This window comes from Mesoplodon densirostris, chromosome 10, assembly GCF_025265405.1.
Source record: "Mesoplodon densirostris isolate mMesDen1 chromosome 10, mMesDen1 primary haplotype, whole genome shotgun sequence".
Lineage (NCBI taxonomy): Eukaryota > Metazoa > Chordata > Mammalia > Artiodactyla > Ziphiidae > Mesoplodon > Mesoplodon densirostris.
In genome coordinates, this window is record NC_082670.1 from 41146705 (window position 1) to 41269347 (window position 122643).

A 122643-nucleotide genomic window follows, 5' to 3' on the forward strand; every position below is an offset into this window, starting at 1 on the left:
TGTGCATTGAGATTATTGCCCAATTTTCTTTTGGGTCATATTTGCCACCTGGTTAATCTTTTTCCTCCTTTTAATTTCAACCTTTATGTGTCTTCTTGCTTTAGGAGTATTTGTTGTGAATAACACATGGTTTGGTCTTTTTATTTCCTCCATTATGAGAGCCTCTGTCTTTTTGACTGGTGACTGTTGACATAGACTTATTTTGCAACTCATTTCACATTTTGTATTTTTGTACATTGTTTCTTCCCTTTTTCTGCCTTCCATTTGATAAACTGATTTTGTTTTCTGCTGGACTGAAAAATATACATACTGATTCTGTTCTTTGGTGGTTGCCTTTAATTTAAGACCTACACTTACATTTATCTATCTTTATTATTTTCTTTTTTTAATTCTTAAAATATTTATTACTATATTGGACATACTTCCTCAAATTTTTTTTTTTCTTTTTTTTCGGTAGGCGGGCCTCTCACTATTGTGGCCTCTCCTGTTGTGGAGCACAGGGTCCAGACACGCAGGCTCAGCAGCCATGGCTCACGGGCCCAGCCGCTCCGCGGCATGTGGGATCTTCCCGGACTGGGGCACGAACCTGTGTCCCCTGCATCGGCAGGCGGACTCTCAACCACTGCGCCACCAGGGAAGCCCCTCAAAATTATTTTTGATCTTGAAAAATTTATCAAATGGAACATATATGCAAACAAATGTACACATATTTCTTGTTCCTTAACTTAAATGTATCCAGTGCTTTATTTCCTTTGGTTATCGTTTTAGCAAAATGCATTCCAGGTCTGTTTGTAAGGTTTTCTTTTTCTTGTTATTTTCTTTTTTAACAATTTGAATTATATTTAGTCATTATGAAAATTAACTTCTTAATGCAAAGGTAAATACTTTTAGCATATTGGAATTCTATTTATTTATTTTTATTTTTACCATCTTAACCTTTTTTTTTTTTTTTTTGCGGTATGTTGGCCTCTCACTGTTGTGGTCTCTCGCATTGTGGAGCACAGGCTCTGGACGTGCAGGCTCAGCAGCCATGGCTAACGGGCGCAGCCGCTCTGCGGCATGTGGGATCTTCCTGGACCGGGGCACGAACCCGTGTCCCCTGCATCAGCAGGCGGACTCTCAACCACTGCACCAGGGAGGCCCAACCATTTTCAAGTGTATAGTTCAGTAGTGTTAAGCTTCTTCACATTGTGGTGCAACCATAGTTTTTCTTAAATGGAACTTAATTTATTGATGAATGTAGTGTTGCTGAAGCAATGTCTTCATGTTTTTTCTACTTTATTGTTCTTCCTCCAGAATATGTATCAATTTGAAGGCACTGGGTTTTCAAATATCCCTCAACTTATGGACCATCACTATACAACAAAACAGGTCATCACTAAGAAATCAGGTGTAGTTCTGCTGAATCCTATTCCCAAGGTAGGTGCATATATACACTTAAAAATTTTTTTTAAGTTAAAACAATTTTTTTTTATTGAAGTATAGTTGATTTACAATATTGTGTTAGTTTCAGGTATACAGCATAGCAATTCAGTTTCATATATATATATAATCTATCTATCTAGCTAGCTATATTCTTCTTCAGATTCCCTTCCCTTATAGGTTATTACAAAATATTGAGTATAGTTCCCTGTGCTATACAGTAGGTCTTTGCTGGTTATCTATTTTATATATAGTAGTGTGTATATGTTAATCCCAACCTCCTAATTAATCCCTCCTCCCACACCCCTTTCCCCTTTGGTAACCATAAATTTCCTTTCTATGTCTGTGAGTTTCTTTCTGCTTTGGAAATAAGTTCATTTGTATCTTTTTTTTTTTTAAGATTCCACATATAAGCAATATCATGATATTTATCTTTATCGGCTTACTTTACTTAGTATGATAGTCTCTAAGTCATGCATGTTGCTGCAAATGTCATTATTTCATTCTTTTTTATGGCTGAGTAATATTCCATTGTGTTTGTGTGTGTGTATAAAATATTCCATTGTGTGTGTATATAGATATATATAGATATGTATACATATCTCTATCTATCTATCTATATCACATCTTCTTTATCCATTCATCTGTTGATGGACATTTAGGTTGCTTCCATGTCTTGGCTATTGTAAACAGTGCTGCAGTGAACATTGGGGTGCATGTATGATATTTTTTCGAATTAGAGTTTTCTCTGGATATATGCCCAGGAGTGGATTGCAGGATCATATGGTAACTGTATTTTTAGTTTTTTAAGGAACCTCCATACTGTTCTCTATAAAGGTTGTACCAAATTATGTTTCCACCAACAGTGTAGTAGGGTTTCCTTTTCTTCACACCCTCTTCAGCATTTATTATTTGTAGACTTTTTGTTGATGGCCATTCTGACCAGTGTGAGGTGATACCTCATTGTAGGTTTTTTTTTTTTTTGGCAGCTCAACACGGCGTGTGGGATCTTATTCCCCTGACCAGGGATCGAACCCGCACCCCCTGCAGTGGAAGCGTGGAGTCTTAACCACTGGACTGCAAGGGAAGTCCCACCTCGTTGTAGTTTTGATTTGCATTTCTCTAATAATTAGCAATGTTGAGCATTTTTTCATGTGCCTGTTGGCCATCTGTATGTCTTCTTTGGAGAAATGTCTATTTAGATCTTCTGCCCTTTTTTTTTTTTTTTTGCGGTACGCGGGCCTCTCACTGTTGTGGCCTCTCCCGTTGCAGAGCACAGGCTCCGGACGCGCAGGCTCAGCGGCCATGGCTCATAGGCCCAGCCGCTCTGCGGCATGTGGGATCTTCCCGGACCGGGGCACGAACCCGTGTCCCCTGCATCGGCAGGCGGACTCTCAACCACTGCGCCACCAGGGAAGCCCCTGTCCATTTTTTGATTGGGTTGTTTGTTTTTTTGATATTGAGCTGTATGAGCTATTTGTATATTTTGGAAATTAATCCCTTGTTGGTTGCATCATTTACAAATGGGAGAAAATATCTGCAAATGATGCAACCGACAAGGGATTAGTTTCCAAAATATATAAACAGTCATTGATTTCTTAAAAAAGATTTGAAACAGGGCTTCCCTGGTGGCGCAGTGGTTGAGAGTCCGCCTGCCGATGCAGGGGACACGGGTTCATGCCCTGGTCCGGGAAGATCCCACATGCCGCGGAGCGGCTGGGCCCGTTGAGCTATGGCCGCTGAGCCTGCGCATCCGGAGCCTGTGCTCCACAACGGGAGAGGCCACAACAATGAGAGGCCCGCGTACCGCAAAAAAAAAAAAAGATTTGAAACAAGTAAGGCAAAATATTAAGATTTAATAAAGCTGGTGTTTGGGCAATGAATGTTCTTTAGTGTTTAAATATTTAACAATTAAAATAAAATAAAAGATCATAAAAAGATTGGCAAACTAATTGATTTTAAGAAATGCTAATCATAGGAACTAAATCAGTTGTTACTTGCTCAAAGAACCAGACATAATTAATAACACCTGATTCTGTTAGAACTAGACAGAATTAATTAAAACTTATTCTATTATCTGTATATAGATTATGAGAATAAGAAGTTTGATCAGAAGAGCAGTATTCTATAATTGGCAGCATGAGGGACCTGAGTACATTTTACATTGTTACAATTAATATTAAACATTTCTAACACACAGAAAACACAAAGAATCATACTTACACACCTGACTTCAGTTCCATCTTTCTTTTCCCTCCTCAGATGTAATTATTAAAGTTAGTGCATATTATTCTTCATTATGTTTTGAGAATTGTCCTTGTGAGATATTGCAAAATATTTAAATCTGGTTAATAACACAACTGATGTTCTTCTGTGGGAATTCAAAGATACACTAATAATATTCATTGGACTGTCATAACTATTCACAAAACACCTTAAGTTTCTAAAGGCTGAGGATGCTTTCACATTCCACTTGGTAACAAGGGAGGAATCACTATCTACAGCAGCATGAATGGACCTCAAGATGATCATACTAAGTGAAGTAAGTCTGACAGAGAAAGACATCACTTATATGTGGAATCTAAAAAAAAATGATACAGGGACTTCCCTCGTGGTGCAGTGGGTAAGACTCTGAGCTCCCAGTGCTGGGGGACATGGGTTCAATCTCTGGTCGGGGAACTAAGATCCCGCATGCCACACAATGCAGCCAAAATATAAATAAAATATAAATAAAAAAAATGATACAAATGAACTTATTTGCAAAACAGAACTAGACTCGCAGATGTAGAAAACAAACTTATGGTTACCAAAGGGGAAAGTGGGGGGAGGGATAAACTGGGAATTTGGGATTAATGGATACATACTACACATACTACTATATATAAAATAGATAAACAATAAAAACCTACTGTATAAAACAGGGAACTATATTCAATATCTCATAATAACCTATAATGGAAAAGAATATGAACAAAAATATATGTGTGTATGCGTGTGCGTGTGTGTAACTGAATCCCTTTGCTCTACACCTGAAACCTTGTAAATCAACAATATTTAATGAAAAAAAATAATGCTTCAGGTTGAGTAACCTTGTGTTAAGGGTGACATGTGGCCTAAGAAACGAGGGAGTTTTGGTCTATGTTACAATATTCCAGATTCAGACAGTCCCTCAGTGGAGAAGCTGGGACGCTGAAAAATTTCCATCTGATGACTTTGATGCTTCCTTTTTGATCATTATAAAGAATGAATAGCTCCTTAGCACTGGCAAGAAATACTGATGGTGGTGGTGATTTCATTCAACTGACAAACTCATGCCAAGTTTCCAATCCTTATCTGTTTTAGGATTAGAATATGTAATTTGTAAAAATCATGGAAAGAAATACTAACTTGCTACAAAGCACTCTAAGTACTAACAAAGACCCCCTCATGTCTCATCTGTACTTCACTTGCTTATTTTGCATGATTTCAAGGCAGTGAAGGCAAAAGTCTCAACATTTATTTCTGACAGATCAACATCACATTTTGGAGCGAAAGAAACACAAGGGGCTTCCCTGGTGTGGTGGCACAGTGGTTGAGAGTCCGCCTGCCGATGCAGGGGACACTGGTTTGTGCCCCGGTCCGGGAGGATCCCACATGCCGCGGAGCGGCTGGGCCCGTGAGCCATGGCCGCTGGGCCTGCGCGTCCGGAGCCTGTGCTCCGCAACGGGAGAGGCCACAACACTGAGAGGCCCGCGTACCGCAAAAACAAAAACAAAAACAAAACCCCACACATATGAGGGGTACTTTAATATATGTTTTCTTGAACTTATTCAGACTCATAGGAGAAATGTTTTCATTAACTTTTACCAAATATTACTGGATTGTATAAATACATTTTCTACTTGGGTTCTGGTCTATGATATACTGTTATTTCTCTACTCATTTATTTTTTTTATCATATACTGACTAGATTCAGATTAATCTGATAAAAAGATCTTGTGGATTCTGCTGTACATAATGCACATAGCAATCAGCAATAGAATTTCTGTAAATTTACACTTATTGATGATCTAATACCTTCTCTTCATTTAGCTGTTGATTTTCACTAAGTAGATTAAATGGTGTTCTTAAAAGCAGAAAGCCACTTATGAATAAATACAAAACAAAATATTCCCAAATGCAATCTTGGATGTAATGTCTTAAACTTAAAAAATTCAGGTTCATTTACTTTGGATTAATTTCTCCCTGTTGGATGTTGACACATTGTTTTTCATCTGTCAAATGTATAATTATAAAACTAATCATTTTTGACAATGAAGTGAAATGATATACACACATTAAAGTGTCCATCTCTTTGCCATACTTCTATTTTTTTTTAAATTTATTTATTTTTTATTTTTGGCTGCATTGTGTCTTCGTTGCTGTGTGCGGGCTTTTCTTTAGTTGAGGTGAGCGGGGACTACTCTTCATTGCGGTGCACGGGCTTCTCATTGCGGTGGCTTCTCTTTGTTGAGGAGCACAGGCTCTAGGCACATGGGCTCTAGGTGCACGGGCTTCAGTAGTTGTGGCATGCAGGCTTTAGAGCACAGGCTCAGTAGCTCTGAGGCATGTGGGATCTTCCCGGACCAGGGATCGAACCCGTGTCCCCTGCATTGGCAGGCGGATTCTTAACCACTGCGCCACCAGGGAAGTCCCTCTTTGCCATACTTCTTAAACGCACTTCCAGATGACATTAAAAAAATGGGAAAAGGTCTTTATTCAGAACCTACTGAATTTTCATTTTCAATTTTGTGGGTCTGTCTGTTTCTTTCTATCCTCAATTTCATCTAATTTGAGTTTCACAAACAAGATGCCTCTAAGTGAATGGTTAACATGTAAAATTATTAGTTATTTCATAAGAATTTGTACAGCCTTTTTGGTATTGAGAAAGTGATAGAACCTAATGTATGTGTAAAAACAGTTTTGCAAATCAAGTAGTTTCTAATTCTTTGCTTCAATAAAACTGAAGAAAAACTCTACATTTGAGACTTCCCTGGTGGCGAGGGGTTAAGAATCCGCCTGCCAATGCAGGGGACACGGGTTGGGACACGGGTTCGAACCCAGTTTCGGGAAGATCCCACATGCCACAGAGCCACTAAGGCCATGTGCCACAACTACTGAGCCTGAGCTCTAGAGCCTGCAAGCCACAACTACTGAGCCTGCATGCCACAATTACTGAAACCCATGCCCCAGAGCCTGTGCTACACAACAAGAGAAGCCACCACGATGAGAAGCCTGCGCACCGCAACGAAGAGTAGTCCCTGCTCACCGCAACTAGAGAAAGCCTGCGCGCAGCAAGGAAGGAAGACTCAACGCAGCCAAAAATGAATATATAAAATAAATTAAAAAAGAAAACCCAAAACCCTCTACATTTGAGATGTGAGACTATTAAAAATAGTATTTAATAAGAGCTTACTATGTGAGTTTTTGGCATATAATTAAGAGGAAATTTGTAAATTTGGGTGAAGTTGCTACAAGAAAATTCTTTCCACTTCCATACTTTTTCTGTTCCCACACTTACACATGTGAACAAAATTCTTTATTTTACATTAAACTTTTTCTCTTTTAAGGAATAGAAATCATATAGAACCTGGCCTCACAATAAGTAATTTTCCTCAACATGAAATTGGGAAACTAAAGCTCCTATCCATCTCAGTAAGAGATGCATTTCAGTTAAATTTTACTTTAAAAAAATTTATAATTTCATATTTTATTTACCATAATCTGTATTATTTATATTGTTTTGATCATCTGTGTATCTTTAATAATTGTAATTATTTTAATCCACATGACTTTTTAAGCACTTAGGAGAGAAAATTAAAAATTCATTTTTAGAACGTACTTTGCTGCAAAGAAACATAATAGCTGGATCAAGAAAAGATTTCCAAGAACAAAAATATATTACATTAAGATGCAGCCAGGGCGGAGAATTCAAAAACAATTCCATAGGGGGCAGTAAAATGAAAGTAAGAATTCAAAGGAAAAAGGAGCAAAGTAAAAATTCCAACTGTTAAGGAAGGAGTTGCTTGTGCCTTTTAAAAATTAATGATGGGTGTCAAACAATATGGTACTTGGATTCCACTGGACATGTGATAGAGTGATTAGTAGTTTCATGTAAATGTGTTGATATATATATATATATATAAATATATATATATATATATATATATATATATATATATATATATATAAATTTCTATTCTTTGTAACTATTTGAATCCATGCTGAGAATTCCAGGTCAACTTCAGCCTGTGGGAAGAGGCATATGATGTTTCACAATTCTTTTAGGAGAGATTTGAAGGGAAGAGCACTAATTCTTCCCCCTTCTTTTGTTACCCTGATAGGAACACAGACATATTACTGGGGAAGAGACCCTAGGTGTCAGCAGACACAGGAAGGAGTAGACATTTTTTCAGTTCTATGCCAGGAAGTCCACTCAAACTGAGGCTGGAAACAATAAGACACACTAGTCTTGAAGCCCCTGGTATTCTGGAATCCCTTCCCACACCCCAAATGACCCACCCCCCAAACTTCCTTCCGCTGAGTAGACTATTCTGAAACTCTCAGTAACTCTTCCCCACAGCAAAGAACTAGTTTTTCCTTTCCCTTGTGATTTGAATCCCTCCCCCTTATTTACTAGATGATGAGGATACCGCCCTTTTTCATTCCCCATGAAGAGAAAATGACCGTGTGGGGTCAGGGTGAAAGTGGAGGTTGTGAAGTCCTAGAGCAGACCCATTAGTCTTATATTTGAAGCAGTATAAAAATGTAGATGCCAGATGCAAGGTAGCATCTGGAAACAACGGAGGGGAAGACACATATGTGCCAGGCATAGGACAATGGCTCTCCTAGAAGTCTGTCCTGAAGTAGTGGCTTTCCTCCAGTGAACCCTAGATCTGGGGACCACACTGAGGTGCTTTGATTCCAAATTTTCGCCTCATCTATGCTTGGGGTAGATGTCCCCTTTGACTATTCAACACACCATTTGTAACACTATTTACATACCCATACATGCCACCTAGAGGTTTTTGGGTTCATTTTTTGTTTTTAATCAAGGCTGGGACCTAGTTTCCTCCCATGGAATCAGTATTTTTTTTTTTTTTGAATCACTATTGACAAGCTTGAGAAGAGAATTCTTGGAGTGGATATCTCGAAGATAAAAGAACCATTGCTCAGGTGCCTGATACCCTTCGGTCACTCTCCAGGCTCCTGGCTTGGCTTCCCCAGCCTTTCTGAATAAGCAGGGGAGCTCTAAATGCAGACCAGCCAAGTGGAGCTCAGCCCGCAGAGACTGGCCATCCCTGGTGGAAGGCTGCCATTGGGCACTGGGACTCCTGGAAAACCTGTACTGCTGAGTTTGCAGTTCTCCATCTTGGCTGCTTCTCGGACTGACCACGAGGCTGAGTTTTCACCAGCCTCTTGCTTCCCCTCATTTCCCACAAGCAGACATGGGAACTCACTTGCACGTGCTGACTCCCTCTGCAGTGGCTACATGGCCACACCCTTCTACCAGGCTGAGACTCGCTTGCCTAAGGTCTGACTCCCTTCTATCCTCTACAGAACACCTGTGAGTCAAGACCTCTGGCCCTAGCATAAGAGTGGTCGGATATTGTGTAACTCAGCTACTTAAGAGTGGAAAACCAAAGTCAAGGTGAAGAGACCTGGTATCCTCACTCAAGTTTTTCATCTATATTATCCAACCTCCACTCTGATAACCAGAGCACCAAGGAAGAGTAGGTCAGCAATTATGTCCATGATGATTATTTTTTAGAGTTACAGAAAAATGGAAGTTTATTCAACTTTTTCTTATTGGTAAATTTTTACTTCTTTAGTCCTTTTCTATTTCCATTGAAAGACCTATAAAAGGGAGAGCTCAGTAGTTCAGATTGAATATAGAATACATAAGGTATCTTACTTTTATAAGAAGGCTATCTATTTCTGGGATTCAACAAACTCTTGGCTTTTAGTTTACTTAAATTATGAAACCAAATTAAAACTGCTTTTTAGATATTGAAGAGTCCAGAAAACTCGTTTGCTTTCTACAACTAAAACTTTTGATTTTATATTTTATTTTTAATTTTATTTTTGTTTTAGACTTCCATGATTATACCATTCCAAATTGGAAAAAATAAATACTTGTCAGTTAATATATTTACTTCTAGGACTCTGTATAGAATAAATATCTACTATACTATTTCTCTCATAGAGAAATAGAGAGATATTTCTGATCACTGATCATGGGTATTTCAGTTAGAAATATGATATTCAGAAGAAGTTCAACTTAGGATTTTTTTTCTTAATTTCTTTATTATTTTGAATTATGGAGCAACTGTGTCCATGATTATAAGGAGGTAGGGCGATGGCTTTTGAAAAGGGGAAAGGAGATGGCTTATGATTCTCTCTTGGCTGGAACCCTGGTCCTGCCTGCACCTTGGATGGCTCCTGATTGCCCTGGTCTGAGAAGAGATTCCCTTCCCCACACAACCCTCCGTACCCCACCTCAGGCTGAGGGGTGCAGATGTGAGGCCCAGAGGTTGGTGTCTAAGAGAGAAGACGGCTGTTGCACAAACTAAGGCCACCTCAGGTTAAACGGAACGAGTTACACATCCAAACAAACGCGGTGAGAACCGAAGGGATAAACGTACTACCCGAAGTATTCTCCTGGGACCCTCCCCAAGGACCTGGATTGCTTTAATGATCCCGCCAGGACAGGAGGACTCAGCGTACAACTCCCATAACTAAAGGGTCTAAAGGTCTGGGCAGACCCCGTCTCTCCCTCGTCAGGGACGAGACCTATTCTCATTGCTCTCCCTCACCTCACTCCAGGGCTCCGTGAAGAGAATGAGAGAGGAATCTAGGGGTCCGGATCCCTTCCTCACTACCCCAGCTGGGTGGTACCTGGGGGACACAATCACGGTTCCAAATCTCACCCCACAACAGCGTCTCCTGAGAGTTCTTCAGGTATTTGCAAGCCACCAGATGCATGCCCTCTTCGTCCAGGCAGGTGCTGCGGGACTTTGCAAAATAGGCATCTGTTTTGAGGGTTTTGAGCAGCAGCATCCGCTTCTGTCGAGTCTCCAGGCCCGGGTGCAGCCTTTTTTTTTTTTTTTTTTTTTGAACATCTTTATCGGAGTATAATTCCTTTACAATGGTGTGTTAGTTTCTGCTGTATAAGAAACAGAATCAGCTGTACGTATACATATATCCCCATATCCCCTCCCTCTTGCGTCTCCCTCCCACCCTATCCCACCCATCCAGGTGGTCACAAAGCACTGATCTCCCTGTGCTTTGCGGCTGCTTCCCACTAGCTATCTATTTTACATTTGGTAGTGTATATATGTCAGTGCTCTCTCTCACTTCGTCCCAGCTTACCCTTCCCCCTTCCCAGGTCCTCAAGTCCATTCTCTACGTCTGCGTCTTTATTCCTTTCCTGCCCCTAGGTTCATTAGAACCATTTTTTTTTTTTTAAGATTCCATATATATGTGTTAGCATACGGTATTTGTTTTTCTCTGTCTGACTTACTTCACCCTGTATGACAGACTCTAGGTTCATCCACCTCACTACAAATAACTCAATTTCCTTTCTTTCTATGGCTGAGTAATATTCCATTGTATATATGTGCCACATCTTCTTGCAGGCTTTTAACGAGGGCTGCCAGAGGCGCGGAAAAGCGGGACTCTTCCGGTGCCCCCTTGCACCAGAAATGCTGTGTCCCGGTATCCGCCTCTGCAAGAGCGCTAGGAGCGCTCAGACCCCACCCACCTGTGGGCCGGAAGCTATGATTGGCTCTCTGGAACGCCAATCAGAGCTCGGCGCTCTGAGTGGGGCGGGGGGAACGCAGCCCCGCCCTCCTGCTTGAACGGGGCCTGTGGGGGCTCTCCGTGCTCTCCCGGAGGAGCCGTTTCCCTGGAGTCCCTTAGTGCTGTCCCGTGTTGACCTGAGATGTCCGGGCACACCTCAGTTCCCCACGCACCTGCTCACCGCTGCGGCAGGGCCCGTGAAAGGAGCAGGAGGGGGATTTCTAGTAGCGTTAGCGTGTTCCAGATGCCACTGCATGAAACGGCAACCTAGATCCTAAGTCCACTCCAGCTGACTTGATAGATGTGAACCTTGACTAACCCTGGAGTCTTCCCCATAGGCAGGTGGAAAAGAGGGACGTCAGCTGCCCCTGTACAGGAAGATTGAAATCGCAGGTACCATGGATGTGGAAATGTGGGGTCCTGGGAATCCTCAGCACTGATCACGCTCCTAAGTCCACTCCCAAGCCACATCCACGACCCTGAAAGCCTGTATGTATCTCTGTGTGTGTGTGTGTGTGTGTGTGTGTGTGTGTGTATATATATATAATATAAACGTATATAATATTTATATAAAATACATTTATATATAATATATAGTAATATATAAAATATATAGTAATATATGTAGTAAAATGTAAAACATGTAGTAATGTATAGTAATTATAAAAATGTATATGAAAAAATATGTTTACATATGTGTATATAAATATAGTGGAATGGAATAGAATAGAATAGAAAATACCAGTCTGCTCCACAGATAGTGTAACTATAGTTTCATGAAATGTTTCAGTTAAATATATTTGTGTGTGTGTATTAGCAGATATATATATATATATATATATATATATATATATATATATATATATATATATATAAACATTAAAAAAAAAAGTTTGAAAAGCACGGAGCCCTCTCCCTGAATTGAACTCCTGGTGCCCTTGCTCCCAAAGTAACCAAGAGGCCCTCTCCCTCTGAGCCCTACCCCCACCACCCTTAGACTCATCCTTAAGGAAAGGAGCCCTCAGCCAGAGTGACCTTCCTTCAGGACATAGCAGGTAATGGAAAGGGGCTGTGCTCTTTCTTTCTGAAAATAGCTGCTGTCTGGGGTTCCACATGATGATCAGCTCATCATTTTTCAGTTACACTGAATCCTTCATTTTAATAATCATCTGCAGAAAAAAATTGAATTGATCATTGAATATCTTCACACAAAAGAAACTCAAACCCTAATTGCTACATCAGTAAGTTGTACCAAACACTTAAAGAAACAACAATTCTAATCCTACAGAAGTTCTTACAGAATATAAAAAGAGGATATATCCCCTACTTATTTTAGGAGGCTTATAATAACCTTTATACTAAAAATTTGACAAAGACAGTACAAAAAAAGGAAAATTATAAGTCAATCTCACTCATGAATATAGATACAAAAACCCTAAACACACAGTTCACATGGGCTTTCACACAGGTAGAATAAATCTCACACTCAAATAAAAGGAGAAATCATTAACTTCTTGGGAAAACTAGAGATTGTTCTACTGTACTTTCCTTCCAAGGAAAAGAAAAAAAATACATCCATCTAGAAGAGAAAAAAAATCACACAACTTTCCTATGTTTCCTTTAAAGAAATATTTTGGGGTGGTGGGTTGTGGATCTCTTACTGAGGAAAAGCAACCTATTGGAACCTCTGTGTTCTGCATTGTGTATTTAAACCCAGGCTGGGTTATTCTCAACTCTCTCTGTGGAGACACTCTCCATCTCAGCCTCATTTCTCACAAAGAATCACTCACTTAGAATCAGATGAATTTTTAACACAACCAACTTAGAAAAATGAATGATAGAACATGTGCTGGAATTACAGTGGTTCTTCTACTGCAGTGGCTCTCAAAATGTGGTCTTTGGATCAGCAGCTTTTGAAACGTTATTTAAAAGGCAAATTCTTAGGTCTGAACCCAAAACTTCTGAATCTGACGCTCTGGATGCGGGACCCAGAAATCTGCATTTTTAACACGGCTTCCAGGGGATTCCGATGCATTCAAGTTTGGGAATGCCTGCTTGGATTCAACTGCTAGTACTCTCACAGATAAGAGTGAACCTGGACCCATACCAGTGACATCTGGCAAAAACCTTTAGACAAAAACCAACAACAAAAGAAAATCCCATTATTTTCTTACTTTCTAATAGCTCTGGATTTTCAGTACAAATAATTCTTTAACAACAGAGTTTTGAGCTAGCTAGGGAAAGATCACAGAGGCAGACAGGCTCCTATTGAGGCCAAAATAGAGATTTGTCTTACTTGATATTTTTAGAACTAAAAACATTTTTTAAAAAATTGTGGGCTTATTTTTAGGCTCAGCATGGAATCACCCTCCTTATGGTTCTACTCTCTGCTTGGTTCACTCATTGAACAGACTTTCACTCTTTGTTTAATAAAAAGTCCAGTAGAGTTATTTATTCTTTGTGTGTGAGAAGAGGGAAATGCCAATGATCCTTTTTCTCATTTGACAGAAGAAATTCACAAGTAATTTTAGCTTCCTGCAGATGGAGATGTTAACAATATTATCACTAGAGCTTACATTATCAAGAAAGATGAGTGGTCAGGATTACAGATGTTTTATAGGTTAAGGGGTATTTTATCCAGTCTTGTCCAAAGTCTTTGATGTCTAGGGGTTTGACAGATTGTCTTTGTTAGATGTATCATTTACGAAGACAGATTTATGTTAAAAAATGCATTCATCATTCTCCCCAGCTTTGCGAGCAGAAAATAACATCTTTTCCTTATTACCTTACAGAGAATTTTGTCACCTGCGTCTTAAGGCTAAGAACTGAAATTCCATCTTTGGCATTGAGTTAAAAAGAGGTAGACCCTTCTAGAGAGTCAAATATTATACTGTGAAATGGAAAATGGCTTAGTGGGGTTACTTAGGCAGAGAATTTGGGACTTTTTAACAACAGCCAAAAGGAAAGAAAGAAAAAGAAAGGAAGGAAGGAGGGAAAAAAGAAAGAAAGAAAGAGAGAGAGAAAGAACGAAAGAAAGGAAGAACATAGAAGCATAGGAAAGGAAAAAAACAAGCTTTCATTATGTATAGGTGATATGATTGTCTACAGAAAAAATACCCAAAAAATCTGAGATATAAGAATTAATAATATTTTAGCAAGGTGGTTGGATAAATACACAAAAAAATCAATTGCACTTTTCTATCAAAACAAAAAAAAAGTGGGATATGTGATAAAATGGTCTCTTTTAATAGCAAACTTACAGTAATCAGAAATAAATTCTCAGAAAGAAAAGACAAGCAAATTGTCTAATTTCAAAACACAAGAACATAAGGTTTCTAATGTTATTGTTAAATTATTATCTTTAAGATGATTTACTACACAATTCATTGTTAATTTCCTTTTCACTGCCCAACATCTGTTAATTTCCTTTTTGTGCATTCATGTTTTGGTTGTTCATTTGCTAAGCAGGACTTAGAAGAAGGAAAGTGGCCAGATTCTCTGCCTCTTCTGAATGAGATTTTCACAGTGTTTTAAGTGAACAAATACTTATTGCATGCACATTTAAAATATAAATGATCATGATTAGGAATGATATTTGATGACCTTTGTTCCCGTACAATCATGAACGCGTGTATGCGCTTTTCTTTTCCTTAAGTGAAATCATTTCATAAGACTTTGAAAGTGAACAAATCTGATTTAAGTAGCTCTGAATTTGAATGTGCTCTCAAATATTTACTAAACCGTCATTATTAAGCATATACTTTGTGTGCAGTGTAATAAGTCTCTTGGAATGTAAATGTGAATAATATGTAATCCCTGCTCTTAAGGAAATGAAAGTCTAATAGAGGAGGCAAATATATTGATAAGTGATTATAATAGACTCTAATGCTATACTGTTATACTGTAGTTATGTTATAATGACCCTGGGAGCTTCTTACAAGATTGACTGTAGCTTGGACAATCCTTCACCAAGAAAAAAAAAGAAAAGAAAAGACATGCAAGGGCCTCCCTGGTGGCGCAAGTGGTTGAGAGTCCGCCTGCCGATGCGGGGGATGCGGGTTCGTGCCCCGGTCTGGGAGGATCCCATGTGCCGCGGGGCGGCTGGGCCCGTGGGCCGTGGCCGCTGAGCCTGCGCGTCCGGAGCCTGTGCTCCGCAACGGGGGAGGCCACGGCAGTGAGAGGCCCGCATACCGCAAAAAAAAAAAAAAAAAAAAAAAGACATGCAAGATTTAAGTGGGGAAAACTAAAAACATTGAAAGAGACTTCTTCGGTGGCCCAGTGCTTAAGAACCTGCCTGCCAACATGTATACAATGGAATATTACTCAGCCATAAAAAGAAACGAAATTGAGTTATTTGTAGTGAGGTGGATGGACCTACAGTCTGTCATACAGAGTGAAATAAGTCAGAAAGAGAAAAACAAATACCGTATGCTAACACATATATGTGGAATCTAAAAAAAAAATGTCTGAGGAGATATATCCAAAATATATAAAGAACTGTTTGTCGATTTTGTTTATCTTTTCAAAGAACCAGTTCTTAGTCTCATTAATCTTCTCTTTTTTAAAAGTCTCTATTTCATTTATTTCTGCTCTAATCTTTATCTCCTCTCCTCTACTAACTTTGAGTTTTATTTGTCCTTCTTTTTCTAATTCCTTTAGGTGTAAGAGTAGGTTGTTTATTTGAGATTTTTCTTGTTTCTTGGGATTAGGCCTATATCGCTATGAACTTCCCCCTTAGGACTGCTTTTCTGTGTCCCATAGATTTTGGACAGTTGTGTTTCTATTTCCACTTGTCTCAAGGTATTTTTTGACTTCTTTCTTGATTTGTTCATTGACCCATTTGTTGTTTAGTAGCATGTAGTTTAGTCTCCATGTGTTTGTGTTTCTTGCAGTTTTTTCCACAGTATTTTAAAATATTTATTTATTTGTTTATTATGGCTGTGACAGGTCTTAATTGCGGCATGCAGGATCTTTGCTGCGGTGTGAGGTATCTTTAGTTGCGGCATGCATGTGGGATCTAGTTCCCTGACCAGGGATCAAACCTGGGCGCACTGCATTGGGAGCGCAGAGTTTTAGCCATGTACCACCAGGGAAGTTCCTGTAGTTGATTTCTAGTTTTATACTGTTGTCCCAAAAGATGCTTGATATGATTTCAACCATCTTAAATCTATTGAGACTTGTTTTGTGGCCTAATATGCCAGTCTGGAGAATTTTCCACGTGCAATTGAAAAGAATATGTGTCCTACTGATTTTGGATGGAATGGGCAAAGCAACTAGGCAGAGACATAAGGGTCAGTGATGCGATGAGTCAAGCATGTTGGAGATTAGGTAAGGATGCATCCACAGCCCACTTGTGGATGTTCATCCTTCAGATACATATCCTCCTTTTTTTTTTTTTTTTTGTGGTATGCGGGCCTCTCACTGTTGTGGCCTCTCCCGCTGCGGAGAACAGGCTCCGGACGCGCAGGCTCAGCGGCCATGGCTCACGGGCCCAGCTGCTCCGCGGCATGTGGGATCTTCCCGGACTGGGACACGAACCCGTGTAACCTGCATCGGCAGGCGGACTCTCAACCACTGCGCCACCAGGAAAGCCCACGTATCCTCCTTTTATCCAGGGAGACTTAAGGAGAGGAATGTGTACAGATCCAGTGTATATTTCTGCAATTTCACTTCAACTAAGGAAAAAGAGTGTATATCTTTATTATCAGTGTGTGTATCTCTTCTCAAGTTTCCATCATTCCTACCATAATGCACTGCAATTGTTCACTTTAAGTAGGAATACATCTCAGGCCCATTTTCAGAAAATCAGATTACAGGAGAACATAACCAGGAAAGCATTTCTCAAAAGAGCAGATACCTATCATCTGGTTCATGGAGGAATTAAACCTCAGACTGATCTACTTAATAAATATTGTAGCTGCAAATAGGCTACAGCCTTTGATTTTCGGCTTAATAAGTATTTCTTTTTGCCCTTCAGGTTCAGACTAATATTGATTGTAATTCTCTACTACCACCTAGTGGAAAATCCACCAATTAAAAAAAAAAAAAGAAAAAAAGGTCCCATTTTTTATTTCTTAAAATCCCACAGTAAATACCTGATCTTGTTATAAAATATCTTGTTATAAAAAGTTCAAATCAGGGCTTCCCTGGTGGCGCAGTGGTTGAGAGTCCGCCTGCCGATGCAGGGGACGCGGGTTCGTGCCCCGGTCTGGGAAGATCCCACATGCCGCGGAACGGCTGGGCCCGTGAGCCATGGCCGCTGAGCCTGCGCGTCCGGAGCCTGTGCTCCGCAACGGGAGAGGCCGCAAAGGTGAGAGGCCCGCGTACCGCAAAGAAAAAAAAAAAGTTCAAATCATATAGAAGAGTGTAAAAAGGGTAAAAGGTCTCCTTTTATCACTCCCCTCTCTCCATTTCACTCTGCTTCCCAAAGGTAACTGTGCATTGTGGCCTGTATCCTGCTGGGACATTCCCTGTGCTTTTACATATTCAGGTATACAGCAGGAAAAATTCTAAGACATCAACTAAGGATTGTTTTGTCTTTCTACTATAGAGACAGATAAGGCATTTTACCCTTCACGCCTTGGGTGGCCACAGCAAAACAATGATGATCAAAAGGTTAAGCTGTTGAGCTTCAAATTTACCTTTGAAAACTATGGTAGAAGCAAGATGAATGAAAGGCCTAGATTAGTAAATATCTGGTCAATGCTTATGCCATAAGTGGTAGATTTGGGAAGGACTCCTGATGAAGTTAGGGCCAGTTTTCTTGCCTGGAGTTGATACAGAATCCAGGCTTTGCACCCTGTAATCCTTCTAAACTGTGTCACAGATGTTTTTGTTTTACTTTAGTTTACATAATTTAAATTAAAAAAACCGGATCTACTAAATTAGGAGGCAAAAAAGGAAACAGGATATTTGATTGTGCTATGCTTGACCTATGACCTATTTGGTTTTCTATTGCCAAAGCCCACAAACTCCACAACTGAAATTTCTGATCTTATTTTGTGGTTTTTTTTTTTTTTTTTTTTTTTTTTTTTTGTGGTACGTGGGCCTCTCACTGTTGTGGCCTCTCCCGTTGCGGAGCACAGGCTCCAGACACGCAGGCTCAGCGGCCATGGCCCACGGGCCCAGCTGCTCCGCGGCATGTGGGATCCTCCCGGACCGGGGCATGAACCCGTGTCCCCTGCATCGGCAGGCGGACTCTCAACCACTGCGCCACCAGGGAAGCCCTATTTTGTGGTTTTTAATAAGCGTTTTGGAGGTGTAATTTACATAAAACCAATGGAAACATTTAAAGCAGGGTTCCCCAACCTCTGGGCCACGGACCTGTAGCAGTCCGTGGCCTGTCAGGAACCGGGCCACACAGCAGGAGGTGAGTGGCAGGCAAGCGAGCGAAGCTTCATCTGTATTTACAGCTGCTCCCTATCACTCGAATTACCACCTGAGCTCCGCCTCCTGTCAGATCAGCGGCAGCATTAGATTCTCATAGGAGCGTGAAACCTACTGTGAACTGCACATGCAAGGGATCTAGGTTGCGCGCTCCTTATGAGAATCTAATGCCTGATGATTTGAGGTGGAGCTGAGGCGGTGATGCTAGCGCTGGGGAGCGGCTGCAAATACAGACTATCATTAGCAGAGAGGTTTGACTACACAGAGACCATAATAAATCAATTGCTTTCAGACTCATATCAAAACCCTACCAGTGAGTGCCAAGTGAAAAGAAGCTCAGGGCTCCCATTGATTCTGCATTACGGTGAGTTGTATAAATATTTCATTATACATAATAATAATAGAAATAAACTGTGCAATAAATGTAAGGCACTTGAATCATCCCAAAACCATCCCCCCCACTCCCGTCTGTGGAAAAATTGTCTTCCATGAATCTGGTACCTAGTGCCAAAAAGGTTGGGGACCGCTGATTTAAAGTATTCAGTTTGATGAGTTTTGACAAATGTATACACTGTGTAACCACCACCCCAATTGATACATAGAACATTTTTCTTGTCTCAGAAAGTTCCTTCTTGCCCTTTTGCAGTAACTCCCCACTCTAGACACCTACTAATTTGATTTCTATCACTTTAAATTGATTTTGGGGAAAAAAAAGAAAAGGATTTGTTCCCCGTCCTCAGATTTTTTTTTTTTTTTTTTGTCACTGCCATGTGGCATGCAGGATCTTAGTTCCCTGATGGGATCAAACCCGTACCCCCTGCAGTGGAAGCACAGTGTCTTAACCACTGGACCATCAGGGAAGCCCCTCATTTTGCTGTCTTAATTTCTGGGAAGAAAACCTAAATGTAAACATATGTATTTAATCTAATTAACACAGGACATGCTTTTATTTTGCAAACTATTAGCTCTTGTGATCTTTAGACAGTGCTGCAAATCATTGACTTAGTTACTCCACTTACTTTCTCAGTAAAAATTAAAAATTTCACCTCTGAAAAACTTCTAAGGTCAATAGTGGTTATTATGTTCAACTTCGTAGTCTCACCTAAATGATTTTATAAGCTTGGACTAATTTAAATTGAGTTAAGTAAGAAATTACTTTTGATTACCTGCAACATTCTTTAAAAAAATTTTTTTTTGTTTTAATTAATTTATTTATTTTTGGCTGCGTACGTTGGGTCTTTGTTGCTGCACGCAGGCTTTCTCTAGTTGCAGTGAGCTTGGGCTCTAGAGCGCAGGCTCAGTAGTTGTGGAGCACAGGCTTAGTTGCTCTGCGGAATGTGGGATCTTCCCGGACCAGGGTTCAAACCCGTGTCTCCTGCATTGGCAGGCGGATTCTTAACCACTGAGCCACCAGGGAAGCCCCACCTACAACATTCTTAAAAGAAATAATAATTCATAGAGACAAAGAAAAAAATACTGAATCACCAAAAAAATACTGTATCAGCTTTTATGTATATACTCTTGTCCATATTTACTTTTTGCAAAACTGAAATTAAGATGGTAAACTCAAGTCCATTGACAGATGAATGGATAAAGAAGATGTGGTGTATATATATATATATATATATATATATATATATATATATATTTCTTTTTTACACAATGGAATATTACTTAGCCATAAAAAAGAATGAAATAATGCCATTTGCAGCAATATGGATGAACCTAGAGATTATCATACTAAGTGAAGTAAGTCAGACAGAGAAGGACAAATATCATATGATATCACTTATATGTGGAATCTAAAAAAAATGATACAAATGAACTTATTTACAAAACAGACTCACAGATATAGAAAACAAGCTTCTATGGTTACCAAAGGGGAAAGGTTGGGGGGAAGGATAAATTAGGAATTTGGGTGTAACTTATACATACAGTACTATATTTAAAATAGATAACCAACAAGGACCTACTGTGTAGCACAAGGAACTATACTCAATATTTTGTAATAACCTATATGGGAAAAGAAGCTGAAAAGGAATATATATATTTACATATATATGTAAAACTGAATCACTTTGCTGTATACCTGAAACTAACACAACATTGTAAATCAACTATACTTCAATAAGAAAAGATGGTAAACTCAGTGTGGTATACACATTAGTGTATTGTATTAATAAGATTAATTATATTTTAAAGCTGAAGTTGAAAGCTTTAAATAATATTGTCATCTAACTATACACATATTTGAAACACACACATAATGATGAATTAAAATTAATAAGCAAAAAAAGAGAGGACTTGTTCAAATTTGGTCTTGGAATATTCATTGTACTCTTAAAAAAAATAGAAAAAGTTTTTATTTCCTTGAGTGTAATCAGCTCAGCAAGCAGCTATTTTCTCTCAGAATACTCTCACTCAGTATCCTGATAAATTTGAGTGCTTTTGCTGATATTTTCATGGCCTTAAATATTTTGAAAACAAATAACAAAAACCCTTTGAATTGTGAGAGACATACAGCTTCTATAATTATTATGTTACCTTCTTTATTTATTTTAAAATGTTTTATTATCACTCTGGTTATTGGGATAGCAAAAACTTTAACAATTGACCACTCTTAGGTACCTGTCCACTTATATTAATTAAGTGACCAGTTTCCTCTGACAATTCTTTTTTGTTGTTGTTGCCTTCCTGAAGCCTAAACTCTTAATTGAAAATATTAAAACTGTCAAGCTATCTTTTACTGTACTCTAAAAAAACCCTTTTTCCCACTAGGTAGCCACTACACATTTGACCACTAGGCGGCCCCAAAGCCTTAATCTGTCACTATGAAATGCAGGAGGCCAGAAGTTAATTAGGTGCATTTTGCATGCTTTATATACTTTAAATTAATTCTATACTCTCAAAAGAGCTACCCTGTGTATCAACCCCACAATGCTGAAAAAGCTGACAAAACACAGGAGCTCAACCTTTCCTTTATTAATCTTGTCCAGGTAAAAGTATTGCGAATGTGTGTCATAATGACTGTAGATGTTTCAGTAAGGGTAAAAGCATACTCTTGTTCGTATTCCAAGTCTGGATGGGTGATTTTAATACATTTATTTTAAAGAAGGTTTTGTTTCTGGATTTAAAATACCCTTGTCAATCAGTAGGATTCCTAGTCCGCACTTTACAGGCTGAATTAGAAGAACATGGAAAGTTGCCACAGCCCCTCACTGTCTAGAATGTGTACTTACCTTCAGAGTAATGACTCATAAGTCTTTGTGAAATTGTGAGATTTCTAGATTCTACTCCTCTATTCTGATATTGTTGGCTACTGTGATAAATTAAACTGCACCATCTGGCCAAACAGATGTTTTCTGTTTTTCTCTCATACTTGAAGAAACCCTCTGCTAGAAGCTATCACCAAAAATTGGGTCTTCTGAGAGAAACAGCAGAAAAGGACAATCTCAGGGGCTCAGTGGAAATGATGACCAGGATTTCTTGATTCTTTCTATTGCAGAGAATAGAATTATGAGAACAAATTTACCATTTTAAACTGATATGGTCACCTATTGACACCTGTCAAACTGTATCAGGGAACTTAAAAATTGGAACTTATAAGACTATTTTAGTACCGAAGCAGAGAAGTCATTACTATAGTCTGCTAGCCCTAGATCAGTGGGACGGAAATAAGACTGAATGAAACTGTTAACCAATATTTAATTATGGTGATTTATTTCAGAACATTGTTTTAAATGTTCTATTTTCTGATGAGCATGTAAGCAGACCATTTTATTTTCTTCTTATCTATCTGTAATCCTCAGGTTTAACCTATGCTTATGGAAAATAAAACCCAGTGTTCTTTGAATGATGTCTTGTTCCATTGGAACCACAGAATTCAGGAAAAAATATCCTATAGTAAATCTTAATATAGACTGCAAAGTATAACTACTCAGGAAAAATGAAAGATAACAATGACCCTATTCCTAATTGGAATTCTGACAAATGCTTTTACAATTTTTAAGCTTAGAAAAATCTCAGCTATCCTTTGTTAAAGGACAGTGAGTCAAATTTTGCTTTTTATAGCTACCATAGCTCTATAGACAATCAAATATTTTTGTAGACAGCATCACTGGTGGAATATATGATAATTCTTTAGGAAATTTGGTATACAGTTCTTCTCTGCAAATAGTGTTCAAAGTGCTTTTGTGGGTTGCTTTATGTTTTTATGGCAATGTAGTGATATGCAGTGGTTCACATCTCCAAATTTGGAACCCTGAGCATGCCAAAAATGTCACATAAAAAGGAAAATCTCATTTCATTAATCTCATTAATTTCTCTAATAAGAGAAAGGACTGCAGTTTGTTTGTGGAAACAAGGCCTACAAAATCCTCTGAGCAGACTGGTTCCTAGTTTATTGTCCCCACCCGACAGGTGGAAAAGGATGTTAATTTCTGATGAGCCAGAATCACTGATGAACTTTGAGCATCTCAGAGAAAATGGGATTTCATCCCCAGTGAAAGGCCCTACAAATGAAGCTCTGAGACGGTGAGTCGGGGAGGGTTCTTGGGATAAGTAAGCTCTTGCATGGCAATAAAATTATTCCTGGTTATCATAGGAGTAATTAAAACTATGACCTTATGGGCTAAAGCCTTCCAGATAGATGTGAACTGTTAATATCACTAAGACCTTTGTTTTGTTAACTACATGACAAGGAAGTCTTCACATCTTAATCCTAAAACAGGCCAAATAAAAGAGCCTGTCAAATTAAGGATATTGAATTAGAATATTTCTGGAAAATCTTATTTGGTCAATTCATTACTTTAGGGGTAGGAATCGTGTAGGGAAAGTGTTCCAAAATTTGGAAATAAGGCAAAAATCTGCTTTTTTTTTTTTTTTTTTGCGGTACACGGGCCTCTCACTGTTGTGGCCTCTCCCGTTGTGGAGCACAGGCTCTGGATGCGCAAGCTCAGCAGCCATGGCTCACGGGCCCAGCCGCTCGTGGCATGTGGGATCTTCCCGGACCGGGACACGAACCTGTGTCCCCTGCATCGGCAGGCGGACTCTCAACCACTGCACCATCAGGGAAGCCCAAAATTCTGCTTTCTTGATTAATATATGTGAACATTTTCTTATAATCCTGCCTGATTATAATCCTGTTTCAGGGATTGTAACTTGACTAAAAAGAACCCGGCTGGCCCTGTACTATGAGACGTTAATCTGTAGAAAGCTGATAAGGTATGATGCCTTTGCTTTTTCTCTGGTAAAGGAGATAATGCCAAGGTTATGATTTTATTGCTTTGTAGTACATTAACCATTTTGAATCTCTAACACAGTGATTTCCCCTATGTGCAACTTTGTTTTGCAAATACTCTTTGAATCTAGTCTCTTGTATTCTTCCTGGTTCCCTCGTTAATGTTTGGGAACACTTTAAAAAATCTAACAAATACATTTCTCCAACATATGGTAGGCTCATCATAAACAGATAACCGTCCCCCCCAACCAAGCCAGAACAGGTCTCATAAACCACTTTACTGCTGCTTCCAGGTGCTGCTGCTTCCAGGTGTCGCTCTTTGCTCTGTCATTAGGAATTAGACTTTACTGCAACCATCACAGAAGACAATTAGAAGCCGCTTTGGTGGCAGGAACTTAGTCTTTTTTACCACTGCTTCCCCCAAAGCCAGTTGCTTTTCCTGTCACCTTTGCCGCGAACTGAATGCAGGGCAGATGCCCATTTCCTCCTGTTGCTCAGTTGTGAATTGAAGTCTCAGGTGCATGAATTTGATTTTTTTAAAGGTGGGACTTAGGTCCTATATTGGTGCCCTGGCTTCCAAGAGGACTGGGAGAAGTGGGTTTTCTGAATTGTACTATGAGGAGGCAGGACCCATAAAGTCGGGGAAATTTTTACGGTATTCTAAAGGTGTTCAAATCTGATGGGACAGGTAACCAATGTCCTTACCTGAAATGTCAGGGGTTGTATGGATTGGCTGCCGTGATAAGTGCTTTGGTTTACGGGCTACATCAGTGGTTCTTCAAGTTCAGTTAACCCCCAGAATAACAAGAAACCATAAAATGATTGTTTTTGTTTTAAGCCACAAAGTTTAGGGGCAGTTTGCTCCACAGCAATAGATAACTGAAATCTATATTATTTTTTTTCTTTCTCTAATTTTATTGAAGTATAGCTGATTTGCAATGTTGTGTTAATTTCTGCTGTACAGCAAAGTGACTCAGTTATACACATTTTTTTTCATATTCTTTTCCATTATGGTTTATCTCAGGATATTGAATATAGTTCCCTGTGCTATACAGTAGGACCTGGTTGTTTCAAAACATATATTGTGTAGTTTTGTGTGCATCTGGCTTCTTTATTCAATATTATTTCTATAAGATTTATCCATCTTGTTGCATTATCAGTAGTTCATTAATATGCATTGCTTATGCAGTATTCTATTGTATTAATAAGCTACATTTTATTTATCCATTTACTATTGAGGATCTATGTCGTTAAGCCATTTGAGAAAATTTGTGGACATATGACATTTTACCCTAAAATAGTTTGGAATGTGTATTTTAAGAATACGGATGTTTCTCCTACAAAACCAGAATAACATCATCACCTCTAAGATACTTACCATGATATAATATTATCAAATACACAGTCCGTATTTAAACTTCCCCTGTTGTCCCAACAATGCCTAATTGTAAATGGTTGTTATTTTAAGCCGCTAAATTTTGGTGTCATTTGTTACACAGCAATAGGTAGCTAATGCAGTATGAGACAACAATAGAAATTAATTTCCTTCCTTCTTATTTCTTTAGGTTTGCTCAATTGTTCTTTTTCCAACATTTTAGGAGAATTTTTAAGTCAGTTATTTTGAACTTTTTTTGTTCTAAGAAATGTATTTGAAGCTATAAAATTCTAAGTATTCCTTTGTGTCCCACAGAATCTGATAGGTAACATTTTTACCACCTGGTTCTAAATGAGTACATTTCTTTTATGAGTACCTATTAAATCTGTTATTTATCAATATTTTTTTAGTTTGCAAACCATCAGAATTTTAGGTATCCTTTTGTTATCAAGTTCTAATTTAATACAATATGGATGCTGAATGTAGTTTCAAAGATACTGATACTTTGGAATTCATTGGCATTTTCTTTATGGCATGATGCATATTCTATTGCAGTTAATGTTCTATGTGATTTGAAAAACTATATATATATATATTATATATATTTTGTTGTTTTTTGATGATTTGCTTTTTAAATGAATCTTTCAAATCTTGTACCTGATTTCATTTCCTTTTTTGCTTTCACTACCCTGTAGCTCAGAGCCAGTTGTTTTTCACCCATGGATAGCTGGCTGATCAACATGTGGCCTGTTAAACTGGCTTTCTGGGGAAAAAACCAAAAAAGTCCTGATGCGTAGCATTGCTGGTTTCTGTAGTATAAATGCTTCCACCACGGTAAATGTCAAACTACCAATAGTTAACAGTTGCCTCTCAAAATTCCTGAATGTTTTACAATGCAACACATCACTTTTCTTTTTTTTTTTTTTTGCGGTACACAGGCCTCTCACTGTTGTGGCGTCTCCTGTTGCGGAGTACAGGCTCCGGACGCATAGGCTCAGCGGCCATGGCTCACGAACCTAGCCGCTCCACTGCATGTGGGATCCCCCCGGACCGGGGCACGAACCCGTGTTCCCTGCATCGGCAGGCGGACTCTCAACCACTGCGCCACCGGGGAAGCCCTCACTTTTCTTTTTTAAAAAGAGATGTTCATGTTGTATATTGTTTTTACCTCTTGGCTTCATTTATTTCTTAACTTTACTTGTCTTTGCTTTAATTATTTTCTTCCTCTACTCCCCCTTCTCCCCCTCCCCCTCCTCTTCCCTTGCCCCTCCCCTTCTCCCCCTCCTTCTCTTCCTCCTTCTTTTTAAATTGTAAGCTGCTACAAGCCATTTTTTGGAATGAGGTGCATAAGGATGCAGTTTTTTGGCCAATAAAGAACAAGACGGCCATCTAATTTTAAAAGGTTTACATCTTAATTCAGTCCTTGAAGTCTTTGCTGTTTTGTGCTGGTTGTGTCGTATGTGCAGCTCAGGAGTAACCCGGCTGTCATGAGGATTCATACCTAGAATTAGGGAGCCCCATCCCCAGCTCTCTCATCTGGGAGATTCCCCTACACTCTCCTGCCCACAGGGGCCCCTTTTCTCAGTTCCTCCAGCCAGAATGGCAGTGGAGATTCAGCTCAGAAGTGTAGCTCTGTAGCTGATGCCTGACTTCAGGGCAGAGCCATGAGAGGAAAGAGAAAAAACATTGAACCCTCCTTTTCCCCCCCGGAGCGTTGCCTCCCCAAGTTTTGACTCTCTCCACAATCCTCCTGCTTTTGTTTATTTTTCAGGGTGGTTTAGTACTTTAGTCTACTCTCCAGAGTTCGAGGTGGGGAGTTGTAATCAGCAGGAGAGATAGGCTCTTAAACTATTCTGTTAAATTTCAAAAAAAATTAAATCTCATGGCTAGAAAGAACTCAAGGCTCTAGTAATTTATTTTTATTTTTCAGTTTAAACGGTTGATCTAATTTTTATTTGCAATGTACAATTTATTTATTTAACATCTTTATTGGAGTATAATTGCTTTACAATGTTGTGTTAGTTTCTGCTGTATAAGAAAGTGAATCAGCTATATGCATAGATATATCCCTATATCCCCTCCCTCTTGAGTCTCCCTCCCACCCTCCCTATCTAGAGGGCTAGATGGTCACAAAGCACCGAGCTGAGGCTGCTTCCCACTAGCTATCTATTTTACATTTGGTAGTGTGTATATGTCAATGCTACTCTCTCTTTGTCCCAGCTTACCCTTCCCCCTCCCCTAGGCTCTAGTAATCTTAGATTATTTTTCTCCAAACCAAATACACACTACCAAGGACATAGGAACGTCTTAGGGTACTTTGAATTTGTATGTTGAGCCTGAGATCCAGAGAGAAAAGCAGACAGAAGCTTCCTGGGTAGCCTACTAGGATTTCTGTTAAATAGACCTCTTAACTGCTCACTTATGAGCAAAATGGCATTGAATGTCAAAACTATAAACCACCTTAGAAGTCACTCAACACCTTCATTTGATAGAAGAGAAAATGAGGGCTCAAAGAAGGGGAGTAATTTGTTCTCGCACTCAGAAAGTGCCTGGCAACGATAGGACCAGAACTCAGCCTGTTTCATACAGTTACTCAAACATCTAGTGATGACTTCGTAAGTGTCAAATCATGGGCTAGGCTAATTATTGCAGGTTTCAAGGAGGAGATGCTGTATGAAGCTTGCGGGAATAGAAGGTTTCATGTTGTGGTAGAGGAAAGGCATATGGTAAACTAAATCCCACATCTCAGCTTTTGAACTTGCCATGACTTACTCTTCCTAAATTCCCATCTATCCGTACACAGAAGTAGTTGTCCTACCTACATAAGATTTTTTTGTTTGGGTTCTAAGAAATGAAGTTTATAAGCATGTAGCTAATGCTTGGTTCAATAAATGTAGCTTTTTTGGTTCTTGTTATTATTCTTTGAAATTCACAAGTACCCCCCCACCAAATATTTAAGTACTTATCAGTTTTTGGTCTCTAATGTGAATGAATGCATTATGAAAGGAATTCTCTTCCATGTGAGTTTGCTGGTGCTCTTAGCTAATTCTCCTGTGTGTAGCTGTCTTAGCTACCTATGACCTGTCATGTGTAGAGCCCTTCCTGGTTCTAGTATATACCCCGCCTCCCCGCCCACCTCTCTCTCCTGTGGGAAAGATGTTTTAGACCTGGGGACAAAAGAATAAAAAAGATATGCTAACATCTGGGTGGGAAGAAGCCCCCTTCCCAAGCTTCATCTCTCTGAGTGACCATGACCATACCAGGTTCCGGTCCCAGAAACTTTATTATAAAATAAAGAAGGGAAGTCTGAGAAAGATTCACTCGTCATAGAATTTCGGCAGCTCATTGCCCAAGATGACTCGATGGTCCACACCAGTGGCTGTGATCGTGACCAGGTAGATGACGCCCCCACTGGAGCCATCCCGGTTCATGGCCAGAGCAATAGCTGCAGAGGGTTTCAGGTTGCAGACAGGAAGAGAGAATGGCTTAGCTTCAAATATTGTTTCCCTTCCCTCCTGTCCATATGCCTATGACCACTTTCAGACTTCAGAACCCATCTCCTAGAGATGCATATTTAGTGGTGGTCAACCAACTTAAAAAAACAAAAAGTCTTCACATGATGTCCATGCTCTCAATACTCCCATCATGACTGATTTCAAGTTATAAATAGATGAATAAGCAGCTCTCCAACCTTGAATATTTAACAATCAACTCTTATGAGCGGGCCCAAGCTAGCTCACCACTGGTTCTTGTGGTCACCCTAGATCTTAATTTGGTGTACTCATAACAATCCTGGTTTATGCCTTTTATCCTGAAAGCCCATCTAGTTTAGCCTTTGTCCTGCTATCTCTCACTCTCAAAAGTGTCCCAGTTTGGACGTTTTCTGTTTTTTTTTTTGGCTGTGCCGCATGGCTTGCGGGATCTTAGTTCCCCCACCAGGGATCCAACCCGGGCCCCGGGAAGTGAAAGCGAGGAGTTCCAACCACTGGACCGCCAGGGAATTCCCATTGGACATTTAATTAAATGGTCACCCATGTATTCTTATTCCTCATACTCTACCTCCTTCCCACATTTAACAACCCTTGCCCCAGGTACCCTTCTACTTGCTTAGTTACCATTCGTGGTGAAGCGCCTGCACTCCTCCGGGGACATGCCTGGTTTATATGCTGCGTCCACATAACCGTAGATATAGGTGCTGCCAGAGCCACCAATGGCAAAGGGCTGTCGAATCAGCATCCCTCCCATGGTCCCATATACCTGGGGGAGGCATCCTCAGGTCAGACTCTAGAAGCCTCCCTCCTCTGCTCACCACTGAGACAAGCAGGTGGTATCCACTCTGCAGTGAAGCCCCAGCATCTCATGCCCTTCTCCTTTGAGCCTATCCTACATTTTCGAGGCAGTGTCTTCGGAACTCTTAGCGAGAATGCCATATGACCTCCATCTCCCTCTCTGCGGGAGAGGGGAACCCCGAGGGAGGGAGGACATTGGGAGAAGACTCACCTGGCCCCCTTCGCGTCCGTCCCAGCCTGCAACCATGAGATGTGCAGACAGGTCCTCCCGATATTTATAGGTGATATTCCTCACCACGTTTGCAGCAGCCAGAACGAGTGGGAGTTCCTCCAGTTCCATTCTAAAGGAAGGGTTAGGAATAGGCAGTAATATGATTTTCCTGAAGTTCCACCCTCCTGGGCCATTACCATCATCGCTGCCGGGGGAACACCCGAAACCTATAGCAGCAAGGATTCAAACTCTAGCTCCCCTCCTACAAGTGCAGGGGAACAAGAGTCTCACATCACCCACTGGGAAGAAGTTTCAATTGCTAATTGTTCTCCCTCCTTTACTCTGTCCCACCCCCATTCCCCAATGACATAATTCTCCTGACTGCCAGAGCCCTGCCCATGACGGTAAAAGCAGGTAAACTTTACTTCTGCCCTAATGACCTTGGTTTCCCCTACGGTCACCACCTGATATTATGGTGGCCCACGTCCTAATCTTCTTCCCTACTATTTATATTAGGAGGGTGATTTGCAGTTTTTGAACTACTTTCACTCATATTTTTTGATTCTGGAAATAGCCACCTGGTGAGGTAGGGTAGGTACTATTAGTTATCTCTACTCTACAGGTGCAGAAACCAGCTTCGAGAGATTCAAGTGCCCGTTCAACACTAATGAAAACCAGAGGCAAAGCAAGAATTTTTCATTTTCCACAGCAGTGCTCCTGAAACAGGACTCTGTATAGGGGTTCACTGGTTGGGGGAACTCTAGGTGGTGTGGACTGGGGACTCCAAAACTTCATACCCATGGAGCTCCAGCTGGTAGGCAGCCATGTCCGCTATGGCCTGAGCATCAGCAGCTGAGCCAGAGAGAGCACAGTAGATGCGCTGGTGCAGGGGGGACAGCTTGTCAAACACTCGGTTCACCACAGCCTCTCTGTCAGGAAGTAGTCAAAAGTCATCAACGTTAGAGATGCCAAGTTTTAATGAAATTTTATTGAAGTATAGTTGATTTACAATGTCGTGTTAATTTCTGCTTACAGCAAAATGATTCAGTTATACATATACATATTCTTTTTCATTATGGTTTATCACAGGATACTGAATATAGTTCCCTGTGCTATACAGTAGCACCTTGTTGTTTATCCATCCTATATATACTAGTTTGCATCTGCTAACCCAAACTCTCAATCCAGCCCTTCCCCACCCCCCTCCCCCTTGGCAACCACAAGTCCGTTCTCTACGTCTGTGAGTCTGTTTCTGTTTGGTAGATATGTTCATTTGTGTCATACTTTAGATTCCACATATAAGTGGTATCTTTTGGTATTTGTCTTTCTCTTTCCGACTATGCTTAATATGATAATCTCTAGGTCCATCCACGTTGCTGCAAATGGCATTATTTCATTCTTTTTTAGGGCTGAGTAATAGTCTATTGTGTGTGTATATATATATATATATATATATATATATATACACACCACATTTTCTTTTTTTAAAAAATTTTTTATTGGTGTATAGTTGATTTACAATGTTGTGTTAGTTTCAGGTGTACAGCAAAATGAATCAGCTACATATATACATATATTCACTCTTTTTTTTTTAGTATAAAGACAACCCTCAGAATGGGAGAACATATTTGCAAATGAAGCAACTGACAAGAGATTAATCTCCAAAATATAATGGCTCATGCAGCTCAATATCAAAAAACCAAATAACCCAATCAAAAAATGGGCAGAAGATCTAAACAGACATTTCTCCAAATAAGACATACAGATGGCCAAAAAGCACATGAAAAGATGCTCAACATCACTAATTATTAGAGAAATGCAAATCAAAACTACAATGAGGTATCACCTCACACTGGTCAGAATGGCCATCAACAAAAAATCTACAAACAATAAATGCTGGAGAGGGTGTGGAGTAAAGGGAACCCTCCTACATTGTTGGTGGGAATGTAAATTGGTACAGCCACTATGGAGAACAGTATGTAGGTTCCTTAGAAAACTAAAGATAGAACTACCATATGACCCAGCAATCCCACTCCTGGGCATATACCTAGAGAAAAACATAATTCAAAAAGATAGATGCACCCCAATGTTCATGGTGTACCACGTCTTCCTTACCCATTCCTCTGTCGATGGACATTTAGGTTGCTTCCATGTCTTGGCTACTGTAAATAGTGCTGCTATGAACATAGGGGTGCATGTATCTTTTCGAATTATAGTTTTGTCTGGATATATGCCCAGGAGTGGGACTGCTGGATCATATAGAGAGTTGCCAAAATGTTTGATGTTCACCTTTCGGTGTTTCTCAAATTTATTTCACAAGAGAATGGCTTCAGAGTACATGAAATGTAATGCTTGGATTAAAGCAGGAAGCAAAGAATCGTCTCAAACAAACGAAACACTGCAAGTAATGATCAAAATTAGATTTATTTTCAGGCTTAGATTTTCATAATAAAACAAAAAATACTAAATTAAGCTAAGAATAATCTTTGCCTTATTAATTTTTCTTCGTTATTAACCATATTGAGGAAGTTATGTGTTCTATGGAACAGAAAGTAAGTAATGTTGATCTAATCCTGTATACTTATCTTGTATGTGAGGAAACTGGCCAGAAGGGAGAAAGATAAAACTTAGTTCAACATGTGATGGATCAGAAACCAGAATATCTGCTTGGCAGGACCATCTTTTCTATCTCTAAACATAGATGGAAGGTGGGCCCCTGAAATCTCTATCTCCTAAACCCTTTTCAGACCGATTCCGTGACTCCCTGGGATGGGCCACATTAGCATCCAGGCCCCAGATTCTTCTCCATGAATTCAGAGACCCAAATACCCACCCAATATCTTATCATAGTGGCCTTTCTGAAAGGTTCACTCAGTTTCTCCAATGCTTCAGTTTGCCAGTCTCTTTATGAATGGTTAAGAAAAATGTGCACTGGGGGACATTAGCTTCCTTCCAAAAGTACACACCGGCACTGCTACTCACCCTGCAGACACCCGGGAATCAGATCCCACCACGACGCCCCCATCAAACTCTACCGCCATGATGGTTGTCTGCAGAGACACAGAGGATGGAACGTCAGAGCAGCAAGAGCCTTGATCCCTTCATGTTACAGATGAGGAAACATTCTCAGAATGGGGAGGCGACTGGCTCTAGGTTATACAGTAATTTAGGCCAGAGCTGACTCCCAGAATGGGATTCTTTTCTTCATCTTTCCATTTTGTCTCTTGTCTCTCCCAGCAGCAAGGGAATGTCAGAGCCTGGCAGTGGTATCACACAGAGAGAATGGTATCCCTAGAATCCTTCCACTGTAAAGAGAGAGAGGTGGGTTGAGGCTCCTAGGGGCGTAAGTGCTCCCTTTGAGTGAAGGGCTCAGGGTGGGCACTTCCAAGTCCTGGTGATGCAGCTCCACAAATCAATTACCTCCGCATGCGCTTGTTGTGTGTACAGATGTGCTACAGACCTCTCCATGCAGCGAGTGACCGTGACCTTGGGAAACAAGCTCAAGCCCTTTTTTTGGGCCCACAATCATCCACCCCACCTCCCCTTAATGAGAAGTGAGCTCTTTCAGTTTACTGAACAACAGAAAACATCTCAGGGGTCAGTGGTTAGCATGGCCACGTGTCAAGGAAGGAGGAAAGCAGCAAGAAACACATGGAACAGTTTAAAGTAGAGGTCTCATTTAAGGATTTCTTATCAAGAGGTAAATAGCCAGGGGAAGAGATCTGTACCAAAAGAGGATTTGATTGGGGAGTTTGAGCTGACTTTTTCAGGTCAAGAAAAGAAATTAAACAAAAGAATTAAGGAAGAGTGAAGGAGGATAAAGCTACATTTTTTTACTCCTGTTGAACTGGAAAAAGCCTTAAAGATCCTACAAGTGAAGAAACTGAGTCATAGAGAATGCAAATGACTTGTCGAAGGTCCACAGGACTAAAATCCATGTCTAGCTCCCGTGCTTTGTTTTGATTTCTACTTCTTACTTTTCACTGCTCATCTGGCAGTGAGGAGAGATTTTCTAATTTATAAATGGTTTTACGGCTTCTCACCACTCCATAAATTACTCTGGCCTCCAGGGATGTTGGCTGAGTGTTCATTTTGACATACCGATTCATCATGAATAGCACAGCAGAGAACAGGGGCAACCCCATCCAAGAGGTTATTCCTATATAACAAAGCTGCCCCAAAGCTAAGCTTGGTGGCAGTTTGAAAGCAGAAGCCAGCCTGCCTTGGGCTGCCATCTGCCCCAGGGGTCCAGCCTGGGCAAAAGTCGTCCAGCAGGTTGTGGAGTTGGGTGGGGAAGACATGGGGAAGGGAGCACGATGACACCTGGGCCAAGTAGGAGCCTTCCTGGGCCAGGCTGGGGAAGGGCACCTCCAGCTCACATGGAACCCGCATTATCAGTGCTGGGGCTATGAGTTACCCACGGGCTAGTTTATCAAAAGTCTGTGTGATGCGTCCCTTCTCAATCAGTGCCCATACTCCCCTCTCTCAAGTGCTGTCCTACTTAACCCAGGGCACCGTTTCCTTTTCTCTGTGCACCTTCTCCAACCCCCTCCCTTGATTTAAACAGCGGCTCTCTCTAGCCCAGAGTGAAAGCGAAAGCGCTTTAGGGCAGCTTCTCCTTAACGCTTCCAGCTCAGAGCCAAAGGACACCTTCTCCGCCTGCCTCCCGTGCCCAGTTCCTTCGCGGACCCCTAGACGACCCCTTCAGAATACAGACGCCCGTGTTCATTTCGGGATGTGAGCACTGGCTGCTACAAGCTATCTCCCCACTCTTGTAACTCCAAATTCACTCTTTGGCGCTTCCAGCGTCCCCCTATCGCTCCACTTCCTCCACCCCTCCGCTAACCCTCAAGCCCAGACTCATTACCCCGGTGTGGACTTCTCTGGCCCGGAGTAAGTCTCCGGTGGGTGCTCCCGCTCGCAGCATCCGGGCGCCGTGCTCCCCGCCGCCTGGGGCACTGGTTTGCGACCTGGGACAGCGCGCCGCTCGCTGCGTACAGCTCCGCCCCTTCTCCACGCCCGCCAGAGGGCGCCCGGGTCTATGCCGTGAGGCTTCGCATCCGGGCGCTAACTTGCGCGGGGCAGAACTGCCCGGAGACAGATGACGTAGAACCACACGCAGAGGCTGGAGTGAGAAAGTCGCGGCAAGTGGGTCCTGCAAGTGGAGGCGAGGACAGGAGGGTCGGGTGTTGGGAATGGAGAAGGTGGAGCACCAGGGCTGCTCCCCTAAACCTAGGATCTGATGTCGACGCCCTCCCCCGACTTAGTCCGGGCAGGCCGCCTTCGGAGTGGGCGGGTTTGGGGAGCCGGAGACGCTTTCGTTTTCCCTTTAGCGTAAACTGCTCACTTCTGGTCAGCGCCGGCGGGCTCGGCGGGTTCCCGGGACTTTCCGAAGCCCCGCTCCGGCTCGCCCTGCTCCCTCCCCGCCTCGGTCCGGGCGCCCGCCCTGCTACGACTCCAACAGCGTCCGGAGACTCCGTCCCGGCGAGGACGGCGAGAGTCCCAGGACCCGAGCCAGCCTGGAACCGCGCGCGCCCATGGCTTGCTCGGAGTCCCCCGCTCCCTGCGGGTGTCTCCGCCTCTCCCGAGCCTCCCTCGCGTGCCTGGGGACAGCGCTGCTGCTCCTCGCCGACTGGATGTTGCTCCGGCTGGCGCTGCCCCGAATAGCCTCCCTGCTGGTACCCCCTGCGCTGCCGCTGCTCCGGGTCTGGGTGGCGGGCCTGAGCCGCTGGGCGGTGCTGTGGCTGGGAGCCCGAGGCGTCCTCTGGGCAGCGCTGGGCTTCCGGAGAGAAAGCGCAGGAGTCCGGGGATGGCTGGCTGCTTTGGAGCCGCTGGCGGCGGCGCTGGGCTTGGCCCTGCCGGGACTTGCCTCGTTCCGAGTGCTGGGCTCGTGGGGAGCCCCCGGGGACGCTCACAGCACCCGGCCAGTGCACTGGGGAAGTCGCCTGGACGCCTTTGCGCTCAGCTACACGGCGGCACTGCCCGCGGCCGCCCTGTGGCATAAGATCAGGAGCCTTTGGGTGCAAGGAGCTCACGGCGCTTCTGGAGTGGCGGTGAGCCGGCTTCTAGGCTTCCTGGGCCCAGAGATACAACGCCTCCCGCTCCTTCTGGCCCTGGTGGTACTCTCCTGTCTTGGTAAGGGGGATGCAGGGGGAGAGGGACGAGGCTAGAGGACTGGGAAGGAATCGAGAGTAATGGTCAGTGAGATAGATTGGTATGAGTTCTCGGAAATGTGGATGAGGGGAAGGGGACCCAGCTCAGGTCTTAAGAAGAGCCCCCACTCCCCACCCCAGTGGAGATGGAAGAGCCCTGTACTGGGTAGGAGTCAGGAGTCCTGGACTCCAGGGCTGCCCCAGACGTTGTTTCACTGGCCACCTTGGACAAGGCCTTTCCTCTGGGGCAGCCCATCCTATGATCCCTAGCCTTCCTCATTCAACCTCTAGAGGTCTGGTGGGGCCACGGGGTTTTGAGTTCCCAGGTGGCCCGTTTAGGTGTAGATTGTGTCTTTCTGCCACTGCCCTCCAGGATTATGGGCAAAGGTGAAAGGAGGGTGGGCCGGGGGCCGTCTGGTTAGAGCTGACCTGCTTAGACTTGATATTTCTCTCCCTCCCTAGGGGAGATGGCTGTTCCATTCTTCACGGGCCGTTTCACGGACTGGATTCTACAAGACAGGACAGGCGCTGCCTTCACTCGAAACATAACTCTCATGTCTGTCCTCACCATAGCCAGGTCTGGGGGCTGAAGTTGGAAGACTGGGGATGGGGGAACCCTGAAAAAGAGGGAGTTGAAAGTTGGGGCTACCGTCCAGAGTGCATTTCTCGGGGGCACCCTGACCGTGCCCGGCCCTCCGTCTCTGTCTCCTTCTAGTGCAGTGCTGGAATTCACGGCTGATGGAATCTACAACAGCACCATGGGCCGCGTGCACTGCCACCTGCAGGGAGAGGTGTTTCGGGCTGTCCTGCGCCAGGAAACAGAGTTTTTTCAAAAGAACCAAACAGGTTTCTCATGAAACTCTTTTCACTATCCATCCACTTACTGTTTATATCCCCATACATCTTTTTACTTATAACCTTGATCCTTCTCTCACAGGTAAACGTCATCATGTCTTATTCTTGACGTGCCTCAAGAGCAAAATACATATACTCCTTACCTGCAGAAAAACCTAGTGTTTCCATCCAAGATTTTCCCACAGATATATCTCTCTGTGTGTATTTAGATAGAAATGACAGGAATTTCAAACCTGGAAATTTTGAGATCACAGAGTCCAACCACCTCGTTTTACAGGGATGGGAACTGAGGCCCAGGCCCTAAATGCCAAAACTTGCATAGACACGTATGGATAGAGATGAACTTGGGAATAGAACCCATCTCTTGATTCCCAGTCCAGGACTTGCTACAGTTTTCGGGACTGCTTTCTAGCAGCACCTTCGTTTTTCTCCAGCTCTGTTATATGATCAGTTTAAATTTTTCCTGCCTATGTGCAGGGGATATACAAGTTCTTTAGAGAACAGAAATCTGTCAGAGAATTAGAAATTCACAAGGGCGTCAATTTCTTTAGAGTTAAAATGAAGGTCTGTGGCCAGGCTTTTCCTCTGGAACCCATTCTCCTTGAGTTGAGATTCCAAGCCTCCCTAAACCACTGACCTTGTTTTCCAGACCTTCTTAGAACCCCTCCCCCTGGCACCCTGGCTCATTGCCAGTCCCTCACATCACTTTGAGCTTCTCACTCACTCACTCTCTTCTCCTCAACCCTTGGCAGGTGCCATCACATCTCGGGTCACACAGGACACGTCCACCATGTGTGAGTCTCTGAGTTCGGAGCTGAGCCTCTTGCTGTGGTACCTCGTGCGTGGACTGTGTCTCTTGGGGCTCATGCTCTGGGGGTCCCCGTCCCTCACCATGGTCACCTTGCTTGCCCTGCCACTACTTTTCCTTCTGCCTAAGAAGCTGGGAAAATGGCACGAGGTATGTCCAGGGAGTTGCCTCAACCTATACTGACCCTCATCGCCCAGACTTGGTGGGCTCTCCTCACAGATTCCTTTCCTGGCACCTTCGCTGATTTTTCATCTTTTTGAAACTCCTTGTCCATGTTCCTGGATTGCTCAGTGTCGATCTTCACCTTCTCTGTGTCTTCTAATGTCTGCCTACAATCTGTCTTTAAGCATATGATCACCGAGGTTGGGGTTAACATATACATACTACTATATATAAGACAGATAAGTAACAAGGACCTACTGTATAGCACAAGGAACTCTATCTAATACTCTGTAATAGCATATATACGAAAGAACTCTGGGAGAGAATAGATATGTATGTATGTATAACTAAATCACTTCACGGTATACCTGAAACTAACATAATATTGTAAATCAACTATACTCCAATATAAAATGAAAACTAAAAAAAAGGAATATGATCACCAGTCTCCAGAATATGATCCTCTATGACCCTTCTGAGTCATTTTCCTCTTCTCTGTATCTCTTTAGTATCCGTGGGGGATATAGCTGTGTCCCTTTCTCTTCTGTCTCTCTGCCCTTTCTCACTTTAATCTACAATTCGATAACTCAGGTCGCGTCCCTTATGGTTTGCCAACCACGTGTGACATCTCTTGTCCATGTCTCCACAGGTGCTGGCAGCACAGGTGCAGGAATCTCTGGCAAAATCCAGCCAGGTGGCCATTGAAGTGCTGTCAGCTATGCCTACAGTCCGGAGCTTTGCCAACGAAGAGGGTGAGGCCCAGAAGTTCAGGCAAAAGCTGCATGAAATGAAGACACTCAACCAGAAGGAGGCCCTGGCCTATGCGGTCAACCTCTGGACCACCGGTGTGAGCACCTGGGGATGAATGCCTATTCCCTGGTCCCTGAGATGCTTCAATGCCATTCCCTGTCCCATGACCCTGCTCCACACTCTTCCTCCGCTGGGCAATGCTGGGTTCAGTGTCTGTATCTCAGCAACCAGAGGCTCCATGACCCCACTCAGTATTCCTAACCCCCTCCCTCTTTTTAGGCATGCTAGATGGCTTCCTTTCCCTAGGGTGCACAAAATCTCCCCGACCCCCTTTGTAGGAAAGTGCCAAGTCTTCTAGTCCCAGGGCCTTCCTTTGCCTCATAGGGGGTGCTCAGGAAGCTATACATTCCTGCACCTGGGCCTGCTTCATGCTGGAACTATGCGGATGTACTCCTGAGAGCCATGGGAATAGCGGAAGCCAAGGATGCGGGGCGTCTTGTGATGTAATTGACAGAACTAGATCAGCGATCGGAAGGTCCTGCCTTGATGCTGCCATTTACTAGCTCTGGGACCACGGGCTAGTAACTTACTTCCTCTGAGATTTTTTTCTCATTTTAAAAAATGGGAGTAATATAACCTAGTTTATAGGGCTCTTGATATGAATATTAGATGTCATTACATTCATAAAAGCCTTTTGTGAAGAGCAAGGTGCTCCCCAAACAAGGCGCTACTGGTGATGGCGATGGTAATAATTGACTTCTATCATGGGTAACCGAGTGAGACTCCATGGGATGCTATGGTTCATTCTTTAATACCTATTGAACCCCCTGAGTTACTTGGGGAAATGCGATGCTATCTCTCCTTAATGTTAATGATTCTGGTTCTTTGCACCAGAATTTTAGATTTTCCTCCCACAGTCCCTTTTCTCTGTGGCCTCCACAGATCTCAGGATTGCTGCTGAAGGTGGGAATCCTGTATTTCGGTGGGCAGCTGGTGACAAGTGGGTCTGTAAGCAGTGGGCACCTGGTCACCTTTGTTCTTTACCAGATCCAGTTCACCACAGCTGTTGAGGTGAGGTCCTTCTGTTCTCACTCCCCCGTGCTTTTCCTTCCCCTGTGCCATCACCATCTGAATCACTTTCCTTCCCTCCTTTGCCCTTCTCAAATCACATAACCCTGGTAACAGATTGGGTCCCTCCCATCCCCCGCGTCACTATTCATACCTCCCCTCCAGGTACTGCTGTCCACCTATCCCAGGGTACAGAAGGCTGTGGGCTCTTCAGAGAAAATATTTGAATACCTGGACCGGATCCCTTGCTGCCCAGCCAGTGGTGTGTTCACTTCCTTAAAGTTGCAGGGCCTCGTCCAGTTCCAGGGTGTCTCCTTCGCCTACCCAAACCGCCTAGATGTCCCAGTGCTGCAGGTACAACCTACCAATCCCTGTATTCTACCAACCTCACCCTCAACTCGACCACCCTAAATTTTCTCCCTGCCTTCAGCCTGCTTGGCACCAGGTTTAGACAGAGCCTCCCTCACCCTTCAGAGGCAAAGATGAGATCACGCGTTCCATAAAACTGCCCCCAAGCTCAAGGACCAGGCTGGATTTCTAAGAAGAATGGAAGAGGAGGCTCTCAGGGAGAAGGCTTTCCTATGCTAAGGCGTCATGGAAGCAAAAGCTGTGTCTCCAGTCTTCCTTTTTCTTTCCATCTGTGGTTTGGAATGTGATTGTTTTCTTTTTTCTCATGCTCTCTGAGATTGAGTGTGTGGCACAGCGTTCTTAGTCTTTGCCTTTGTCTTTGTTTCATCTTCCATCTGTACTCCATGGGGAGGTGTCTGTGCACGTGGAAGGGGAGTAGTTGCTGTACGTCACCATTTTCCTCCTGTCTTCTCTGGGGGAAGACATTGACAAGACAACGTAACAAGACAATGACGGACAGGTCTCAAGGTTAGGGGCCTCCGGCTGCCTCTTAGTGTGTGTGATTCTCTGGCTTCCAGGGGCTGACGTTCACCCTTTGTCCTGGTGAGGTGACCGCGCTGGTGGGGCCCAATGGGTCTGGGAAGAGCACAGTGGCTGCCCTGCTGCAGAATCTGTACCAGCCCACCGAGGGGCAGGTGCTCCTGGACGGGGAGCCCCTTCCCAAATATGAGCACTGCTACCTGCACAGACAGGTGAGCAAGAAGATGGCATGGGGAAGGGCAGGGAGCCTCAAGTCAGAAGAGCATTCTTACCGAGCACTCTGAACAGAGTGTTAGGAGACCTTAGGTGGAGGTGAGCGTGTGGTCAGGAGAGAGGCCGTGTAATTTTGTGATACGCTTCCAATAGAAGTCTTCCAATTCTCAGTCTTCAATCTCTAGAGAACCACACTCCTGTGTTCCTTGTTCTATGACTCTGCGTCGTATTTTGTCCCAGGTGGCTGCTGTGGGACAAGAGCCACAGCTATTTGGAAGAAGCTTTAAAGAAAATATTGCCTATGGCCTGGTCCAGAAGCCAACCATGGAGGACATCACAGCTGCTGCAGTGGAGTCCGGAGCCCACGGTTTCATCTCTGTACTCCCCCAAGGCTACGACACAGGTGCTCTCTCCGCTCACGTCACCACCAGACATCTTCACCTTCCTTGTAACCCCAGTAGTCTTGCCTTGATTCCTTAGCTCCCCCCACCCCACTGACATCAATTTGAAGTTGTAAGATCTTGTTCCTATGGCTCTTTTATCCTCATGTCCTCAGAACTCCTTTACCTTCCCAGAACCTTCTCTGTCTTGCTGCATCCATCAGTCCTCGGTGTGCGTGTACGTGTGTGTGCGCGCACACACACGGGTACACGTGTGCTTATTCAACTCTCACCTTGGCCCTTGTCTCTGCAGAAGTAGGTGAGGCTGGGGGCCAGCTGTCAGGGGGTCAGCGACAGACAGTGGCCTTGGCTCGAGCCTTGATCCGGAAACCACGTGTACTCATCCTGGATGATGCTACCAGTGCCCTGGATGCAAACAGCCAGTCCCGGGTAGGAGAGTCATCTTCTTAATGCCTATTTCCCATCCAGTCCTCCTTCCTTCACTCATCCTTTGTTATTATACTAACATCATAATTCTCCAGACTGGTCCTTGCAATTCTCAGTTCCCATTAGCTTCTCCCCAAGATGCCTAAAACCAGTTAAAAGAGATGATCTACAGACCCTGAACCTGTGAAGCCAAACATAAGCAAAAGACCATCCTCATAATACTAATATGAATTGAAATTTTACTGTGTGCTGCAGCTGCTGGATGTAGTCTCTTGCTCACTTATTCATCATGGATGCTTGTGAGCTGGGTGTTGTTACCCTCATCCAACAGATGATAAAGTGGAGGCTAAGAGAGGTTGAATAACATGCTCACTGTCATTCAACTATTGAATAGCAGAGACTGGACCCCAATTCAAGTCTGCCTGACTTGAATGCTCATGCTCTTTACTAGTAAGTTATATTTCCTTAAAAGAGAATATAAAAATTCGAGAGGAGAGACTATTCAATACCTTTCACTCTTTGCTTATGGGTTTCACCCTAGGGCTCTTTCTTTCATTACTTTTTTTGTTTTTTTTTTTTTAAATTTTTGTTGGAGTATAGTTGATTTACAATGTTGTGTTCGTTTCAGGTGTACAACAAAGTGAATCAGTTATACGTATACATATATCCACTCTTTTTTTTTTTTTTTTTTAGATTTTTTTTCCCATATAGACCATTACAGGGTCCTGAGTAGAGTTCGCTGTGCTATATAGTAGGTTCTTATTAGTTACCTATTTTATATACAGTAGTGTGTGTATGTGAATCCCGATCTCCCAGTTTAGGACTCTTTCTTTTATTCCTCCGTTGCCACCTCATGTAAACAGCCCTTCACAAATCAAAGGTTTGACAGAGAAACACCCAGAAGGAGAATCTTCAATTTCCTTTGGGTTATTGGCAGAGGTGGCAATGATCCTTGCAAGGTCTGTCCCAGCTCTGGAAACACAGATGTCCCCCTGAGCTGGGTGTGGTCCCCTGGTCTGACAGAGTGTATCTTTTTTCTCAGGTGGAGCAGCTCCTGTATAAAAGCCCTGAGCGGTGCTCTCGGTCTGTTCTTCTCATCACCCAGCGCCTCAGCTTGGTGAAGCAGGCTCACCACATCCTCTTTCTGGAAGGAGGCACCATCATTGAGGCGGGAACCCACCAGCAGCTCATGGCGAATAAGGGACGCTATTGCACCATGGTTCAGGCTCCTGGTGGGTCAGGTGCTCCAGAATGAAAGACTCCTCAGACCTGCACACTCCATCTCCCTCCCTTTTTCCCTCCTCTCTATAGTGGAGAGTTTGAGAACAAAGGTCTTACCAGAGTTGCAGAGTGGGCAGCTGCTACTGGGAGGGGTGACATTCTAAAATGTAACCCCTGAGGTGATGCCTGAAATTTTGCCATGAGTGTTAGCTGCTCTCCAAGCTCCTCTTGGTTATACAGATTTCCTGGAAGAAAACAGGCTTTAGAACTCCTTAGTGTAACGGTTTGGAGCCAGGGTTGGTGTGGCTAGCATGAGAAATATTTCGAATACACAGAAACAGAAGGTCAGCTCCTTTTCAACCTGACCCGAGGCATATGCTGGCCCATAAATACCCTGTGGTTTCTTGATATTTATAATAAAATTGGTGTCTTGTACTGTGGTTTCTCGTGTTTTCAGTGGACCAAATGGCCCACCGACCATTGCAGCGCCATTTTCAGGAGCTGGGTCCCTCCCTCCTTCAGCATCCTCAGTGTTTCCCAGCCCTAAGTGTGCCATCTTTTCCCTTAAGTTTTCTATTTCCTATGGTTGCCCCCTTCACTTCTCCATCCCCCTGTGCCCGCCCCCAAGGATGAGCCAAACGGGGATACAGTGTCCTCCAAGGCACCAGCAGCTGCAGTGCCTCAGAGCCCGGAGATGGAGGATGAGCACGTCTAGAGGAAGTTCACCACCTCGTTCGCTCGCCCACCCCAGTCCTTTATAGCAGGGCTCTCCGGGTTCTGCAGTAGCACCTGCCCCGGTAACTCAGCGTAGTGGGCGGGGTGGTCTGGTAGATCTCTTCCATTCAGGGAGGGCCGTGGTCATGTGACGTCAACAGTTGCCGGGCAGATTAGGCCAACTCAGGTTGCAAGGAGAGGCGGGTTTTAGAGACGTTGAACACTACAGTGCTCAGTCAAGCAAGAATTACGCGAGTAGGTGCGGGCAGAAAGGGCAGTTCTTGTGGGTGGCTACAGGTCAGGGAGACCGTTGAACGGGGAGAGGCCCTAGGAGGGGCCAGGTCGAAGGATTCAGAGGCTGCACCCTCTCCTTGGTGCTCCCTTCCCCCACACGCTACGGGTGTATTCTATTGCCGGTCTCCCCAAGACCTGTCTGTCCTCAAGACTCAGTGCCCCCACGTACTCCTATCCGTCCCCTACTTTTATAAAGCGATGCTCCTAGGCACACCCCTCCCCCATTCCCGATTTGAAACTGCTCCCAGGTTCTCGCTGATTTCCAGATTTCTGGTTAAGGCTACACTTTTGATGCTATGACCCCTGCCCACCCCATAACTGTCCCCGGAGGATGCCCCAGCCTGTCGGTGTCTCTTACAGTAACCTCATCGCCCAGGGAGCTTTCGAGCTGCTCGCTCTCTTTCTTCCTTTCTTCTGGCAGTCCATCACCCCCGTTTCCCTAATTTCTATGAAGGCGGATCAGAGAAGCCTGTTCCCAACATAATACTCCTGGTCCACTGGATACAATACTCCATACGCCCACTGGACACTTCTCGAGAAGGGCAGGGGGATGTGGAAAAAATTCTGGTTCCCTCCCCTTAAGGCTTCGGGCTTTCGCTTTCACTTCCTCCTCCGAGAGCCTCCAGATCTCCGGGTGCTGGGCGGTCATGGCGCTGCTGGACGTGTGCGGAGCCCCCCGCGGGCAGCAGGAGGACTGGGCTTTCCCTCACGCGGGAAGCCGGCAGCGCTCGGACCCCGGTCACTACAGTTTCTCTCTGCGATCTCCGGAGCTCGCTCTGCCCCTGGGAATGCAGGTCAGGGCTGTAAGAAAATCCCGTGGGAGGCGGGCAGGAGGGAGCAGAGTAATGGAGGGTCTGCCTTGAGACTGTCCGGAGGCGGGGAAATGCGGAGGGGGCCATCCTTTAGCAGAGCCACGTCCAGGGTCTAGGGCCGGAGCCAGGGAAGAGGCCACGTGGGACTTGGGGGCTGGCCGCCTGAGGGTTAGGAGGTGCAGATTAGGACAAAGAGGGAGAGGTGAGCGGGAAGGGGGCTCCCATCGGGAGACCAGAGAGCTTTCCTGCCCGTTCTCCATCACAAACAAATCACAAAGCTTTTCTCATGGGCTTTTCTCTATGATACAGGGGCTGTGTAGTGTCTTGCAAAACCTATGAACTTGAGCGTTTAGCCTGGACTCAGCCACTCACAGTTGTGTGCCTTGGATCAAGTCCCTTAGTCTAGGTCTTGGGTCTCTCTTCTGTAAAATGGGGATAATATTCATAAAACGTTTTTCCTGAGGGTTAAATGACCTATGAATGGAAAACCATTACAGTCACCCTTAAAATGTTTAGTTATGGTACCACTTATTTTATTTTATTTTTTCATGTCTATTGTGCTGGCATATGGAAAAAGTTGGTATCATGGCCTCTTCTTTCCCTTCTCCCAAACCATTTCCTTGTAGAGCTGGGTTATTAACTGTTTCTTTTATTGGTGGTTGGAGAATTTCTGGGTATCTCCTTCCTCTAAATTCCTTTCCTGGAGTGTCCAGCTTCAGAAGTTTTCAGTGGCCCTTTCTCTGCTTTTTCTGTCTCCTTAGCCCACTGAATTCTTCCAGTCCCTGGGTGGGAACGGAGAAAGGAACATTCAGATCGAGATGGCTCATGGCACGACCACGCTGGCCTTCAAGTTCCAGCATGGGGTGATTGTGGCCGTGGATTCTCGGGCCTCGGCCGGGAATTACATTGGTGAGTGTGTGTTCTCCAGCTGGCAGAATCTGGGGAGCTGGGCCCTCCTCTCAGCAGGAGCCCAGCAACTACACCAAAGTGGGACCAGATATTGTTTTAGGACACACAGGGAGAGCTGTGGGGTCATTCCTCTTCTCCCCAAACTCCATCTTCTTTCAGACACATTAACGGTGAACAAGGTGATTGAGATGAACCCCTACCTGCTTGGCACCATGTCTGGCTGTGCAGCTGACTGTCAGTACTGGGAGCGTCTGCTGGCGAAGGAGTGCAGGTAGGCCTGGCCCCTTACCTCCCTTCTAAGCCTGGATTCTGCATCTTCCAGATCACTGCTCCTAACCGCCCCCAGCATCTTAGTGCTATATGTCGTATTTCACAAAACAGCCTTTTGGTGATTAAAAACCTTCTCCCAAATCTCAGCCTGTGCTCCTGCCAAGAAGCCAGATCATTTGTCAATTATCAATATTTAGCACCGACACCATCGACCCTGGTGGGATCCTATCATTTACTGGGATTTCTTTTTTAAAATCTATTTATTTATTTATTTATTTTTGGCTGCATTGGGTCTTTGTTGCAGTGAGCGGGCTTCTCTCATTGCGGTGGCTTCTCTTGTAGAGCATGGGCTCTAGGTGAGCGGGGTTCTGTAGTTGTGGCATGCAGGCTCAGTAGTTGTGGCTCGCGGGCTGTAGAGCGCAGGCTCAGTAGTTGTGGCGCACGGGCTTAGTTGCTCCGCTGCATGTGGGATCTTACTGGACCAGGCCTCGAACCCATGTCCCCTGCATTGGCAGGCAGATTCTTAACCACTGCGCCACCAGGGAAGACCCTACTGGGATCTCTTGATGTGGTTCTGACGACTTCCCTGGTGGTCCAGTGGTTAAGACTACGCCTTCCAATGCAGAGGGTGCAGGTTCCATCCCTGGTAGGGAACTATGCTCCCACATGCCACATAGCCAAAAAATAAAGAAAAGTTAATTCTATATAAATTCCAAATCTTTCCCCATCCTTAGATCCTACAAAACCACTCCTTTCAAATGCTTATCTCTTCAATCATTTTCTGCCCATCAAGTGGGCTGCTAGGAGGGCTAGCCTTCTCCTGTCACCTCTAAGTCCTCTCCTGGAACCTTCCTATCCTCACCCAGGCTGTACTATTTGCGGAATGGTGAGCGTATCTCTGTGTCTGCAGCCTCCAAACTGCTCTCCAACATGATGTGCCAGTACCGGGGCATGGGCCTCTCCATGGGCAGCATGATCTGTGGCTGGGACAAGAAAGTGAGTTCCCTCCCTTCTCCATATTCCCACGTGTGGATGAGAGGTCAGTTTCCCCACCGTACACTCCCACTCCCCCCCCTACAGGATACGTGGCACAGAGAACACTCGGTTATAGAACTGTTACCCACTGGCAATTTCTGGGTCTGGATGAGGACCCTTGTTTCATAAGCTTGTCCCTTTGGATCAAATAGCTGATTCCAAGTTTGTTTTTCCTCCCTTAAGTTCTATGATTATTCCCAAAGTGTTCTCCTAGTTCAGATGTTCCTGGCGTCAGCCTAAGTCTTTTGTCCACTTCTCATGGCTCACACTTGAATCTGGATGTTACCAACAACTTCCTCTCCACTTCCAACCTAGACCCTTCTTGTATCCTATAGGGTCCTGGACTCTACTATGTGGATGAAAATGGGACTCGGCTCTCGGGAATTATGTTCTCCACCGGTAGTGGGCACTCCTATGCCTATGGAGTCATGGATACTGGCTATAGACCTGATCTTAGCATTGAAGAGGCCTGTGACCTGGGCCGAAGAGCAATTGTTCATGCCACCCACCGAGACAGCTATTCTGGAGGCGTTGTCAACAGTAAGAGACCAATGCCCTCCTCCCCTGCCACGCCCCTGGGGAGGGAGGAAGAAGGGGGGCGTTGAGATTGGGAGACAAGGGGGAGGCTGAGTGGCAGGGAGTGGGTTTTCAGAGGCTGAAGGGGGCATTGCAATCCCCGTAACAAGGGCTTTGTGAGTGTGTGTTGCTGTTGTCGCCTTCAACATAACGTCATTAGCAGGATCTTGCTGAAGGGAAGGTGACTCTGTTCTTTTTTTTTTTTTTTTTTTTTTTTTTTTTTGTGGTGCGCGGGCCTCTCGCTGTTGTGGCCTCTCCTGTTGTGGAGCACAGGCTCCGGATGCGCAGGCTCAGCGGCCATGGCTCACGGGCCCAGCCGCTCCGCGGCATGTGGGATCTTCCTGGACCGGGGCACGAACCCGTGTCCCCTGCATCGGCAGGCAGACTCTCAACCACTGCGCCACCAGGGAAGCCCGACTCTGTTCTTTCTCCTTTGCCTGCAGTGTACCACGTGAAGGAGGACGGTTGGGTGAAAGTGGAAAGTACGGACGTCAGTGACCTGATGTACCAGTACCGGGAGGCCAGTCAGTAATGGTGGCAGTGGTGGACTTGGGGACCTGGGCCAGGTTACACCCCAGGAGAAAGAGGGGCCTGACCTGACCCAGAGATAGAGAACCAGGGGCCACTGGGAGCCAGCGTGGAGTTTATCCTCTTGTGTGTTCTCTGTCTCCATGAGTATCACCCCCAGCCCAACCTTCTGGGTGCCCCACTAAGCACAATAAAGGAAAACGGTTATAAAAGACTCTGTGTTGTGGCTTTGTGAGGGCTCTGGGCTGGGCTTGTTGGGAGGCGGGATCAGGAAATAAAGACAGACTTTTCCTGAGAAAAAAGACTCAAACCCCTACCTCAGAAATGGGGTCTCATCAAATATTTCTCTGGGCTTCCCTTCCACTTTCATCTCTCCAGGACCTCGGGAAGGTTCAACATTGTCTGTGGAAACTTAGGTGCAATTTAATTCAGGTTAGGCACACAACCTGGAGGCTCCTGAGTGGTCAGTTGTTAATGGTTTGGGTATCTGGGTGTAGTGCGCTTAGAACAACTGTTTTTGACTTAGTAAAGTAGAATGAACAAGCTTCCTCCTCACATGTGTGCGGTAATTGTAAACACGGTCCCATTTATCTCAAATAACCCCGTGGAGATATTGGATATTACTTGGGAAGACGGACGTTAGGGGTTCCATTTCATGATGGGTCACACTCCATTGCAAGATGACAAGACTGTGATTGAAGTGGAAGAGGAGATAAGGAGGACTCGCTGAAGTTGGAAATATGAGGAAAAGGTAACCAGGTTAGAAAGATGAGACAGAATGAGATTTTCTGAATCACGCTGGGACTTCAGGAAGGAGCAGGACACTGTCACCTGTCCAAGGAGAGTTTGTCAGAGGAAGAGCTTGTAAGTAGGAAGCAGCTGAACATGGAGCTTTTTCATTAGAGAGAGATCCTTAAAATCCCAGAAAGGACGGGGTTGGAGAAGTTTTAGTAATCCCCTAACTTCAAATCAAAATTTGAAGTGACTCATGGAAGTCATGCCAATAACATTTCAAAAGGGTGCATTGGAATCCACGTGGCCCTCCCTTGGGGAATATGTTGAGTCTGGGAGGTGGTTTCAACCAGAAGAGTTATTTCTGGAATAAACCAATCTGCCTGTACCATAGATGGGCTCTGGTTCTGGCAGGACCTATAGAAACCTGATTACTGCACTAATCAGTGTTAAAATAGACTAAGAAACAAAGTCCACTTCCCTCATATGAGGAAGGTGATTCCACCATAACGTGAAGCACAAATCTAGAGGCGTCTGAACACTTTCTCAGCTCAGGAGCTGTGTTGAGAAAGACAGAGAAGATGTGCAGGGGTGGGGGGCCTTCTCAGCTAAGAATCTGTAAGTGGAAACTCACTTAGGTCCTGGTGAGAGTAGCTGGGCCTTCTGTATAGAAGTCCTGTGTGTTTCTCACTTGACTCTGGCTCTGTTTCGTGTGTGTGTGTGTGTGTGTGTGTGTGTGTGTGTGTTTTGTTTGTTTGTTTGTTTGTTGTTGTTTTAAACCCCAAGATCCTACATCTGGAACTTGGATTGGGAAAGAGGGCAGTTCTCAAAATAGGTTCAGAGCTGAGGTATGAAAATCCAGCGGTTCTCCAGTTACAAAGCATCCCAATCCTCGAAACAGCTTTATTTTACTTAGTGGCAATTAAAAAAACTGCAGCAGTTTCCTATGACAGAGTAACTGTTGCTGAGGGTGGAGACTAACCAACCGGGGCCTGGCACGTGGAGCAGGACTCGGGGGTCTGTTCCGCGGGCTGGAGGTGTCGCGCGCCGCCTGCTGGCCGCCGGGCCCAGCACCGGGCACCGGCTGCGGAAGCGAAAGCGAAAGCCGAGGGAGCCCGGCCGCCCTGGCTCGGGGATCCTCGCCCGCCGACAGAGGGAAAACGAAGCGGAGGCGGCGCGAGGGCACTTCAGAGCTCTGCCCCCGGCACGTAAAGGAAAGACCCCCGAGCTGCAGCCCAGAAGCCCCCTCCGGTGAGTTGGTGCGCGTGGGAACCTGGAGCGCTAACAGGGACGCAGCCCATCCACCAGCCACTCCGCGCCCCAGGCTTCCAGCCCTTCTGGACCCCGGGAGAAAGGGAGCGGGGCGGGACCGCCTGGCCCTTTGGACCTCGGCGGCGGCGGCTGGCGGGGGCGGGGTGGGGGCAGGGTGTCACCGGTCTTTTTTTTTTAGAGGATGAGGCTGCAGATGGTCAGGCTTCCCAGCTCCCTCTGTCAGGCCGAATGCCTGGGATCCTAGGAGGGAGATACTGATGAGGACCAAGCACCTTTCAGGCATCTTTCAGGGTAGCACTGGGTAAATAAAATGGGAAGCCCGTGGACGCGTTCGGCGGAGTGCGCGTGGGGACAAGGATTGGGACTCACCTCTGTCGTTTCTCACCTTCTACCCCTAGATCTCGCCATGCGGCTCCCTGACCTGAGACCCTGGGCCTTCCTGCTGCTGGCCGACTCGGCGTTACTCTGGCTGCTGCAGGCGACCCTGGGGGCCCTGCTCCCCCGCGGGCTTCCAGGCCTGTGGCTAGAGGGCACCTTGCGACTGGGAGGGCTTTGGTGGCTGCTGAGGCTGGGAGGGCTGCTGGGGTTTGTGGGAGCACTGCTGCCCCCCCTCTGCCTGGTGACCCCTCTGTTTCTCTCCCTGAGGGCCCTGGTCCCGGGGACCTTGAGTGCTCCCCCAGCCAGGGCGGCTTCAGCCCCTTGGAGCTGGCTGCTGCTGGGTTACGGGGCGGCAGGGCTGAGCTGGGGCGTGTGGGCTGTGCTGAGCCCTCCAGGAGCCCCGGAGAGGGAGCAGGGCCAGGAGAACAACAGAGCCTTGATGTGGAGGCTGCTGAAGCTCTCCAGGCCAGACCTGCCTTTCCTGGGTGCGGCCTTCTTCTTCCTCGCTGTTGCCGTGTTGGGTGAGTCGGGAGAGGGCGCTGTGACTTGGAGGTGGGAAAAGGCCCTGGGCACCAGCACATTCACTGTTGTCCTCACGCAGGTGAGACATTAATCCCTTACTATTCTGGTCGTGTGATTGACATCCTGGGAGGTGATTTTGATCCTGATGCCTTTGCCAGCGCCATCTTCTTCATGTGTCTCTTCTCTGTTGGGAGGTAGGTGATGGCGATTTGCTAGCCCCCAATTTTTACAGGGGCCTTCACTTTCCTAACTCTGTTTTCAGACCCTCTTGTGCCCAAAGCACAAAATACTTAAACTAAAAATTTGTATTTGTTCATTCACCATTCTGTGTCATGCATCCATTCATTTATTCCTCCGTTCACCACGTGGCTCCAACATCTTCAGAGTTTATATTACTTACTATAGTTACAGATAGGAGTGAATGTAGTAGAAAAGGTGTTTATGTGTCAAATGGAATGTCTCTCAGTTACCTCTCAACATTTTTATCTCCATGAAGTTCCATTTCTCTTTTCTGTCTCCAACCTCCCACCTTGTGTTTGTTTCCACAGTTACCCAGTTGTCAGGGTGGGCACGTTTCTTCCTCCTGACTCTTCGTCCTTAAGTCATCTTGTCTATCCTGGAGGATCTTACTCTGAGGCTTGTCACCTTTCTTTCCAGCATCTTTACTCTTTTCCACTTCATTTACTTTTCCTTTTGTTTTAAGATGTAGCCAGGAGTCTGCTAACTAACTAATTAACTAACTGCTTGATAAGGCTGGGATTAGGATGAGGTGAGTCAGGCGCCTAGGCTGCAAAATTTAAGGAGGTGCTCATTCTCAGGGTCGTGCGAGTACCTCACTAGCCTTCCCCAAATACCAGCCGGCTGCTTGATCCTGCTCCTTTGATACGGTCATACTTCATTTAGAATCCCTCAAAAACCAGATCTTCATTATTTCATGCTTACTACTGTTTGCTGAAACTACTTAAAAGTGAACTTCTTATTGATCAAGCTGCTGCTTTAAAAAAAAAAAATCAGCCCTCAGTTCTCTATGTGTCTGTAGCATCTGGCATCAGAACAATCTCTCTGTTTTAAAAAACTAATTACTTATGTATCTTATTTGTCTGTGCTGGGTCTTTAGTTGCGGCATATGGTCTCTCAGCTGCAGCCTGCGGGATCTAGTTTCCTGACCAGGGATCGAACCTGGGCCCCCTGCATTGGGAGCTCAGAGTCTTAACCACTGGACCACTAGGGAAGTCCCAGAACAATCTCTTATGATTGATCTTGTTCTTCAGGTAGCTTTTGTGAACTCCCTTTCTACCTTCCAGTCCGCTCTCCCTCTTCTGGAGAACCGTCCTCCTCTGGATCCTTAATTATGGACTTTTCTCAGGACTCAGTTCTTTGATCTTTGAGAACATTTTTCCTGTTGGGCTAATGCAGCTCACGTCTGCAGGACATTCCCACATCCACATTCCCACATCCAGCTCCAGTCTTGTAATCCAGAGGCCTCCTTGACGTTCCCGTTGGATGACGCCCTGTCACTTCAGACTCCACGCACCCAGAACTCCAAGTGCATCCCACTCCCTCCTGGTCTCCTTGAAAATGCCTCCCTCTTCTTATTCCCATTCATGAAACCATCAGTATCCTCAGCTCCAAGCACCAGCATCGTCGCTGCCTTTCTCATGTTCTTGCATTTTCCACACTCAGAACGTGCTCCTAAGGCTCCTTCCTCTCCATTCTCACTGTGATCACCAAAGTCCAAACCCTCACCATTTGATGTCTAAGTATGCCAACAGCCCTCTAAACATGGTAATTAGATTTGTATTAGAAACCCATATTTTGTACAGTTCCTGCTTGTGTGCTTTCACATTTTTCCTTTGAGTTTGACTATAAAAATTCACTTGGTCTAAGAGGAATTCTCCAATCCCAAGGACAGTGGAGAGGGGAGAACAGCAGGATCCCAGGGCTTTGGAGATGGGAGGGCAGGGAGTCCATTGCTGCAGTTCCCACAAGAAAGCATCAATATCTGGAAGTAAGAAGAAGGACGTTGGGGGTGGGGAGGAACGAGACCAAGACCAAGGGGAAAGCTGGAGGGGTGGCCCTGAGAGAGACCAGGTCAGAAGCAAGCCATAGGCTCTTTCCCTTCACAGCATCTTTCCATTTCTATTGTACTGTTCCCTCCTGTCTAGCACAGAATGAACTAGTGATGCTGGTGAATCTGTCCGTGTTATGATGTGGTTCCCACAGCTGGCTCACTGCGTCCTCTTTTCTCTTCGTCTGTTGATTCCTGCCCCTTGTGTCTCCCTCTCTCTTATTTGTTTCTCTTCTTCTCTCATGATATACTGCCCCCAACTTTGTATTTCTTTTCTTTGCATGCTTTCTCCTCTGCTTCTCTCCCTCCCTCCGTCCTTCTCTGCATCTCTCCTCTTCATCCTCCGCCGCCCTCTTTCCCCGCAGCTCACTGTCCGCAGGCTGCCGAGGAAGCACCTTCACCTTCATCATGTCCAGAATCAACCTGCGGATCCGGGAGCTGCTTTTCTCCTCCCTCCTGTGCCAGGACCTTGCTTTCTTCCAGGAGACTAAGACAGGTAGGGCCTGGAGTCCAGGTCTGGGGTCCCCCAGGACTTCCTTTCCCCTCCACTGCCCTCCCCCTGCATCCCTGGTGCCAAGGCCTGGAGCTGTTTTTCTCTCTTTGGGGACCATGTAGAGAGGCAATCTCTACCTGTCTGTCTGCACGGAGGGAGGGCTGTGTGAGATTGGGAGCTCAGGAGGGAGTTTCTGGGGGTTCTGCATTACGACACGTGGTTTCCTCACCTGCTTTGTCCTGCCCAGGGGAGCTGAATTCCCGGCTGAGCTCGGATACCAAACTGATGAGTAACTGGCTTCCTCTTAATGCCAACGTGCTGTCTCGAAGCCTGGTGAAAGTGCTGGGACTTTACAGCTTCATGCTCAGCCTGTCCCCTCGACTCACCCTCCTTTCTCTGCTTGAGGTGCCTCTAATGATAGCGGCTGAAAAGTTGTACAGTGCTCGCCATCAGGTACGTGTGGATGGTAGGGAATCCCCAGGGAAGAAGAAACTTCTCCTAGAGGCCTTCTTCTCCAGGCCCTTAGAGGCTTCAGAAGGTCCATGACCCTCTGGGACTTTGTGTGTGTGTGTGACAGAGAGGGGGGGTGCAAGGGCGGGGAGAGAGAGAGAGAGAGAGAGAGAGAGAGAGAGAGAGAGAGAGAGAGAGAGAGAGAGATTTTCAGGTTATTTTCCATTATAGGTTATTAAAAGATGTTGAATGTAGTTCCCTGTGCTATACAGTATATCCTTGTTGCTTATCTATTTTGTGTTAGTTGTTTGTATCTGTTCATCTCAAACTCTTAATTTTTTTTTTTTTTTTTTTTTTTTTTTTTTTTTTTTTTTTGCTGTACGCGGGCCTCTCACTGCTGTGGCCTCTCCCGTTGCGGAGCACAGGCTCCGGACACACAGGCTCCGCGGCCATGGCTCGCGGGCCCAGCCGCTCCGCGGCATGTGGGATCCTCCGGGATCGGGGCACGAACCCGTGTCCCCTGCATCGGCAGGCGGACTCTCAACCACTGCGCCACCAGGGAGGCCCTCAAACTCTTAATTTATCCACTCCCCGCTTCCTCCACCTTTGGTAACCATAAGTTTGTCTTCTACATCTGTGAGTCTGTTTCTGTTTGTATACAGATTCATTTGTATTATTTTTTTAGATTCCACATGTAAATGATATCATATAATATTTGTCTTTCTCTGTCTGACTTACTTCACTTAGCGTGAAGAGAGTGTTCCAAGGGCTGGAATGAGACGTGGGGGTCAACTGTCTTCTGCTGAATCAGCCCCTCCCATCTCCTGCCCCACTTTTCCAGGCAGTCCTTCAGGAGATCCAGGATGCTGTGGCGAAAGCAGGACAGGTGGTACGTGAGGCAGTTGGAGGGCTGCAGACTGTGCGCAGTTTTGGGGCCGAGGAGCAAGAGGTCGGTCGCTATAAGGAGGCTCTTGACCGATGCCGGCAGCTGTGGTGGCGACGAGATCTGGAAACAGCCCTCTACCTGCTCTTAAGGAGGGTGAGAAGACTGAGTGGCTGGAGGAAGGGCCCAGGGAGGGGGCAGGGAAAGTGATGGTCCTCTTCCTACAGCTGGTCTGGGGGTCGCTCAGTGTCATAGGGGCAGGGAGGCCAAAGAATGGAAGATTGTCAGGCTCCCTTTCCTTCTCCCTCCAGATGCTGTACTTGGCAATGCAGGTGCTGTTGCTGAGATGTGGGCTGCAGCAGATCCTGGCTGGGGACCTCACCCAGGGCGGGCTGCTCTCCTTTCTGCTGTACCAGGACAACGTGGGCTCCCACGTGCATGTGAGTCAGGAGCTGTGCACACTCTCTTTTCCTGCTTTGGCTTCTATTTGTTCCCCTTAAAAAAAAAAAAGCTGAAATAAGCCCAACTCATTGTGATGGAGAATTTCAAACATGGGCAATAAAAGAGAAAAAAACTATAATGTGAACCCCCATGTACCCAGCATCTGTTTTTTTTTTTTTAACTTTACTTTATTTAAAATTTTTGTTTTATATTGGGGTATAGTTGATTTACAGTGTTGTGTTAGTTTCAGGTGTACAGCAAAGTGAATCAGTTATACATATATCCACTCTTTTTTAGATTCTTTTCCCATGTAGGTCTTTACAGAGTATTGAGTAGAGTTCCCTGTGCTACACCGCAGGTCCTTATTAGTTATCTATTTTATATATAGTAGTGTGTATATATCATAGGATATTGAATATAGTCCTCTTTGCTATACAGTAGGACCTTGTTGTTTATCCCCCAGCGTCTGTTTTAACAGTTACCAATTCATGGCCCATCTTATTTAATCTGTAACCCCGCCCAATTCCCTCCTCCCATATTATTTTGAAGCAAATCCAAGATACGGTTTCATCTGTAAATATGTATTGCTAAATGTAAACATTAAAATACATGTAACCACAAAGCCATGACTACATCAAAAGAATTAACAACAACTTCACCAAATGAAAGTCAATGATCAGATTTTCACATTTTTCATAGAGGTATATATTACACTGATTCTCTCTCTCATATACATCTGTGGTGGCAGCAACCAGTAAAGCTTAGCGCCCAGATCCATTAAATCATTTGCGGTGGCAAAACGGTGACACTCCACCATTCCTTCATTTATTATATGCATGTCTCAAGAGAGATGTCTTCTCATCTACTGTTTGGTTGCCAAGTGGTACAGTTTGATTAGGAAAGGCACAGTAAGTGTTTAGTTCCTTCCCTGTATTTACCAGTTTTCAAAAATAATTAGTGGGGCTTCCCTGGTGGCGCAGTGGTTGAGAGTCCGCCTGCCGATGCAGGGGACACGGGTTCGTGCCCCGGTCTGGGAAGATCCCACATGCCACGGAGCAGCTGGGCCCGTGAGCCATGGCTGCTGAGCCTGTGCGTCCGGAGCCTGTGCTCCGCAACGGGAGAGGCCACAGCAGTGAGAGGCCCGCGTACCGCAAAAAAAAAAAAAAAAAAAAAAAAAAAATTAGTTACTGCATCTTGGGCTTTATTTTATAAGTTTCGTAGACATTGATTAAACATCTTTTATGGGTGTAGAGCTGTGCAAAGCAGTCTGGCATCTGCAAAGAGGAGGTGGGCACAGCACCTGCTTTTAAGGAGTTCCCTGTGTAACTGGGCCAGACAGAAATGTGTACGAGTAACTGGAAAGGTCTGGGGATGGAAGGACTCTGGTCTCCATCCTTTACCTGGCAAATTGGACTAATGGGGTATTGGTGCCCCTTTGAAATTCAAGCAAATTGCACATTAAGGGGACTTCCCTGGCGGTCCAGTGGTTAGTACTCCATGCTTCCACTTCAGGGGGCACGGGTTTGATCCCTGGTCGGGGAAACAGTATCCCACATGCCCTGTGGCAAGGCCAAAAAAAAAAAAAAAATCGCACATTAACAGTAGGGAATCGGGACTTCCCTGGTGGTGCAGTGGTTAAGAATCTGCCTGCCAATGCAGGGGACACGGGTTTGATCTCTGGTCTGGGAAGATCGCACGTGCCGCGGATCTGTGCCACAACTAGTGAGCCTGCGCTCTAGAGCCCACGAGCCACAACTACTGAGCCCACGTGCCACAACTACTGAAGCCCACGTGCCTAGAGCCCGTGCTCTGCAACAAGAGCAGCCACTGCAATGAAAAGCCTATGCACCGCAACCAAGAGTAGTCCTCACTTACCGCAACTAGAGAAAGCCTGCACGCAGCAACGAAGACCTAACGCAGCCAAAAATAAATAAATAAGAAAATATACATATCTATCTATATATATGTGTGTGTGTATATATATATAAAAGGTAGGGAGTCTTTTTTGGATGAGGGGAGAAGCATGGCTGGGGTGGAGTGTGGCAGGGAGTGTGTGAGGGGTTGGGAAGTTGGTTCCTGGTGGAGCTTCCTTTGCTTGGCTGACCCCTGCCTTCCTGTTTTGCAGACCCTGGTGTACATGTTTGGGGACATGCTGAGCAACGTGGGGGCTGCAGAGAAGGTGTTCTGCTACCTGGACCGAAAGCCAAATCTGCCTCCAACTGGGACACTAGCCCCGCCCACTCTGCAGGGCCTGGTGGAATTCCAGAACGTCTCCTTCGTGTATCCCAATCGCCCTGACCAGCCTGTGCTCAAGGTGCCCAACAGAGACCCCAGGGAGGGAATCTGGTCCCCTCACCCCCTGAGTGATGAGAAGCTTATCTTCCTCTGATAGAAAGAAGAGGAGAGGGAGGGCAAACAGGCAGGCCCCTAACTCTTTCCTGGCTTTTCTAGGGTCTGACGTTCACCCTGCCTCCTGGGCAGATGACCGCACTGGTGGGGCCCAATGGATCTGGGAAGAGCACAGTAGCTGCCCTGATGCAGAATCTGTACCAGCCCACCGAGGGGCAGGTGCTGCTGGACGGGGAGCCCATGTCCCAGTATGAGCACCGCTACCTACACCAACAGGTGGGTGGGGAGGAAGGAGAGGGATTGCAGATTGGATGGAAGAAGGATGTGCAGAGAGCAGGGGGTGGAGACGGGGGAAGAAACACAAGGGGTCCATTGTGAGGTAGGTAGGCGAGGAGGAAAGGAGGGTCCCTGCCATGGGGGTTTCCACATGGTCCTCTGTTCCTGTCGCCTCTGCCCAGGTGGTTTTGGTCGGGCAGGAGCCTGTGCTGTTCTCGGGTTCGGTGAGGGACAACATCACTTATGGGCTGAAGGACTGCAGCGATGAGAAGGTGCTGGCTGCTGCACGGGCGGCCAGAGTGGAGGAGTTCATAAAGGAAATGAAGCATGGACTTGATACAGGTACCTTCTTTTTTTTTTGTTAAACATCTTTATTGGAGTATAATTGCTTTACAATGGTGTGTTGGTTTCTGCTTTATAACAAAGTGAATCAGTTATACATATACATATGTTCCCATATCTCTACCCTCTTGCGTCTCCCTCCCTCCCACCCTCCCTATCCCACCCCTCTAGGTGGACACAAAGCACCGAGCTGATCTCCCTGTGCTATGCGGCTGCTTCCCACTAGCTATCTGTTTACATTTGGTAGTGTATATATGTCCATGCCACTCTCTCACTTCGTCCCAGCGTACCCTTACCCCACCCCATGTCCTCAAGTCTGTTCTCTACATCTGTGTCTTTATTCCTGTCCTGCCCCTAGGTTCTTCAGAAGCATTTTTTTATATTCCATATATATGTGTTAGCATACAGTATTTGTTTTTCTCTTTCTGACTTACTTCACTCTGTATGACAGACTCTAGGTCCATCCACCTCACTACAAATAAATCAATTTCATTTCTTTTTATGGCTGAGTGATATTCCATTGTATAGATGTGCCACATCTTCTTTACTCATTCATCTGTCAGTGGACACTTAGGTTGCTTCCATGTCCTGGCTATTGTAAATAGAGCTGCAGTGAACATTGTGGTACATGACTCTTCTTGAATTATGGCTTTCTCAGGGTATATGCCCCGTAGTGGGATTGCTGGGTCATATGGTAGTTCTATTTTTAGTTTTTTAAGGAACCTCCATCCTGTTCTCCATAGTGGCTGTATCAATTTACATTCCCACCAACAGTGCAAGAGGGTTCCCTTTTCTCCACACCCTCTCCAGCATTTATTGTTTGTTGATTTTTTGATGATGGCCATTCTGACTGGTGTGAGGTGATACCTCATTGTAGTTTTGACTTGCATTTCTCTAATTATTAGTGATGTTGAGCATCCTTTCATGCGTTTGTTGGCAATCTGTATATCTTTGGAGAAATGTCTATTTAGGTCTTCTGCCCATTTTTGGATTGGGTTGTTTGTTTTTTTGATAATGAGCTGCCTGAGCTGCTTGTAGATTTTGGAGACTAATCCTTTGTCATTTGCTTCATTTGCATATATTTTCTCCCATTCTGAGGGTTGTCTTTTTGTCTTGTTCATGGTTTCCTTTGCTGTGCAAAAGCTTTTAAGTTTCATTAGGTCCCATTTGTTTAGTTTTGTTTTTATTTCCCTTTCTCTGGGAGGTGGGTCAAAAAGGATCTTGCTGTGATTTATGTCATAGAGTGTTCTGCCTATGTTTTCCTCTAAGAGTTTTATAGTGTCTGACCTTACATTTAGGTCTTTAATCTATTTTGAGTTTATTTTTGTGTATGGTGTTAGGGAGTGTTCTAATTTCATTCTTCTACATGTAGCTGTCCAGTTTTCCCAGCACCACTTATTGAAGAGGCTGTCTTTTCTTCATTGTATATTCTTGCCTCCTTTATCAAAGATAAGGTGACCGTATGTGCGTGGGTTTATCTCTGGGCTTTCTATTCTGTTCCACTGATCTATATTTCTGTTTTTGTGTCGGTACCATACTGTCTTGATTACTGTAGCTTTGTAGTGTAGTCTGAAGTCAGGGAGCCTGATTCCTTCAGCTCCGTTTTTCTTTCTCAAGATTGCTTTGGCTATTCGGGGTCTTTTGTGTTTCCATACAAATTGTGCAATTTTTTTTTCTTGTTCTGTGAAAAATGCCATTGGTAGTTTGATAGGGATTGCATTGAATCTGTAGATTGCTTTGGGTGATATAGTCATTTTCACAATGTCGATTCATCCAATCCAAGAACATGGTATATCTCTCCATTTGTTTTTATCATCTTTAATTTCTTTCATCAGTGTCTTATAGTTTTCTGCATACAGGTCTTTTGTCTCCTTAGGTAGGTTTATTCCCAGATATTTTATTCTTTTTGTTGCAATGGTAAATGGGAGTGTTTCCTTAATTTCTCTTTCAGATTTTTCATCATTAGTGTATAGGAGTGCAAGAGATTTCTGTGCATTAATTTCATATCCTGCTACATTACCAGATTCATTGATTAGCTCTAGCAGTTTTCTGGTAGCATCATTAGGATTCTCTATGCATAGTATCATGTCATCTGCAAACAGTGACAGTTTTACTTCTTCTTTTCTGATTTGTATTCCTTTTATTTCTTTTTCTTCTCTGATTGCTGTCACTAAAACTTCCAAAAGTATGTTGAATAATAGTGGTGAGAGTGGGCAACCTTGTCTTGTTCCTGATCTTAGTGGAAATGCTTTCAGTTTCTCACCATCGAGGATGATGTTGGCTGTGGGTTTGTCATATATGGCCTTTATTATGTTGAGGTAAGTTCCCTCTATGCCTACTCTCTGGAGGGTTTTTATCATAAACGGGTGCCGAATTTTGTCGAAAGCTTTTTCTGCATCTATTGAGATGATAATATGGTTTTTCTCCTTCAATTTGTTAATATGGTGTATCACGTTGATTGATTTGTGTATATTGAAGAATCCTTGCATTCCTGGAATAAACCCCACTTGATCATGGTGTATGATCCTTTTAATGTGCTGTTGGATTCTGTTTGCTAGTATTTTGTTGAGGATTTTTGCATCTACGTTCATCAGTGATATTGGCCTGTAGTTTTCTTTTTTTGTGACATCCTTGTCTGGTTTTGATATCAGGGTGATGGTGGCCTTATAGAATGAGTTTGGGAGTGTTCCTCCCTCTGCTATATTTTGGAAGAGTTTGAGAAGGATAGGTGTTAGCTCTTCTCTAAATGCTTGATAGAATTCGCCTGTGAAGCCATCTGGTCCTGGGCTTTTGTTTGTTGGAAGATTTTTAATCACAGTTTCAATTTCAGTGCTTGTGATTGCTCTGTTTATATTTTCTATTTCTTCCTGGTTCAGTCTCGGAAGGTTGTGCTTTTCTGAGAATTTGTCCATTTCTTCCAGTTTGTCCATTTTATTGGCATAAAGTTGCTTGTAGTAATCTCTCATGATCCTTTATCTCTGCAGTGTCAGTTGTTACTTCTCCTTTTGCATTTCTAATTCTATTGATTTGCATCCTCTTCCTTTTTTTCTTGATGAGTCTTGCTGATGGTTTAGCAATTTTGTTTATCTTCTCAAAGAACCAGCTTTTAGTTTTATTGATCTTTGCTATCGCTTTCTTCATTTCTTTTTCATTTATTTCTAATCTGAATTGTATAATTTCTTTCCTTCTGCTAACTTTGGGGTTTTTTTGTTCTTCTTTCTCTAATTGCTTTAGGGATACAGGTACGTTCAGCCAAACCCACTCACCTCTGTCCCCAGCATCATGAGTTCTGTAGCTGCCTGTCCAGCTCAGGAGCCTTTGTTCCCGGAGAGCAGGGCAGGGTGATGATGCTCTATCTACACGGGCAGCCCTAGAGGTCCCTCCCCTACCCTGGGCCCTCATCCGCCTAAGTGTTGGCTGTGGAAATACCAGCTGTGCTTATGAGGAGGATGTTGTCGTGGTCACCTGTGTCTGAGGAGAAGGATTTCTCGGTTTCCTCAGAGGTGGGGGAGAAAGGGAACCAGTTGGCTGTGGGACAGAAGCAACGTCTGGCCATCGCCCGGGCTCTTGTGCGGGACCCCCGCGTCCTCATCCTGGATGAAGCCACCAGTGCCCTGGACGTGGAGTGTGAGCAGGCTGTGAGTACTGGGCTGGGAGGGGCAGGGGCGGTGGGACCCTTCTTAGGGCTGGGATGGAATGGAGGATATGTGGGGGTGGTGTGAGGACATCCCTGATGCCGCCATGGCTCCCGTCCCATCCTCCAGCTGCCACAGCCCCGCTGAGAGAGGAGGGCAGCGCAGACCTTTCCCTCCCGCTCTGTCTTGTCTTCGCGTGTTTCATGCCTTCTCTACCCTAAGTCACTAGAGATGGTGCCCAGTGGGGCCGTGGCGTCCATCTCATTCCTATCTTTCTGAGGCGTTATGATCCTCCCCCTTCAGCTGCAGGACTGGAAAGCTCACGGGGACCGAACGGTGCTGGTGATCGCCCACAGGCTGCACACGGTTCTGAGTGCCGACCAGATCCTGGTGCTGAGGCAGGGGGAGCTGCAGGAGCACGTGCAGCTCATGGAGGGGCAGGACCTCTACTCCTGCCTGGTGCAGCAGAACAGGAGGACTGAGACCCCAGAGATGCTGGAGCCTTCTCAGGGCCATCTCAGTGACCCAGAGTAGCTCCTGCTTTGGCTTTCCCTGGGGGTGTTCCCCTGGGTGGTTGTTTTTGGAGCTGGAGGCACGATGATGTAGATTTAGACCGTGGGTACTTTTGTTGGGGCCATGGGAGGGCAGGGGGTTGCTTTCTGTATCCAGGGACCTTATTTCCTTAATGAACAGAGCTTTGCCTGGTGCTGAGTACTGTACTGTGGCATACATTTCAAAATATTTTTTCCTTATATAAATAGCACACATTCATATAGGAAATGTAGAGACAGGTAGGAAGGAGAAAAGTAAAACTACACACTGTTTCACATCCCAGAGATAATCACAGGGACTCTTTTGCTGGCTGTCCTATCAGCCTTTGAATTGTTCTTTGAGATATATATTAACCAGTATGACATAAATATTCATGAGTTTGCCTTTCTGTATCCTTCCCCATTCCCACCAGGACGTGATGTTTTGTTGGGGAGCTAGGGTATGGTGGGACAAAGCACCGTTCCCTAATTAACAGTATGAATAAAATATTGATGAGTTACTGTGTACAGAGTTTTAATATGAGTAGGAACTATGCTAAGCCTTTTTCATGTATTATCATTTTTAATCCTTATCCGCAGCCCTTTGAGATTGTTAGTTATTATCCCCATTTTATGGATGAGAATACTGAGTCTCAAAGAGATTAAAGGACTTTCCCAAGGTTGCACAGTGGTGGAATTAGACTTGGAATCCAGGCCTGACCTCAGAGTCCACGCTCTCAACTAATGCATTATATTGCATCTTGTGTCATAATCTACTTTATAATCAGATCAAGTAAAGCTCTTTCACTTCTAGCTCCGAACAGCTCTGAATCCCTTATCCTCTCTCTGATCTCGCTGTTGTAACTTTCATTCATAGTGTGAGATGATCTCATATTCAGAGAGGTTCCCCTACCGTTGGTGCACCTCTTCCAGCCATTGTTCACAAAGTCATTCTTCTTTCTAAAAGACGCATAAGACGATGTCACTCCTGTAAAATCCTCCCTGTGTCTTCACCCCTTTTTCTGCTCAGATCTTCCTCAGAGACAGTTTTTCTAGCCCGTTTGTCTCACCCTTTCTTGTGGGATTAAATTCTATCACAACAAACTTCCTGCCCTCCTGATGCCTTTGTGCCTCTGAATATGTTGTTTCCTGCCATTCTGTGAACGACGCTCCTGGATTTGCCCCAGTTCTTTAAGATTCAACTCAGGATTCAAGTTTCCCAAGAAGCCTTGCTTTATCTTCTCAGTCTGGAGAAAGTGCCCTTTCTACGTGCTCTTGTTGCTCTGCTGCTGGGGCTTACCTCTCTCACAGTCCCTATTAAACTCTCCACCGCCCACTGTAGACCTCTGTCTTTCCACTAGACCGTGAGCCCTTGCGGGGGAGGCCGTCTATCTTATTAAGCTTTATATCTACTACCTGGCACAGGGCTCCATTCATAGTGGACAATAAATAAATGTTTGTTGGGTAAATGAATAAATCTCCTTCCTTTACTGTCTTCCGTCTTAATCCTCCCTACACGTACAAATCATGGAAAATCCAAAGCTGTACACGTCACTGGTTATTGGAAGGGTCTTAAATTGGACGGTTCCTATTCTAGGAAATTGAAACTTTCACTTTCCCAGAAATAGCAGGTACTTTCCCGGCTAGCAATGACCTCACCAGAACTTTTTGTTGTTTTGGATTTTTTTTTTTTTCTGCCTGGCAACTGTTGGGAGCAAGATGAGGCCAGAGTAAGGAAGTTCTTATGCAGATAAACCTTTGGCTTCATCCTGCTGTTGTCCTACTGCTCCACACCTGTTTATCTCTCAAGTTTCACCGAGGGTGAAATAAGCATCGGGAGAGACAGAAGCCTAGCTTGATTCCTTCCCCTCCCCACCAAATGTCCTTCTTCTATTTATAAAGTAGGAATGATAATTTCTGTATCTCCCAACCTTATGGAAACTATAGTCCTCACAGAAGAAGATCTATTAATCTTTGATGTCCTCAGTACAAATTATACCCATTGACTCAAAATACTTTAAACTTGGAAGACATCTTAAAAATAGTATAGCTGTCAAATCTTACTTTACAGATAGGGGAAGTGGCCTGAAATCACACAGCTAATCAGTGACAGAGCTGGGAGGAAAACTCAGGCATCCTGATGGGCAGTACCGGAAGATACAGCAGAACTTAAGGTCATAAGCGGTCATGAAAACTTGTTATCTCAGGGAAACTTCCAGGTATGCCTTATCTCAGGGACACAGAAAAATGTTCCCTGACAGAGTGTTCAACAAATCCTTACAAGTGTGGTCTGCCTGGTAACCACAGACAGTAGTAATTCTGATTTGTCCAGAGTTCTTTTCATTTCCCCCTCCTACTACCCATCACCATTTGACGTCCGCCCCTTACTTTCCCCTTCTTCTTGTCACTTACCTTCAGTGCCTTTCCTGCTCAGCCATGTACTACTCTTTCCAAAGCGAGATGTGAATGGAGAGGAGGAATCTTAGGAAACTCTCAGATTACTTTGGAGCCCCAAACAACCTCCCGCCCCGTCTGCCCTGCCCAGTGTGGGAATAACATTGAACTTAAAGTACTTTACACCCCAGCCGAGTGGGGCAGCCACTTGTAGTCTGCATGGCAGTCGTGGTTCAGGAGAAGGAAGTGTGGAGTCAGAATCCGGGGGGGTGGGTGGGGGGAAGACAAGGGAATAAGGAAAACAAAAATCTTCTGTTTTGGGCGCTGAGTGAAAGGAGCATCCATTCACTTGGGTCCGATGCCACCTGCTGGCCCTAGGAAAGACTGAGTCTTCAACCTAGAGTTTCAAGGACTTTTATGAATTGTAATAATTCAGTATCAATGATAATCATTCACGGAGTGCCTTCTGTGTGCTTCTGCTGTGCTAAGTGCCTGCCATATACCGTCTTACTTACTTTATTTATTTATTTATTTTGCGGTATGTGGGCCTCTCACTGTTGTGGCCTCTCCCGTTGCGGAGCACAGGCTCCGGATGCACAGGCCCAGCGGCCATGGCTCACGGGCCCAGCCGCTCCGCGGCATGTGGGATCTTCCCAGACCGGGGCACGAACCCGTTTCCCCTGCATCGGCAGGCGGACTCTCAACCACTGCGCCACCAGGGAAGCCCCTTACTTTATATTTAAGATAATCCTATGTCGCAGGTGTTACTATCCCAATTCTAAGAATGAGAATGGAGATTTAGAAACATTCACTCACTTGCCTGGGACACAGAGCTAGGAAAAGGTGGACTTTGCTTAACTTTACAACAGAACTCCTCAAAAGAGTTTGCTATACTGCCTGTATCCACTTACCCTCTTACTATTCTGTTTTTAAAAGATACAATTCATATGAATAAGCAATACATTAATTAATGTGGTTTAAAATTTAAAAAGCACAACATGGTCTACGGAGGAAAGCTTCACTCCCATCCTTCCCCAGTTTGCCAATACCCCTTGCTTTGGCAATCCATACTTCAAGCTCTATCCTTCCAGAGAAACAATGTACTGTATATTTAAGCATATATATGTATATATTCTTGCTCCCTATTTTTACAAATAGCAGCTCCCTAAATTCCCAGTTCTGAAATTTACTTTTTTAAAATAAATGTATTTATTTTATCTATTTTTGACTGCTTTGGGTCTTCGTTGCAGCATGCGGGCTTTCTCTAGTTGCAGCGAGCGGGGGCTACTCTTCGTTGCGGTGCACGGGCTTCTCATTGAGGTCACTTCTTTTGTTGCGGAGCACGGGCTCTAGGCATGCGGGCTTCAGTAGTTGTGGCATGTGGGCTAAGTAGTTGTGGCTCGAGGGCTCTAGAGCGCAGACTCAGTAGTTGTGGCACATGGGCTTAGTTGCTCCTTGGAATGTGGGATCTTCCCTGACCAGGGTTTGAACCCGTGTGCCCTGCATTGGCAGGCGGATTCTTAACCACTGCACCACCAGGGAAGTCCTGAAATTTACTTTTTAAACTTTAGAAATACATGGCTCTAATGTATGTTGTTTTATGGAAGTACCATATTTCATTTAGCCTGTCTCCTTTTATTGATGAGTAGTTAGGCTATCAGAAGTCTTTTGCTATTATAAGCAATGTCTTTTATAGACATTGTTATACACATGTGCGAGAATAGGACTAGGATAAAATCCTAAAGAGGATGTTGCCAAGTCTAAATGTTTATATATTATTAATATTGATAGATATTGGAAAATTGCCTTCATGGAGATTGTATGAATGCAGAATTCCATCAGCAGTATATGAGTTTATCGCTTTCCTCACATTCTCATCAACACAGAGTGTTGTAAAATTTTTAGATTTTGTGACTCTTGTAGATAAAAAGTGGCATCGTACTGAAGTTGTCATTTGGTTTATTTTTGTTACCACTTAAGGAAGAAGGATACTGAACCCAGAAAGAAAAATTGGGATGCAATAAGCAAAGATGAGTAAACACACACTCGTGTGCACACACCACCACAACCATCATTAACTGAAACCTGTCTAAAATATTGGTAAATCAGACTGAGGAATGAAAAGTGACTATAACTACAAAAATCACCGGCAATAATGACAATTAAATTTAAGAACATGGGGCTTCCCTGGTGGCGCAGTGGTTGAGAGCCTGCCTGCCGATGCAGGGGATGCAGGTTCGTGCCCCGGTCCGAGAAGATCCCACATGCCACGGAGCGGCTGGGCCCATGAGCCATGGCCGCTGAGCCTGCGCGTCCAGAGCCTGTGCTCCGCAACGGGAGAGGCCACGCAGTGAGAAGCCCGCATACCGCAAAAAACAAAAAAAAACAAAAAAACCCCCAAAAATCTAGTTATAAGCCCTTCACATGAGTCACAAGGAAAACTTAAATACTTGAAAAGGTTAAAATCAAAATGTGTAATACAATGTGTAAAGCTAACACTAATAGAAGATAGTTCATGTAGTTACATTGACATCTAAAAATATGCATAATGGGACTTCCCTGGTGGTCCAGTGGGTAAGACTCTGCTCTCCCAGCGCAGGGGGTGCAGGTGTGATTCCTGGTCGGGGAACTAGATCCTGCATGCTTGTTGCAACTAAGAGTTTGCACACCGCAACTAAGACCCGGCACAGCCAAAATAAATAAATAAATAAATAAATATTACAAAATAAATAAATTAAAATATGCATAATCATAACAAGAAGTCACCAGGACATTATACTAAAACTGAATCAGTCTGCACCTAGCAGACTTTGGGTCTGCCCAAAGCCTTACCTATATCTGCCCAAAGTCAGATATAGGTAAGAAAATATAGACCACAGGAATTCCCTGGTGGTCCAGTGGTTAGGACTCCCCGTTTTTCACTTCTGAGGGCTGGGGTTCAATCCCTGGTAGGGGAACTAAGATCCCACAAGCCGAGCAGCGTGGGCAAAAAAATATCTATATCTATATCTGTATCCCAATTTATAGAAGAAATTGACAAATAGAAACACATTTTTAATAATTATAGATTAAGTGGAAAAATGAATAAGGGCATAGAATAAACTTGCTGATGGCCTAGTCTTTAATATCTGAGAGTCAAAAGCTAGCCCTAAGACTGATAAATCAAGTAGTTGTATTTAGAACATATGTAAGAGTACAAAGTTATACACAAAGACAATGGAAGAGAAAGGGAGAGAATATAAGCTTGTTTTCTGATGTTTATAGTAGAAAACTAATAGGAACTATCTAAAGAAGAGAGGAACTAACCGAATTATATAAAAATAAAATTATCAAGACAATCCCAACATATACACTTTCCTAAATACTTGAAAAACTGCAATTTAGAAAACCACAAAAAGACATAGTGAAAGATTTTAAAAATGAAATACTCGGGGCTTCCCTGGTAGTGCAGTGGTTGAGAATCCACCTGCCAATTCAGGGGACACAGGTTCAAGCCTTGGTCCAGGAAGATCCCATATGCCGTGGAGCAACTAAGCCCGTGCGCCACAACTACTGAGCCTGCACTTTAGAGCCTGTGAGCCACAAATACTGAAGCCTGTGCACCTAGAGCCCGTGCTCTGCAACAAGAAAAGCCACCACGATGAGAAGCCTGTGCACCGCAATGAAGAGTAGCCCCCACCCGCCTCAACTAGAGAAAAGCCCACATGCAGCAATGAAGACCCAACGCAGCCAAAAAAATAAAAATAAATAAATAAAAAAAGAAATACTCATATAAACATCATATTTAACAGAAAATAATAATCTCCAAATTACATTGAACTATTTGCCATATTAATAATTGTAAATGAACTTAACTCATTAAAATATTAAAATTAAAAATATTTTCATATTAGATTAAAAGAAAAACTCTGCTGCTTGCAATATACAAAAGATATGCCTAAAAATAAAGTGACTCAAATAGATTCATTCATTTATTCAACAAATAAAATGATGGAGAAAGGCATAAAAAAGAATGCAAATAGAAAGAAAGCAGAGGTCACAATCTTATTATTAAACAAGGTGAAATTCAGACCAATCTCCCCAGATTGATTGAGATAAGAAGACACCTTATAATGTAAAGTGTAAAATTCAAAGTGCATATCTAAGAAATATATAAGTTCTAAGTAGCATATAAGTAACCCTCACAAAGCAGAAATGAAGGTAGATACCAGGAAAATATTCAGAAATGTAGTAATAGGTGTAGTAATTAATTCACTTTTCTTAGGACTAAACAAATCAAGTAGACAAAAAATAAATACAAACACAGAAAATATTACTAACGTAGTCAAAAATTAGATCTGATGGCTCTATATTGAAATTTCTTCATTGAAAATTGAGAACACAATTTTTCAAGTTTCAGCAAAATATTAATGAAAAGAGACCACACATTCTGGCACTCAGTCATTTCCCCAAATAGGAATGATACAGATACTATTCTCTGACTATAATGGAGCAAGCTAGATCATAATCAGGTCAGAAAAGGTAAATGCCCTTCCACATAGGAACTTAAAAGAAATGGTCTTTGTCTTGGGCCAGAGAGTGAGAAAACAAACAAGCAAACAAACAACTGAAGATTTTCTAGAAAAATGACAATTAAAAATTGTTACTAAGTCACTCTGCTTGCCGCACAACAGGCCAATAAATCGGGAGACGAGGTGTTGAGGCAAGGAATAGCGACTTTATTCAGAAAGCCGACAGACCGAGAAGATGGGGGACTAGGGTCCTCCCAAAACCATCTTATCAGGGTCTGGATGGCCGTTTCTTTTATAGAACGGAGAGGGGGAGGAGGTGAGGAAGTAAAGTAAAAAGGCCATTAGTTTTGCGTGGCTTGGCCAGCATTGGGAAGGGGATGTGTTAATTTCTTCTTTTCTGCAGGCATGCACAGGTGGGCAGAGTCAGATTGTCTCCCTGGGAGCTGAACAAAGGCACTTTTATTATAACATTCAGGCAGATGGGCAGGGTTCCCTGAGGCAAGCCATTGTATATGATTATAATAACAAAAGCAACAAAAAACAAAGTTTAAAATCAAAGAAACAGATCCAACATGGAATCCGACTTTGCTCTTCCCTGTTACAATTAAATCACATATCAAACTTTTGGGATATAGTTCCTCAGTGTTCAGAGGGGAATTCATGACCTCAATTACTTACATCCATGAAAGGAAAGAATGAAATGAAGTGAATTAAGTGAAAGGAAAACAAAATCAAACAAATGGAAACAACAAGTGTCTATCAATAGATGAATGGATAAAGAAGATGTGGTACGTATATACAATGGAATATTATCCAGCCATAAAAAAGAAATAAAATCATGGCATTAACAACAACATGGATGGACCTAGTGGGTATCATGCTAATTGAAATGTCAGAGAAAGACAAACACTGTATGGTTACAGTTACATGTGGAATCTGAAAAACAAAACAAGTGAACAAACAATTACAAAGCAGAAAGACTCATAGATACAGAGTGGTTGCCAAAGGGGAGGAGGCTGGGGAGAATAAATGAAATAGGTGAGGGAGATTCAGAGGTATAAACCTCCAGTTACAAAATAAATGAGTTACAGGAATGAAATGTACAGGGTGGGGAATATAGTCAATAATATTGCAATAACTTTGTATGGTGACAGATGGTAACTAGACTTATCATGGTGATTACTTTGTAATGTATAGAAATATCAAATCACTATGTTGTATATCTGGAACTAACAGAGTGTTGTACGTTAATTATATCTCAATAAAAATAAAGTCACCAAGATAACAATGGAAGAGATTTTTTTTTTTTTTTTTTTTTTTTTTTTGCGGTACGTGGGCCTCTCACTGTTGTGGCCTCTCCCGTTGCGGAGCACAGGCTCCCGACCCGCAGGCCCAGCAGCCATGGCTCACGGGCCCAGCCGCTCCGCAGCATGTGGGATCTTCCCGGACTGGGGCATGAACCCGTGTCCCCTGCATCGGCAGGCGGACTCTCAACCACTGCGCCACCAGGGAAGCCCCCCAGGGAAGCCCCCCTGGAAAAGATATTTTTGTCAGGTAATAAGGAGAATGATTTTTTACCACCTCAATGAATAACCACATCTACCACACCCAACTTCTCTCACTCCCTAGGGAATGGGGAGGGAATGAGAAAGAGGGATGCAAAATATGAGTTTGGGGGAAAAATCACAGAAAAACCCATGTCTCTATTAGGTAAGGCTCTTGGCTGAAGTCAGACGGGAAGAGATAGATGAAAATGCCCCACTTTATTTTTCAAACTCATACAAGTAGAACACAAAAACAGAAATGTGGGAGAAAGCAACCAGGGCATGACCTCTCCCTTTATTAGTTGTCTCCCCAGAAATGTCTATTTTCTCTGATGAGCCTCTGAAGCTCAGATCCTTCCACTGTAGACATTGACAAGAAGCACAGAAAATGACTCAAAGCTTCCAACTGGACCAATCAGAGGCTTCGATTTATTCAAGATGTATCAGAGGCCATTGACAAGGGAGATTCCCAGGTTGGTATCGCTTTCTCTTCTTGGTTGACATTGCTACCTCTTCCTACGGATGGTCTCCATGTCATTCCTTGCTTGTGATATACGAAAACACTGACTTCTTTTGAAGAGATGGGGATGGAAGTCTGTCCTGGTACCAAAGTTATAATACAATTCTTCAGTTATTTTGACATTTTGTGCATCTTATCATTACAGGGATGTTAAAGGTGTAGAAATAAAGTTTCCAGGGTTCTCAAGAAATGTAGTGCAATGGAAATAGCACAGCCTATGGACTTACTACTTGTGAACTTTGGTTCATTCTTTCATTACTTCACCTGTAAAAGGGAGGTCATAATGGTATCTACAGTGAAGGGTTGTTCTGATGATTCTGTCTCTCTTCCTCTGCCGGTTTCCATGTACCTAAACTGCTGCCAGTGATTCTGCAGGTAAACAGTTCTTGAGTGGTAACAACTTTACGAAAGTATTCTACCCAGCATTTAATGACACAAAGCTCCTCTGTCTTGATTGGTTATCCATGTGAGGAGTTTCCAATCCTGGGGAGGCCAGAAAGGTATCTCTATTCTTCATGAATATTTTTGACTGAGTTGTGTGTGGGCAAGCCCCATTCTGAAGAGGTGGACGATTTTTCTGTCTCGCTTGTTTTCTTCCAGAATGGGTTCTAGCTGGGTTTCCTGGGTGGTGGCTTTGTTAGTGACGGTAATCAGGCTGGACTCCTCCATGACTCAAGGCAGAGATTCTCCAGGTAAGGACACAGTGATTTCTTTCATGTGTACATGCAAAAACTGGCATGGGGGAGGAAGGCCTTTCCCTACAGGTCCAGGCTCCAGTCCAGACCGGAAGGGGCTTCTGGGTTCAAAGAGAGTCTTCTTCCCTTTGACAGGAAATTATTCCTTCCCTCTTTACCACATTCAATGGCCCGGCAGGAAAAGGGTCTTCCTGTCCCAGAGCCACGGATTCAAGGAGTCCGGAGGCAGGAAAAAGGGAAACATTGCTTGCTTAGGGTCCTTATGGTATTAATGTCAGTCTGGAGAACTGTAAAAAATGGAGGCAGTCTGAGAATAGCTGCTATCCTTCAGCCAGGAGTTTGATGATTGTGACTGTTTCTGTATGTATCCAATTGGGGTATATGTGAATAAAAGAACTTGGAAGCGAAGGTTGATTTTTAAGCCCCTATAATATGGTCAGATTGTATGAAGCGATCTTGAGAAATGAGAGAAATTGAATGTATTAGGCCTGTCCTCATGTTACCAGGTACATGTTTTTACTGCTGTTATTTTTCTAGCTGAGGAGTTAAGCTATGCAAACATGAAGTGATATTACATTCTGAAAACATATTTATCAGAAGAAAACAGGATATAACGTGCTAAAAACCAGAACCCCTTTGAACGTCAAAGTCTCATTAAACACAAAAGAGGAACAAACCTAGGGTTGTGGAGGATGGGTGTGAGGAGATCATTATTCTTGGAGAACAGAAACCTCTCTGAGCTTATAATATCCATTGAACAACAGCAACACATACACAATCAGTAAGATCTAAACTCTGACACAAATCTGACTGAAAACTAACTTAAAAAATTTTTTTATTTAGAATGTAAGACAAAACAGAGATTTGGAGGTTAGAGCCCTGTTTGAAATTAGCTGAGTTCGAGATGAGTCTGGCTGACCCAGGAAGGATGCTGCTGTCCTGACACTCAGTCCAATAGTTCCTCTGAACGTAGAAATGAAGGAAAATCTACTACTCGAGATCAGTAACAATTATCCTTCAAGTCTCAACTGAAATGCCATTTCTTCAGGGAGATCTTTCCTGATCAACTTACATTATTAACCCATTTGAATGTCCTTTTATATTGTTCTCAAGTGCTCAGAATGGAGTTAATCTTCCGCAGTGACTTTATAGCACCCTGTAATCACTGATCAGAACAAGGATGCTCTCCTCTCTTCCCTTGTCTCCATTCTCACTCCCTCCCTTCCATTCTAATGTGTCTGGTATGTCTTTAAGTATGTGGGTGGCTTTTAGGAAGATGTAGCATTGTTTTCCTGTTGTATTAAAAAAATTTTTTTATTGGAGTGTAATTGCTTTACAATATTGTGATAGTTTCTGCTGTACAATGAAATGAGTCAGCTATATGTATACATATATCCCCTTCCTCTTAGACCTCCCTCCCACCCCCAATCCCACCCATCTAGGTTATCACAGAGCACTGAGCTGAGCTTCTTGTGCATTAGAGCATGTTCCCACTAGCTATCTATTTTACACATGGTTGCGTATGTATGTTATTCCTAATCTCCCAATTCATCCCACCCTCTCCTTCGACCCCATTTCCACGTCTGTTCTCTATGTCTGTGTCTTTACTCCTGCCCTGCAAATGGGTTCATCTGTACCATTTTTCTAGACTCCATGTACATGTGTTAATATATGATATTTGTTTTTCTCTTTCTGGCTTACTTCACTCTGTATGACAAACTCTAGGTCCATCTACATCTCTGCAAATGATCCAATTTCATTCCTTTTCATGGCTGAGTAATATTCCATTGTATATACGTACCACATCTTCTTTATCCATTCATCTGTCAGTGGACACTTAGGTTGTTTCCATGTCCTGGCTATTGTAAATAGTGCTGCAATGATGAACATTGGGGTACATGTGTCCTTTTGAATTATGGTTTTCTCAGGGTATATGCCCAGTAGTGGGATTGCTGGGTCATATGGTAGTTCTATTTTTAGTTTTTTAAGGAACCTCCATCCTGTTCTCCATAGAGGCTGTATCAATTTATATTCCCACCAACAGTGCAAGGAGGTTCCTTTTCTCCACACCCTCTTCAGCATTTATTTTTTTTTAATTAAAAAAATTTTTTTTTATTAGTTTCTGCTTTATAACAAAGTGAATCAGTCATACATATACATCTGTTCCCACATCCCTTCCCTCATGCATCTCCCTCCCTCCCACCCTCCCCATCCCACCCCTCCAGGCGGTCACAAAGCACCGAGCTGATCTCCCTGTGCTCTACAGCTGCTTCCCACTATCTATCTACCTTACGTTTGGTAGTGTATATATGTCCATGCCTCTCTTTCGCTTTGTCACAGCTTACCCTTCCCCCTCCCCATATCCTCAAGTCCATTCTCAAGTAGGTCTGTGTCTTTATTCCCGTTTTACCCCTAGGTTCATCATGACATTTTTTTTTTAATTCCGTATATATGTGTTAGCATACGGTATTTGTCTTTCTCTTTCTGACTTACTTCACTCTGTATGACAGACTCTAGGTCTATCCACCTCATTACAAATAGCTCAGTTTCATTTCTTTTTATGGCTGAGTAATATTCCATTGTATATATGTGCCACATCTTCTTTATCCATTCATCCGATGATGGACACTTAGGTTGTTTCCAGCTCTGGGCTATTGTGAATAGAGCTGCAATGAACATTTTGGTACATGTGTCCTTTTGAATTATGGTTTTCTCAGGGTATATGCCCAGTAGTGGGATTGCTGGGTCATATGGTAGTTCTATTTTTAGTTTTTTAAGGAACCTCCATCCTGTTCTCCATAGAGGCTGTATCAATTTATATTCCCACCAACAGTGCAAGGAGGTTCCTTTTCTCCACACCCTCTTCAGCATTTATTGTTTGTAGATTTTTTGATGATGGCCATTCTGACAGGTGTGAGGTGATACCTCACTGTAGTTTTGATTTGCATTTCTCCAATAATTAGTGATATTGAGCAACCTTTCATGTGCCTCTTGGCCATCTGTATGTCTACTTTGGTGAAATGTCTACTTTGGTGAAATGTCTATTTAGGTCTTCCACCCATTTTTGATTGGGTTGTTTGTTTTTTTGATATTGAGCTGCATGAGCTGTTTGTGTATTTTGGAGATTAATCCTTTGTCTGTTGCTTTGTTTGCAAATATTTTCTCCCATTCTGAAGATGGTCTTTTCGTCTTGTTTATGGTTTCCTTTGCTCTGCAAAAGCTTTTAAGTTTTATTAGGTCCCATTTGTTTATTTTTGTTTTTATTTTCCTTACTGTAGGAGGTGGGGTCAAAAAAGATCTTGCTGTGGTTTATGTCAAAGAGTGTTTTTCCTATGTTTTCCTCTAAGAGTGTTCCAAGTGTCCAGTCTTACATTTAGGTCTTTAATCCATTTGGAGTGTATTTTTGGGTATGGTGTTAGGGAGTGTTCTAATTTCATTCTTTTACATGTAGCTGTCCTGTTTTCCCAGCACCACTTATTGAAGAGATTGTCTTTTCTCCACTATATGTTCTTACCTCCTTTGTCATAGTTTAGGTGACCATAGGTGCGTGGGTTTATCTCTGGGCTTTCTATCCTGTTCCATTGATCTATATTTCTGTTTTTGTGCCAATACCATACTGTCTTAATTAATGTAGCTTTGTAGTATAGTTTGAAGTTGGAGAGCCTGATTCCTCCAGCTCCGTTTTTCTTTCTCAAGATTGCTTTGGCTATTCAGGGTCTTTTGTTTTCCAAACAAATTGTAAAATCTTTTGTTCTAACTCTGTGCAAAATGCCATTGGTAATTTGATAGGGATTGCACTGAATCTGTAGCTCGCTTTGGGTTGTATGGTCATTTTCACAATATTGATTCTTCCCATCCAAGAACATGGTATATCTCTCCATCTGTTTGTGTCATCTTTGATTTCTTTCATCAGTGTTTTATAGTATTCTGAGTACAGGTCTCTTGCCTCCTTAGGTAGGTTTATCCCTATGTATTTTATTCTTTGTGTTGCGATGGTAAATGAGATTGTTTCCTTAATTTCTCTTTCTGATTTTTCATTGTTAATGTATAGGAGTGCAAGAGATTTCTGTGCATTAATTTTGTATCCTGCAACTTTACCAAATTCACTGATTAGCCCTAGTAGTTTTCTGGTGGCAACTTTAGGATTTTCTATGTATAGTATCATGTCATCTGCAAACAGTGACAGTTTTACTTTTTTGCCCCCAATTTGTATTCCTTTTATTTCTTTTTATTCTCTGATTGCCATGGCTAGGACTTCCAAAACTATATTGAATAAGAGTGGCAGGAGTGGACATCCTTGTCTGGTTTCTGATCTTGGTGGAAAGGCTTTCAGTTTTTCACCATTGCGAATGATTTTTGCTTTGGGTTTTTCATATATGGCCTTTATTATTCAGTGAGCCAAAAAGTGCCTTTGGTTTTTTAAGTGAAAATAAAAGGCACCTTTTTCACTTTCACCAAGAACTTTATTGAACAACTTATTCACCATTGTTTTACACTACCTTCTGCCAATTTTCAGGCAACTTCATAATTCCATCTTCCCAAAACTTTATATATATATATATAGTGTGTGTGTGTGTGTGTGTGTGTGTGTGTGTGTGTGTGTGTGTGTGGTATGCGGGCCTCTCACTGCTGTGGCCTCTCCCGCTGTGGAGCACAGGCTCCGGATGCGCAGGCTCAGCGACCATAGCTCAGGGCCATGGCTCACGGGCCCAGCCGCTCCACAGCACACGGGATCCTCCCGGACCGGGGCACGAACCCGCGTCCCCTGCATCGGCAGGCAGACTCTCAACCACTGCGCCACCAGGGAAGCCCAACTTTTTATATTTTTGAGCAAAGAGCTGTTCTGGGTGACTTGTATGGTCTTCCAGGGAATTTAATTTTTTTCCATTAAAAGAATATTGTAAAAACCGAAATACATGGAAATCCGAAGATGCAATGTTTGGTCAATACAGCAGATGAATCAGAACTTCCCAGTGAAGCTGTAACAGTTTCTGCCTAGTCATCAAAGAAACATGTGGTCCTGCATTATCCTGATGGAAGATTATGCGTTTTCTGTTGATAATTCTTGAAGCTTTTCATCAAGTGCTGCTTTCAGTTGGTCTAATTGGGAGCAGTACTTGTTGGAATTAATCATTGTTTTTTCTGCAAGGAGCTCATAATAGAGGACTCTCTTCCAATCCCACCATATACACAGCATCACCTTCTTTGGATGAAGACCGGCCTTTGGTGTGGTTACTGGAGGTTCATTTCGCTTGCCCCACGATCTCTTCCTTTCCACATTATTGTATAGTAACCACTTTTCTTTGCCAATCACAATTTGTTTTAAAAACGGAACGTTTTCATTATGTTTCAGTAGAGAATCACATGCGGAAATATCGTCAAGAACGTTTTCTTCGCTTAACTTACGTAGAACCCAAACATCAAAGCCATTAACATAACCAAGCTGGTGCAAATGATTTTCAATGCTTGATTTGGATATTTTGAGTATGTCGGCTGTCTCCTGTGTGGTATAACACTGACTGTTCTCAATTACTGTTTTAATTTGATCACTATCAATTTCAACTGGTCTACCCGACAGTGGAGCATTGTCCAGCGAGAAATCTCCTGTACGAAACTTCGTGAACCACTTTTGACACGTTTGATCAGTCACAGCACCTTCTCCATATATTGCACAAATCTTTTTGTGCGTTTCAGTTGTGTTTTTGCCTTTCTTGAAATAGTAAAGCCTAATATGTTGAAAATGTTGCTTTTTTCTTCCATCTTCAATATTAAAATGGCTACACAAATATTCACCAATTTTGATAATTTTTTTAAATGTATGCCAATATGACAGCTGTCGTATACAATCTAACAAAATTGTTTTGAATGAATTTAAAGACAACTAAGTTCTACTAGAGCCATATTACAGAAAAAAACACACAAACCTTTTGGCCCACCCAATATGTTGAGGTAGGTTCCCTCTATGCCCATTTTCTGGAGAGTTTTTTTTTTTTTTATCATAAATGTGTGTTGAATTTTGTCAAAAGATTTTCCTGCATCTATTGAGGTGATCACATGGCTTATTTATTTATTTATTTGTTTGTTTATTTATTTTTGGCTGCATTTGGTCTTTGTTGCTGAGTGCCGGCTTTCTCTAGTTGTGGTGAGTGGGGGCTACTCTTCATTGCGGTGTGCAGGCTTCTCATTGTGGTGGCTTCTCTTGTTGCAGAGCACGGGCTCTAGGCACACAGGCTTCAGTAGTTATGGCACACAGGCTCAGTAGTTGTGGAGCACGGGCTTAGTTACTCTGTGGCATGTGGGATCTTCCTGGACCAGGGCTTGAACCCACGTCCCCTGCATTAGCAGGTGGATTCTTAACCACTGAGCCACCAGGGAAGCCCGATAATATGGTTTTTATTCCTTAATTTGTTAATATGGGGTATCACATTTATCGATCTGCATATATTGAAGAATCCTTGCATTCCTGGGACAAATCCCACTTGATCATGGTGTATGATCCTTTTAATGTGTTGTTGGATTCTGTTTGCTAGTATTTTGTTGAGGATTTTTGTGACTATGTTCATCAGAGATATTGGTCTGTAATTTTCTTTTTTTGTGTGTGATATCTTTGTCTGGTTTTGGTATCAGGGTGATGGTGGCCTCATAGAACGAATTTAGGAGTGTTCCTCCCTCTGAAATCTTTTGGAAGAGTTTGAGAAGTATAGGTGTCAGCTCTTCTCTAAATGTTTGCTAGAATTCGCCTGTGAAGCCAACTCGTCCTGGACTTTTGTTTGTTGGAAGACTTTTAATCACAGTTTTAATTTCATTACTTGTGATAGGTCTGTTTATATTTTCTAATTCTTCCTGGTTCAGTCTTAGAAAATTGTACCTTTCTAAGAATTTGTCCATTTCTTCCAGGTTGTCCATTTTATTGGCATATAGTTGTTTGTAGTAGTCTTTTGTAATCCTTTGTATTTCTGTGGTGTCAGTTGTAATTCTCCTTTTTCATTTCTAATTTTATTGATTTGCATCCTCTCCTTTTTTTTTCTTGATGAGTCTGGCTAAAGGTGTATCAATTTTGTTTATCTTCTCAAATAACGAACTTTTAGTTTTATTGACATTGCTATTGTTTTCTTCATTTCTATTTCATTTATTTCTGCTCTGATCTTTATGATTTCTTTCCTTCTACTGACTTTGGGTTTTCTTTGTTCTTCTGTCTCTAGTTGCTTTAGGTGTAAGGTGAGATTTTTCATTTGAGGTTTTTCTTGTTTCTTGAGGTGAGATTGAATTGCTATAAACTTTCCTCTTAGGAAGTCTTTTGCTGCATCCCATAGGTTTTGGGTCATCGTGTTTTCATTGTCATTTATGTCTATGTATTTTTAAATTTCCTCTGTGATTTCTGCAATGATCTCTTGGTTATTTAGTAGTGCACTATTTAGTCTCCATGTATTTGTGTTTTTTACAGTATTTTTTTCCTGTAATTGATTTCTAATCTCATAGTGTTGTGGTCGGAAAAGATGCTTGATACGATTTCAATTTTCTTAAAATTTTGAGGCTTGACTTGTGACCCAAGATGTGATCTACCCTGGAGAATGTTCCATGTGAACCTGAGAAGAAAGTGTATTCTGCCACTTTAGGTGGAATGTCCTATAATTATCAATCAAATCTATCTGGTCTATTGTGTCATTTAAATCTTGTGTTTCCTTATTTATTTTCTGTCTGGATGATCTGTCCATTGGTGTAAGTGGGGTGTTAAAGTCTCCCACTATTACTATGTTACTGTTGACTTCCTGTTTTATGGCTGTTAGCATTTGCCTTATGTATTGAGGTGCTCCTATGTTGGGAGGATTTTAAAATCATATTTATTTTATTTAAATCATAAATATTTATATTGTTATATCTTCTTCTTGGATTGATCCCTTGGTCATTAGGTAGTGTCCTTCATTATCTCTTGTAACAGTCTTTATTTTAAAGTCTATTTTATCTGATATGAGTATTGCTACTCCAGCTTTCTTTTGATTTCCATTTGCATGGTATATCCTTTTCCATCCCCTCACTTTCAGTCTGTATGTGTCCCTAGATCTGAAGTGGGTCTCTTGTAGGCAGCACATATATGAGTCTTGTTTTAGTATCCATTCAGTCTGAGTCTTTTGGTTAGGGCATTTAATCCATTTACATTCAAGGTAATTATCAACATGTATGTTCCTACTGCAATTTTCTTAATTGTCTTGGGTTTGTTTTTGTGGGTCTTTTTCTTCTCTTGTGCTTCCCACTTAGAGATGTTCCTTTAGCATTTGTTGTAAAGCTGGTTTGGTGGTGCTGAATTCTCTTAGCTTTTGCTTGTCTGAAAAGCTTTTAACTTCTCCGTCGAATCTGAGTGAGATCCTTGCTGGGTAGAGTGATCTTGGTGGTAGGTTTTTCTCTTTCATCACATTAAATATATCCTGCCACTCCATTCTGGCCTGCAGACTTTCTGATGAAAAATCAGCTGATAACCTTATGGGGATTCCCTTGTATGTTATTTTTTGTTTTCCCTTGCTGCTTTAAAATTTTTTCTTTTTATTTAATTTTTGTTAGTTTGATTAATATGTGTCTTGGTGTGTTTCTCTTATGGTTTATCCTGTATGGGACTCTCTGTGTTTTCTGGACTTGGGTAGCTATTTCCTTTCCCATGTTAGGGAAGTTTTTGTCTATAATCTCTTCAAATATTTTCTCAGACCCTTTCTTTTTCTCTTCTTCTGATACCTTTATAATTCGAATGTTGGTGTATTTAATGTTGTCTCAGAGGTCTCTGAGACTGTTTTCAATTCTCTTCATTCTTTTTCCTTTATTATGCTCCTTGGCAGTTATTTACACCATTCTATCTTCAAGCTCATGTATTTGTTCTTCTGCCTCATTTTTTGTGTTATTGATTCCTTCTATTGTATTTTTCATTTTAGTTACTGTGTTGTTCAACTTAGTTTATTCTTTAGTTCTTCTGGGTCTTTGTTAAACATTTCTTGTATTTTCTTGATCCGTGCCTGAATTCTATTTCCAAAATTCTGAATCATCTTTACTATCATTACTCTGAATTCTTTCTCAGGTAGGTTGCCTATTTTCTGTTCATTTAGTTGGTCTTGTAGGTTTTTATCTTCCCCCTTCATCTGTAACATATTTTTTTATTGTCTCTTTTTTTTTTTTTTTTTTTTGGATGGGTGGGACTGTGTTCCTGTCTTATTGGTGGTTTGGCCTGAGGCTTCCAGCCCTGGAGTTTGTAGGCTGTTGGGTAGAGCTGGGTCTTGGTGCTGAGATGAGGACCTCTGGGAGACCTCACTCTGATTAATATTCCCTGGGGTCTGAGGCTCTCTGTTCGTCCAGCGATTTGGACTCAGTGCTCCCACCATAGGAGCTGACCCCTGACCCCTGGTCTGGGAACCAAGATCCGGCAAGCTGCACAGGGTGGCAAAAAACTAAAAAAGGACAGAAAGTAACAAAGAGTAAAAAATAATATAAGATTAGAAAACTAACAGATATGTTTAAAAAAAGTAAAATATAAATGAAACAACAACCAGAAGGTAAAACAGAATCACAATAGCAAAAAAACAGGAAAAAAAAGGCCGGAAAAGGCCTTGGCTATGTGGGGTGGGGCTTAGGCATGGGCATCGTTTAGGTGGGGTCGGGGCCTATTCTTAAGCCCTTGGGGTGGGGGTGGGAATTAGGCTCAGTGCTGTTGGAGGGGCCCTGATGTGCCTCTGGCCTCAGAGTAGGGATGATCAGGCCTGAGACCTTAGCAGGCTCCCTGTTCACCTTTACTCTTCTGCCCCCCCCACACCCTTAGGACCCACGTGGCAGGAGGTGTCCCCGGATGGTGGAGGTCTCAGGGCCTGAGTGGGCAGGGTAAATGCTATTCATGTTCCCCCGAGTCCTCTGAAACTCCAAGGGTCCCTCCAGGCACAGGAACCCCTCCCCTCCCCCAGCCACCCCTCAGGGGCACTGGTTCCCTCTGACCTCCACTTCTCTTTCCCCCTCATTCCACCCCATGTCCTCCCCAGTCACTCGGGGGTTCCTCCCATCCCCTTGGGTGTCAAGGTCCCCCACCAGCCTCTGGTAGGTGCCCAGTTGTGGGGAGACACGAACTCCGCATCCTCCTAGTCCGCCATCTTGACTCTGCTCCCTCCTATGTGTGTATTTAAATTTTAATAAATGTCATTGTGTGATGAATCACATTCTGTTTCTTTTCTTACCTAACACAATGCTTTTGAGTTCTACCTCAGTGTTGGTGTTGTGAATCCAAACCTGTCTTTATTGATAGGGAAGCAGGTCAGGGAGGGGAAGTGTCTGTTTCTATGTAAAATAACTAGATAAAGAACTAGAACTTAAGTGAACTGAGACCAATCCAGGTCCGTTTACCAGTTTGTCTCTTAAAATTGTCCAGATCTTCAAATCTAAGACAACTATCACCACCTTAGTTTGTTTGGGCTGCTATGACAAATGCCACAGATTGCGTTGCTTATAAACAACAGAAATTTATTTCTCAAAGTTCTGGAGGCTGGGAAGTCCGAGATCAAGGCTGCAGCATGGTTGTGTTCTGGGAAAGGCTCTCTTTCTGGTTCAGAGCTGGCACCTTCTCTCTGTGTCCTCACATGGTGGAAGGGGCAAGGGAGCTCTCTGGAGCCTCTTTTCTAGGGACACTAACCCCTTTCATCAGGAATCCATGCTCCTGACCTAAGTACTTCCCCTAACACTGCTGACTAATACCATTACCCTTGGGGGTTGGGGTTTCAACATGTGAATAGAGGGAACACAAACATCCAGACCACAATACACAATCATATTTTTTCTTACCTATGAAGACTGATTAAATAGCTTTGGGAAATTAAATTGTTTTGGAGAACATGCCAATTAAAAAAGAGTTACATTGTATGAAAGTTAGTATAGATTTCAAACTAATCACTATCAATACTAATAAGGGGTGCGGCTGAAAGCACGGAGCCCAGAGACGGGCGTGGGACGCTGGGGCTGCTGCTGCTGCCGCCAAGAGGCCTGTGTGCGAGCGCAGGTCACTGTCCACGCCGCCCTTCTGGGAGCCTGTACAGCCCGTCACTGCTGGGGTCCCGGGATCCAGAGACGACTTCCTTGGGAGAACGCGCGGCGCGCCTCGGGCTGGTGCAACGTCACGCCGGCCTCTGCCGCTGCAGGCTCGCCCTGCACTCCGTGCCCCTCCTTCCCCCCCCACCGGCCTGAGTGAGCCAGAGTCCCCGAAGCGGCTGCTCCTTTAACCCTGTCCGGTCTGAGCGAAGAACAGACGCCCTCCGGCGACCTACACGCAGAGGCGGGGCCAAATCCAAAGCTGAGACCCGGGAGCTGTGGGAACAAAGAAGAGAAAGGGAAATCTCCCCCAGCAGCCTCAGAAGCAGCGGATTAAAGCTCCACAATCAACTTGATGTACCCTGCATCTGTGGAATACATGAATAGACAACAAATCATCCCAAATTGAGGAGCCAGGAGTCAGTGCTGTGCCTCTGAGGTGGGAGACCCAACTTCAGGACACTGGTCCACAAGAGACCTCCCAGCTCCACATATCAAACGGCGAAAATCTTCCAGAGATCTCCATCTCAACACCAGCACCCAGCTTCACTCAACGACCAGCAAGCTACAGTGCTGGACACCCTATGCCAAACAACTAGCAAGACAGGAACACAACGCCACCCATTAGCAGAGAGGCTGCCTCAAATCATAAAAAGTCCGCAGACACCCCAAAACACACCACCAGACGTGGACCTGCCCACCAGAAAGACAAGATCCAGCCTCATCCACCAGAACACAGGCACTAGTCCCCTACACCAGGAAGCCTACACAACCCACTAAACCAACCTTAGCCACTAGGGACACACACCAAAAACAATGGGAGCTACGAACCTGCAGCCTGCAAAAAGGAGACCCAAAACACAGTAAGATAAGCAAAATGAGAAGACAGAAAAACACACAGCAGGAGAAGGAGCAAGATAAAAACCCACCAGACCTAACAAATGAAGAGGTAATAGGCCGTCTATCTGAAAAAGAATTCAGAATAATGATAGTAAAGATGATCCAAGATTCTATTTCCAAGATCCAAAATCTTGGAAATAGAATAGACAAAATGCAAGAAACAGTTAACAAGGACCTAGAAGAACTAAAGATGAATCAAGCATCGATTAAAAACACAATAAATGAAATGAAAAATACTCTAGATGGGATCAATAGCAGAATAACTGAGGCAGAAGAATGGATAAGTGAGGTGGAAGATAAAATAGTGGAAATAACTGCTGCAGAGCAAAATAAAGAAAAAAGAATGAAAAGAACAGAGGACAGTCTCAGAGACCTCTGGGACAACATTAAACACACCAACATTCGAATTATAGGGGTCCAAGAAGAAGAAGAGAAAAAGAAAGGGACTGAGAAAATATTTGAAGAGATTATAGTTGAAAACTTCCTTAATATGGGAAAGGAAATAGTTAATCAAGTCCAGGAGGCACAGAGAGTCCCATACAGAATAAATCCAAGGAGAAATACGCCAAGACACATATTAATCAAACTGTCAAAAATTAAACACAAATCATATTAAAAGCAGCAAGGCAAAAACAACAAATAACACACAAGGGAATCCCCATCAGGATAACAGCTGATCTCTCAGCAGAAACTCTACAAGCCAGAAGGGAGTGTCAGGACATAATTAAAGTGATGAAGGAGAAAAACCTGCAACCAAGATTACTCTACCCAGCAAGGATCTCATTCAGATTTGATGGAGAAATTAAAACGTTTACAGACAAGCAAAAGCTGAGAGAGTTCAGCACCACCAAACCAGCTTTACAACAAATGTTAAAAGAACTTCTCTAGGCAAGAAACACAACAGAAGGAAAAGACCTACGATAACGAACCCAAAACAATTAAGAAAATGGGAATAGGAACATACATATCGATAATTACCTTAAATGTAAATGGACTAAATGCTCCCACCAAAAGACACAGATTGGCTGAATGGATACAAACACAAGACCCACATATATGTTGTCTACAAGAGACCCACTTCAGACCTAGAGACACATACAGACTGAAAGTAAGGGGATGGAAAAAGATATGCCATGCAAATGGAAACCAAAAGAAAGCTGGAGTAGCAATTCTCATATCAGACAAAATAGACTTTAAAATAAAGACTATTAGAAGAGACAAAGAAGGACACTACATAATGATCAAGGGATCGATCCAAGAAGAAGATATAACAATTGTAAATATTTATGCACCCAACATAGGAGCACCTCAATACATAAGGCAAATACTAACAGCCATAAAAGGAGAAATCGACAGTAACACAATCATAGTAGGGGACTTTAACACCCCACTTTCACCAATGGACAGATCGTCCAAAATGAAAATAAATAAGGAAACACAAGCTTTAAATGATACATTAAACAAGATGGACTTAATTGATATTTATAGGACATTCCATCCAAAAACAACAGAATACACATTTTTCTCAAGTGCTCATGGAATATTCTCCAGGATAGATCATATCTTGGGTCACAAATCAAGCCTTGGTAAATTTAAGAAAATTGAAATTGTATCAAGTATCTTTTCCGACCACAATGCTATGAGACTAGATATCAATTACAGGAAAAGAGCTGTAAAACATACAAACACATGGAGGCTAAACAATACACTACTTAATAACGAAGTGATCACTGAAGAAATCAAAGAGGAAATTAAAAAATACCTAGAAACAAATGACAATGGAGACACGACGACCCAAAACCTATGGGATGCAGCAAAAGCAGTTCTAAGAGGGAAGTTTATAGCAATACAATCCTACCTTAAGAAACAGGAAACATCTCGAATAAACAACCTAACCTTGCACCTAAATCAATTAGAGAAAGAAGAACAAAAACATCCCAAAGTTAGCAGAAGGAAAGAAATCATAAAAATCAGATCAGAAATAAATGAAAAAGAAATGAAGGAAATGATAGCAAAGATCAACAAAACTAAAAGCTGGTTCTTTGAGAAGATAAACAAAATTAATAAACCATTAGCCAGACTCATCAAGAAAAAAAGGGAGAAGACTCAAATCAATAGAATTAGAAATGAAAAAGGAGAAGTAACAACTGACACTGCAGAAATACAAAAGATCATGAGAGATTATTACAAGCAACTCTATGCCAATAAAATGGACAACCTGGAAGAAATGGACAAATTCTTAGAAATGCACAACCTGCCAAGACTGAATCAGGAAGAAATAGAAAATATGAACAGACCAATCACAAGCACTGAAATTGAAACTGTGATAAAAAATCTTCCAACAAACAAAAGCCCAGGACCAGATGGCTTCACAGGCGAATTCTATCAAGCATTTAGAGAAGAGCTAACACCTATCCTTCTCAAACTCTTCCAAAATATAGCAGAGGGAGGAACACTCCCAAACTCATTCTACGAGGCCACCATCACCTTGATACCAAAACCAGACAAGGATGTCACAAAGAAAGAAAACTACAGGCCAATATCACTGATGAACATAGATGCAAAAATCCTCAACAAAATACTAGCAAACAGAATTCAACAGCACATTAAAAGGATCATACACCATGATCAAGTGGGGTTTATTCCAGGAATGCAAGGATTCTTCAATATACACAAATCAATCAACGTGATACACCATATTAACAAATTGAAGGAGAAAAACCATATAGTCATCTCAATAGATGCAGAGAAAGCTTTCGACAAAATTCAACACCCATTTATGATAAAAACCCTGCAGAAAGTAGGCATAGAGGGAACTTTCCTCAACATAATAAAGGCCATATATGACAAACCCACAGCCAGCATCGTCCTCAATGGTGAAAAACTGAAAGCATTTCCACTAAGATCAGGAACAAGACAAGGTTGCCCACTCTCACCACTATTATTCAACCTAGTTTTGGAAGTTTTAGCCACAGCAATCAGAGAAGAAAAGGAAATAAAAGGAATCCAAATCGGAAAAGAAGAAGTAAAGCTGTCACTGTTTGCAGATGACATGATACTATACATAGAGAATCCTAAAGATGCTACCAGAAAACTACTAGAGCTAATCAATGAATTTGGTAAAGTAGCAGGATACAAAATTAATGCACAGAAATCTCTGGCATTCCTATATACTAATGATGAAAAATCTGAAAGTGAAATCAAGGAAACACTCCCATTTACCATTGCAACAAAAAGAATAAAATATCTAGGAATAAACCTACCTAAGGAGACAAAAGACCTGTGTGCAGAAAATTATAAGACACTGATGAAAGAAATTAAAGATGATACAAATAGATGGAGAGACGTACCATGTTCTTGGATTGGAAGAATCAACATTGTGAAAATGCCTCTACTACCCAAAGCAATCTACAGATTCAATGCAATCCCTATCAAACTACCACTGGCATTTTTCACAGAACTAGAACAAAAAATTTCACAATTTGTATGGAAACACAAAAGACCCCGAATAGCCAAAGCAATCTTGAGAACGAAAAATGGAGCTGAAGGAATCAGGCTCCCTGACTTCAGACTATACTACAAAGCTACAGTAATCAAGACAGTGTGGTACTGGCACAAAAACAGAAATATAGATCAATGGAACAGGATAGAAAGCCCAGAGATAAACCCACGCACATATGGTCACCTTTTCTTTGATAAAGGAGGCCGGTATGTACAGTGGAGAAAGGACAGCCTCTTCAATAAGTGGTGCTGGGAAAACTGGACAGGGACATGTAAAAGTATGAGGTTAGATCACTCCCTAACACCATACACAAAAATAAGCTCAAAATGGATTAAAGACCTAAATGTAAGGCCAGACACTATCAAACTCCTTGAGGAAAACATAGGCAGAACACTCTATGACATAAATCACAGCAAGATCCTTTTTGACCCACCTCCTAGAGTAATGGAAATAAAGACAAAAATAAACACATGGGACCTAATGAAACTTAAAAGCTTTTGCACAGCAAAGGAAACCATAAACAAGACCAAAAGACAACCCTCAGAATGGGAGAAAATATTTGCAAATGAAGCAACTGACAAAGGATTGATCTCCAAAATTTATAAGCAGCTCATGCAGCTCAATATCAAAAAACCAAACAACCCAATCCAAAAATGGGCAGAAGACCTAAATAGACATTTCTCCACAGAAGATATACAGACTGCCAACAAACACATGAAAGGATGCTCAACATCTTTACTCATTAGAGAAATGCAAATCAAAACTTCAATGAGATATCATCTCACACCAGTCAGAATGGCCATCATCAAGAAATCTAGAAACAATAAATGCTGGAGAGGGTGTGGAAAAAAGGGAACACTCTTACACTGCTGGTGGGAATGTGAATTGGTACAGCCACTATGGAGAACGGTATGGAGGTTCCTTAAAAAACTACAAATAGAACTACCATATGACCCAGCAATCCCACTACTGGGCATATACCCTGAGAAAACCATAATTCAAAAAGAGTCATTTACCAAACTGTTCATAGCAGCCCTATTTACAATAGCCCGGAGATGGAAACAACCTAAGTGTCCATCATCGGATGAATGGGTAAAGAAGATGTGGCACATATATACAATGGAATATTACTCAGCCATAAAAAGAAACGAAATTGAGCTATTTGTAATGAGGTGGATGGACCTAGAGTCTGTCATACAGAGTGAAGTAAGTCAGAAAGAGAAAGACAAATACTGTATGCTGACACATATATATGGAATTTAAGAAAAAAAATGTCATGAAGAACATAGGGGTAAGACAGGAATAAAGACACAGATCTACTAGAGAATGGACTTGAGGATATGGGGAGGGGGAAGGGTAAGCTGTGACAAAGCAAAAGAGCGGCATGGACATATATACACTAGCAAACGTAAGGTAGATAGCTAGTGGGAAGCAGCTGCATAGCACAGGGAGACCAGCTCGGTGCTTTGTGACCACCTGGAGGGGTGGGATAGGGAGGGCGGGAGGGAGACGCAAAAGGGAGGGGATATGGGAACATATGTATATGTATAACTGATTAAATCTGTTAAATAAAAAAAAAGAAAAAAATACTAATAAGGTACTCTGAAAGTGGAAAATCATAATGGAGAATGGATTTGCATTTTTGTTTATTTATTTAAATTTTATTTTTAAAAAAATTTATTTATTTATTTATTTTTGGCTGCGTTGTGTCTTTGTTGCTGCATATGGGCTTTTTCTAGTTGCAGCGCACGGACTTCTCATTGTGGTGGCTTCTTCTGTTGCGGAGCACGGGCTCTAGGCATGCGGGCTTCAGTAGTTGTAGCACTCGGGCTTAGTAGTTGTGGCGCACGGGCTTAGTTGCTCCGTGGCATGTGGGATCTTCCTGGAACAGGGCTCAAACTCATATGCCCTGCATTGGCAGAGAGATCCTTAACCACTGTGCCACCAGGGAAGTCCCTAAAATTTATTTTTTATTGAAGTATGGTTGAATCACAATGTTGTGTTCATTACTGCTGTACAGCAAAGTGACTCAGTTATACATTCTTTTTCATATTATTTTCCATAATGGTTTATCACAGGATATTGAAGGATTTGGATTTTTAAATTCATTCTTCAGTGGAAGTGTTTAATATAAAAGCCTCCAGAAAAGGTTTAAGTTAACCCTATATTCACCAGATTATTACAACCGCTAGAACTGTGCATACAGGGCCAATGATGATGATGATGATGATAATAAAAGGCATCTTCAAGTCATGAGTTAATATTATTTTACCTAACGTAGATAGAGCTAATTAGGTCATTACCTTACTAGAGCCAACAGAGGGGATGAGGTCTCTGAGTAATCGTGCAAAGGAAAATGTCCAGAAGAAAATTCATTATAAAAATTTTTTTTTTGGCTGTGCCACTTGGAATCTTAGTTCCCCAATCAGGGATGGAACCTGTGCCTCCTGCAGGGGAAGCACAGAGCCTTAACCACTGGACCACCAGGGAAGTCCCCAGAAGAAAATTCTTGAGAAAACCCATAGTGAATGGAAAGTAGAAGGGGAGTTTATTTCACACCTACTATGAACCTACTCTGCATTTCTTTACCCCACCTCCATCCTCCTTTCACTTTACTCCAGAAGGAATATATAGAATTAACCTACTAACAGCAAGAATACTATTGAACTATTCCATACAGGGCTGGGAATTCTTGGGCTTCTGAAAGCTTGGCTTGGAGAAACTTAGCACAGTGTCTGGCAAAATGCAGACAGTCTATAAATATTGGTCAAAGGAATGAATATTTGTTGAATGAAAGTTTATGTCTCTGGACACATTCTGACTTGCTTCTTTGGGTTACATGTCTCCTGTTTGGCTGGCCTGGTAGGCTGGACCTCAGGCTTCTTTCAAAGAAGAATGGATGTCTCTTTGCTAAGAGGAACCAGGGTGGGGCCCAGCGGAGCAGAGGCTACTTTGGCTGATTTACTGAGGTCAAAGGCCTCAATCAATGTGGTCTGGCATAATAAACCAGGTATGGGTTTCCTAATAGGGGCTGGTTCATAGTCTTTTTTTTTTGGTTTTCTAGAAGATTTTGTGATTCAGGCAAAGGCTGACTGTTACTTCACCAATGGGACAGAAAAGGTGCAGTTTGTGGTCAGATTCATCTTTAACCTGGAGGAGTATGCGCGTTTTGACAGCAACTTGGGGATGTTTGTGGCCTTGACGGAGCTGGGCCAGCCTGACGCTGAGCTGTGGAACAATCGGCCCGATATACTGGCAAGGAGTAGAGCCTCTGTGGATGCGCTCTGCAGACACAACTACAAGCTGGGTGCACCCTTCACTGTGGGGAGAAAAGGTGAGGTGTAAGGTGGGGACTGCAGGGGTTCAGGAATCTCCCCCGTGTGAGCCTGGCCGTGGCTCTTCTTCCTTGTACTGGGCAGTTTCCTGCTTCAGGATAGATGGGTCAGGAGCAGGGGAGTCTGTATATGTTCTGTCCTCAATTGTGACTCACTCACTATCCTCAGTGGTCAGTTCACGGTGGTCTTGGGTCCCAGACCCCCAGTTCTCAGGGACTTTAAGGGCTAGTGTCTTCCCAAATACAAGGGGCAACTGTGGGCATGTGATAAAGCCTAAATCCTCCTTGCGACACTAACATATCCAGTGTTTGAGTCTTTGGGGGTGAGATTTCCCCACATTTCCAGTTTCTACTTGGGTGATTTGGGAAAGAGATTTGGGGCTGAGATAACCTTTAATGAAACTCCTGTGTTGGTTTTGTGGATTTCCTTCACCATGTCTCATTTCTTCTCTCCCCTGCTAGTGCAACCAGAGGTGACAGTGTATCCAGAGAGGATCCCAGCCTTGCAGCAACACAATCTGCTGCTTTGCTCTGTGACAGGTTTCTATCCAGGGGACATCAAGATCACGTGGTTCCGGAATGGTCAGGAACAGAGAGAGGGGGTCATGTCCACTGGCCTCATTAGGAATGGAGACTGGACCTTTCAGACAATGGTGATGCTGGCAATGATGCCTGAACTTGGAGAGGTCTACACCTGCCTTGTTGATCATCCCAGCCTGCTGAGTCCTGTTTCTGTGGAGTGGAGTGAGAATCAGCTTATACTTTCTGGATGAAACTCGGCTCAATCTGACTCAAGACCTGTGTTACCTCTGTGTTCATCTTGGCTACAACACTAGTTCTTCTCCCCTCTGATCTGAGGGAGTTATAGAAATTGGGGTGTTTGGGTTGGGGTGGGAAAAAACATGGCAAATAGCTATTCTTGGATCTTCCAAGAAATATGGAGGTGTAATCACCTTGTCACTTACTTCCAACTTTGGGAACTACTGTCCTCTAATGCTTTGGTCTTGGCATTTAGGGGGGCATTATTATTGGCTATAAGAATCATTAACAGAAACTCCATGAGTACAAGCCTTGGCTTCAAAGATGTAGTCCTTCCCTAGATAGCATTGGATTGGTGTCCAGCACAGGTTCTGGGATTTCAGGAAGGTACACCAAATATTGGGAGCTTTTGGCTCACTTTAATACATGTTTTCCATAGGAGCTCAGTCTGAATATTCTTGGAGAAAGATGCTGAGTGGAATTGCAGCCTTCCTGGTTGGGCTAGTCTTCCTTCTGGTGGGGATCGTCATCCACACCAGGGCTCGGAAAGGTAATGAGCTCTGAGGAGTACCCCTGCCACGTGCCCCCTGGCTTTCCCCACTTCCCACTTTTCCTAATGTCTAAGATGCAAGGCAGGGAGGGCTGATCATACCTCTCAGGGGTCACTGAGATAGTTTTTTCCTGAAGCCAGAAACATTCCGGGGGGTAATCGGAGATGGAGTTCTGATACTCTGGGTCATCCCCCATCGCTCAGGATAATCACAACACTTGGTTCTAACTGGGGCATCCTATTTCTTCCTTTTTTATTGTAGGACGTGTGGAGACTCCGTTGTCTGGTGCTGAGGTAATGTCTCCTTCCTTAGCTTTTGGTGCCAGATCATTCACCCATCCTTTGGCGGAGGGAGGGTCACGGGGATAAGATGTAAGTGACTCTGGCTGGGTGCGCTGTCTGCTGAGTCCCTGTGCTGGAGGGTGGGGGACTCACTGGACTTTATCACTGTCCCTGCAGGTCCCAAGAGCAGTTCTTCATCCACAGCCACATTAAGGTCCTAATAGAAGCTTCTCTCCCTGGAGCCTGAAGAGGGATTGAGTGGCCCTGGATTAAGTGAAGGACATTCATGAGGTCAATGTTCTGGATGACTCGTTTCCATGAGACCTTGGAGGAGTCCTGAACTGATTCTAGAGTCTTCTGTTCTGAGATCATGCATCCTTGTGCCCTTCTTCCTCCTCCTTGTCTATACTAGTCCCCATTTCCAAGGACAGTGTTCAGAAATTCCCCTAAGACCTAGCTCCTTCCAGTCCCAAACTTTTTACTTTTCTGTGGTCCAGCCCTAACCCTCTAAGTCGTGATCTCCATCTTTCTCTCTTCCAAAGGCAGCCCCACAGTCTTCAGAAGACAAACGTTCAGATAGTCACTGCTCCCTTTTCATTGTTTTTTTTTTTTTTTTTTTTTTTTTTGCGGTACGCGGGCCTCTCACTGTTGTGGCCTCTCCCACTGCGGAGCACAGGCTCCAGACGCACAGGCTCAGCGGCCATGGCTCACGGGCCCAGCCGCTCCGCGGCATGTGGGATCTTCCCGGACTGGGGCACGAACCCGTGTCCCCTGCATCGGCAGGCGGACTCGCAACCACTGCGCCACCAGGGAAGCCCTTCATTGTTTTTTAAAAGACTTTTTCCTTTAAAATAAAACTGAGATAGAGATAACCACATAAAATGTATAATTCAATACATGACTTAAGGGCAAAACCCCTGTAATCAATGCTCAGTTCAAGAAATAGAACTTTTCCAGCCGCTGCATGTCTCCCTGCTGCAGGCCAATCAAAGCCCACTCCCTCCTCTCAAAAGTAGTCATATCCTTGCAAACTATTTGGGCCTTGAATTTCCTTTGAGGGTGATTTTATTACACTTACAGTTCAAAAAAAATCATCTGTAGGATTATACAGATTGTCTAATTTCGGGGTCAGCTTTGGTAAATTCTGTGGGGTAGATTAATTAGGGTACAAAGTATTTGTCATTCGTCTCATGAAGATGTAGCTGGCCCTGGACTTAGACCATCTGAGAGTACGTCTAAAGAAGGCTTACAGCTTTTACTTTCCTATTGGAAGTCCTGAGCCATCAGGTAAGAAGTTTGACTTCATTGCTGATGGGACCACATAGGCCACGTTAGAGGCACTGGAATTGCTGAGGGAGAGAGTGCCTCGGTGTCCCAGTTGAGCCTACAGAGGACCCCAGCCCCAGCTACCATCTGACTGCAACCACATGAGAGACCCTCTGTGAATACCAGCTTCTAAGCTCAATCAAATCCCAGAACTGTGAAAAATCATTAAATGGCTGTAGTTTTAAGCCACTAAGTTTGGGTGTAATTTGTTATACAGAAATAGATCATGAGATGTTGTTTTTCAAAGAATTTTATCAAAATGACAAATCTACCAGAACAAAATTCTTTATATCCTGTTAGTATCTTTTAATGTTTATAGAATCTGTAGCAATGGCATCTTTTTGTTATGGATGTTAGTAATTTGGATTTTTCTTCCTTATGTGTCTTGCAGGTGGTTTATCAAAAAAAAAAAAAAAGAAGAAAAAAAGAAAACTCTAGCTTTGTGATTTTCTTTATTATGCATCTATTATCCATTCTATTTCCTCTCTTATCTTCATTATTTCCTTTCTTCTACTTTTTTTGGCGTGTGTTTCTCCAGTTTACACAGCACCATTTGTTGAAGACACTATCCTTTCCCCATTGGGTGTTCTTGGCTCCCTTGTCAAATATTAATTGAATATATATGGAAGGGTTTAATTCTGGGCTCTCTTTTCTGTTCCACTGGTCTATGTGTCCATTTTAATGCCAGTACTATACTGTTTTTATTACTATAGTTTGAAGCCAGGAAGTGCGATACCTTTGGCTTTGTTCTTCCTTCTCAGGGTTGCTTTTGGGTATTCTGGGTTTCTTGTAGTTTATGATTTTTTTGCTATACAGGTTGATAGTCCTACCTCATTCACTTAAAACTTGGTATATTAGTCCTTTGCGTGGCTATACCACAATTCATCCATTCTCTCTCTTAATATTAAGACTGTTTCTTTTCTCTTCAGTTACTTTTTTTATATGTCATCTTGGGCACATGTATGAGAATTTATTTAGAATGTTTTTATCTAGGATTATCCAACTACCCAAAGGGATATACACCAATATTTAACATATTTTATAATTTTTTGATGTACAGAATTTTCATAATCAAGACAAAGTTGTCAGTTTTTCTTTTTTTTTTTTTTTGCAGTATGCAGGCCTCTTACTGTTGTGGCCTCTCCCATTGCTGAGCACAGGCTCCAGACGCCCAGGCTCAGCAGCCATGGCTCACGGGCCTAGCCGCTCCGCGGCATGTGGGATCTTCCTGCACCGGGGCACGAACCCGTGTCCCCTGCATCGGCAGGCTGACTCTCAACCACTGCGCCACCAGGGAAGCCCAGTTTTTCTTTTTGAATTTGGAAATAATTTTGTTATTCCTAACCTGGTGCAACAAACATTCAATTACAAGTCTCTTTAAGCTCATGTAGGATTGTTTCTTTTAGATAGATATTATCTTAGTCCATTCAGGCTACTACAACCAAATACCATAAACTGAGTAGCTTATAAACAGCAGAAACTTATATCTCACAGTTCTGGAGGTGGGAAGTCTGAGATCAGTATACCAGCAAGGTCGAGTTCTGGTGAAAACCCTCTTCTGGGTTTGCAGACTGTCAATAGCTCACTGTGGCCTCACATGGTGGAAGGGAAGACTCTGGTCTTTTTGGCCCTTTATAAGGGCACTAATCCCATTCATAAGGGGTCCACCTTCAGGACTTAGTCACCCCCCAAAGCTCTACATCTTAATAGCATCACATTAGGGACTAGGTTTCAGCAGATACATTTTGTAGAGGCACAAACATTCAGAACATTGCAGATATATGGATGTGGATTTTATTGTTGTTGTCAATCATGTAACATTTGCACTTTAATATTTTAATAGATACCACCAAGCTCCCACTCACTCATGATGCTACTAATAATAGGTGAGAGAATCCATTCCCACAGACTCTTGTAAATCCTTTATTTAAAAAACCCAGACTATTATATTTGTCAGTTTGGGGGAGAAATATTTCATCACATTGCTATTTGAATTTGTATTTTTTTCTGATTATTGGTGTGTTTGAGTAAATATTTTATGTTTATTGGCCTTTGGTGTATTTGCTTCTGTAAATAGTCTGTATCTTTGCCCACTTTTCTGTTGTTTATTTTTGTTCATTTTTTTGTTGATTTGTTGGCAATTTTACATAATAAGAAAGTTAGCCCATTGTCAGCCTTGTGTGTTGCAAAGTTTTCTGAGCTTTATATATTTCTTTAAAATTTATTTAATCCATGCAAGAAATTTTAAATTTTTATTCAAATACATATTTTTCTTTATGTCTTCTAGACTTTCTGTCTTGCTTAGGAGGGCGCTTTTTCTTTTAAGAAAGATTATTTTAACAGGCTTCTTGAGGTATAATTTACTTACCACAAATTCACTCTTTGTACATGTAAAATTTTTTTTTTTTTTTTTTTTTTTTTTTTTGCAGTACGCGGGCCTCGCACTGTTGTGGCCTCTCCCGTTGCGGAGCACAGGCTCCGGACGCGCAGGCTCAGCGGCCATGGCTCACGGGCCCAGCTGCTCTGCGGCATGTGGGATCCTCCCGGATGGGGGCACAAACCCGTGTCCCCTGCATCCGCAAGCGGACTCTCAACCACTGCGCCACCAGGGAAGCCCAGATAACTTTTTGTTTTTTTACTTTTTACCTTTTTGAAAGCAGGTCTTTTGCCTCTTTCCTATTTGCCCATTTCTGTTCCCCTCTAACCTTAAAAGAACCTAATTATAGGAATGAGATCACTAGGCAATTGAAACTAACTCCCGACTTATGCTCTCCTGAATGCACACCATGCCTTGTCTAACCTGTTGATTCTTTTCTTAGATAAAAAACAGTTAAAAAATAACTAGCTCTCTACCCCCAGCAGCTCAAACCCCCAGGCAATCCTGCAGGAGATCACCCAGGCAAGATAACATCTGAAGAGAGAGTCAGCCAGTCTGCACTCAATGGAGAATGATGCAGAACCCAGCCTCCTGCCTTGGTGATTCACTGAGATTCTTTCCCTCCATTTTTCCCTTTAAAAACTGTCATGGCTGAGCAGAATCTTTGGAGTTGGTTTGGGAAACAAGTCCACCTTCTCCCCAGATTGCTGGCGCTTCTGATTAAAGCACGTTTCCTTTCTACTGACACTTGCCTCTCAAATTATTGGCTTATGAGTGGCGAGCAACTGAACCTGGGTTCAGTTACATTTTTATTTCTGGTAGAAGAGCTCCTTCTTACGTCTCTTGTAAGGAAGGTATATTTTGATGAGCTCTCTCAGCTTCCGTTTGAGAAAGTCTTTATTTCTCCTTCATCTCTGAATGACAACCTTGTCGGATAGAGTATTCTTGGCTGACAGTTATCTTTCAGTATTTTGAGAATGTCATCCCACTCCCTCTTGACCTGTAGAATTTCTGCTAAGAACTCTGCTGATAAACTAATGGGGTTCCTTTACAGGTTACGATCCTTTTTTCCCTGGATGCCTTTAAAAATTCTCTGTCACTGACTTTTTTTTCTTTCTTTTTTTGGCTGTGCTGTGCAACATGTGGAATCTTAGTTCCCTGACCAGGGATTGAACCCGTGCCCCCTGCAGTGGAAGCATGGAGTCCTAACCACTGGACCACCAGGGAAGTCCCTGTCATTGACTTTTGACAATTTTAACATAATGTGTCTTGGAGGTGGTCTTTTTGCATTGAGTTAATGAGGGGCTCTATTTGCTTCATTGACTTGTAGATTCAGTTCCTTCCCGTGGTTGGGAAGTTCTCAGCCATTTTTTCTTTTTAATTATATTTTAAAAAGTTTATTCTTTTTTTTTTGGCTGCGTGGGGTCTTCGTTGCTGTGTGCGGGCTTTCTCTAGTTGAGGCGAGTGGGGGCTACTCTTTCTTGCGGTGTGCGGGCTTCTCATTGCGGTGGCTTCTCCTGTTTCGGAGCATGGGCTCTAGGCGCACGGGCTTCAGTAGTGACTTGTGGGCTCTAGAACGCAGGCTCTGTAGTTGTGGCTCACGGGCTTAGTTACTCCGCGGCATGTGGGATCTTCCCGGACCAGGGCTCGAACCCGTGTCCCCTGCATTGGCAGGTGGATTCTTAACCACTGCACCACCAGGGAAGCCCCTCAGCCATTATTTCTTTAAGTAAACTTCTCTCCTCCCTTCTTGCTCTCTTCTTCTGAGATACCCATCACCCTAATGTTGCCCTTCCTAAAAGAGTCAAATGGCTCTCACAGAATTTCCTCATTCTAAAAAGATTTTTGTGCTTGCGTTGGCAGTACATATACTAAAATTGGAACCATACAGAGAGAGATTAGCATGGCCCCTGCGCAAGGATGACACGCAAATTCGTGAAGCGTTCCATATTTTTATAGGTAGCTAGTGGGAAGCAGCCACATAGCAACAGGGAGATCAGCTTGATGCTTTGTGACCACCTAGAGGGGTGGGATAGGGAGGGTGGGAAGGAGATGCAAGAGGGAGGAGATATGGGGATATATGTATATGTATAGCTGATTCACTGTTATAAAGCAGAAACTAACACACCATTGTAAAGCAATTATACTCCAATAAAGATGTTAAAAAAATAAATAAAAAGATCTTTCTCTTTCCTCTTCTACTAGTGTCATTTCTACATTTCTATCTTTGAGCTCACAAATTCTCTCTTCCATACGGTCTTCTCTATTTCCATTGCTTTCTAAAGAATTCTTCATCTCGTTTATTAGTTCTTTAGCTCCAGAATTTCTGTTTGGTTCTTTTTTTTTTTTTTTTTTTTAGCGTTTCAATCTTTTTGGGAAAGTATTCCTTCTGTTCTGCTTTTGTGAGCTTCCGTTGCTCGTTGAGTTTCTTCCTGACAGCTGTTTTGAATTCTCTATCAGTTAGATCACCATATCCCATGACCTTATGCTTGGTTTCTGGAGAAGTGTCTTTTACTTTTGTGGTACACTGTTGCTGTGGTTCTTCATGGTGCTTGATGAGTTGTCCTCTGCCAGCACATTTGAAGTAGCGAGCACAGATTCTAATGAATCGTGGGTTTAGAAGTTAGAGGCTTTTCTTTTGTTTTCCAGTAGGTGGCACTAGAGCACACGGTTTTGGTTTCTCTTACCTGAGCTGCCTCTGGTTATATTTGAGTTCTTCTGTCAGAGGTGTTGCAAGGTGCTCTCACTGTCACTTCTTGTGCCTCTGGAGTCATTGGTGCTTTGCTGCTGCCAGTGTTGCTGGTGTTGCCACCTGAGGCCCTAAGATGGGGGCTCTTCTGCTGCGTCTGGGATCCCCTGAGTTGCCACTGGCTGTTGTTTCAACCTCCAAGTACTTTCTCTTTCCCAGAGGTCAGGGAGTGGGTCTGATCACAGGGTTGGTTCTCCCTGCAACCAGCCCCCACCCCTAAGTGGGGTCCAACTGTCACCTCATTAATATAACGAGACATCTTTGTGGCTCTCATCACTTTGGAAATTCCAAGGGTTTTAGGAGAACTGTGCCAGAATAGGGAAAAAGACCAAATATAGATTTCATTTTATGAAACCCAATATCACACTCTGGGAAAAAGTAAGTTGCCTCTTGTGTAATTAAAATTTTGTTAAGATGGTAAGTCTCATGGCAAGGATTCTTATCACAATAAAGGTGGGGAACACAGGGAAATTTTTAGAGGTGATGGATATATTTAGCCATTGGACAGTTACATTGATCAGCTCTGGAGGTGCCCTACCTGGGGCCCATCTGCTATGTAAAATAAGTAAAAAAAAAAAAAAAAAATCAAAGCCAAATTGATTGGGTTTTTTCTACTACTAGCAGCAGAAAGCGTCTTCATTGAAATAGTCATGCCATACATTTTAATTCAAACTTATAATTTCACACCAGGTTTCAAATAAAATGAGAGGAATCATTTCTTCATCTCAGATAACAAAGCAAGGGTAAAGCTGCAACCTTAGGATCAAATAAAACTTATCTCAACTGTATGTCTATTGCAGACATGACTATCCCCTTATTTAATTCCTATAGCATGATGACTTGTTTAGTGTAAATAATACACAATGCAACTAAGATGTTCAAAAAATAGACTGAATTTGCTTAAAAATTGAATAATAGTCTCTGACACTGGAGGAATTGTGCTCAAATGAGCACAATAAACTTCTAAATAAACTTCTAAATCAATCACTTACACTTAGGATTTCCTTCTATTTGAAACTGACTCTTCAAATGGAACAAAATAGCAGAATCCTCTATTTTCTCAACCAATTTCTTTCTCTGAGACTCGTCCAACAACTTTATATAATCTATATTACTTATAATTACTTCTAATATAATAATTTACTTATATTCTCAAAGTCTATGGAATTTAGAATTACATAATGATTTAATAGTTGCACAATGTTTTATACAAGGGTAGAATATTTCTTTGATTTACTTTTCTAGCTTATTTCTAATCACATACTTTTTGTCAAGTTTGCTTCCATTCTTATCATCTGTTTTCAGTTTATGTATCTCCATTGTAATCTTTTGGATTAAATTTACCATTTACCATTTACCAAGCCCATTTACCATTGCAACAAAAAGAATAAAATACCTAGGAATAAACCTATGTAGGGAGACAAAAGACCTGCATGCAGAAAACTATAAGACACTGATGAAAGAAATTAAAGAGGATGCCAACAGATGGAGAGATATACCATGTTCTTGGATTAGAAGAATCAATATTGTGAAAATGACTATACTACCCAAAGCAATCTACAGATTCAATGCAATCCCTATCAAATTACCAATGGCATATTTTACAGACCTAGAACAAAAAATCTTAAAATTTGTATGGAGACACAAAAGACCCCAAAGAGCCAAAGCAGTCTTGAGGGAAAAAAAATGGAGCTGGAGGACTCAGACTCCCTGACTTCAGACTATACTACAAGGCTACAGTAATCAAGATCATATGGTACTGGCACAAAAACAGAACTATAGATCAATGGAACAGGAAGGAAAGCCCAGAGATAAACCCACGCACCTATGGTCAACCAATCTATGACAAAGGAGTCAAGGGTATACAATGGAGGAAAGACAGTCTCTTCAATAAGTGGAGCTAGGAAAACTGGACTGCTACATGTAAAAGAATGAAATTAGAACACCCCCTAACACCATACACAAAAATAAACTCAAAATGGATTAGAGACCTAAATGTAAGACTGGGCACTATAAAACTCTTAGAGGAAAACATAGGAAGAACACTCTTTGACATAAATCACAGCAAGATATTTTTTGATCCACCTCCTAGAGTAATGGAAATAAAAACAAAAATAAACAAGTGGACCTAATGAAACTTGAAAGCTTTTGCAGAGCAAAGGAAACCATAAACAAGATGAAAAGACAACACTCAGAATGGGAGAAAATATTTGCAAATGAATCATTGGACAAAGGATTAATCTCCAAAATATATAAACAGATCATGAAGCTCAATATTAAAAAAAAACCCAACTCAATCCAAAAATGGGCAGAAGACCTAAAAAGACATTTCTCCAAAAGAAGACATACAGATGGCCAAGAAGCACATGAAATGCTGCTCAACATAACTAATTATTAGAGAAATGCAAATCAAAACTACAATGAGGTATCACCTCACACCAGTTAGAATGGGCATCATCAGAAAATCTACAAACAACAAATGCTAGAGGTGTGGAGAAAAGGGATCCCTCTTGCACTGTTGGTGGGAATGTAAATTGATACAGCCATGATGGAGAACAGTATGGAGGTTCCTTAAAGAACAAAAATAGAATTACCATATGACCCAGCAATCCCACTACTGGGCATATACCCAGAGGAAACCATAATTCAAAAAGACACATGCACCCCAATGTTCATCATTGCAGCACTATTTACAATAGCCAGGTCATGGGAGCAACCTAAATGCCCATCGACAGATGAATGAGTAAAGAAGATGTGGCACATATATACAGTGGAATATTACTCAGCCATGAAAAGGAACGAAATTGGGTCATTTGTAGAGACATGGATGGATCTAGAGACTCTCATACAGAGTGAAGTAAGTCAGAAAGAGAAAAACAAATATCGTATATTAATGTATATATGTGGAACCTAGAAAATGGTACCGGTTTACAGAGCAGAAATTGAGACACAGATGTAGAGAACAGATGTATGGACACCAAGGGGGGAAAGCGGTGGGGGGTGGTGGTGGTGGTGTGATGAATTGGGTGATTGGGATTGACATGTATACACTGATGTGTATAAAATGGATGACTAATAAGAAACAAAAATAAAGTTGTACCTAATATAAAAGGGGTTTTTAATATGTGTTTGCCAAATAAATTAATCAATTAATTAATTTACTGGTGCACACCATATTTAGTGTTAAGTGATATAAAAAATAAATTTTTGATTACATAAAATATTTGAAAGTTCTTCAATTAAAAATGATTAAATAAGATATTCAGACAAGTCAAGCTTTCAAATCTGTTCGTTACAACATATTTTCTCATTGTCATTTAGGCCACCACTTTTACAAACCTTCCATTGTTTCTATATACACATGTGAGTAGAATAGAATGGAATGGAATGGGTATAGCTAGATATTCTTATTCTCCTCCTCTAATTTATTAAGCAAAATGTTGTATACTACACATACTCTCCTGTACCTTGCTCCAAATATATTTTGGATATTATTCCATAGCAGGGTACAGAGAGCTTCTCATTTTTTTCTAGCTGCAGGGTACTTCATCGTTTAGATCATGCATTCCCTTTTGTTTCCCAGCATTTTCTCTGTTTTCTGCTAAGGTAAGGTCCACACAGTATTCTCTCATGACAGACAGTTTGTCACACTATCTTGGGGGGGGGCCCTCAGAAATACATCTTTTCCACTACAGTGGCTTTGTCCTGATAGCTTTCTGAAAAGAGCACATCCCAAGTCAGCGTCAGCATGCCACTGATTTTTATTCAAGAGATAGAAAAAAAATTGAGGTGTTGAAGTCTACCCTTAATAATAAGGGTAGAAGTATCCAGGTTTAGATATTTTCTTTTAAAAAAATCAGGGAAAAGAGACAAAAGAATGTGATTGAAGGCATCATATACTTACAAGTTACCTGCATGTCTTGTATTTGTTGTCCCCTTTCTGTATCCCATGGTGTGAAGGGACTTGTGTGTTTGTCTTTGAGAATGCAAAGATGTAGGAGACCAGGAAGTGGGTTCAGCAAGGGCTTTCTCCTAGCTCAGGGCAACACGCCTAAATACAGAATGCAGAAAACCTGAGATAAAACAGGGAAGGAAGCAAGAAAACCTTCCAGATCACATGTGTCCAAAATTCCGGAATGTAAATGAAAACCATCTTTGTTTTGTGATGCAACTCTCCCTTTCTTTTTTCCTTCTATTTCTTGTCCTTGATGCTGTATGAAGCAGAAGATTCACTCCCTGTGTATTCCAGAAAATAAATATAAGGAAATGTGGGCCAAAGGAGGCAGCAAGGGTAGAAAACAAAGAGGATCAGGAAAGAATGAAATAAGGTACTGGAATCAACAGTGGGAACTTCCAGGTCCAGGTGAGGGGCTGAGGAAGCCATCCAGGACATTTCCTGCAGGGTCATTCAACCAGATCCTGAGCAAACCAGATCCTGAGAAAGTACTCTTGTGAAGAATGAGTGCTAAGCAGGAAACCTTTTCATGCTGTGAAGAAGCTGGGACAGAAGGTTCTTCTTTTTTTTTTTAATTTTTTTTTTATTGAAGTAGAGTTGATTTACAATGCTGTGCCAATCTCTGCTGTACAGCAAAGGGACTCAGTTACACACATATAGACATTCTTTTTTTATATTCTTTTCCATTATGGTTCATCACAGGGGATTGGATATAGTTCCCTGCACTATACATTAGGACCTTGTTGTTTATCCAACCTATATATAATAGTTTGCATCTGTTCATCCCAAACTCCCACTCCATTCTTCCCCCACCTCCCCTCCCCCTTGACAACCACAAATCTGTTCTCTATGTCTATGAGTCAGTTTCTGCTTTGTAGATAGGTTCATTTGTGCCATATTTTAGATTCCACATAGAAGTGACATCATATGGTATCTGTCTCTTTCCGACTTACTTCACTTAGTACGATCACCTCTAGTTGATGGGACAGAAGGTTCTTGCTTGAGTGTCACCATCTTCGCTCCAGCTCTGGAGTCCTACAGGAGACAGAGGAGAGGGGTGTTTCCAGACCTCCCTCTTCATGCTGCTTCTTTCCCTCTTTTGGGGGGCCTCACGTTAAAGCCCTGTAGTAAGAAGGGGGAAATCATTCTTTTTTTTTTTTTTTTTTTTTTGCGGTACGCGGGCCTCTCACTGTTGTGGCCTCTCCCGTTGCGGAGCACAGGCTCCAGACGCGCAGGCTCAGTGGCCAAGGCTCACGGGCCCAGCCGCTCTGCAGCATGTGGGATCTTCCTGGACCAGGGCACGAACCCGTATCCCCTGCATTGGCAGGCGGACTGTCAACCACTGTGCCACCAGGGAAGCTCGGAAATCATTCTTAAGCCTCCCTGAGCCAAAGATACTTTAGAGCACAGGCCTCTTATATTATTTATTTATTTATTTTAAACTGAAGTATAGTTGATTTACAATGCTGTGTTCATTTCTGCTGTATAGCAAAGTGATTCAGTTACACACACACACATACACACACACATTTTCTTTTCCTTTATGGTTTATCCCAAGATACTGAATATAGTTCCCTGTGCTATACAGTAGGACCTTGTTGTTTATCCATCCTATATGTAATAGTTTGCATCTGCTAACCCCAAACTCCCAGTCCATCCATCCCCCACCACCTTCCCCTTGGCAAACACAAGTCTGTTCTCTTATTAGCTGGTGCAAAGCTTTATTGCAAACCGCCTAATCAGAATTCAAAGTCTTTCTCATTTTATCTGTCTCCTGTCTTGTCATCTCCACCACCATTTCTAGGAGGCCAAATCTATCTAAAAGAGGATGAAAGGGCATTACCTGTGGGCTGAAGTCCAGAGTATCCTAGGAAAGGGAAGGGAGGATGTATACTTAAAAGATACGGAGGAAAGTCTGTCCCCGGATACAATGTCCCCAGCCCCTGACTCCCCCCTCTCACCTGAGATTTCTCTGCATCACCACCCATATCACCTGATGCCAGGGTGGAGAGGAGAGGAGAGAAGTCCCTGAGAGCATGTGACCTAGGAAGCTTCCGTCACACAAATCCAGCATCATTTCATCAGGCTTAGCGTCTCTTCCTGCATTTGCCCCAGGATCTCCATCTGAGATCTCCATGCATGATAACCCTTCTCTTATCTCTACAGGCCATCACCTCTTATATTTCACCCATAAATAACTGTGGACTGTTGATTTCTGGATTTCCAGGAAATTTGAGATCGACTGGGTAAAGTTTGCTCAATGTGCCCTCTGAATATCGATGTCCCTGTATGATGACCCTGTAGGATAGGGTCATCGATATTCAGAGAACTCACTGAGCAAAGGCATACTTCTTCCTCCAAAAAACTTGCAGGGCATCTCAGCTGATAACAGCTTCCTTACCATTTTAATTCCTGATTAAGAGCAGCCCCACCCCAAGGAAGAGCAGACCCATAACACAGGCCCCGATTCTACTCAGCATCTTGCCTTGTGAAGGTTCATACCGTGTCCCTGAGAAAAGAAGCTAGTTTGGGTGATTTTTACCCTGAATACAACTTCTCTGAGACTCTGAGAGCTTTGATTGGGGGTAGAAGCCTGATCTGAAAGAACTAGAATAATTGGCCATTCCTAGAAAAGGAATGGCTACAAGGTTCAGGCAGTGAATCGTTTAAATATCACAGCCCTGGCATCTTCAACACACGTCTTCAACATCTGTTGGATGAGGAGCCTGGGACTGGATGAGATTGAACTCCCCTCAGGTCAGGAACATCCCTGTAGAGAATGTGCCCCTTCTCAGGTCACAATAACACCTCAAAGCAGGAGTGTCAGAAGCACAAGCCCAGCCCGACACAGGGGACTGGTGCCCAGGACCAAGGGGTGACCATGACCTGTGATGTCATGGGAGGCTCAAAACAGGGACATCCTCTATTCTGCTTGTCAGGCAGAACTGCCTCCCCAAGGAGTATAGGTATTTGTAGAAACCATCACGGGATGTCTGTAAACTATCAGGGGATTTCTATCACAGGATATCACTGGGCAGCCCCAATAACCTAAGCTGAAGGAGAGAAGAACATGGAGCAAATGCACATATGCTGTGGGGAGAGGAGAAACTTGACACTCGGGGGTAAGCAAGTCTCCTCCCTGATGGATAAGGAATTTTCGAGGTTAGAAAGCTTCTCACTCCATTCCACTGTGGCAGGGCTCATCCAGCTGGGGTGCTCCACGTGGCAGGTGTAGACCTCTCCACTCTGAGGAACTATTTCAAGCATCACTATGGTCTGGAAGGTCCAGTCTCCATTAGGGATCAGGCCTGTGGAGACCACCCCCCGCCTCCTCTTCCTGGCCATTCTGGAAGCACCTGACTTCAGTGTGGCCTGGATAGAAACCATTCACAGAGCAGACCAAGACCAGGAGGCTGTGGTGCCACAGGGGCTGGGTCTTTGCAGGATACACAGTCACTGTAGGCTCCAGTAGGAGAGAAAATGTAGAGGGAATAGTGAGGGAGACAGTAAGTCTCCTGACCAGATGCAGCCTTGGGCAGGCCAGGCTGCCATGTGGCTTAGGAGGAGTCAGTGTCATGGGTCTTTAATTTAACCCTTAAAACAGGGCCTATTAGAGTTGAGAGATGTTGAGCAAAATGGTGGGGTTTCTTTTCATAATTCAGAACAGTTACTTATTGTTGAATTATTTACAAATTTTGCAAGACACAGGGTGCCTTCAATAAAAGGGTGATTTCTGTAACTAGGCTGCCTGGGTTCAAATCCAGGCTCACTTCTAACTGGTTAATCCTGGGAGAGTTTTTAAATCCCTCTGTGCCTCAGTTTTCTCTCCTCTAAAGGAGGATAATGATATGAATTTACCTCTTCAAGTTAAATGAGTCATATATACAATGAAATACTACTCAGCCATAAAAAGGAATGAAATAATGCCATTTGCAGCAACATGGATGGACCTAGAGATGATCATACTAAGTGAAGTAAGTCAGAAGGAGAAATACAAATACCATATGATATCACTTATATGTGAAATCTAAAATATGACACAAATGAACTTATCTATGAAAGAGAAACAGACTCACAGACATAGAGAACAGACTTGTGGTTGCCAAGGAGGGCGGGGCTGGGGCAGGGATGGAGTGGGAGGCTGGGGTTAGCAGATGTAAGCTATTATACTGTATATGGAATGGATAAACAACAAGGTCCTACTGTATAGCCTAGAGAACTATATTCAATATCCTATGATAAGCCATAATGGAAAAGAATATTTTAAAAAGGATGTATATATGTATAACTGAATCACTTTGCTGTACAGCAGAGATTAACACAACATTGTAAATCAACTATACTTCAATAAAAAATATTGATCATCATATTAAAAAAAAAAGAGTTAATGGACTTAAACTATGTAAAGAAATGGCTGGGGGAATTCCCTGGCGGTCCAGTGGTTAGGACTCTGCTCTCACTGCTGAAGGCCCAGGTTCAGTCCCTGGTCAGGGAATTAAAGTCCCACAAGCCGCACAGGGGGGCCAAAAAAGAAAAAAAAAAGAAGTGGCCAGAACTTAGCTTTCAGTATATGTCAGTTACTTATTGAATGTTTTTACTGTGAAAGAAAGTGTGATTCACAGCTTCAGGGTAAATTAGGGAACAGTAGTGGGGTAGATAGAGATATAGAGTCTGAAATCCTGGTTACACTGCCTCAATGGACTCACATCTTAGAATAGCACAGACATGGTTCTTCCCCTGAGAAGCAGAAATAGACAGAGGTCATTCTCTAACTCTATGAGTTGTGTCTCAAGGAAAGCATGAGTCCTGCAGAGGAAAAGGAACAAGGAAAGGTAATCATTTAAAAAGTTTTTTATTGTTTTATACTCAGCTGATGGACTTCTCTCTCTCTCTTGCTCTTCCCCCCCCCCCCCCCCCCACCAAAAGCCACATCTAGTTTTGCAATTGTTATCGTTTTAGAATTCTCTCTCCTTGTAAACTGACATTTGAGATCAGGGCAGGGTCTGGGACTCTTCACATCTGAGACAACCTCTAGCACTCTCAGGCCCTCAATAAATACAATTATTTTAAAAGAAAGGAGAGGGACTTCCTCGGATGTCCAGTGGTTAAGACTCCGCCCTCCCAATGCTCGGGGCCTGGGTTTGATCCCTGGATGGGGAACTAAGATCCCACATACTGCAACTAAGCCTGCGTGCCACAACTAGAGAAGCCCTCGTGTGGCATCTAGACCCAGCACAGTCCAAAACAAATAAATAAATTAATTAATTAATTTAAAAAAAAAGGAGAAATGGGGGACACATTTGTACAGTACCACAAAATAGCAGATTTAAGATTGATGGTAAATCATTAGTCACAATTTTTCAGTTTCTATTTCAGTAAGTAAAACATGTTAAATTCTTTATATGGAAAATATTGAACAGGATCTAATAGAAACCACAAACTGGAGAAAATGTTGAATCAAGTATCAGCAAAGTGTTAATAATCTTACTGCATAGACAACCCATAAAATGACTGAGAAAAACATTAGGACCCTAGTGGCAACAGATTAATAGATAATGCTTTGAGCAGTCATTACAATTGGCGGGGGGGAAGAGAGAAGAACTTTAGAAATAAAAGAAATGTAAGTTAAAAATAATAAGATAAATTTCCAACTAAGTGGCAATATGGAAAATAAAATCTAACAATGGGGAATGTGATGTAAATTGTTTACAACCATACAAAGGGAAAACACAACTACTTAAGTACTATTAGCATTATAAAAATAGTAACATCAGTATGGTATTATTAAGTAACAAAATTGTATCTGAAAAGCTAGCTTCACAATCATTTCAAATATGTAAAAATATACACACTAAGAAAGCAAAAGAGTAGTTGGAAATTTGACCTAAAAGTAGCCTCAGAAAGGTCGGAGGTGAGTGGGAGGTTCTTCTCCGCTGCACCCCTAATTAGTCTCCCTCACAAATTTCATTATCAAAGAAACGCGCCTGCACACAGACGCCGGCATATTTATTTCAGGGATTTCAGGAGTAAGGGGGTGTGTGCCCAGAGCAGACTGGGGCTCCTCTCACGTTCTCCCAAGCCTCTTACATTCCTCACCTCTCCTCCCCTACCCTCCCCCAACCACAGACACCTGGAGGTCCCTTCCCGCATCTCTGATCATCCACCCCAGCCAGCCTTTTCCTCCGTCTCCCCTGCCCCAGACTCTCCGAGGGCGGCAGTGGAGGATGCCTGGAGCCCTCCCTCCTGCATCCCTCTCCCCATACCCCCCTCCCTCCCGGTCCTCTCAGACCCCAGGCCCACTCCCCCCACCATACACACACTCTCTCCCCTCTCACCAGCACACGTCGACAAAGTCTCACATTAGTTTTCCCACAGAAGGCTCTCACGTGTACCCTCCTGACTTGTATTTGTCCGCAATCCTACACACTCAGCCTGGACTCAGTCCCTCTGTCTCTGTGTCTCTCTGTCTCTGTCACCCCCCACTCCCGCCCCGACCTCGCCGCCGCACGGTGCTGCTCTCCAAGAACTTGTAGTTGATCCTGCAGAAGGTGTGCACGGCGGCCCGCGCCCGCTGCAGGGCATCCTTCTGGCGGTTCCAGAGCTCCGCGGCCGGCCGCCCCAGCTCGCTCACCTCCGGGTCCTCCCCAACGTAGCTGTCGAAGCGCACCAGCTCCTCCCGGTTATAGATGTACCTGTCCAGGAAGTGCACCTGCCGCGTGCTGTTGGAGAGATGACACTCGGACTTTACCTGCACCATGAAAAGTGCTGTGGGGACAGGAATGACGTTGTCACCCGGGCGCATGGGACGAGACTGGCGGTGACGCCCACCGGGCTCAGGCGGGGGGGCGCTAGGACTCCCTCGGAGGCTCTACCGGCACCCCACGGGTTCACCTTCCACCTGCCAGCGGTGGAGGAAGGACGTGCTGGGCGGAAGAGACCCCTCTGCTCCTGAGCCATTCGGGCTCCACTTGGCTTCCATGCTCGCCTAGACATCTCCAAGTGTGAACTGGACCGGGATTTGCCCCATCACCATATCCTCTTAGGAGCCTCCTTCATTCTGTAAGCACTTGGTTAGGGCTGTGCTTGTGCCCAAACTTCGCTGTGCCTTGGGACTCCAAGGAAGGGAACACAGCCGTCTCCCCTCCACTTGTGGAGCTTAAAATTTAGTGAGAGTGATGGACAAAAGCCAAACACGCAAGAATTTATACAGAAGTGAGAAATGTCAGGATAAAAGTGTGGCATTCGTATAGCAGAGAATGATAGGATGACCTAAATTAGGTTAGGGTGCCAGAGAAGTGGTCTCTGAAGACCACTTTAAGTGGTAACATAAAAGCTTACGTGGATGTGAGCTAGAGGAAGTGTGTGTGTGTGTGTGTGTGTGTGTGTGTGTGTGTGTGTTTAGGGGAAAAAGAGAGACACATTTTAGGTAACGGTAATACTGTGTGGAAAAGCTGAAAGAATTGATGAACTTCCTCTAGAAAGTTCACGGAAGCACAGGGAGTGAGAAAAAGGAGGGGAAAAGATTAGACTGGAAAAATCACATGGAACCAGGCACTTAAAATCCTTTTTTGAATTTTGACTTTATGTTAAATGTAATGAGAACTATTGAAGAGTTTTAGGAGATTAAAACCATAACCCCAATACAGGTCCACAATCCCTTTTCTGCATTTCCAAATCTGGACAGCTCAGAAAATCAAATTTTCTAAAAATTTGCTGCTAAAATTCGTTTGGCAAACCTGACCTGTTGAGGGAAGGGGTCAAAAGTGTCTCAGAGCTCTTATTGGTTACATGTGGTTCTGTAGCTTCACTGTGTGTAAAGATACATATAGACATAAATATACACATATATATCATATGAATACACATATTTTTGATTTTTTGGTATTAAATTACAGTATCATTGACATTATGTTAGTTCCAAGTGTACAAGATGATTCAATATTGTTAAAGGTTATACTCCATTTAAAGTTATTACAAAATAATGGTTATATTTCCCTGTGTTGTACAATATATCTTGTTGCTTGTTTATTTTATTCATAGTAGTTTGTATCTCTTAATCCCATACCTTTATCTTGCCCCTCCCCCTTCCATTTCCCCACTTGTAGCCACTAGTTCACTCTTTGTATTTGTGAGTCTGTTTCTGTTTTGTCATATACATTTGTTTTATTTTTTAGATTCCACTTATAAGTGATAACATAGAGTATTTGACTTTCTCTGTCTGACTTATTCCACTAACCATAATACTCTGTAGGTCCATCCACATTGTTGCAGATGGCAGAATTTCATTCTTTTTTATGGCTGAGTAATAGTCCACTGTGTGTGTGTGTGTGTGTGTGTGTGTGTGTATAAACACCACATCTTTACCCACTCATTTGTTGATGGACACTTAGGTTGCTTCTGCATCTTGAATATTTGTAAATAATGCTGCAGTGAACATTGGGTTGCATATATGTTTTCAAATGAATGTTTTTGTTTCTTTCAAAAATGAAAATGAAAATATTTTTGTCTTTAGATTTAGTTGAATTGTGAAAATGTCAAAACGAGTTAAAGAATAACCCTGTGTTTAAAAGTAAGAAGAATAAAAGGAAGTTTCTGGTATCATTAATAGTGTGGAAAGTAGCATTGCTGCAGAAATTTGAGGCATTTTATTGAAAAATATTGTAGCAGCCACCACTATTTATGACTTAAAAAGACAAGTTGTTGAAATAAAATAGAGATGTGATGACCAAGAACTCGTGACATTTTGAAAAACATGGTGTAAGGCAAAAAATAAAAATGAAGATCTTGAACTTGCTTTGATTGAACGGATTCAACAAGAAAGGAATGAATTTGTTCAACTGTCTAGTTTTGGGGGTAATGAAACAAGCTAAATAAAACCACGAAGAGCTGAACTGGAAGGTGAGTGTGTGTAGAAAGTGTAAGTCTAGAATTTTTAGAAGCAGCATAGTGTATATAAAGCAGTGTTTTCAACCTCAGCACTATAGACATTTTGGACCAGGTGGTTCTTTGTGGCTGGGGAGAGGGAGCTGTTCTGTGCGTAGTAGCCTGTCTATCAGCTTTCCTGGCCTCTACCCACTAGTTGTCAAAAGAAACCCCCTGTGTGCCAACTAAAAATGGTGCTATCTGGAGCCAATATTCTGCGGCGGGTGAAGGAATGGGGAGAAAGTGTGCTGAGCTGTCGTTGGGTGAGAACCATGGGTGTAAATCATATGAAAAAACTGTCCTGGAGAAACCACTCTCAATTATGGAGCAGCTGAGAGTGGCATAGGAAAATTTGCCAATATTATATCTGTTGAAAATCTTTGTCCTACATGATATATGTTTTTTAGGAAGCCAGTCCCAGTGAAGAGCTGTTTTTTCCAATAAAATAAATTTGTTCAGTCCAACCAAAGTTGACTGATTTCTTTGCCTTGGCAATTAGTCACTGTGATATTGTGATTTATGATAAGAAACATGTATTTGTTCTTCATCCCCGTTTCTGCCACAGATCTCCTAAAACTCTGGAAATTTCCTAAGGGGTAAAATCAATAAATGAGTCTTTTATATTAATTAGGTGACTTTTGGATCCAGTCTAAGGAGGTGTACTGGTCCATAGTCCTCCCTATCTCAATAAACAGCATCACCATCCACCTAGTTATCATGCAAGACAAAATCCTGAGGGATAAGCTTTTGATTTTCTATCTTCCAACTCCCACCATTTAATTCATTAACAAGTCACTCAACAATCTATCCCAAATCTGTTCACTTCATCGCTACTACACTAAATGAAGTCACAGGCACATCTTCCCTGGAGAACCCTTCTACTCTCTCCTAACTGGTCTCCGTGACTCCACTTGGAACCCCTGCAATCCAATCTCCATGCGGTAGCTAGAATTAATTTTTAAAATAAATATAAACGGACTCTCCTTGTAACCCCTTAGTAGCTTCATATAGCTCTGTAAATAAAAGTCAAATTTCTCACTATGGCCATCAGGGCCTAACATGATTTGACTCCTGACTTTCTCTCTAACCTCATCTTATTCCACTCCCCAACTTGCTTTCTCTGCTTCAGCTCCTCTAACCTTCTTTCCGTCTCTTAAACACAGCAAACATCTTCCCACACTTTGACCTTTCCCTTGGTCCCTCTCCCTGGAGCATTTGTCCCTTAGATCCTTCCCATGTCTGGCTTCTTCTGATCATTTATGTCTCAATTGAATGTCACAGGGAGAGCTCTCTAGATACTTGCACTGAAGTCAGGTGAATACAATTTTCTCAGTCCCTTAACCCTTATATATTTTTTAGAGCATTTATTGCTGTTTGAAATGTTTTTCTTGGTTCAATGTTTATTGGGTTGTTGTCTTTCTCTCTTGTCATTAGGTAACTTCCATGATCATAAGCGACTTTTTTTCTGTTATTCAAATGGAATCCTCTGTGCCTAGGACAGAGCCCAGTATATAATAGTTGTTCAAAAAAGTATTTGTCATCTAAATGAATAAAGCCATAGTTTTGGGAATTGATCTTTGTGGGGCTCTTGGTAAAGCAAGAGGGGCTCCAGTTCCAACATACTTTTGTAATCATGACACCTTATGTCTCTTTTACTTTCCTGTGAGAAATTCAGACTAACTTCCTCTTTCTCCTCTTACTACTTGGAAGAAATATTCACAGGTAAGGAAAAGGTGTTTTAAGAGATAGGGAACATTTCATGGAGTTTCATTTCATCCAATGTGTCTGTTATAGTGCTGAGGGTTTGTGCAAACCAGGGATTTTTAGTAACAGTGATGACATAGTAGGGGAAAGAATAGGGAAAAACCGGAAGGAGAGGTAACCAAAGATGGCTAATTATGGAAAATAGATGGCATGATGAATGAACCTATGAAATTTAGGCCCAAGACTCCAAGAGGCCAGTGAGTTCCCTTGATTTCCTTACTGGCTTTCAACCCTATGGGATGGAAACAGCCTTCACACGCTCTGTATCCTGCTCAGGGTGTATGGTTTGAACCATATGAAATTGCTGATACTTGACTATTTGGGGTTTATAAAAATATAATTTCATAATTTATTCTATATTAGTTAAATCTCTTCTTGTGGGTTCAGGCCAGAGAAAGAGGAGATATAGGAGAAACTGATAGGATAGAAAGGTTCAAAATAGAATAAGCACTAATAAGCACTAACCTGTGTCAGGTTTTCAGGTCTTATGAGCTCTTTAAGGCATCATAGATTGCCCCTTAGATGCTCCTTAACTACAGGGTCATTCTCAGTACTAAGGATCCCTGCTTCAGGGACAGAGTGCTTTACGCAGGAGAAATAGGGAGAAAATTAACCCCAACTTTTGTCAGAGTACCTCCAGTACAGGCATACAGGCCTTATAAAGAGCGGGGTTTAGGGAGAAAGAAAAGGAGACAATAGATAACCAACAAGGACCTACTGTACAGCACAGGGAACTCTACTCAATATTTTGTAATAACCTATAAGGGAAAAGAATCTGTAAAAGAATATATATATATAACTGAAGTGCTGTGCTGTACACCTGAAACTAACTCGATATTGTAAATCAACTATACTTCAACTTAAAAAAAAGAAAAGAAAAGGAGACAATGGTGAGGTCTCTTGATACATCCTCACGTATTAGCGAGAGGTAGCTGCATCACAGATCCCATGGACATAACACAGGATCTTCTAGGAGAGATCTTTCTAATTCCTTTTGAGTCCCCATAAAATTTTCAGAGGATTGTTCCCATTTTCTGGCATAACTCAACAGAATAAAGGGAACCACGGATGGGAATTATTTTGAAATCATTAATAATCATTTTAGATTATTTTTGAAAGCACTTCTAAATCCTCTCAAAACCCCGAAGGAATGGGATGTAAGCTGGAGAGGTTTTATTAGAAGAGAGTTGACAAGAAATAGCCTATATGTATATATACAAAGGCACCTTATGCTGGTCTCATAAAGAGGGCAAGTACCCAGGCTCCTTTTGTTTGTGGAAGGAATTGAGGCTCCATATGATAAAGGTAAGTAGTCACTGAAGAAGATGTCAGGGTTTTAAGTGACATGGCCTGGACCCAGACAAAGCTAACTCCCTCCCTTTCCCCACATCCCAAAATAGCTCACCATCCAAGGTGTGCACTTACCTCTCCAGCCCAAGCCAGGAGCGGGCTCAGCACCATCAGTATCACTGTCAGTATTACTGTCCAGGAGCCTGCGGGGAACCAAAGGCACACCATGCAGGAGAAGAGAAGAAGACAAGGTGCAGGGGAGCAGACAAATCTCATTGAGGACTAGGACCCTCCTCCAACCCACATCTCAAATATTACCAACCAAGGAACTCATTTCTTAGTTCCTGGATTGGGTCGTCTCAGTTTTGGAGAACCAATCAGATTCATCTGTGAACATCATCATCAGTTGCTGGTTAGATACTCAGTATGAAGTTCCTCTTTTGAAACTTAGATTTCCTTCCTTAGGAGAATTGTTTTAATTTCGTGCTTTAAAGGTTTGATCCAGTTGTATTTATAACATTTTAACTGGGGCCCTATAGTGAGCCAGCTCTGTGCTGGTCAGTGATGGTCACCCAAGTTTTTCAGGATTGTCTCCAGATGCTGTCACTGAGTTTAGTGGGACCTCCAGGATACACATAGAGAAAGCGGCTTATCAGGGGCAATCCTTGTGGAATGGAGGGTCTTGAAGGTACCTTTGTAGAGCATGTAACTAACAATGTAATAGGGTCAATGTCCAAATCACATTCTACAGGGGACTGAGAGATTGATAATGGACTCAAATCAGCCCTTGACACAGCAACTCTGCTTTAGAATAATTAATATTTTATGTGAAAAAGTGATCAATCCCTTCCTCCTAGTTCCCATTTTGACTTCCTCATTTAATTGAGGATATTTCCCTTTCTTTCTCTTTTAAAAAGTTTTTAAATTTTATTTCATTTATTTTTAAACAGCAGGTTCTTACTAGTTATCTATTTTATACATATTAGTGTATATATATCAACCCCAATCTCCCAATTCATCCCACCATCACCACCCCCCACCATCAGTTTCCCCCCTTGGTGTCCATACGTTTGTTCTCTATATCTGTGTCTCTATTTCTGCCCTGCAAACCTGCTCATCTGTATCATTTTTCTAGGTTCCACATATATGCATTAATATGCGATATTTGTTTTTCTCTTTCTGACTTACTTCACTCTGTGTGACAGTCTCTAGATCCATCCACACCTCTACAAATGACCCAATTTCGTTCCTTTTTATGGTTGAGTAATATTCCATTGTATATATGTACCACATCTTTATCCATTTGTCTGTCGATGGGCATTTAGGTTGTTTCCATGACCTGGCTATTGTAAATAGTGCTGCAATGAATATTGGGGAACATGTTTCTTTTTGAATTATGGTTTCCTCTGGGTATATGCCCAGTAATGGGATTGCTGGGTCATATGGTAATTCTATTTTTAGTTTTTTAAGGAACCTCCATACTGTTCTCCATAGTGGCTGTATCAATTTACATTCCCACCAACAGTGCAAGAGGGATCCCTTTTCTCTACACCCTCTCCAGCATTTGTTGTTTGTAGATTTTCTGATGATGCCCATTCTAACTGGTGTGAGGTGATACCTCATTGTAGTTTTGATTTGCATTTCTCTAATAACTAGTGATGTTGAGCAGATTTTCATGTGCTTCTTGGCCATCTGTATGTCTTTGGAGAATTGTCTATTTATGTCTTCCGTCCATTTTTTGATTGGGTTGTTTGTTTTCTTAATATTGAGCTGCATGAGCTGTTTATATATTTTGGAGATTAATCCTTTGTCCATTGATTCATTTGCAAATATTTATCCCATTTTGAGGGTTGTCTTTTCATCTTGACTGTAGTTTCCTTTGCTTTGCAAAAGTTTCATTAGGTCCCACTTGTTTATTTTGTTTTTATTTCCATTATTCTAGGAGGTGGATCAAAAAATATCTTGCTGTGATTTATGTCAAAGACTGTTCTTCCTATGTTTTCTTCTAAGAATTTTACAGTGTCTGGTCTTATATTTAGGTCTCTAATCCATTTTGAGCTTATTTTTGTGTATGGTGTTAGGGAGTGTTCTGATTTCATTCTTTTACATGTAACTGCCCAGTTTTCCCACCACCTCTTATTGAAGAGACTGTCTTTTGTACATTGTATATCCTTGCCTCCTTTGTCATAGATTAGTTGACCACAGGTGCATGGGTTTATCTCTGGGCTTTCTATCCTGTACCAGTGATCTATATTTCTGGTATTGTGCCAGTACCATATTGTCTTGATTACTGTAGCTTTGTAGTATAGTCTGAAGTCAGGGAGTCTGATTCCTCCAGCTCTGTTTTTTTCCCTCAAGATTGCTTTGACTATTCGGGGTCTTTTGTGTCTTCATACAAATTTTAAGATTTTTTGTTCTAGTTCTGTAAAAAATGCCATTGGTAATTTGATAGGGATTTCATTGAATCTGTAGATTGCTTTGGGTAGTATAGTCATTTTCACAGTATTGATTCTTCCAGTCCAAGAACATGATATATCTCTCTCCATGTGTTTGTGTCATCTTTGATTTCTTTCATCAGTGTCTTAATAGTTTTCTGAGTACAGGTCTTTTACCTCTTTAGGTAGGCTTATTCCTAGATATTTTATTCTTTTTGTTGCAATGGTGAATGGGATTGTTTCCTTAATTTCTCTTTCTGATCTTTCGTTGTTAAGTGTATAGGAATACAAGAGATCTCTGTGCATTAATTTTGTATCCTGCTACTTTACCAAATTCATTGATTAGCTCTAGTAGTTTTCTGGTGTCATTTTTAGGATTCTCTATGTATAGTATCATGTCATCTGCAAAGAGTGACAGTTTCACTTCTTCTTTTCCAATTTGGATTCCATTTATTTCTTTCTCTTCTCTGATTGCCATGGCTAGGACTTCCAAAATTATGTTTAATAATGGTGGTGAGAGTGGACATCCTTGTCTTGTTCTTAATCGTAGAGGAAATGCTTTCAGTTTCTCACCATTGAGAATGATGTTGGCTGTGGGTTTGTCATATATGGCCTTTATTATGTTGAGGTAGGTTCCCTCTATGCCCACTTTCTGGAGGGTTTTTATCATAAATGGGTGTTGAGTTTTGTTAAAAGCTTTTTCTGCATCTACTGAGATGATCATGTGGTTTTTATTCTTCAATTTGTTAATATGGTGTATCACATTGATTGATTTGCATATAATGAATATTCCTTGCATCCCTGGGATAAACCCCACTTGATCATGGTGTATGATCCTTTTAATGTGTTGTTGGATTCTGTTTGCTAGTATTTTGTTGAGGATTTTTGCATGTGTATTCATGACTAAGATTGGTCTGTAATTTTCTTTTTTTGTAGTATCTTTTTCTGGTTTTGGTATCAGGGTGATGGTGGCCTCATAGAATGAGTTTGGGAGTGTTCCCTCCTCTGTAATTTTTTGGAAGAGTTTGAGAAGGACGGCTGTTAGCTCTTCTCTAAATGTCTGATAGAATTCACCTGTGAAGCCATGTGGTCCTGGACTTTTGTTTGTTGGAAGATTTTAAATCACAGTTTCAATTTCATTACTTGTGATTGGTCTGTTCTTATTTTCTATTTCTTCCTGATTCAGTTTTGGAAGGTTATACCTTTCTAAGAATTTGTCCATTTCTTCCAGGTTGTCCATTGTATTGGCATAGAGTTGCTTGTAGTAGTCTCTTAGGATGCTTTGTATTTGTGCAGTGTCTGTTGTAACTTCTCCTTTTTCATTTCTAATTTTGTTGATTTGAGTCCTCTCCCTCTTTTTCTTGATGAGTCTGGTTAATGGTTTATCAATTTTGTTTATCTTCTCAAACAATCAGCTTTTAATTTTATTGACATTGCTATTGTTTTCTTTGTTTGTTTCATTTATTTCTGCTCTGATCATTTTGATTTCTTTCCTTCTACTAACTTTGGATTTGTTTGTTCTTCTTTCTCTAGTTCCTTTAGGTGTAAGGTTAGATTGTTTGAGATTTTTCTTGTTTCTTGTGGTAGGCTTGTATAGCTATAAACTTCCCTCTTAGAACGGCTTTTGCTGCATCCCATAGGTTTTCGATCATCGTGTTTTCACTGTCATTTGTCTCTAGGTATTTTTTGATTTCCTCTTTGATTTCTTCACTGATCTCTTGGCTATTTAGTAACGTATAGTTTAGCCTCATGTGTTTGTGTTTTTTACGTTTTTTTCCCTGTGATTCATTTCTAATCTCATAGCATTGTGGTCGGAAAAGATGCTTGATATGATTTCAATATTCTTAAATTTACTGAGGCTTGATTTGTGACCCAAGATGTGATCTATCCTGGAGAATGTTCCATGCGCACTTGAGAAGAAAGTGTAATCTGCTGTTTTTGGATGGAATGTCCTATAAATATCAATTAAATCTATTTGGTCTATTGTGTCATTTAAAGCTTCTGTTTCGTTATTTATTTTCATTTTGGATTATCTGTACATTGGTGTAACTGAGGTGTAAGTCCCTCAGTATTATTGTGTTACTGTCGATTTCCTCTTTTGTAGCTGTTAGCAGTTGCCTTATGTATTGAGGTGCTCCTATGTTGGGTGCATATATATTTATAATTGTTATGTCTTCTTTGATTGATCCCTTGATCATTATGTAGTGCCCTTCCTTGCCTTTTGTAACATTCTTTATTTTAAAGTCTATTTTATCTGATATGAGTATTGCTACTACAGCTTTCTTTTGATTTCCATTTGCATGGAATATCTTTTTCCATCCCCTCACTTTCAGTCTGTATGTGTCCCTAGGTCTGAAGTGGGTCTCTTGTAGACAGCATATATATGGGGCTTGTTTTTGTATCCATTCAGCCAGCCTGTGTCTTTTGGTTGGAGCATTTAATCCATTTACATTTAAGGTAATTATCGATATGTATGTTCCTATGACCATTTTGTTAATTGTTTTGGGTTTGTTTTTGTAGGTCCTTTTCTTCTCTTGTGTTTCCCAGTTAGAGAAGTTCTTTTACCAGTTTTTGTAGAGCTGGTTTTGTGGTGCTGAATTCTCTTAGCTTTTGCTTGTCTGTAAAGCTTTTGATTTCCCCATCGAATCTGAATGAGATCCTTGCCAGGTAGAGTAATCTTGGTTGTAGGTTCTTCCCTTTCATCACTTAAATATATCGTGCCACTCCCTTCTGGCTTGTAGAGTTTCTGCTGAGAAATCAGCTGTTAACTTTATGGGAGTTCTCTTGTATGTTATTTGTTGTTTTTCCCTTGATGCTTTCAATAATTTTTCTTTGTCTTTAACTTTTGCCAATTTGATTACTATCTGTCTCGGCATGTTTCTCCTTGGGTTTATCCTGCCTGGGACTCTCTGCACTTCCTGGACTTGGGTGGCTATTTCCTTTCCCATGTTAGGGAAGTTTTCAACTATAATCTCTTCAAATATTTTCTCAGGTCCTTTCTGTCTCTCTTCTCCTTCTGGGACCCCTGTAATGTGAATGTTGTTGCGTTTAATGTTGTCCCAGAGGTCTCTTAGGCTGTCTTCATTTCTTTGCATTCTTTTTTCTTTATTCTGTTCCATAGCTGTGAATTCCACCATTCTGTCTTCCAGGTCACTTCTCCATTCTTCTGTGTCAGTTATTCTGCTATTGATTCCTTCTAGTGTAGTTTTCATTTCAGTTATTGTATTGTTCATCTCTGTTTGTTTGTTCCTTAACTCTTCTAGGGGTTTATTCTTTAATTCTTCTAGGTCTTTATTAAACATTTCTTGCATCTTCTTGATCTTTGCCTCCATTCTTTTTCAGAGGTTCTGGATCATCTTCACTATCATTATTCTGAATTCTTTTTCTGGAAGGTTGCCTATCTCCACTTCATTTAATTGCTTTTCTGGGTTTTTTTAATCTTGTTCCTTCATCTGGTACAAAGTCCTCTGCCTTTTCATCTTGTCTGTCTTTGTGTCAATGTGGTTTTTGTTCCACAGGCTGCAGGATTGTAGTTCTTCTTGCTTCTGCTGTCTGCCCTCTCGTGGATAAGGCTATCTAAGAGGCTTGTGCAAGCTTCCTGATGGGAGGGACTGGTGGTGAGTAGAGCTGGTTGTTGCTCTGGTGGGCAGAGACCAGTAAAACTTTAATCTGCTTGTCTGCTGATGGGTGGGGCTGGGTTCCCTCCCTGTTGGTTGTTTGGCCTGAGTTGACCTAGCACTGGAGCCTACCCGGCTCTTTGCTGGGGCTAATGGTGGATGTAACCCACCCACCAGCCACTCCATGACCCCGGCTTCCTGTTCCTCTGGATTCCGGGAGCAAGGGGGTGGCTGGTGGGGGCGGGGTGGGGGGGAGGGCATCATGGGACTTTTTTTTAAAGGATGAGGCTGCAGATGGTCAGGCCAAATGCCTTGGGTCCTAAGAGGAAGGTACTGATGAGGATGGGGTACCCAGGGCACCTTTCAGGGTAACATTGGAGTAAATAAAATGGGAAGCCCATGGAAAATGTCTTTGCCCATTTTTTAATGGGATTTTTTTCACTATTGAGTTGTATGAATTTTGATATATATTTTGGATATTAACCCCTTTATCAGATACATGATTTGCAAATATTTCCTCCCATTCGGTAGGTTGTTTTTTCATTTTTTGAAGGCTGCAAAGGAATTTTTTTAGTTTGATGTAGTCCTACTTGTTTATTTTTACTTTTGTTGCTTTTGGTGTCAGATTCAGAAAATCATCATCAAGACCTATGTTAAGAAGCTTAACACCTATGTTGTCTTCTAGGAGTCTATGGTTTCAGGTCTTACATTCAAGTCTTTAACCCATTTTGAGTTAATTTTTGTGTACGATGTGAATATTGATAGTAATCTAATTTCATTCTTTTGCATGTGGCTGTCGTTTTCCCAACACCATTTATTGAAGAGACTGTCCTTTCCCCACTGTATATTGGCTCTTTTGTTGTAAATTAATTGACCAAATATATGTGAGTTTATTTCTGGGCTCTCTATTCTGTTCCACTGATCTGTTTTTCCAAATTCCATACAGATTTGATTACCACAGCTTTTTAATATGGTTTGAAATCAAAGCTGGAAGAACCATTACTCTTAATGCATCTTCCATACTTAACTTTATAATCTTTCATTTCATAAAATGTTAAGAATGAAAGGGGCTTTAGGGACTACCCAGCTAATTTCAGCCTCCACTTACGAAGAAAATGCAAATAGTCGGAGGAGTGTATCTTTCCCAGCCAAGGTCACCCACCAAGGCCTCCCCACGTCCAGTCCAGACCTCATGAGTTCTCTTCCAATTTACACTCTCCTAAATATCACTTGGCATGTATGTTCTGAAGTTTTTACAGGGAATGTTAAATATTTATACAAAAGCATAATGGAGAGGAGAGAGCAGCTGGTAGATCTCAGTGGCTTATCTTCAGGGAAAGCCAGGGGGAGCCTTAACCTAAATGGAAAGTTTATTAGCAGCAGCCCCAAGAACCTTGCAGTGAAGCAGCCTATGTACAGTTCTGAAAAGGGCCCCTTCCCAGCCAAGCGTCTTGATGCCCAGGCACACATCGCACATCCCTTCCCCCATGTCAGACACCACCAGCTGCTTGAAGGATACTGTCACATTTCTTCTGCAAGATCCCCAAGAAACCTCCTGAGACATGGCCTCTCACCACATCCTGGGCTTCCACACTTTCCACTCTTAGTTAACTTTTGTGTAGGTGGTTTAGAAGGTGGCGGCCAAGGCCAGCTCTCTCCACTGAGGGACAGAAGGCTCACATACAGCCTCAGGGAGGAGCCGGTGGCAGAGGCAGAGGCAGCCTGGGACCAGGAGGAAACCTCTTGTTAATCCAGAAGACTGGATGGGTTAAGTTAGGGCCAGCTGTGTTCTAAGCGAGGGTCCGGGCTCAGCCACAGCTATTTCCACCAAAGAAAAGGCCCTCTTTGCTTATTATCTTAGTGTTCATCATTCTGTTCTGAAAGCCCTGAACCCTCAGCTGAGTTCAGGCAGGAAAGCTTATGAAAGGTGGTACTTTCTGTCTTGGATATAGATAGGGTGCCGTTATTTGGTATTCA

At 42.7% G+C, this 122643-nt stretch overlaps 5 protein-coding genes, 1 non-coding gene and 1 pseudogene across 7 annotated transcripts; 5 read left to right on the top strand and 2 right to left on the bottom strand.

The window, feature by feature from the left end:
* Positions 1-27353: 27353 nt before the first annotated feature.
* PSMB9 (proteasome 20S subunit beta 9) lies at positions 27354-34734 on the bottom strand. Its single transcript, XM_060110024.1, has 6 exons — positions 34609-34734; positions 32724-32791; positions 30539-30670; positions 29742-29871; positions 29357-29498; positions 27354-28686 (listed from the first exon to the last, which is right to left on the bottom strand). Exons 1-6 carry the CDS (start codon positions 34666-34668, stop codon positions 28559-28561), a joined length of 660 nt encoding a protein of 219 aa, XP_059966007.1. The 5' UTR covers positions 34669-34734; the 3' UTR covers positions 27354-28558.
* A 98-nt stretch (positions 34735-34832) lies between these two features.
* Positions 34833-43108, top strand: TAP1 (transporter 1, ATP binding cassette subfamily B member). The gene is made up of 11 exons (XM_060109491.1): positions 34833-35876; positions 36356-36470; positions 36609-36739; positions 37501-37706; positions 38368-38565; positions 39411-39539; positions 39702-39890; positions 40463-40636; positions 40878-41040; positions 41331-41467; positions 42507-43108. The coding sequence occupies exons 1-11, from the start codon at positions 35279-35281 to the stop codon at positions 42717-42719; spliced, it is 2253 nt and encodes a 750-aa protein (XP_059965474.1). The 5' UTR covers positions 34833-35278; the 3' UTR covers positions 42720-43108.
* Positions 43109-44311: 1203 nt separating this feature from the next.
* On the top strand, positions 44312-48035 carry PSMB8 (proteasome 20S subunit beta 8). 2 transcript variants are annotated; one of them, XM_060110070.1, is made up of 6 exons: positions 44312-44487; positions 45267-45414; positions 45574-45685; positions 46551-46680; positions 47055-47259; positions 47739-48035. In XM_060110070.1, the coding sequence occupies exons 1-6, from the start codon at positions 44341-44343 to the stop codon at positions 47825-47827; spliced, it is 831 nt and encodes a 276-aa protein (XP_059966053.1). In that variant the 5' UTR covers positions 44312-44340; the 3' UTR covers positions 47828-48035. The 2 variants fall into 2 exon arrangements, with proteins under 2 accessions (XP_059966053.1, XP_059966054.1); XM_060110071.1 differs by having other exon boundaries at positions 46595-46723; positions 47739-47837.
* A 2190-nt stretch (positions 48036-50225) lies between these two features.
* On the top strand, positions 50226-63671 carry TAP2 (transporter 2, ATP binding cassette subfamily B member). Its single transcript, XM_060109579.1, has 11 exons — positions 50226-50726; positions 50807-50921; positions 53161-53291; positions 53536-53741; positions 54580-54777; positions 54933-55061; positions 57188-57376; positions 57514-57687; positions 57870-58029; positions 61531-61667; positions 61968-63671. The coding sequence occupies exons 1-11, from the start codon at positions 50234-50236 to the stop codon at positions 62196-62198; spliced, it is 2163 nt and encodes a 720-aa protein (XP_059965562.1). The 5' UTR covers positions 50226-50233; the 3' UTR covers positions 62199-63671.
* A 7344-nt stretch (positions 63672-71015) lies between these two features.
* LOC132496892 (HLA class II histocompatibility antigen, DO beta chain) lies at positions 71016-92444 on the top strand. Its single transcript, XM_060109580.1, has 7 exons — positions 71016-71116; positions 71764-71855; positions 90371-90640; positions 91103-91384; positions 91839-91949; positions 92212-92243; positions 92409-92444. The coding sequence occupies exons 1-7, from the start codon at positions 71082-71084 to the stop codon at positions 92442-92444; spliced, it is 858 nt and encodes a 285-aa protein (XP_059965563.1). The 5' UTR covers positions 71016-71081.
* Positions 92445-97781: 5337 nt separating this feature from the next.
* Positions 97782-97889, top strand: LOC132498099 (U6 spliceosomal RNA). The gene has a single exon (XR_009533711.1). It is a non-coding gene; the product is annotated as a U6 spliceosomal RNA (small nuclear RNA).
* A 7154-nt stretch (positions 97890-105043) lies between these two features.
* LOC132498039 (DLA class II histocompatibility antigen, DR-1 beta chain-like) lies at positions 105044-114842 on the bottom strand (annotated as a pseudogene).
* Between the last annotated feature and the right edge of the window lie 7801 nt (positions 114843-122643).

What these genes read in the sequence shown, in the direction of transcription:
- PSMB9 (XM_060110024.1), bottom strand. Translation starts at nt 34,668, where the DNA reads ATGCTGCGAGCGGGAGCACCCACCGGAGACTTACTCCGGGCCAGAGAA. An exon ending in ACGGACGCGAAGGGGGCCAG is followed by an intron (nt 29,499 to 29,741) that starts GTGAGTCTTCTC and finishes TGCCTCCCCCAG; the next exon opens with GTATATGGGACCATGGGAGG. An exon ending in CAGGCGCTTCACCACGAATG is followed by an intron (nt 28,687 to 29,356) that starts GTAACTAAGCAA and finishes AACCCTCTGCAG; the next exon opens with CTATTGCTCTGGCCATGAAC.
- TAP1 (XM_060109491.1), top strand. Translation starts at nt 35,279, where the DNA reads ATGGCTTGCTCGGAGTCCCCCGCTCCCTGCGGGTGTCTCCGCCTCTCC. An exon ending in TCTGTCCTCACCATAGCCAG is followed by an intron (nt 36,471 to 36,608) that starts GTCTGGGGGCTG and finishes GTCTCCTTCTAG; the next exon opens with TGCAGTGCTGGAATTCACGG. An exon ending in CCCCCAAGGCTACGACACAG is followed by an intron (nt 41,041 to 41,330) that starts GTGCTCTCTCCG and finishes TTGTCTCTGCAG; the next exon opens with AAGTAGGTGAGGCTGGGGGC.
- PSMB8 (XM_060110070.1), top strand. Translation starts at nt 44,341, where the DNA reads ATGGCGCTGCTGGACGTGTGCGGAGCCCCCCGCGGGCAGCAGGAGGAC. An exon ending in CTCGGCCGGGAATTACATTG is followed by an intron (nt 45,415 to 45,573) that starts GTGAGTGTGTGT and finishes ATCTTCTTTCAG; the next exon opens with ACACATTAACGGTGAACAAG. An exon ending in TCTGTGGCTGGGACAAGAAA is followed by an intron (nt 46,681 to 47,054) that starts GTGAGTTCCCTC and finishes TGTATCCTATAG; the next exon opens with GGTCCTGGACTCTACTATGT.
- TAP2 (XM_060109579.1), top strand. Translation starts at nt 50,234, where the DNA reads ATGCGGCTCCCTGACCTGAGACCCTGGGCCTTCCTGCTGCTGGCCGAC. An exon ending in CCTCGCTGTTGCCGTGTTGG is followed by an intron (nt 50,727 to 50,806) that starts GTGAGTCGGGAG and finishes GTCCTCACGCAG; the next exon opens with GTGAGACATTAATCCCTTAC. An exon ending in ACGTGGGCTCCCACGTGCAT is followed by an intron (nt 55,062 to 57,187) that starts GTGAGTCAGGAG and finishes CCTGTTTTGCAG; the next exon opens with ACCCTGGTGTACATGTTTGG.
- LOC132496892 (XM_060109580.1), top strand. Translation starts at nt 71,082, where the DNA reads ATGTATCAGAGGCCATTGACAAGGGAGATTCCCAG. An exon ending in TCCTGTTTCTGTGGAGTGGA is followed by an intron (nt 91,385 to 91,838) that starts GTGAGAATCAGC and finishes TGTTTTCCATAG; the next exon opens with GAGCTCAGTCTGAATATTCT. An exon ending in CCACACCAGGGCTCGGAAAG is followed by an intron (nt 91,950 to 92,211) that starts GTAATGAGCTCT and finishes TTTTTATTGTAG; the next exon opens with GACGTGTGGAGACTCCGTTG.